The 144,179-nt window shown below is 32.7% G+C and overlaps 3 protein-coding genes across 3 annotated transcripts in view; all 3 read left to right on the top strand.

Annotated features, from left to right (window-relative positions):
* Positions 1-8,591, top strand: part of LOC145291387 (uncharacterized) — a 14,647-nt gene extending 6,056 nt beyond the window's left edge. The window contains exon 4 of the mRNA XM_080137181.1: positions 7,833-8,591. Coding sequence (XP_079993307.1) covers positions 7,833-8,227 — 395 coding nt within the window. The 3' untranslated portion in view covers positions 8,228-8,591. The remainder of the gene's footprint in view (positions 1-7,832) is intronic.
* Positions 8,592-31,043: 22,452 nt separating this feature from the next.
* Positions 31,044-116,054, top strand: LOC145291079 (uncharacterized). The gene is made up of 15 exons (XM_080136594.1): positions 31,044-31,047; positions 36,324-36,592; positions 40,595-40,727; positions 41,901-41,909; positions 66,873-66,929; positions 67,487-67,755; positions 69,667-69,799; positions 80,789-81,157; positions 91,810-92,078; positions 95,684-95,816; positions 96,998-97,006; positions 109,284-109,552; positions 113,555-113,687; positions 114,860-114,868; positions 116,047-116,054. Exons 1-15 carry the CDS (start codon positions 31,044-31,046, stop codon positions 116,052-116,054), a joined length of 2,073 nt encoding a protein of 690 aa, XP_079992720.1.
* Positions 116,055-139,805: 23,751 nt separating this feature from the next.
* LOC145291613 (uncharacterized) overlaps positions 139,806-144,179 on the top strand; it is a 14,569-nt gene continuing 10,195 nt past the window's right edge. The window contains exons 1-3 of the mRNA XM_080137689.1: positions 139,806-139,860; positions 140,418-140,686; positions 142,596-142,728. Coding sequence (XP_079993815.1) covers positions 139,845-139,860; positions 140,418-140,686; positions 142,596-142,728 — 418 coding nt within the window. The 5' untranslated portion in view covers positions 139,806-139,844. The remainder of the gene's footprint in view (positions 139,861-140,417; positions 140,687-142,595; positions 142,729-144,179) is intronic.

Here is a 144,179-nt window from a genome sequence, read left to right as displayed (position 1 = left end):
AGGCACAAGAGTTGAATTTGAGAAGGATGTGGACCGATGGATCTCGGAGGGAATTTTAAGACCATGGACGGAGAAGGTGGAAGGTGTGATGCCGTTAATGGCGGTTGTTCAGCCCACAAAACAAAAAGTTCGGCCAGTACAGGACTTCAGGGAGCTGAACGTACACGTTGCGTGTCACACGGGAGGCGATGTGATGGACGTGTGCGGAGAGACCATGCGAGAGTGCAGGCAGATTCAGAAGGCTGTGACGATTGTGGATTTAAAATCTGCATACCTACAGATCCACATTTCACAGGAATTCTGAAAATACCAGCTGGTCAGATACAAGGGCCGAACGTACTACCTGATTAGGTTGGGTTTTGGCCTGAATTCTGCACCAAAAATCATGGCAGCGATCCTCAAAATGGTGCTAAGCAAGGTGGACGCAGTCAGAAGGGCCACCAGTTCCTACATTGATGATATTTTGGTGGACGAGACGGTAACAACTGCAGAGGACGTAGTAAAAGACCTCAACAGCTTTGGGCTAATTGCAAAACGCCCGGAATCGTTGTAGGGAAGAGCTGTGTTAGGGCTCCAACTAAGAAAGGACCAGATAGGATGGTTAGTGTTCTGGAGGGGAAATGAGATCCCGGAGGTGTCGGAAAAATTGAGCAGGGGAGAACTCTTCTCAATATGCGGAAGACTGGTTGGCCATTACCCTATTGCAGGATGGCTATGGACTGCATGTAGTTATATCAAAAGGCTAGCTAGTGGAGCGAAGTGGGAGGATGGAGTTGATAAAGAGACTGTGGACATTATTAGAAAGATTATTGAAGAGGTGAAGAGGGAGTATCCAGTGAGAGGCGTTTGGCATGTACCCAACAGTGCAGAAGGTGTTGTGTTGTGTGTGTCAAGCTGTATAGCAGTGGGGGTCACCTTGGAGATAGGTGGTGTTACTGCAGAAGATGCTGCTTGGTTGCGAAAGAAGGACGACGTGGCTCACATAAATGTGGCGGAACTGGATGCGGTTATGAAGGGCATCAACTTAGCCTTGAAATGGGGGCTACAGAATAGTGAGGTGAGGACCTACTCAGCCACTGTGTTCTCTTGGATCCAGTCCGAAGCTACAGGAGGGCAGTCTTCAAGTACGAGTGGCAGCATCCCCGAACTGCACATGTACCTGCGGAGGAAGGCGAGAAGCGAGCGACTGTGCGAGTGGGAGAGGAAGTGAGGATCAAACCGCCTGATGCTCGCTGTACCACACGCTGGGGGAGGGGCATTGTGGCAAGTGTCCAGTCTCCGAACAATGTATCTATCGACGGCATCCCTCGACACATCCTTGATGTGCGGCCGGTGGTGGTGTTATCAGAGGAAGACAGCGACATTGAGCCAAGTAGCGACGTTCACGAAGAGGCTCCACGGAAATTGCAGTGAGAGAGACGGCCGCCATGTTGGTCGAGCGCCTACGTGATGGGTTGACATGTGATGATCGTGTAGATCAAGGGAGTGTGGGGTTTGAGTTGTCCCCCTTTGCAAATTGGCTGTTTGGAGAAATGGAAAACTAGATGGCTCTGTGTGGTTTGAGTTGTCCCCCTTTGCTAATTGGCTGTTTGGAGAAATGGAAAACTAGATGGCTCTGGTTGATAGTCAATTTGCATAAGTGGAGAAATGAGCAGCATATAAACGGTACTTTTTTTTTTTAAGCAGGGGTGAAGAGCGCAGAGAGTGAAATGATGGTTGGAAGAAGTGCCGGCGAATTATTTTTGTGACAGTGAATTATTTTTGGACATTTAAGAGCTCGACCTTTTGGAAGGAACAGCTGTGTCTTATATATTTTTTTTTAATTTCTTTTTTTTCTACTTAACTACATGTTTTATCCAGAAAACTTGGTTGAAATGTAAAGGGACCAGGTAATGTTGGTATTTTTATTGCAGAAAGGTGGATAGATACTATTATTGAAGTTAATTATGTAAGTGAGCGAATCATATTGCTGAAGATGATTAGTAATAAAATATTGACAGCCTTGGTGTTTATTTACACTACATGTGGTTTGAGCAACTTGTAAAATGTAGGTTTAGAGATCACATAGTGGATCATTTGAATACTATATTTACAACAGGAATTATCTAACAAGCTGAAGGATATACTGTTGGAAGTAACAAACTGGGCATGTGGGTGGACAAAAAGCCACCAAAACATAGTGATATAGTGATTGTAGTGATACTGACAATTCTGTTTGACTAATTAGCATAAGCATAGGAGAGAGCCTATATGATTCTCTCTCTAAGAAATATAGGAAAAAGCTTGACTATCTATGAACAAGGCCAACTTTCACTTCATAACAATGGCATCGCTGATAGAATTGCAATAGTCTCTCGAGGATTCCAATATTATCGATACATTGCTACAATGTTTTGTTGCCAGTGAAGGAACTAAAATGTTAAAAGACTACAAGGAAACTAAACGAGAAAATGAAATAACAGATTTATTTTTGACTACAGCTGGATGTGAAGCAATAATAAAAATATCCATTATGGCATATCCCATAAATCTGGAAGACCTGACTTTGTTAAAAAATAAGTCAAATCGTAAGAAAAAATATGAGACTTAAGAAAATGTTGGTCGTAATAGAAAAAACAAAGTTCATGTTGATGAAAGAAGAAAGTGATGAACCAATCATAAAATATCTATCCTGTTTAAAAAATGTGAATAAATATTGTGAGTTTGAAAAACTTAGACAAGAAGAACAAACGATCGGAGAGGAATTAAGTCAATTAGGATTAATTTAAGTTATGTGCAATATAGGCTTCTTGGAAATGATATAATTGACATAAATTCTACCAAATTAATTAAATGAGATAAAAATAGGAACAAATTAAAAAGTTAAAAAACTATGAAGTGAGTTTAAAATTCAAAGAAAATTATCAGTGCATTTGTAGGAGCAAAATTGCAAAAGCTAATAGGACTTTCTTGAATATGTTCCCCCTGTGTGTAGCAAGTAGTCATCACCTATTGTATTTTTGAGAAAATCAGATGGAAATAGATGTATATGTTAAGATTTAAAAATAGCAATAAATCATAAAGTTTTCTCAATTCACATCCAATACCTAATGTTGAAGTTGCATTACATGAACTGACAGTTATGAACGTTCTTACAAAAATAGATTTAAAAATAGCATATCAGCAAATACCACTACTATTTTAAACTGTTTGGAGTTAGTATAAGAAAATTCCTAGTGCCCCTACAATTATTGGTATTATATATTTTTTCTTCGGATTTCATATTCAGCTTCTAGGTCTTTACTTAGTCATCTGCTAAAACAATTATATCTACAATTTAGCAAGTTTTTTTCCTTCCAGCTCACTATTATGATGTCCGGTGTCCTTGGCCAAATAAATTTGTCTGTTTGTACTGCATGTTCAAAATAATGACGTTTGCATAGTTTCCAGTGAGCTGCTTTTCCCAAGCAGTCGTGTCTCTTTTTGTAATTTTTGGAAGCTAGTTTGCTGCATTTACTTAATATATGATTTACCATTTCGACTTTTTATCAAAGTCTACATTTACTAGTTTTTATAACTTTTATTCATCCCCGAACAAAAAACATGTGTCTACTTTGTAGGTTTTAACTTTAAAATAGTTTGCTCTAATCACATTGTTTTTTAGTTATAGTGAAGGCATGATATCAGAAACTCTCCCCCCCCCCCCAAAAAAAATTGTTTTATGAAAAAAAGGCATCAAATTGTAAGAGAAGCATTGTAATCAGTGAATCTCAGAAGGAGATTATGCTGAGTAATAAAGTAGAATTTTGCCTAAAAGGTGTGGTTTTTATTAATTAGGCTCAGAATTTATTAAGAGATGTATTAGTATATATTTTCAGTATTTATTTCAACTGTGCTCTATACATTAGTAGATATTAGTAGAGCAATTAGTCTGATGATTTCCTGGAATGAAACATAAACGTTTCTCTATAGCTTACCAGCCATAAGTATATTTTCATACTATATATATATATATATATATATATATATATATATTTGTTTTCCTTTATACATAATATTTTTGCAAAATCAAGACAAGAAAATATGAAATGAAAACATCATATGGTGTATTTCTGTGTGTTACGATTGTTTCATAACTATTTGGACAAATTTAAACATTATATCATTTAAAAATATTCCAAAAATAGCTTCAGACACTAAAATATATTTGTTATATATGTATAAATATATTCATAATCCCTATTTTAAAGGATCAAGCGGTTAGACTCACCTCTTTCTCATCATATTATTCTATTATTTGTTTATTTATTTTTTGGTTGCCTTCGAATTGATTAATCTCCCATTTTCGAATTTCTTCTTTTAATATGATACTTCATCAATTTCCTGTTTTACATTCATTTAATCTTTTAATGTTTTTTCTAATTCTTATAATTATTTCTCCCTCTCCAATTTATTTATTTTATCAATTTATTCCCCAAGTTCTATAATCTACCCCTTCAAATTGTAGTCTCTATTTATATGTCCAACTATTCATATCTGTATTTTCCCGACTTTCGTATAAATATTTATTTACATATTGCCATATATTTGTTGATTTTTTTTTCCTTTACATGTTATTTTTTTTTTTTAAATTATAATTAAAAGGTTTATTTAAATAATATCAATTAAAATTTATCTTCATCACATACTGGTTATGTACATAATTTAAATGTTAAATCTATCTTTTCAAGTTTTATCTCAATATAAACATTTTATTTTTTTTTTTTTTTTAATATTTACTATTCTGTATTATTCAGTATATCATTATGGTGTAAGAGATATAACTCAAGTTTGCCTATATTTATCGATTCATAATTTTATCGAAATTCGTGTGTATTCTTACTTTAATATTTTGACTTTAGTATTCATTAATCTCTTTTGCTTAATTTTAAAATTTGTAGTTTTAATATTATTATCTTTATATCAGTCTAGGTTCAATTTTTCACCTAGTTTGCTTCAAACTTCTTATTTAGTCCATTTTAATCCATCATAATCTGTTCGTCTCAATATTTTGCAATTACTTAATGTTTGATTCTTTTTTTGTGCTAATGAAATTTCTCAGGTGTTAGTTTATTCCCAATAACGATTATCAACTTTAAATTTAATTCTATTTCCCTTATTTAGGTTATAATTAGTTTATTTTTATGTGTTAAGTTAATGACCCATTAATTTGTTTATTGCACTATCCTAAAATCTTTGTATTAAATTTAACATTCTCTTATAACACTTACATTTCACTCTCAACATATATCTTAATTTTTTTTTAAAATTTAAACACGTTTAATCAGGTCTTGAGCATGGTAATAGGAATTTATTTCTCTGAAGACAGCTTTAATAACATGAAATTTTTTGTTCCAAATTTTCTCTTTAGAATTCACTATGTTTACTCAAGTAAACATAAATTACATCTTTTTGATTTACTAGGATTCTATTTTCTACCTTTATCTACTATTGACCATTTTAATTCAAATTCTATTTTTTCTTACATGGTTCTGTAAGCCAATCACCTCACGCAGTTGTGTTTCTCTTCTTATTTTTAATATTTATTTTTGTCATATCATTATTTCTATCCTTATCCTCATTCCAAGTTGTTTCCTTTCCTGGTTCAATGTTAAATGATACAATATGGTTTCGGTATATCTTTTTACTATTATTTGCCCTAACTGCACATTTGTATACAATTTCATATATTAAGCAATTGCCCTCCAATGGACATTCATTAGGTATTCTACAGTTACATTTTTTCTCAATATTTAATTCACCTGATTCCATCCTACTATAATTCATATAGTTCTTATCAATTATTTTGTAAAATTCTTTAGGGATATTATTTTGTATCTGTTCACTAAAAGGATGATTAAACCAGACTTGTTTTTGCACCCATTTCTCTTATTCTTAACTGTATTATTACTATTATATGCTTCTTTAATTTCATTCTTTTTATTCTTATGTTTATTTTTTATCTATTTTATTCTTTACATTTCTTCTTCCCTTCATCACCATGTTATATGATGTTGTATAATTTATCCTGCTATTTTAATTATCAAACGCCTTTATGTATTTGATCTTTCCTTGATATCCTGATTGAGGTAATACTTCATTATATTAATCCTTATTCTTATCGAATATATTTTCATTTTGTGATATCTTAGATATTCTTTTTGATATACTGGGGATGATTGCTTTTTTCATACTCTTAAGATAATTAGATTTATATCTATCTATATATATATATATATATATATATATATATATATATATATATATATATATATATATATATATATAATATTGCTATAATTATTTTTAATACCTATAGACACTAGTGTTTAATCCTTTTGGGAATCATCAGTGCAGATTACAGCTGGTCGGAAGAGTTGAACGCAGGCACAAAGCCATCTCTGACCCCATTAGCAAGGAACAAACCACCTGTCTAACATTAACTGCGAGAAATATAGTTGAAATTAACATTTATATAAATTTCAAGATGGCGATAATGATCTTATGATTATAACATCATAATCTGCACATGTGTCTTTAAGTGACTGACTTCAATTTCAATTTAGAGTGCTCAACAATAAGAACCGAGTTCTTAAAGAGGCTGATATAATAATTACTATAATTATTTTTAATACCTACAGACACTAGTGTTTCATCCTTTCAGGAACATGTATGTGTGTGTGTGTGTGTGTGAGAGACTTGAAATATGGCTTGACATTAAAACAAGCAATGCTTAAAAAGTAAAAAACCATATAAGATAATAAATATAAAAATGATATAAGAAGGCATAAATCGGTGTAGAAAATAAAAGAAGATTTATCATAGGGGTGAGTGCTCTGACATTCCTTTCCTTATTTGTAGCTTGTTTATAAGTTGTGATTATATTAAAAAAAATTTAATTATTTTCTATATATATACTAGCGGGAGTTTGGAGGTGTAAAAGAAAAAAAAAGTGTTAGTAGGCAGGCAGGCAGGCTTGAACTCGTGACAAACCCATGACACGAAGGTGAAAAAGAAAGTGAAAGAAAACATGACATCTTACCGCTATGCTATGAAGCCATAGGAAGTGAAAAACATTGAAATTTAGAATGTCAATCAAAAAGTTTATTTGCTAAGTGAATGAGTTCATGCAGGTGCAGAAATGAACGTTGAGCTTTCCACCATTCCATTTATTTATTATGTTAGGGAAACCAAGCTCCCCTGAAAAAGGGGGAACTCTCAAATGAAAAGCAATTGTTTGATATAAAGGGCTTTCCCAAAATTGATCAAAGCTAATTGCTTTCAAGACTTCCTGGCACGAAAGGCTGCTGACAGCTTTGCTTTGTTGAGTCTCAGTTTATTTATATGAAAAAGACAAACAAACATGTGAAAAGACGGAAGTAGCATGAATTTTATAAAAGTCGATCAAAATAAATGTAGAGATGACATGCGTTCACAAATCGTAGATATTATGATCTAGGGAGTATATAAAAAGTTCTCGAAAATAGTAACCATCTCGAGAATCCTGGTGAAAAAAGCCTTCCATGGACATACAAAAACGTATGCCGCCATTTTGCTTTTTATATATATAGATTTACACGGACTTGTAATATGTAAAAAGTATTTCTCCTTTGTGCTTTTTTTTCATAAAAAATATAAATTGGATGAAATATATTCTAATGACAATTATTTTTTTTACATTTTCCAACTAATGTACTGCCAACAATTTGAACCACTGTACATCTGTTTATACATCGTTCAAATGACAATTTCAACCATTGTGCAATAAAATGTTATGATCTTTGTGATAAAATATTTGCAAACAATAATATCAGTCACAACTATTCCAACAACTGTACCAACAACTATTCCAACAACCATTCCAACCACAGTTCCTACAACTATTCCAACTACTATACCAACAACCGTACCTACAACTATTCCAACAACTGTACCAACTACTATACCAACAACTGTACCAACTACTATACCAACAACTGTACCAACTACTATACCAACAACTGTACCAACTACTATTCCAACAACTATACCAACAACAATACCAACAACTATTCCAACAACGATTCCAACAACCATTCCAACCACTATACCTACAACTATTCCAACAACTATACCTACCACTATTCCAACCACTATACCAACAACGATTCCAACCACTGTACCTACAACTATACCTACAACAAGTATGTTTTTTTTTAAATTTATTTGAAACGAAGTTTTATGCAGTTTTATTTAATAAATAATTCCATGCAAAATTAAAATCAATCAAACATTTCAATGTAATGAATAATTTTTATTTACTTTAGTTGTTTTTAAACTAGTGCATAATTGTTAATTAATAAAGTGCACCGCAACAAATAGCAATGGTCGCATCAAGAGGCGCGTTAGTAAATAAACTGGAAATATCAAACGAGCAAAAGAAAGAATTATTTTGATTGGTGTTAGTATCTCGAATGATTTTAGAAAAAGTAAAAGAATCAGAGACACAGTAAGTGGAATAGAATGTACGGACAGGCTAAAGTAAGTCAGTGAGATATTAGGTGAGGGCATGTTGAGCGAAACCAATCATGGATAAAATGGATCTACAAGGCACATTATCTTCGCGCATTTTAGGGAGACCATAAATTCGAAGCCTCAGGGAAGTGGGTCATATTTTCTGATAAATATCTTTGGAGAGATAATTCTTTTTAAATAAGAAGTACAAGCGTTTTTGAAATTTGCTTTCAATATTCAAAGTATTATCATAAGAGTCGATCGAATTAAGTTTGAGAAATTTATTCGTGTCATCTAAAATATAACATTTTATTAATATAGTCAATACGGTTCAGAACGACTACGGCGGCACCTTTATCAAATCTGGAAAGATAAGTATCTTTATTTTTCTTAAGATTAAGTGCAGAAAAATGGGATATTTTTCCAGACAAAATTCCCTTTAGTTATCTTCCTACAAGTTACCTAAAAGGTGCAATGTGTTAATGAACCTCTTCTTTCGACAGAGAGAATGTCTGAGTCATGCAATGGAGACAGATTCGAGAGTTTTCAGATGATTACTTGATCGGCCTCTAAATAGAATTGAAAAAAAGTCATCATTATATGCCAGGAAACATTCTGGATTATCCAATAAATGTTGACCAATCGCAGAATCTAAATTATCGTTGGTAGGGTTGAATGTGTGTGTGTGTGTGTGTGTGTGTGTGTGTGTATATATATATATATATATATATATATATATATATATATGTATATGAATTTTTCCGGATAGTTTTAAAAGAATTGTAACTAACGATGAAATACACTATTTGTTGCTATCAATCTATTCCTTGATGTCTTGATTGTGTTAAAACAATATATCTATCTATCTATCTATATATCTATAAAAACAGAGATGTGTGTGCCACAGACGATTTCTGATTGGTTAATCCAATAATCACATCTCCTAAAAAACTATGGTTCGTAGGCTCTTAACTTTACCATAAAATATTATGGCTTTATTTATTGTCCATCTTGGAAGGGTTTAATTCTTTTATAAATTGTTATTTACAAATTAAAAAAATACGAAACTTACACAATCTTACAATCCAACCTACGACATCAAGGCCGCCATTCTGGTGTAGCCGCAGACACGTACACAACACGAAAACAATGTTTTGAAAATCTAGCAAAAATTAATTTTCCTGAAATTTTTCAATATTTAAAAATAAATTATGCCGGCTGATAAAATTTTTAAACTTTTTTTAAAAGCTAGAAAGATAAAATTTAAAAATATTTATTTTTATGTAAAACGCGCGTTCGCTCGTGGTCTTTTCATTTCGGGTTTGTATTACTGTACACATAGATTCGAAAAAGTTGTCAAAAAACAAATATATAACAAATAAATGTTATCAAAGGCAAGATAAGTTACTTTTCTACCAAACTGGATATATTTTTCGTGTTTTTATTCAATGTAACACATTTATTCAGCTCGAAAAACGGGTTTGTATTACTGTACACATAGATTCGAAGAAGTTGATAAGATACGAAACAATACAGCATTAAAACACGCGCACACACGCACACACACTCACGTCCACTATCGTTCCTGGCTACGTCACGTTGTTATGGCAACACGATAAATACACAGTAAATTTGATTTTCTTCATTTCTATGCAAATATTACGCAAATATAAATCATATAGAATATCTGTATGAATATAATTACACGTATTAGGTAAATAAAGATGATCATCGTTAGAACCGAAAAAAAAAACTAATAGGGAATTTGTATAAAGTTGTATTTTCTTTTTAAATAAATAGAAAAAAGGGGTGTTGATAAGACTATCCATACTGATACAGTTTAGTGACGACATTAAAAAATGGAAATATTGAAAAAAAATTTTAGGCCAAATTTCGCAATCTAGCCTTTTTTTTTCTCGCCATATTGAGATGCGCAGTGCGCACAACATATCTGCAATTTTTTTACGTTTTTTTTTCTTTTTTTTTTTTAAATCTGCAATTTTTTTGCGTTTTTTTTTTTTTTAAATAAGAATACTATTGAATATGCAAAGAAATTGAAGAATGCAAAGAATTGAAGAATTTTTATACGAGATTATTTTCAAAAGATGCTCAGTTGGACACGCATGGATAACTTCGAAACTTCGTTTATTTACTTCTGTTACAAATTAAAAAAAAAAAAAAAAAAAACCCAAAAATGGCATCTGTCTTCGCAAAAAAAATTAAAAATCTCATTCTGGTGAGGAATAAAGGGCTAGATTGGCCTAAAATGGAGGTATTCTGCTATGTACGGCAGTTACCTGCCCTTGGGGAATTCCTGGGCCTGCAATAACATTTCCAAAATGGCCACGTTGACGTTGCCGTGATAAATCATTTTTTTCGATGTAAAAAAAAAAAACTACTTGATCAAATGAAGTGAAATTTTTTTTCGGAGAACTTCAGTCTATAATAGTTACGTACAATAAATTTTTTTTTTCAATATTTCCATTTTTTTAATGTCGTCACTAAACTGTATAAGTACCAGACTATCAATACACACAAAAAAATATAGATTTATTTTTGGGTAAAGTTCCCCCGGGTTTTCCTTACACTACAGTAAATAATGGTCTTCTGTTATATATATGGCGTACTATTATCCTTATATATATGATGTTTATGTTTATATATATATGTATAAGTGATAGTGTCTGTGTGTGTCTGTGCTCATTTCCCTGCGCTAAAACTCTGTCAATTTTAAGCCTACAGATTCGAAATTTGATATACAGGGTACTGAGATTTGGGAACATCGATGTGATAGGTTTTCGACAGAAATTTGGCGATTAAGTGGTCAATATTCAACAATTAGACCTTTGACAACTCTACCAAACTCCTCCTAAAATTTAATGTCTGAACACGTGATATTTTATATATAGATTCCTTGGACATGGATCTAACTTATTAACTTTACTTGATCCCTAAACAATAAATATTAATAGGTCATAAAAGGGGTCAAAGTTTAAAAAAATTGACCGTTTTTTTTCCTTCAAAACACCTGGGCAACGCCGGGCACCGATTGCTAGTATATATATAAATATGTGTGGGTGTGTGTAACTACTTCATTTAATCCCATAAATTAATATACGAAAGTATAAATTTGTGTAAACTTTAAGTATTTACTTCAACAGTGCTCAATATGTAGGTAGATCTAAGTAGTAAGTTATAAAATATATATGGCAATTAAGCTACACAGAATATTTCGCATTTGCATGTGAAAAATTTCCCTCACTCTATATCTGTGCCTAAATCAAAACGCGGATTCCATGAACAAAGCTTCTTTCTTAGAACTGCACGCCTGTGGAACTCTGTTCCGTCTGCCTGCTTCCCTCCGGACTACAACTTGGATGTCTTCAAGTCCAATGTTAACAAATTCCTAATGAACCGCCCCCCTAATTAAACACTTCATCAAATCTCCACACTAACATAATGTACTTGCAATAACCCTTATCCCTGAGTGGCTTCCGGGCCTTGATAAGTGGTGATCACTGTGTGAGAAAAAAAAAAAAATTTGATCCCCGCTAGGATTCATCCGGCTTATGCGAGGATTTTATGGTTGTCTCGTGTTTTTATATATGCACCTTTTAAGTTTCTAGTTAGCCAATCAGCTTTCTAGTTTCCACCACACCCTTCCTGACTAGCCAATGAGCAGGCACTTACAGGACAATGGTCCAGTTAAACTCCCGTTCATCTGTTTCTTGTGTGTGCTACTTTAGCGGGGAGCTTAGATATCTAGTGACCGGACTTATTTGTAACCTATGTTAAATGTGTTTTTTTTAATGTTAGTGGGCAAAGTGTGCGGCATCTGTAGTTTCATTTATCTTGTTCGTTATTAGTATTTTTATTTTTATTTCTAGTGAATGGGAGGTCAACTGGGCCTTTGTCCTGTAAGTGCCTGCTCATAAAATATTTTACGTGTGCAATTTTTTGCTAATTTTAAAGAACAATTAGTCCATAAAGTTTCTTTTGTGGTTTATATTTAATGAACGTATTGGTTTGGCTGTTGTATAAATTTACATTGTATCTAAACAGCAGCGGTAAGTTTCATATCATTGCTTCCATATGCAAATGATGCAAAATTGTGGTTGGTCCAGGCAAACACATACATGAGAAACACCTAGGTGAGAGGCCCCCTACAAAGTTTCTAAGATGGTTAAAAGAACTTTAGAACTCCTCGGCAGAAAAAAATGTTCTTTTACGTTTGCCTACTGAAGTCCAGGCTATACTGGTCCCGAACATGTAAAAGAACACTGCTGAACAACTGGCTACCATGTTAGAAAAGATTCTAGAATTATTACCTAAACTCAGCCAGCAACCCGGGTCAATTTAGACTGTAGCAGCTGCTGGGGCTTTGTTTAATGACGAATTATTAACAAAGCTTGACTTGTTAATGCACAAATTGGCTGTGTTGTAGCGAGACAGACAAGTTCTTTGTGTAAGGAATCAAGGTCATAATAATTCTTGGCTGTATATTACAAATAATACTGGACAGTTCGTTCATGGTAGACACAGGATCCTCATGCTCTATTTTGTCATTACATCTGGTTTCTAATAAACCGAAGAAATCCGCCATTTCTGTATTTGCCATGAATTCATTGAAGATAGGCACATGTGGTCAAGTTTTATTGATCCTTGACCTCAAACTTCACCAAGTACTCCCTACCTACCCTATCCAGTCTAGGTGCTGATTTCTTAGATCATTTTGACTTGCTGGTTGATGTTAGAAAGCAGAGACTTGTGGATAATTGAACATCCCTGTGTGTTTTTGCACATCCCTTAACTAACACTGTATATGCTCACAAAATTTTTATCACATCCACTGTTGACTGGTTTTATAGTCTTCTGTCATCCTATGCAAAATTAATAGATCCTATGTTTAGTTTCACTAAAGTGGTGTATTCAACTGTTCACCATATCACCACATCTGGGCCTCCTGTTTACTTTCATTCCTGATCATTTCAAGAAGGCTAAGACCGAATTTGGTCACATGCTCCAACTCGAATTAACCCACCCTTTAAAAAGTCCATAGGCATCTCCTCTTCCTAACTAAATTCTCTCACTGTCTCCAACAGATATTGGATCCCAAATCTCCAAGATTTTTCAGCTTATATTTATGTTTGCACAATATTTAGTAAGATTGATTTCATCCAATTCCTATAAAATTAGAGGATATCCTTACTATCAAATTCCTATGAAATTAGAGGATATCCTTATCAAATGAAGCGGTTCATAGACCTCTCAACCCATCTTGCCTTGGATCATGCAATGTTTTGACATGAAAAAGAAAACACTTTAAGGTGAATATGAATGGTTGCATATTAAAGTGCGACTCTGCTGGATTGGACGCACTCGACCACCCAGTTTCACTCACTGACACACACCACACACACATCTGAACAGTCGACCCATCTATACAAAGCAAGAGCAGGGAGGACGGTCAACTGGCCCAAGAAACTTTCAAAAGATTACTATACTTAAATTTTCAATCTCCTTCACCTACGTAATCAATAATTTTTTTAAACATTTGTGATACTCACAATTGTTCTGGATGAAGAACCTGGTAGCAGAGTGATATTTTGGCTGCGGGATTTTAATCCCATCAGCAAGAATCAAAAGAAGTTCTTACCTACAAAGAGAGAAACGCAACTCACTACCAACTCCTTTATTGTGAAGACTCGCAAACATACTTTCAGTCGACATGACACACTCAACTTGATATCTCGCAAAGAGACACAATGAACAATATATATATATACAGAAAGATAACGGAAAAGACGAAAATATAAAGATATATACTAATGCATATACATTTTTCGTTCATTATAAAGATATATACTAATGCAAATCCTTCTGTATATAAGCCCCAACCTCGATTATCGAGCTTTGCATCATCCCAAGAAGTCTCCTTGTAAAGAATTTCTCTAATTCTTCTTGGTTCCCTCCATATATATACAGCTATGGTCAAAATTATATTATATACCAATGAAAAATCAAAATTATGATTCAAACTTATATATTTAAAGGTTAAAAATAGTGAAGTAAACATTGATAAATCTATTTTAATAACAATCAATATTTGGCATGTCCTGCTTTTGCCTTTATAACAGCTTTTATTCGTTTTTTCATATTATTGGCCAAATTGTTGCAAATAGTAGGATCTATTTTCTGCCACTCTTCATGAAATTTGGCCTTTAATTCTTTTTTTGATAAACATTTATGCATTCTCACTCTTATCCTTAGATGGGATCACAAAGTTTTAATGGGATTTAAGTCCAAGGATTGAGAGAGCCACTTCATCACTGTAATCCCTTTTATCTCAAACCAACCCATTGAAACTTTTAACGTATGGCTTGGGGCATTGTTTTGTATGAAGATTACATCACTTGAAATGTTATTATTAAATATTTTAGTCAAAGAGGTTTAGTAAACCTGGTCCAGCATGTTAGTATAAATTGTGGAGTTCATTCTGCTCTTACATATGTACAACAGTCCAGTGCCTAGAGGAAGCTATGAAGCCCCAAACCATTATGCTTCATCCTGCAAATTTGACAGTTGGGACCACACAATCAGAATGAAATGCCTTCCCTACCGCTCCAGATGTGCCAAAAGTCTGATGAAAAAAATGAGAATTTGCTAAAATTTTTGAATAGGTGTTATGGATGTGTATTCACATAAAAATTTCAATTGTTCTGTTCAAAGTTTAGAAAATAGAAGCTGTTAATTACCTCAAAGTTACTTTCGTCAGACAAAACAATTTTGGCCCAATCATCAAGTGTCCAATTTTTATGCTATTTTGCAAATTGGAGTCGTTTTTTTCTTGTTGGCCTGAGACTTCTTCCTTGCTTTGCATCCTTTTAATCCCGATTCTAATAACCTTCTACTCACTGTTTGAGCTGATATGTTTTTGCTTGCTTCCCCTCTAAGTTCAGCAGCAAGCTCCAGATAATTTTTCTTCCTCTCTGCAAGGGATGCTCTTTTCAAAGATCTGTCTTCCATGGCTTTTGTAGACTTTTTACGGCCTTATCCTTTTCTGTTTTTGAAAAAATTTTTTCCTTGTACCTTTTAATCGTTTGAACTCCCTTCCTTGAATATTCCATCTCCCTAGCAATTTCTACCTGAGAATATCCTTCACGAGATAAAGTAATAAGTTGTGCCTTTTTAATCTCTGAAAGCTTTGGAGGCATCTTCAATTAAATATACTATTAAAGCACTGGCCGGAATCAAATATTACCTGAAAACTAAGAAACAACTTTTAGTATATGACAGTGAATCATTTTGAATATTGGAATGAATTTAGTATAAAACTCAGCTAAAACTCTTGAAGATGCTTTAAAGCAAATAAATACCTACAATCTACTGTTTATAAATTTTATAAATACTGGTTTTTAAACTTCTAAATATTTTACATTTACTCTCAACTGTTCACTGTATAGTTCTTAACCTTTAAATGCGTAGGTTTAAACTATTATCTAAGTTTTTTTTTATAGGTGCTCCATAATTTTTACCATGGCTGTGTATATATATATATAGTATGTATAATAGAAAAGGTAGTTTGCATGTTTGAAGCATTGCTGGTAAATAGATATGGATGAGTATCAGAAGGACATAGCAATGCAATACAATATTTCAATGTTTTTCTTTTTTTAAGGACATTCTTTGATCCCTTTTCTTTTAAAAAGAGATCATATTCTTAAAATAATAAGACCTTCACCATTCCATTTATATCAAACAGTAAGTTCATATTTATTGATTTGTATTTTGGTTATTTTGAAAAATGAATAGTATTTGCGCAAGGACTGACATCAAATCGAGATGCTGAAATCAGAAAGCTTAAATCAAGTTTAACTCTACAAAAATTAACAGAAAACTACCAGAAGATAGAAATTATTAAAAAAGACTCAGAGGATATTGAATATGGCATTGAAAAAAAGAAGTAGCTAAACAATCGAAAATACATGTAACAAATAACACACAAACTAGGAAAATGGCTACACATATCTGCACACATCTAAAAAAGAATTTTCAGAAAGGAAAATTTCATCCCCTTGTAATCGATGTGGAAATCTGTATTGGGTTAGAGACTGCCCATATCTGTCAAAAAATGTTTGGCATGTAAAAAATGGGACACAAAAGATCTCATTGCAGAAATAAAAATAAAACCTGGGTGCGTTTCATGGAAACCAAAAACAACAAAGGGTAATGCAAATATGTGATGGTAAAAATTTGAGATCAAGAAATTAAAATGTAATTAAACTTAGATTCAGACTTTTCGATATTAAATTTAAATTTAATACATGGAAAAAATCGTCTAGACCCACAATGTTGAGATCACACAAAACAGCAAATGAACTTTCAAGGAGAACTTTTGATCAATGTTACACGATTGGGAAAACAACAAATTAAAAATCTATGTATTAAGGAATACCATGAACGTACTCGGTTCGGACTGGATGCATGAATTTAATTCATATCAATGTTCTGTAGAAAAGCAGAATCAATTCCATTAAAAACAACAACAACAACAACAACAAAAACAAAAATTTATAAATTTTACAAAGTAAGGTATAAAAATTTAATTTAAATTGAATAAACAAATTACCTTGGATTTATTTTATGTAATGTACATTTTGTTGCACTTTCTAAAAAAATCATTGAAAATTTTATATCTATATTATTAATTGCTAGATGAAAGATAATGTTTTTAAATTGCAACAAAATGTACCTTACATGAAATAAAATTTTCAATGATTTTTTTAGAGAGTACAACAGAATGTACATTATATAAAATAAATTCAAGGTAATTTTTTTTATTCAATTTAAAGTAAATTTTTATACCTTACTTTGTAAAATTTTGGGATATAACCTTTTATAAGATGGTCTTTTATATTGTGTAGACAAAAATAATTTGAATTAAGACATAAAAAACTGAAAGAAATATATAATGCATTTTTATTTGATTAGCTTTTAAGTTTTTTTTCTCAGAGCCATATCTTCAATTATTTTCAAAGTGAATTAATTATGTTACCATGGAAATGTATATCTATCTATCAATCCATAACGTGAACCGACATCTTGCTGCCCAACTCCCCACCTAGTACCCCTGTAGCCGGTGTCCTCAATAGTAGCCCCCTACATCAAAGTGGCAATGTGCCTTGTTTGGGGTCAAAATGTAATTAAATTATATATAAACTCAATTTAGTTGTTTATCACCGTCAAAAATAATAAATCTTTTATGTATATAATGACTTTTCATTTGATTAACTTTTATTAAACAAGGTTTGCTTCTCCCAAATATCATTGTTTATATAGTCATTATTTTCAAAGTGAGTTAATTATTTTACTTTAGAAATGTGTATAAAGGGTCATTAAATATTTCTGCTTTTTATTTTAATTTTTCTAAAATGAATTATTCTTTTTCATAAATAAATGTAAAAAAGCATTAAATAATCCTTAATGAAAATTTTCTCTATATCTTTTCCAACCAATGTACCACCAACAATTTCAATAACTACACATACAACTGTTTACACAATATTCAAATAACAATTTTAACTATTGTAGAATAAAATTTTACAATATTTACCAACCACAATACTAATCACATCTAACTGTTCGAACAACTTAATCCACCACAGTTTCTACAACTATTCCAACAACGATACCAACAACTATTCCAACCACTGCACCAACAACAATTCTAACAACGATACCAACAACTATTCTTACTGTACCAACAGCTATTATGTGTTTTACATTTATTTAAAACTAAAATTATTATATCTTTTGATAAGGACTACTACCACTGTGTCCACATTCCACTCTAAAGCTTATTGCCTTAAATATCAGAACAAAATATAGATAAGAGAATATTCTAAAATCACGGAACATTAATTCAATAAAACGTAAAAATAAAACAAACATTGCAGTTAAATTGCTAGGTTCTTATCTGATTCAGCTACCAAATCTGTTTTTGCTAGTTTTAAAAAAGATGTTTTACTGAATTAATCTATAGTCATGATATTTTTCTGCAGTAATTATATAGAGCATATGAATGTGAATATGTTAAAGCTTAGTCTTGCAGCAATGATTTATAAATTTCCCTAAAACCTATTCTATTTCATGATTATGAAATCCATTAGAAAATTTTAATTAATAATGGGAGAATGTTTATTCTAACAGTAAATTTCAATTGTTTTTAAACTTGTACATGATTGATGATTAATAAACAGAAATCATTGTAAAATGCTTCCATTGGTGTATGCATATAAAAGATGGTAATAATTATTTTATCTTTTTGCAGCAATATGTGCTCATGATGAAGAAATAACATATGAGAATATTGATAATGATGCTCTGGATATACGTACCTCAACCAATCAAGATCATTTCCGAGAGCTTGTTGTTGGTGATGGTGTGTTCAGTTTTGATGTACAAGATGATGGTCCAAGAATCACTGTAACTTTTCTGAAGCCAAAAGTTCCAGTTAGGATGAGTCTTGTGAATACAACAAATATACTTTCTTATAATCTGACTGTTACTTATATAAATGGTTTAGTTATTGAATATAAGGTGAGTAAAAAATTTTTTTAAATAAAATGCTATTGTTCTTTGAATATATTATGATTAAATATATGTGTTTGTTGTTTAGCTTAATGAATAAATTGGAAATATTTTCTCTTCTTATGTGTGTATATAAATGAAAATACTAATTTATATAAAAATACTATTTACTTCATTATGAACCATAATCTATTAAAACAGATGTTACATGCACACATGTAGAATGCTGAAATATTTTCTAGGGCTATAAAATATGTCAACTGCACACCCTCTCCATAAGGCTCTCTATTAATCATGATGTCTCAGCACAGGATCAGTGCCTTTCTTACCTAAATTGTTATGCGGTTTGCAGCCATTACAAGTGATTGGTCACAACATGCCCTTGCAAAAAAAAAAAATAAATAAATAAATAAATATTTGACTTTATCTTTCTGTAACTTCTAAATATTATAAAACAATGGCCTAGATTGAATTGAGGAAAAGAAACAAAAGTCTTAATCACTGCTTCATTTTTAGAAACTTTCGATTTTAAGACAATCTTTAATAGTATAGTATATAAAGGACGATCAATAGTTCCTCCACTATCCAACAACCATGATGAGGTTGAACTATTGTCTGGCTATTTACCTCGAACTCCACCTTAGAACCCAGAAATCACTCCCTCCAGATTTTCCTATGTGGACAAAAGCCACATTTGATGATCTGAAAATTACCCCTTCTCATATTTGTTATATCATAAAAACTTAGATACCTCCAAGGCATGTGGGTCTGATCTCATCCCTGAACTACTATTAAAATAATCTTCCATTGAGCTAGTCCATGTATTCTACTAACTCTTGTTTCTCAGATAGCTGGAAAATTACCTCTATGGTACCAGTATACAAGAATTCTGGTGAAAGAACTGATCTGCTCAATTACTGCCCCGTCAGTCTCCTCTCCCTCTTTGCTAAAATCTTTGGGTCATTAATCAGTCAAGCTCTAGTTCACCACCTTGTAAAAGCGAATCTTCTTTCTTCTCTCTCACCTACAATATCGATTTAAGCAAGTCCATTCTACTGTGAATATTTTAATCGCTATCTCTGAACACTGGCTAAGGCAGGGAAAAATAGGGCAGTATCCCTTAATATATCCAAAGACTTTAACATGATCTGGTATGAATGGTATTCTCATGAAAATTAAATCATGCAGTATTACTGAAAAAATGTTAAATATAATCAGGTCCTGTTTAGACAAGAGAAAAATTTAGATTGTTCTCAATAGGTGTACAGCCGAGCAACATGATATTAATATAAAAGTGCCTGAGGGGTTGATCCTTGGACATTTATTATTCCTGATTTTCATAAACGCCTTCCCAGATAAAATTATATCTGAAACGAGTATATTTGCTGATGACACCATGCTTTATAATAGACATGAAGGAAAAACTGAATGGAAATATATGTTGGTAATGGCAGAAACCCTAGAAAATGACCTCCAGTCTGTAGTGAAATGGATGATAACATTAAATGCTACGAAAACTAAGCTGCTTTTCTTCAACAATAACAAGAAACCTTCTCAACCACCAATAGCCATAACTAATAACACATCGCATGAGAGCTTCTTGTTCAAATTCTTTGGTTTAACATTCACAGACAACATGAATTGAAAAACATACATCGATGACATTGCCAATGTTGAGCAAAGAAGGTGAGGGGTTCCCTATATCGTGCTAGAAAATTACTCACACTTGAGAGTATTCTGTATTTCTACAAAGCCACCATTTGCATGGAGTACTGTTGCCACATGTGGGATGGTGCATCTACCACTAGTATCTTCCTCTTGGACAAGGTCCAAGAAAAAGTCTCCAATCTAATAGGCCTCGCACAATCAATTAAGCTCACACTCCTGTCCCATCAGTGCAATATTGTATCCCTGTGCTTGTTTTACTAGTACTTTAATAGAATGTGCTTTGATGGACTCATAGCACAGTTGTACAATATACATACAATGTACATACCCCCAACTAACCTATCAAACAGCAAAATTCCACTCCTTCAGTGTTAAGATCTCTAGATGCCGGAAAGTCTTCTACTCTAGTAGTAGAACTGTTTTTCTGCTTCCTGACTGTACTGCAGGAGTTTAAATGTAATGTGAACAGACATCTCACTGCTAATCTCTTCCTGTAGGCATTATCCCAAATAGTAGCCCTTTACATTCAAGATAAGGACAGATTGTTTAGTCTCTTGAGCAAATATGTATTGACTTATGTTGTTTCTAAGAAACTGAAAGAAAAGGTAAATTCTGTCAAAATGATTGTTGAAGAGGATGCAAGATATAAGCGGTTTTGGATTGAAAATGAAAAGTAAATAGGTGATGTTGGATTTTCATTGCAGGGAAATAAGTAAATAAAATGATTTATGCTAATTATGTTATTGATCGTATTATAATGTTTAAGTTGATGTTTACAGAGAAAAGTCTCGTAAAAATAATTGTTTATGCATCAAAATGTGGTTTGAATGAAGATGCAAAAGATGAGTTTCAGGAATAAGTGTTGTTGCATAAATGTTTAAGGTTGTATATGGAACAGGGACTGAGAGGATCACACACTTGACAAATCAGATCATAAAAGAGTGTGTTCTGAAAGACTGGGAATTTAGTAAAGTTGTCAACTGTTACAAGGTTAAGAGTGAAACCCTCTAAATAGGGGTAAAAATTATTGAAGTCCAGAAACCGGTACGAGAATAAGTAAATAATTAATAAGAAATAAGTTAATTGAATAAGTAATAAGAAATAAGTTGATTGGTTTCCTGCCCAAGTGAAGAGATGTTTTATGCTGATAATTTAATTATTACCTGTGAAATAATGTAAGGTTTACTTTTTTAAATTAATGCTATGGAAAGTAATGTTCTGAAAGTGAAAATTACACAGAACAAATTGATTATTAATGGTTATAGTACTGAAAAGCCCCAAGAAATAGACAAGTTTCATGCTCAGTTTGTAGAAAGTGAGTTGGGAGCAACACAATTTTTTTGTACTTGTAAGCATTGGATATTCAAGGAATTCAGGAGTATTACAGGCAATTTGAGTTGAGTCAATGAGAACCCTGATGTGAAGAAAATATATTTGGGTAACTGTTGAGAATATCTAGAATTTTGTAAGCTTAGTAACACCACAGAAACAAAGAGAGTAGCTTAGACTGGTGTGATAGCAAGAGTTAGGAATGGATTGGGAAAGTTTAAAGATGTTTTGTCATAATTAACCAGTAGATTTTTAATGTTGTTGACTAAGGGTAGAATTTATCAAACATGAGTCTACAAGGTGCTAATGTATGCAAATGAAATATGGCCATTGAGGATACAGCATTCTAGAGCTATCATTGATGTTTTCTAGTGAAGGATTAGGATTATGCATATATATATATGTGTGTGTGTCTGTGTGTGTCTGTGTGTATGTACAGATATGCAATCGTGTGTGTGTGTTTTTTTTTTATTTTTGTAAGCATCATTAAAATCAGATTGTGCAATATTGGGTGTATATGACATTATTTTTTTCATGGCATGATGCAATTTTTAATTGTTCAAAACTATATTTTAACTTGATTCTAATATACAATTTTTTGTTTGATTCAATTTCAGAATGTCAATCCAACTGACATAATTACATTAAATCAAACAAGTGAATTGCTTGAGATTGTTATTACAATTAAGAAGACATTTCCAAACAGACCAGTGGAAACAGAATTGAGTGTAGAACTTTGTAGCAAGTTAAGTGAGTATATTTGTCATTAATACTAACGTTGTTCTAACAATTGTTGTAAATTTTAATATTGCATATGTGTCAAATGCAATAGATTTATTTCTATAAATATGATTATAAATATGATTTTAAAATATTATTTATATTCACTATCTATTTAAACTTATAAAAAGAGTTATTTCAAAATTAAAAATAACATTTTCGTTTAATTTCCAAGAAAATAATGAAATAACTTGTCAAAATCAAGCGAATCGTTTATTTTTAATGTTTTTAATGAAGAGTATGACAAATGGTGCATCAAATGAAGGTCTAGGTGAATGCAGGTTTAGTTGCTATGAGAATGGTATTAGAAACAAATTAAAACATTGTGGAAATATTAAGTATGAAAAAAGACATTGTAGTTTGTACGGTTTGTTGACTCATCGATGTCTAAGAAAATGACCAAATTGGATGTCAGAGCCTGTGAAGTGTATCAGTCAACTGATTTAGCACCAAATCATTGGAATCAATGAGAGTCATACATGAATTAAAACTGTAACAGGTAGATATTACCCATTATAATAGTGGACATTTTTATCACTTATTGTTGTAATCCAAACCAATTCGTAATCTGGTGGACAGTTTTTTCAACAAGGATCAGCTAATGTTCCTATTTACTTGCCTCCTCACGAGGGAATAGTCTGACACAAGGTCATTTTTTATGTGGGAAAATATCCAGTTCCTTAAAAGAAAAGAAAACACCCTGGATTGGAGCAAGCATAAATATTGCCTCGGTCTAGAAGATTTCGCTTCACTGAAAAACTATGTGCAGCATCAGAGCAAGTACTACACTTGGCTCCGAACCAAAAGGATATAGTGTTATTATGACTCAACCAGTGTTCATATTTGCTTGTCTTTCCAAGAGGGACGAGTTAGGCATATGGTCAGCTTTTAATGTGGGTAAAATCCCATCCCCAAAAAAAAAAAAAAAAAGGGCACCCTGAATTGATACAAAAAAAATTCTCAGTCTGTAAGGATGTCTCCTTCCCTGATAATTCAAATATTTTTTGCCTTAAAATTATATAAAATTTTACTTGCTTAAAATTGATGAATAAAAATGTATTGTTTTATTGCTTGAATATTTAATTGTAAGTTTTATTAATAAAAAAATGTATATTTTCAATTAATATTTTTATTTATTCTATTTATCACAGCTCCAACAGGTAAGTCATTTTATGAATTATTTTTTTAAATTAAAATCCCTTTTATAATATTGATTTAATATTCAAGTATTATTGTACATAAGGATTAATTGCTAATAATCTAACTATATATCTATAAAAGTGGGAATGTGTGTGGGAGTGTAAGTGTGTGAGGACGCTACTCAACCTATATATTGATAGTCAACGAATGTCTTATCTACAGACTTGAAATTTGGTATATAATGTCTTCAGACATATGGAAAACGTTTTAATCGGTTTTCATCCGGAAAAATGGGTTGCTAAGGGGGTCAAAATGGAAAAATTAGTACTTGGGGGGGTGGTCATCGGATTTTTATTTGTCAACTATTTCTCGACTGCACATGCGCGAATCGTTCACATGACAGCTTCCTTACGTTAAAAATAAGTAGGTTTGAAAACACTTTTTAAAGATTGCAGCAAGCTGATCTAATTGTTATTATACTTGACTCAATGACTTTAGGTTTTGATTTCAATCTCAGCTCAAGTATTTTTCTTGTTTTTACTTACAAGAAGTTAACTGTTTAGAAAAAACATAATACTTGTATGCACATGTCTCACTTTCTTTCCGTTTTTTACTTCTTTTTTTTTTTTTTTAGAAATCTAACGTTACATTTAATGCCAGACAACGCCAAATACATCTGTTAGTTCTTCGATATTTTTCTTATTAAAAATGTTTTGTAGATTTAGTTTAATATTTCAAAATTAAACTCTGTTAAGTCATGGAACCAAAAGTCTCTACCTGCATAGTTTTAAACAGACAGTTCCATTATTATTTCCATCTTGTTCTTTTTAACTGAGTAAAAATAATATTTAAATAAAATGTGGTGTATAGCTGCAGTGTGCTATGATCCCTGGAAAGTTAAAGAACCACTATCATAGAAAGTTGCCACCAGGATTTTCATATTAAATGTACCAGTACCACATGGCCAAAAAGTTGAATTTCGGTTTATTTATCATTTCTTATTTAATTGAGATTCACTAAAAATTTGTAAAGTACTTATAGTATAGCCAGGAAATATGTCTGGCAAATGGCCAAGAGTTGGAAATATATATGGCAAATGGCCAATAGTTATGACTATGTATTATTCTGAAGTGAAAACTAACCAAATGTACTGAATTTTCTTTATTTCTTCTTTTGTTTTTTTTTTTTTTTTTTTTTTTTTTTTTTTTTTTTTTTTTGCTAGTGCAGTGAATATACTGAAAAAACTAGAAATATGTTAGAGTTTATGTAAATGTCACAGAAAAAGGGAAGAACGGAGAGACTGACTATGTGTAAAAAAACAAGGATAAATATATTATTAATAAAGATAAATCTGGATAGTTTCTGTTAAAGTAAAATTATTTGCTATTCAATTGATAAATAGCTGCAGACGCGTTTGGAATATTTTATTCTTTATGTGGACACGATTTTCATATGTTTTGCCATATTAATGATACAACATGTGTGCCAGGCAGAATCATAAAATAAACAGTTATTAAAGGTAGCATTTATGTTCATCTTACAGTTTGCTAGCAATGCCTTTTAGACATTAAAACCTGTAGAAGACGTCTGATTATATGGAATTGTGAATCACACAAGCAACATAGAAAAAACATTAATTATAAACGTTTCATCACAATATTGAAATACACGAATCTCTGAGGCAATGAAAAATAATTTTAGATAAAAAATTGCTTCTTATCTGTTATTAAGTTATTAGCTACCAAACAAATCAATATATGCTAACATCTACTGATGTGTACTAATTCCATAATATATATATATATACACACTTTTTTCTGTTTGACTCGCTGATACCCCTCTCTCCTCCATATCCATCACTTCTCCGTTACTGCTAATTTCTTGTAATAAAATATATCTTTTGGAATAATAATTTTCTGAATAAATATATATCATTGACCCTGACTCGTATACCATTTCTCTTAATTAATTTCTTTAAGAAAATATTAACATTTTTTAAGATAATTTAATCAAGGTACATATGTCTTTTAAATCACTTGGATATCTTATCAAAATATATATATCTTTAATGTTTAAATATTTTAAAAGATTTACATTTACATTATGTTGATAAAATATTACAATCTTTGCAATAACTTTTTTTCCAACTACAATATTAATCACACTGTTCCTACTATTGTTCCAACAACTATACCAACTACCATACCTACCACTGTATTTACCATAATACAAACTACCGCGCTTACCACAATTCCAACTACCATACCTACAATAATGGCAATTATCATACCTATAATAAAAAATACCATACCGAACACAACACTAACTACAATACCTATCACAATACCATATCTACTACTATACCAACTACCATATCTACTACCGCACCAACCACCGTGCCTACGATTATACTGACTACAATACCTTCCACAATACCAACTACAGTGCCTACTACAATACCAACTACAGTGCCTACTACAATACCAACTACAGTGCCTACCACAATACCAACTACCATACCTACCACTATACCAACTACCATACCTACCACTATACCAACTACCGTACCTACCACTATACCAACTACCATACCTACCACTATACCAACTACCATACCTACCACTATACCAACTACAATACCTACCACTATACCAACTACAATACCTACCACTATACCAACTACAGGTAGATCTTTTATCTTTCATTGAAAAATATTTGTTAACTTTTTTCTAGATTATTTAATCATTTAATAAAATAAGAAAAATTATTCAATACTTTAGATATAATTGATATATTGTTTCTTACTCTAATCTTCATATGCTTGATACTCTAGAACAAATAAATGTTGGTAGATTTTCAGAGAGGTCTGGAGGATTCACAGTTACGTAGGGAGTCCCATGGGCTTAATTGGCGTAATAAGATACATCAGACTGATTACAGGATTACTAGTTACAATGATAAATTGCTGGATGAAGAACAAATAGATTTCATTTAATGGAAAAACAAATTAACATATCGATGTTGAAAATTGCTAAATAAAAGAGATAAACACCCTTTGATAAGTTTTATACTGATCTGAAGGGAGGTAAGTGGAAATTTCATGATAGAGTAGGAATTTACAACATTTTAATTGTGATATTTAAGCTGATACAACTAGTCCTATTGTTAAGCTGCATATACACCATCTTGAAAGAAAAATAAGACCCTATGATTTTCTTTTCCATGGGTCAGACTGTTAACAACATGTACTACACATGATAATAGCCTGAGTGCATAGTATGCTTGAAATTGGAAGATAAATTATATGTAAACATAAAACGAGCATAAACACATGTGGATTTGTCAAATATCATTTACTAGATATCAGTTTAGCAATTAGCGCCAGTGATCAGACAGTCATGCATCAGGATGTTTACTTTTATATGATATAGCCTGGAGAAGAGGGAACCTGAACTAAAAACTAAGGATCACTTTTATTTTCTTTTTGTTGTTATCTTTTATTTATTAGCATATAAAAAAAAAGAAAGAGAAATATTTATAAGAACCTGCTGCTGAAGACATAATGAAGATGGGCCTCAGAAACTTTATCATTTCTTTTTCTTTTCATTCTATTTTATTTTATTACTAGCAGAGTTACCCAGCATTGCCCAGGTGTTTGTAGGTGTAAAAGAAAAACAAAATTCGAACCCATGACAAACCCTTAGGCGGAAAAGAAAGTGAAAGAAAATGTGAGATCTTACCACTGCAAGACCATAGGAAGTGAAAAACATTGAAATTTAGCGATGTCAATGAAAAAGTTGACTTGCAGAAACGAACATTGGCTGGAGGCTAGTTAAGCTTTCTGCCATTTCATTTCCCAACGATATTGGGAAACCAGCTCCCCACAAAAAAGGAGTGTCCAAATGAATAGCAATTGTCTGATATGATGGGTTTTCTCAATACTGATCCACGCTATTTGCTTTCTGGGCATCCCGGCACGAAAAGTCAAGAAACTGCCTTCGCTTTTGATTAGTTTCATTTTTATACGAAAAGCACAAACAAACACGCGAGAGGATGGAATAATGTGAATTTTATAAAAGTCGATCAAAATAAATCTAGATATGACGTCCCTTCACAAATTGTAGATTTATAATCTAGGGAGTATATAAAAAGTTTTAAAGAATAGTAACCCTCCCCTGCTCCCCGTAAAACCTTGTGAAAAAAGCTTTTGCTGGACATATAAAAACACACGCCGACATTTTGTCTTTTATATATATAGACTAGTGGGGCGGGTCCCAGCATTGCCCGAGTGTTTGTTGGTGGTTGTGGGAGGGGAGTTTTGGTAGACATGTAGGCTCGAACCTGAAGCCTTAAGGCGATGGTGGAACCGAAAGTGGTAGCCTGATAACTTACCACGATGCTACGAGGGTAGCCGAAGTGAGAATGGTTGAAATTTAATGAGTAAAAGGTTAAGTGGCAGGTGCATAAATTTAATAAGGTAAAACATCACGCCATAGAGAAATGTAATACCGCACTTAAGTTTGGCTGCAAGCCAGTTTTTTGCATATTTGTTTGTTTACCCAACATCTTGTTGTAAAGCCAGCTCCCTATAAAAGGGGGAGTCACCAAATGAATATCGATTGTCTGATATGACGGGTTTTGCCCGCATTAATCAAAGCTCATTGCTTTATGGACGTCCCTGGCACACATGCCAGAAAGCTTCCTTTGCTATGGATTCAGTTTCGCTTATATATACGGAAAAGCCAAACAAATACATGCAGAGTCAAAAATAGCACAAAAATAGCATGTCAAAGTCACTCAAATAAAAGATAGACATGACCTCCTTTCGTAAATCATAGATATTATAATCTAGGGAGTATATAAAAAGTTTTAAGAAACAGTAACCCTCCCGAGCACTCCTCACTCGAAAAAAACCTTTGCCGGACATACAATAAAAGCGCGCACACACAGAAACACACACACATTTTCACTTTTATATAATAGATTATTACAGAGCACACATTAGTTGATATTCTTTAATTATTTTATTGCAATCTGTTGGGGGTGGTAAAGAGAGATACAATGAAAATGTTCATGTATAAACATTTTGGAAAATAGAATAATGAGTAATGTTAAAAAAGGTTACCTAACAGAACTAGGAGCAATTGGTATAGACATGCATCAGGTCAGTAAAACAAGTTTGGTGTTTCTCAAACATAAAATACTTGCTGATTGGAAATGTTAAATATCAAAGTCAGATGTACTGGAAGGTCATTTAACAGAAATAGGTGCACTTGACATGAACACGCACTTGGCTGAAAAAAAACTTAACATGATTGATTGTCAACAATAAAATAATCGTTGGGTGAAGTTGAGTAACATTTGATTGGTTAAAAATGATCAGCAGTACCCGCTAACTGGTGTTGCTCGATAGAAGCGTGCTCCCCTTTCAAAGAAAGTTAAAGTACGGTTGCTGTTGTTGCTGCCCAACCCCTAACCTCCTCAATGTTACAAACGACATTCAGAATAGACATTCCCAACTCCTCATGGTAAGAATGTCAAAGACGGTTGGAGAGAATATAGATCAACTCCCAGCCGTAAAAAAAATAATAAAATAGCAGCAAGGGGAGGGAAGCAAAAAAAAAATTGACTCAGTAAACATGCCGGGTGAAGAGAGGGGAAAAAAACAAAAAACATCCATTTAGGTGTTGAAGATGTGGTAATGTTGACTGGTAAATTACCGCCCTCCATGCTTAAAAATAGATCGTCTCAAAGTTTTATTAAGAAGCAAAAATTTTATTTAAGAAGTAAAATATGTAATCCGATCCTAATGAAATGAAATAAAACTTCTTAAGTGTATTTATTCTTGAATATTGTTTTTATCAATTACTACAATAATTTCACTTATCAGAATGTAGAATGAGTACATAACTCTTTTTCAATGTTAAAACATTCTCCATCAAAAAAAAAAAAGAAGAAAAAAGACTATGTTATATTGGTGCAAACCTGAAACCCCTATATTTCGACTCTGCTCCTTTATCCACTGGTCCACAGTGACGAAATTGAAATAACGTCATGTTTTTTTTTACTATTAAAACAAAATCAAGAAAGAACGCAAGCCCTTGTTGAATTCGCTGTGTTTATAAAAATGGGGGGGGGGGGCGGGACACGTTAGCATAGGGAGATATCAACCATTCCACATACCAGTTATTATAGGTGCTACAGGGCTTATGAAGAAGAACCTGAAGTCCTACCTAACTAATATTCCTGGTGAACAAAGTGCAAAAGAAATCCAGACAATTACACTTAAGGGAACAACGAGGATACTAAAAAGAGCTCTCGGTTGACTTTAGTAAAAAGCAGGGTTATGTTGGCAGCTGGTTATGCTGCCCCATACCCTACATTACAATCTTTAAAGAAAGAAAATGATTTTTAAACAAATGACCCCTCCCTCCACAAAAAAATAGAAAGTAAAAAGACAAGAAATGTGGCTTCGTTCGTTAGAATGTAATCAAGATAAATATAGGATAGTGAAACCTGATATGATGTAAAGAAATCTGCAACGTAATTGTTTAAATCGAAGAATATCTTAAATAACTCCCCAAAAACACACCCAAAACAAATGAAGGTTTTTTGTTTCTATCTGCAAAAACAAAATAAATACAAAGCCCCCTAAAAAACAAAATAAATAAATGTAACTGAAATAATCAGATATCGAAAGTTTTATAAATGAAAAAAAAAGAAAAACATGTAATTTATAAATAATGAATATCACCCCCCTTCCCCACCAGAGGTATCAAAAAGTATATAAGGAAACGAAAAATACAAGAAAATGTGGAGTATATTGTATGTGTTGCTAATTATTTTTTAATGTTTTCTAGTTGGTTTAAATCTAATTGAGGTAAATATAGGACGCTAAAACCGGATGTGATGTATAGAAAGCTATGATGTAATTGTTTTAAATTTAACAATATGTAAATGATTGTAATGTAAGAAATGGGAAATGGCATGTGTAATTTTAAAGTGATTAAATAATTTATAGCAAAATGGGTAAGTTTAAATGGAATAGATGATGCATAACAATATGTGTCAATTGCACTGCCGTAGTGAATTAGGGCTGCCGTGTTCGTTTTTTGTATGTTTGGGAATAATTACAAATTCAACAACAACAATTATTCAAACATTAACAACATACAGACGAAAAGCGAGAACAACTACAAAAAAACAGTTATTTGAGTGGAAACAGCATCTGGAGGAGTTACTTGCTCAAGTCGTAACATATAATGTGTTCACTGAGAATAATACCTTATTTTCACAAGCCTCTATATGGAATGCGATTGACAACTGCTATATACCAGAAGAAGTTAAGTCATTTTCAGCTTACTACCGAAGAAATGAGGACTTTTTTTAGTCTATAGACCGGTCCGACCAGAAAAAAGTTTGTTTGCAATTATGCAAATTGGAGACCGTTGAACATAAATTTGTGGTTTTTATTTTGCCACGTTAAACTTCGGAGCTATCTTTTGCCGATATCGTGGAGCTTCTTACTGAACTTTTTAGCCCAAAAGTCTAAAATGTTCTATAAACTATGGAAATGTTTGAATTTGGTTAAAAACGACAAAGATGACTTTGCAACATATGCGGCCATGGTTGATAAACAATGTAACGAATTTAAACTATCAGACGTCAGTGTGAAAATTTTTAAATGTCTAGTATTTTCGCAAGGACTGACATCAAACTAAGATGCTGAAATCAGAAAGCTTAAATCGAGTTTAACTCTACAAAAATTAACAGAAAACTACCAGAAAATAGAAATTATTAAAAAAGACTCAGAGGATACTGAATATGGCATTGAAAAAAAAAGTAGCTAAACTATCGAAAATACATGTAACAAATAACACACAAACTAGGAAAATGGCCACACATATCCAAAAAAGAATTTTCAGAAAGGAAAATTTCATCCCCTTGTAATCGATGTGGAAATCTGTATTGGGTTAGAGACTGCCCATATCTGTGAAAAAATGTTTGGCATGTAAACAATGGGACACAAAAGATCTCATTGCAGAAATAAAAATAAAACCTGGGTGCATTTCATGGAAACCAAAAACAACAAAGGGTAATGCAAATATGTGATGGTAAAAATTTGAGATCAAGAAATTAAAATGTAATTAAACTTAGGTTCAGACTTTTCGATATTAAATTTAAATTTAATACATGGAAAAAATCGTCTAGACCCACAATGTTGAGATCACACAAAACAGCAAATGAACTTTCAAGGAGAACTTTTGATCTATGTTACACTATTGGGAAAAACAACAAATTAAAAATCTATGTATTAAGGAATACCACGAACGTACTCTGTTCGGACTGGATACATGAATTTTATTCATATCAATGTTCTGTAGAAAAGCAGAATATATTTCATTAACAATAACAACAACAACAAGAAAACAATACAAATTATGACTCAGTTTAAATCTGCTGACCTAAATTCTCTTAAGATTCGATCAAATCAGCTTCAGGATTCCGAAGTAAAAATCAGCAACCAAATGGTATTCCTTTTCAAAAAAGAAAAAACAAAACAGGCTAAAATCGCAGCAACTCAAAATTTCAAAGCTAGAAGAAAAATTCTCCAGACAAAGTAATAATTCCCAATGGTCTCATATAAAACTTTTTAAAAATACAAAACTTAAGGAAACCTTAAGTATGGTGAAGAAGTTATTCCTGCTCTTAAGAGTGTTTGTTCAAAAAAGAGCAATTCTCAAAATTACCAAAAAAGTCATATTCATTTAAGGGAAGTGAACTATCTGCAGTTAAATGTAAAAAAGGGAAATCTATCTATCTATCTATCTATCTATCTATCTATCTATCTATCTATCTATCTATCAAAGTGAACGTGTCTGTGTGTTTGTGTGTGTGTCTGTGTACATTTCCCTATGCAATAACTCTGTCAATTTTGAGTCTACAGACTCGAAATTTGATATACAGGGTACTGACATGTGGGAACATCCATTGGATCGGTTTTCGGCCAGAAATATTGCTGGTAAGGGGTCAAATTTCAACGATTTGACCTTTGAGAACTCTACCAAAACTCCTCCGACAATTTGGGGTCTAAACACTTGAAATTTTAGATATAGGTTCCTTGGACATTGGATCTAACTGAATAACTTTATTTGAGCTCCAAACAAATGTTAAGGGGACATAATAGGGATCAAAGTTAAAAACATTGACCGTTTTTTTTTGTTTTTTTTTTAGCATACACCTCACACCCGGGAAACGCCGGGCACCCATGCTAGTATATATATAAAAGTGAACGTGTCTGTGTACATTTCCCTATGCAATAAGTCTGTCAATTTTTAGTCTACAGACTCGAAATTTGATATACAGGGGTCATAATAGGACTCAAAGTTTAAAAAGAATTTGATATAAGGGGTCATAATAGGAGTCAAAATTTAAAAAGAATTTGACCTCTGCAGTCTCTACCTAATTACTCAGACAATTTCTGGTCTAAACATTTGAAATTTGACATAAAGGGTATTCAGAGATACGGCAAGCTTTGTAATTGGTTTCGGTCGAAAATGTTTAGTTACCAACAGATAAATGTGTGTATGTATGTTTGTTTGCATGTCTACCTAAAACTTTCGACAGGGGCGACGGATTTTCACAAGATCAGTATTATTTTGAAGTTCGACCTTTCAGACAACAGATATCGAAAAATTAGCTAAAAACATTAATATCTTCACCTTCAACTGGGCACTTTTCTACAGGGGGTACTTGCTTTTTCTGCCGATAAAATCATTCTCTCCTTTTGGTTGTCTAGCCGTAATTTTAAAACCTACGTCACCATCCGGTTTGGCAGCGGTTGTAACAGTAAAGATGTCAGGTTTTTTCCCTTCCTTTTCCTCCTTCGCGGTATCGAGCCTGCCTTCCTACTACCACTCTGGGCTGAAATGCTAGTCTATATATCTATAAAAGTGAACGTGTCTGTGTGTCTGTCTGTGTGTCCATCTGTGTGTCTGTGTACATTTCCCTACGCAATAACTCTGTCAATTTTCAGTCTACAAACTCGAAATTTGATATACAGAGTATTGAGATTTGGGAAAAATCTATATGATCGGTTTTCGGCTAGAAATTTAGCTGTTAAGGGGGTCGAAGTTCAACGATTTGACCTTTGAGACCTCTACCAAGCTCCTCCGACAATTTGGGGACATAATAGGGGTCAAAGTTAAAAAAAATTGACTCTGAGGTCTCTACCTAATTACTCAGACAATTTCTGGTCTAAACATTTGAAATTTTACATAAAGGCTACTCAGATATAGGGCAAGCTTTTTCATTGGTTTGGGTTGAAAATTTTTAGTTACCAATATATAAATGTCATTATGTATGTATGTTTGCATGTCTGCCTAAAACTTCCAACAGAGGCGATGGATTTTCACAAGATCAGTATCATTTTGAACTTCGACTTTTCATACGACAAATATCGAAAAATTAGCGAAAACATTAACATCTTCACCTTCAACTAGGCACTTTTCTACAGGAGGGTTCGCTTTTTTCGCCGATATTTTTTAAAGATATCCGCCGCTTTCGATTGTCTAGCCTTAATTTTTTTAGAGAGTGCAACAGAATGTACATTATATAAAATAAATTCAAGGTGATTGTTTTATGCAATTTAAATTAAATTTTTATACCTTACTTTGTAAAATTTTGGGATATAACATTTTATAAGATGGTCTTTTATATTGTGTAGACAAAAATAATTTGAATTAAGACATAAAAACTGAAAGAAATATATAATGCATTTTTATTTGATTAGCTTTTCTAATTTAATATAAATACTTAAGTTTGTTTTCTCAGAGCCATATCTCATTGTGTATATAGCAATTATTTTCAAAGTGAATTAATTATGTTACCATGGAAATGTATATCTACCTATCCATCATTAACGTGACCCGACATCTTGCTACCCAACTCCCCACCTAGTACCCCTGTAGCCTGTGTCCCCAATAGTAGCCCCAATGTGCCTTGTTTGGGGATTAAAATGTAATTAAATTATATATATATATATATATATATATATATATATATATATATATATATATATATATATATATATATATATATATAAATATATATATATATATGAACTCAACTTAGTTGTGTATCACCGTCAAACATAATAAATCTTTTATGTATATAATGACTTTTCATTTGATTAACTTTTATTAAACAAGGTTTGCTTCTCCCTTATATTCATATCTGATGAAGCCAAATATCATTGTTTATATAGACATTATTTTCAAAGTGAATTAATTATTTTACTTTGGAAATGTTTAGAAAGGTTCATTAAATATTTCTGCTTTTTATTTTACTTTTTCTAAAATGAATTATTCTTTTTCATAAATAAATGTAAAAAAGCATTAAATATTCCTTAATGCCAATTTTCTCTACAATTTTTGCAACCAATGTACCACCAACAATTTCAATAACTGCACATACAACTGTTTACACAATATTCAAATAACAATTTCAACTATTGTAGAATAAAATTTTACAATATTTGCCAACCACAATACTAATCACATCTAACTGTTCGAACAACCTAATCCGCCACAGTTCCTACAACTATTCCAACTACTATTCGAACAACGATACCAACAACTATTCCAACAACGATACCAACCACTGTACCAACAATAATTCCAACAACGATATCAACGACAGTACCAACAACTATTCTAACTGTACCAACAACTATTCCAACAACAATTATGTTTTTTTCATTTATTTAAAACTAAAATTATTATATCTTTTGATAAGGACTACTACCACTGTGTCCACATTCCACTCTAAAGCTTATTGCCTTAAATATCAGAACAAAATACAGATAAGAGAATATTCTAAAATCACGGAACATTAATTCAATAAAACGTAAAAATAAAACAAACATTGCAGTTAAATTGCTAGGTTCTTATCTGATTCAGCCACCAAATCTGTTTTTGCTAGTTTTTAAAATGATGTTTTACTGAATTAATCTATAGTCATGATATTTTTCTGCAGTGCTTTTATAGAGCATATGAATGTGAATATGTTAGAGCTTAGTCTTGCAGTTATGATTTATAAATTTCCCTAAAACCTATTCTATTTCATGATTATGAAATCCATTAGAAAATTTTAATTAATAATGGGAGAATGTTTATTCTGACAGTAAATTTCAATTGTTTTTAAACTTGTACATGATTGATGATTAATAAACAGAAATCATTGTAAAATGCTTCCATTGGTGTATGCATATAAAAGATGGTAATAATTATTTTATCTTTTTGCAGCAATATGTGCTCATGATGAAGAAATAACATATGAGAATATTGATAATGATGCTCTGGATATACGTACCTCAACCAATCAAGATCATTTCCGAGAGCTTGTTGTTGGTGATGGTGTGTTCAGTTTTGATGTACAAGATGATGGTCCAAGAATCACTGTAACTTTTCTGAAGCCAAAAGTTCCAGTTAGGATGAGTCTTGTGAATACAACAAATATACTTTCTTATAATCTGACTGTTACTTATATAAATGGTTTAGTTATTGAATATAAGGTGAGTAAAAAATTTTTTTAAATAAAATGCTATTGTTCTTTGAATATATTATGATTAAATATATGTGTTTGTTGTTTAGCTTAATGAATAAATTGGAAATATTTTCTCTTCTTATGTGTGTATATAAATGAAAATACTAATTTATATAAAAATACTATTTACTTCAGTATGAACCATAATCTATTAAAACAGATGTTACATGCACACATGTAGAATGCTGAAATATTTTCTAGGGCTATAAAATATGTCAACTGCACACCCTCTCCATAAGGCTCTCTATTAATCATGATGTCTCAGCACAGGATCAGTGCCTTTATTACTTAAATTGTTATGCGGTTTGCAGCCATTAAAAGTGATTGGTCACAACATGCCCTTGCAAAAAAAAATAAATAAAAATAAATATATATTTGACTTGATCATGAATTGAAAAACATACATCGAGGACATTGCCAATGCTGAGCAAAGAAGGTGAGGGGTTCCCTATATCGTGCTAGAAAATTACTCACACTTGAGAGTATTCTGTATTTCTACAAAGCCACCATTTGCATGGAGTACTGTTGCCACATGTGGGATGGTGCATCTACCACTAGTATCTTCCTCTTGGACAAGGTCCAAGAAAAAGTCTCCAATCTAATAGGCCTCGCACAATCAATTAAGCTCACACTCCTGTCCCATCAGTGCAATATTGTATCCCTGTGCTTGTTTTACTAGTACTTTAATAGAATGTGCTTTGATGGACTCATAGCACAGTTGTACAATATACATACAATGTACATACCCCCAACTAACCTATCAAACAGCAAAATTCCACTCCTTCAGTGTTGAGATCTCTAGATGCCGGAAAGTCTTCTACTCTAGTAGTAGAACTGTTTTTCTGCTTCCTGACTGTACTGCAGGAGTTTAAATGTAATGTGAACAGACATCTCACTGCTAATCTCTTCCTGTAGGCATTATCCCAAATAGTAGCCCTTTACATTCAAGATAAGGACAGATTGTTTAGTCTCTTGAGCAAATATGTATTGACTTATGTTGTTTCTAAGAAACTGAAAGAAAAGGTAAATTCTGTCAAAATGATTGTTGAAGAGGATGCAAGATATAAGCGGTTTTGGATTGAAAATGAAAAGTAAATAGGTGATGTTGGATTTTCATTGCAGGGAAATAAGTAAATAAAATGATTTATGCTAATTATGTTATTGATCGTATTATAATGTTTAAGTTGATGTTTACAGAGAAAAATCTCATAAAAATAACTGTTTATGCATCAAAATGTGGTTTGAATGAAGATACAAAAGATGAGTTTCAGGAATAAGTGTTGTTGCATAAATGTTTAAGGTTGTATATGGAACAGGGACTGAGAGGATCACACACTTGACAAATCAGATCATAAAAGAGTGTGTTCTGAAAGACTGGGAATTTAGTAAAGTTGTCAACTGTTACAAGGTTAAGAGTGAAACCCTCTAAATAGGGGTAAAAATTATTGAAGTCCAGAAACCGGTACGAGAATAAGTAAATAATTAATAAGAAATAAGTTAATTGAATAAGTAATAAGAAATAAGTTGATTGGTTTCCTGCCCAAGTGAAGAGATGTTTTATGCTGATAATTTAATTATTACCTGTGAAATAATGTAAGGTTTACTTTTTTAAATTAATGCTATGGAAAGTAATGTTCTGAAAGTGAAAATTACACAGAACAAATTGATTATTAATGGTTATAGTACTGAAAAGCCCCAAGAAATAGACAAGTTTCATGCTCAGTTTGTAGAAAGTGAGTTGGGAGCAACACAATTTTTTTGTACTTGTAAGCATTGGATATTTAAGGAATTCAGGAGTATTACAGGCAATTTGAGTTGAGTCAATGAGAACCCTGATGTGATCAAAATATATTTGGGTAACTGTTGAGAATATCTAGAATTTTGTAAGCTTAGTAACACCACAGAAACAAAGAGAGTAGCTTAGACTGGTGTGATAGCAAGAGTTAGGAATGGATTGGGAAAGTTTAAAGATGTTTTGTCATAATTAACCAGTAGATTTTTAATGTTGTTGACTAAGGGTAGAATTTATCAAACATGAGTGTACAAGGTGCTAATGTATGCAAATGAAATATGGCCATTGAGGATACAGCATTCTACACCTTTTACACCTCAAATTAAAAAAGCACAACTTCAAATTAAAAAACACAACTTCAAATTAAAAAAACTAAACTTCAAATTAAAAAACATAACTTCAAATTAAAAAAAGACAACATCAAATTAAATAAACCCAAGTTCAATTTAAAAGCACGTGACATTATGTTAGAATTATTCATACTCAAACTTTGTAAGGTAATTTGCATAACATCACTTATGCAAATTACCCACTATTACTTGTAGTTGCTCGCAACAATAAAAAAAGAAAAGTTTCTAACAATTAACATTACAATAATTTAAAATATGGAAAATAACAATGGATCTCCGGTAGTTGTGCGATCAAGTAGAGGAGTCAAGAGAGGCACAGTACGTGGTCAGTACAAACGCAATCGAAATTCTCCTAAGCGTCGGATTCTGGAAGCCGCTCGAAATAGCAGGGACTGGACAACTGTCGCAGAGAACTGTGGGATAAATAGGAACACCGCGTACGCCTGGGTGAATAAACAGGCCAAGGGGCAAGACCTGGAGGATAAGCCGCGGGGTGGAAGGCGACATGGGAAAGTGAATCCGGACATGGTCAACAACATGCTTGATATAATCGGAGAAGATCCTACCATCACTCTCAAGGAGTTGGCCTTGAAGATTTCGGAGATGCATGGAATCAACCCCCCAATCAGCGTTACTACCATAAATAACCATCTCGATGGTAGACTCTTCACTGTAAAACGGGTTCACAAGCAAGCCGAGAATGTCAACACTCCGGAGAATAAGGTAAAACGTTGTATCTATGTAGAAAGGGTTATGGCCGCATTGGGAGCTGGTAAACATGTGGTGTATTTGGATGAGTCAAACGTGAACTTATTTTGTACTCGGACCGTTGGACGATCCGCGAGGGGCCAGAGAGTGGTGCTACATGTTCCAGGCTCGAAAGGTCCAAATATTCACATGGTTGCTGGTATTAGTCAACAGGGACTCATCAACTTCACCCGCAGGCGTGGCGCCTACAAGCACCCGGATGTCAACCAATGGGTTGCAGAACTACTCAATTCTGTCTTCGCAATGGGATATGATGCCGGACAGGTAGCCTTGGTAATTGACAACGCCCCGTGCCATTCCCGAGTGGAACAACTACACGACCAGGCAGCTTTTGCAGAAGTGGAGTTTATTCGCTTGCCTCCATACAGCCCGGCTCTCAACCCCATCGAAATGGCCTGGTCAGCCATCAAAGCCGTCATCAAGAGGGATCTACCGAGCGTTATACATGTGCCACAACCGGAAGATATCACAAAAGTGGAGCACCGTCTTCGTCTTGTGGAGACCGCCATCGACCGAGCCTACCAAGTGGTAACTCCTGCCATGTCTCAGGCATTCTGTAATCGGGTTCAACGCCATCACGCTAGATGTCTCAGGGAAGAGGACCTCCCTGTTGGAGAATAAATGGTTTATCTATCATGTAATAAAATTTTAATTTAATTTGAACTTGGATTTTTTTAATTTGAAGTTGTGTATTTTAATTTGAAGTTTAGTTTTTTTAATTTGAAGTTGTGTTTTTTAATTTGAAGTTGTGTTTTTTAATTTGAACTTTAGTTTTTTTAATTTGAGGTGTAAAAGATGTAGAGCTATCATTGATGTTTTCTAGTGTAGGATTAGGATTATGCATATATATATATGTGTGTGTGTGTCTGTGTGTATGTACAGATATGCAATCGTGTGTGTGTGTTTTATTTTTATTTTTGTAAGCATCATTAAAATCAGATTGTGCAATATTGGGTGTATATGACATTATTTTTTTCATGGCATGATGCAATTTTTAATTGTTCAAAACTATATTTTAACTTGATTCTAATATACAATTTTTTGTTTGATTCAATTTCAGAATGTCAATCCAACTGACATAATTACATTAAATCAGACAAGTGAATTGCTTGAGATTGTTATTACAATTGAGAAGACATTTCCAAACAGACCAGTGGAAACAGAATTGAGTGTAGAACTTTGTAGCAAGTTAAGTGAGTATATTTGTCATTAATACTAACATTGTTCTAACAATTGTTGTAAATTTTAATATTGCATATGTGTCAAATGCAATAGATTTATTTCTATAAATATGATTTTAAAATATTATTTATATTCACTATCTGTTTAAACTTATAAAAAAAATTATTTCAAAATTAAAAATAACATTTTCGTTTAATTTCCAAGAAAATAATGAAATAACTTGTCAAAATCAAGCGAATCGTTTATTTTTAATGATTTTAATGAAGAGTATGACAAATGGTGCATCAAATGAAGGTCTAGGTGAATGCAGGTTTAGTTGCTATGAGAATGGTATTAGAAACAAATTAAAACATTGTGGAAATATTAAGTATGAAAAAAGACATTGTAGTTTGTACGGTTTGTTGACTCATCGATGTCTAAGAAAATGACCAAATTGGATGTCAGAGCCTGTGAAGTGTATCAGTCAACTGATTAAGCACCAAATCATTGGAATCAATGAGAGTCATACATGAATTAAAACTGTAACAGGTAGATATTACCCATTATAATAGTGGACATTTTTATCACTTATTGTTGTAATCCAAACCAATTCGTAATCTGGTGGACAGTTTTTTCAACAAGGATCAGCTAATGTTCCTATTTACTTGCCTCCTCACGAGGGAATAGTCTGACACAAGGTCATTTTTTATGTGGGAAAATATCCAGTTCCTTAAAAGAAAAGAAAACACCCTGGATTGGAGCAAGCATAAATATTGCCTCGGTCTAGAAGTATTTCACCTTAACTGAAAAACTATGTGCAGCATCAGAGCAAGTACTACACTTGGCTCCGAACCAAAAGGATATAGTGTTATTATGACTCAACCAGTGTTCATATTTGCTTGTCTTTCCAAGAGGGACGAGTTAGGCATATGGTCAGCTTTTAATGTGGGTAAAATCCCATCCCAAAAAAAAAAAAAAAAAAAAGGGCACCCTGAATTGATACAAAAAAAATTCTCAGTCTGTAAGGATGTCTCCTTCCCTGATAATTCAAATATTTTTTGCCTTAAAATTATATAAAATTTTACTTGCTTAAAATTGATGAATAAAAATGTATTGTTTTATTGCTTGAATATTTAATTGTAAGTTTTATTAATAAAAAAATGTATATTTTCAATTAATATTTTTATTTATTCTATTTATCACAGCTCCAACAGGTAAGTCATTTTATGAATTATATTTTTAAATTAAAATCCCTTTTATAATATTGATTTAATATTCAAGTATTATTGTACATAAGGATTAATTGCTAATAATCTAACTATATATCTATAAAAGTGGGAATGTGTGTGGGAGTGTAAGTGTGTGAGGACGCTACTCAACCTATATATTGATAGTCAACGAATGTCTTATCTACAGACTTGAAATTTGGTATATAATGTCTTCAGACATATGGAAAACGTTTTAATCGGTTTTCATCCGGAAAAATGGGTTGCTAAGGGGGTCAAAATGGAAAAATTAGTACTTGGGGGGGTGGTCATCGGATTTTTATTTGTCAACTATTTCACGACTGCACATGCGCGAATCGTTCACATGACAGCTTCCTTACGTTAAAAATAAGTAGGTTTGAAAACACTTTTTAAAGATTGCAGCAAGCTGATCTAATTGTTATTATACTTGACTCACTGACTTTAGGTTTTGATTTCAATCTCAGCTCAAGTATTTTTCTTGTTTTTACTTACAAGAAGTTAACTGTTTAGAAAAAACATAATACTTGTATGCACATGTCTCACTTTCTTTCCGTTTTTTACTTCTTTTTTTTTTTTAGAAATCTAACGTTACATTTAATGCCAGACAACGCCAAATACATCTGTTAGTTCTTCGATATTTTTCTTATTAAAAATGTTTTGTAGATTTAGTTTAATATTTCAAAATTAAACTCTGTTAAGTCATGGAACCAAAAGTCTCTACCTGCATAGTTTTAAACAGACAGTTCCATTATTATTTCCATCTTGTTCTTTTTAACTGAGTAAAAATAATATTTAAATAAAATGTGGTGTATAGCTGCAGTGTGCTATGATCCCTGGAAAGTTAAAGAACCACTATCATAGAAAGTTGCCACCAGGATTTTCATATTAAATGTACCAGTACCACATGGCCAAAAAGTTGAACTTAAAAGTGGAATTTCGGTTTACTTTATCATTTCTTATTTAATTGAGATTCACTAAAAATTTGTAAAGTACTTATAGTATAGCCAGGAAATATATCTGGCAAATGGCCAAGAGTTGGAAATATATATGGCAAATGGCCAATAGTTATGATTATGTATTATCCTGAAGTGAAAACTAACCAAATGTACTGAATTTTCTTTATTTCTTCTTTTTTTTTTTGCTAGTGCAGTGAATATAGTGAACAAACTAGAAATATGTTAGAGTTTATGTGAATGTCACAGAAAAAGGGAAGAACGGAGAGACTGACTATGTGTAAAAAACAAGGATGAATATATTTATTAATAAAGATAAATCTGGATAGTTTCTGTTAAAGTAAAATTATTTGCTATTCAATTTATAAATAGCTGCAGACGTGTTTGGAATATTTTATTTTTTATGTGGACACGATTTTCATATGTTTTATCATATTAATGATACAACATGTGTGTCAGGCAGAATCATAAAATAAATTATTAAAGGTAGCATTTATGTTCATCTTACAGTTTGCTAGCAATGCCCTTTAGACATTAAAACCTGTAGAAGACGTCTGATTATATGGAATTGTGAATCACACAAGCAACATAGAAAAAACATTAATTATAAACGTTTCATCACAATATTGAAATACACGAATCTCTGAGGCAATGAAAAATAATTTTAGATAAAAAATTGCTTCTTATCTGTTAAGTTATTAGCTACCAAACAAATCAATATATGCTAACATCGACTGATGTGTACTAATTCCATAATATATATATATATATATACACACTTTTTTCTGTTTGACTCACTGATACCCCTCTCCCCTCCATATCCATCACTTCTCTGTTACTGCTAATTTCTTGTAATAAAATATATCTTTTGGAATAATAATTTTCTCAATGAATATATGTCATTGACCCTGACTCGTATACCATTTCTCTTAATTAATTTCTTTAAGAAAATATTAACATTTTTTTAAGATAATTTAATCAAGGTACATATGTCCTTACAATAACTTGGATATCTTATCAAAATATCTAAATATATAATGTTTAAATATTTTACAAGTTTTACATTTACATAATGTTGATAAATTACAATCTTTGTGATAACTTGTTTACCAACTACAATATTAATCACACTGTTCCTACTATTGTTCCAACAACTGTACCAACTACCATACCTATCACTGTATCTACCATAATACAAACTACCGCGCTTACCACAATTCCAACAACCATATCTACAATAATGGCAATTATCATACCTACAATACCAACTACTATACCTACCAAAACACTAACTACAATACCTATCACTATACCATATCTACTACTATACAACTACCATACCTACCACCGCAACAACCACCGTGCCTACTAATATACTAACTAATATACCTATCACGATACCATCTACTGTGCCTACAATAATACCAACTACAGTGCCTACCACAATACCAACTACCATACCTACCACTATACCTACTACCATACCTACCACTATACCAACTACCATACCTACCACTATACCAACTACCATACCTACCACTATACCAACTACCATACCTACCACTATACCAACTACAATACCTACCACTATACCAACTACTATACCAACTACAATACCTACCACTATACCAACTACAGTGCCTACTACAATACCAACTACAGTGCCTACCACAATACCAACTACCATACCTACCACTATACCAACTACCATACCTACCACTATACCAACTACCATACCTACCACTATACCAACTACAATACCTACCACTATACCAACTACAGGTAGGTCTTTTATCTTTCATTGAAAAATAATCTTTTTTCTAGATTATTTAATCATTTAATAAAATAAGAAAAAATTATTCAATACTTTAGATATAATTGATATATTCTTTCTTACTTTAATCTTCATAAGCTCGATACTCTAGAACAAATAAATGTTGGTAGATTTTCAGAGAGGTCTGGAGGATTCACAGTTACGTAGGGAGTAGCATGGGCTTAATTGCCATAATAAGATGCATTAGACAGATTACAGGATTACTAGTTACAATTATAAATTGCTGGATTAAGAACAAATAGATTTGATTTCATGGAAAAACAAATCAACATATTGATGTTGAAAATTGCTAAATAAAAGAGAGAAATACCGTTTGATAAGTTTTATACTGATCTGAAGGGAGGTAAGTGGAAATTTCATGATAGAGTAGGAATTTACAACATTTTAATTGTGATATTTAAGCTGATACAACTAGTCCTATTGTCAAGCTGCATATCAACCATCTCGAAAAATAAATAGGACCCTATGATTTTCTTTTCCATGGGTCAGACTGTTAACGACATGTACTACACATGATAATAGCCTGAGTGCATAGTATGCTTGAAATTGGAAGATAAATTACATGTAAACATAAAACTTGAGCATAAACACATGTGGATTTGTCAAATATCATTTACTAGATATCAGTTTAGCAATTAGCGCCAGTGATCAGATAGTCATGCATCAGGATGTTTACTTTTATATGATATAGCCCAGAGAAGAAGGAACCTGAACTAAAAACTAAGGATCACTTTTATTTTCTTTTTGTTGTTATCTTTTATTTATTAGCATATAAAAAAAAAGAAAGAGAAATATTGATAAGAACCTGCTGCTGAAGACATAATGAAGATGGACCTCAGAAACTTTATCATTTCTTTTTCTTTTCATTCTATTTTATTTTATTACTAGCAGAGTTACCCAGTATTGCCCAGGTGTTTGTAGGGGTAAAAGAAAAACAAAATTCGAACCCATGACAAACCCTTAGGCGGAAAAGAAAGTGAAAGAAAATGTGAGATCTTACCACTGCAAGACCATAGGAAGTGAAAAACATTGAAATTTAGCGATGTCAATGAAAAAGTTCACTTGCAAAAACAAATGTTGGCTGGAGGCCAGTTAAGCTTTCTGCCATTTCATTTCCCCAGGATGTTGGGAAACAAGCTTCCCACAAAAAGGGAGTGTCCAAATGAATAGCAATCGTCTGATATGAGGGATTTCCCCAACATTGATCAACGCTAATTGCTTTCTGGCCGTCCCGCCACGAAAAGTCAGGAAACTGCCTCCGGTTTTGATTAGTTTAGCTTTTATACGAAAAACACAAACAAACACGCGAGAGGATAGAATAGTGTGAATTTTATAAAAGTCGATCAAAATTAATCTAGATACGACGTCCCTTCACAAATTGTAGATTTATAATCTAGGGAGTATATAAAAAGTTTTAAAGAATAGTAACCCTCCCCTGCCCCCCGTAAAACGTTGTGAAAAAAAGCTTTTGCTGGACATATAAAAACGCACTCCGACATTTTGTCTTTTATATATATAAACTAGCGGGGATGCCCAGCATTGCCCGAGTGTTTATTGGTTGTGATGGGGGTGGGGAGAGTTTTTGTAGGCTGGTACGCTCGAACCTGAAGCGATGGAGGAACCGAAAGTGATAGCCTGATAACTTACCACGATGCTACGAGGGTAGTGGAAGTGAGAATGGTTGAAATTTAATGATTAAAAAGTTAAGTGGCAGGTGCGTAAATTTAATAAGGTAAAACATCACGCCATAGAGAAATATAATGCCGCACTTAAGTTTGGCTGCAAGCCAGTTTCTGCATATTTGTTTGTTTGCCCAACATCTTGGGGTAAAGCCAGCTCCCTATAAAAGAGGGAGTCTCTAAATAAATATCGATTGTCTGATATGACGGGTTTTGCCAGCATTTATCAAAGGTCATTGAATAGACATAACAACTCCTCCTGGTAGGAATGTCAAAGACGGTGTGAGAGAGTATTGATCAACTCCCAGCCGTAAAAAAATAAAAATAAATAAATAAAAAAATAGCAGCAAGGGGAGGGAAGAAAAAAAATGTAAGCAGTAAGCATATCGGGTGAAGAGAGGGGAAAAAAAATATCCATTAGGTGTTGAAGCAGTGGTAATGTTAACTGGTTTATTACCGCCCTCCACACTTAAAAATAGTTGGTCCCAAAGTTTTATTAAGAAACAGAAATTTTATTTAAGAAGTAAAATATGTAATCCGAATGAAACTTCTTAAGTGTATTTATTCTTGAATATTGTTCTTATCAATTACTACAATAATTTCACTTATCGGAATGTAGAATGTAAAATAAGTACATAACTCTTTTTCAATGTTAAACATTCTCCATCAAAAAAAAAGAAGAAGAAAGACTATGTTACATTGGTGCAAACCTGAAACCCCTATATTTTGACTCTGCTCCTTTATCCACTGGTCCACAGTGACGAAATTGAAATAACGTCATATCATTTTTTACTATTAAAACAAAATCAAGAAAGAACGCAATCCCTTGTTGAATTCGCTGTGTTTATAAAAATGGGGGGGGGGGACACGTTAGCATAGAGAGATATCAACCATTCCACATACCAGTTATTATAAGTGCTACAGGGCTTATGAAGAAGAACCTGAAGTCCTACCTAACTAATATTCCTGGTGAACAAAGTGCAAAAGAAATCCAGACAATTACACTTAAGGGAACAACGAGGATACTAAAAAGAGCTCCAGGTTGATTTCAATAAAAAGCAAGGGAATGTTGGCAGCTGGTTTGGCTGCCCCATACCCTGCATTACAATCTTTACAGAAAGAAAATGATTTTAAAAAAATTGAGCCCTCCCTCCACAAAAAAATAGAAAGTAAAAAGACAAGAAATGTGGCTTAGTTGGTTAGAATGTAATCGAGATAAATATAGGATAGTGAAACCTGATATGATGTAAAGAAATCTGGGTACTCCTGCAGTATTTTACCCACCGATTTCACGATCTTTGCCGAGCGTTGACGAACGCTTTCGGCGTTAACGCCGACGAAAGCCGAGAATTCGGAGCTACGCCGACGGTGCAAGAACGCTAAAAGTATGTGAATAGCAACAACATTACAAGGAAAAGATATTACACACACACACAACAAAATGGATAAAATTATTCACAAAAAATTTGGATAAAATAAATCACAAACACTTACCGTAAGTTTTTTTTAAAGTAAAATAAATTTATTTTGTTGAATATTTTTTTTTTTTTGGTTCATTTTGTTTTCCGATAGCTTTTTTTTTGGGGGGGGGGGGGTAAGCAACAGTAATAAACACTTCAATGTTTTTTTTTTTTGTTTGTTTGTTTTTAACAAAACGTTATTAAACAGTAACAACAATGTTTTTTTTTTGTTTTTCTTTTTTTCAGTAATGTTTGTAGGGGGGGGCAACAATTACTGTTTATCTTTAGTTCCGACTGGAAGATTTTCTACTGACTGTAGAGAGGCAAAGTAGGGAGCAAAGGGTTTTCAGAGGATGTGGAAAGAAGCTCCTTCCCAAACCGGGTAGCCTTCCGCGATTTGATTTATTATGGAGACAAAAGGGTTGTGTCCAAATTTTTGTCTCCACATAAATTCGCATAAATATGTTTCCAACAGCTCCCGGTTTTTTGGGGTTTTTTATCGCTAAATTAAATAGCTGAAATGAAAGGCTGTGTATTTTTACTTTGAACAATAAAATAACTGAAATGAAACGCTATGTGTGTAATTCCAATGAAAATTATTCGTCTGCTGCGCGTTCGTTTGAAGCGCCCTGATTGGCTGATAGAGTATCGTACCGCTCGCCATGTTCCGGCGTTTTCCGACGGATGTCGATCAACCCTCGGCTAAGATCGTGAAACCGGTGGGTATAATACTGCAGGAGTACCGAAATCTGCAACGTAATTGTTTTAATCTAAGAATATCTTTAATAACCCCCCAAAAACACACCCAAAACAAATGAAGGTTTTTCATTTCTATCTGCAAAAACAAAACAAATACAAAGCCCCCTAAAAAACAAAATAAATAAATGTAACTGAAATAATCAGATATCGAAAGTTTGTAAATGAAAAAAAAAAAAGAAAAACATGTAATTTATAAATAATGAATATCACCCCCCTTCCCCACCAGATGTATCAAAAAGTATATAAGGAAACGAAAAATACAAGAAAATGTGGAGTATATTGTATGTGTTGCTAATTATTTTTTCATGTTTTCTAGTTGGTTTAAATCCAATTGAGGTAAATATAGGATGCTAAAACAGGATTTGATGTATAGAAAGCTATGATGTAATTGTTTTAAATTTAACAATATGTAAATAATTGTAATGTAAGAAATGGGAAATGGCATGTGTAATTTTAAAGTGATTAAATAATTTATAGCAAGATGTGTAAGTTTAAATGGAATAGATGATGCATAACAATATGTGTCTATTGAACTGCCATAGTGAATTAGGACTGCCGTGTTCGTTTTTTGTATGTTTGTGTATAATCTAGAATAATAGAATGGCATCGTTGCAGGCAATGAAAATAGCCGGATTGTTATGGGGAAGAAATCGGTACTTTTGAATAGCAAAGTGTACTGGTAGTTGTAAGTGTATGAGTGTGCAATCCAGCTAATGTGGGTTTAAGAGCAATATAGTTATAATGGTTATGGAAGTATCCAGTCCTGTTTAGGAGCGTGGGAGGACTTTTCAGTTAGAGGGGGAAATATGAGCTACTTTGTCTTTAGCTCTTGGCAATCGCCTTGTCTTAGGTCTTGGTGATGATGTCACTCCTAAGCAATTAGATAAGATTTTATTATATCTAATAAATGTGTCTGTAACGGCGTTTATAAGTTACATAAGATGGTGGGTAAAAGTTTAAATGAAATAAATTCGTATGTGGCATCTGTCATTGCAGACTTATTACTATAATTATTATATAAATAGTTAAATTCAACCACGTTTGGTCAACCCCACACCCAGCCCCGCATGTAAATCAAATATCCCCATTATAAAAACAGCTAATTAACCACAGTATATAAAACACTCACTCAGACATCGATTCAAACCCAACGAACAGCAAAACAAACTCATCTATAGATCGCCTCTAAACAGAAATATACATTTTAAATAAATTTTAAATAAACGTAATTAAACCAGACCACACTATGACAACAAGCATATTGAACTAACTGTATCTCAGTTCATCAAGTTACCTTTAAATATACACTCAAAATTAAAAGAACCCAACCTTAAACTCACTTAAATAAATAACCCTCCTAGCATTTCAAAATTTCAGACCATGCATACATAATTCAATGTTCAAATTCTATTACTCACGGGGATAATTACAATGGAATGATATATCTACCCAACATCGGATACACTGTCAACACTGAGAAAGCTTTTGGCCTACACTCAACACACCAACGAATAAGGCTGCCTCGTATACCTTTCGAAAATTCAATAAGGAGCAATATGCTTTTGTTATATGGGAAGATTACTTTCTCCTCTGGACCTATTTTCTGCCCACCTTGATTTATAATCCCGAAGGACATTGTACTCCTTCTGATTTCCCAGGTTGTATCAAATTCTCTTTTTGTATAATTTTTTCCATATAATTATCCATAACCACTAAAAAAACTATTTTCAATATTTGTGCTGAAAAGCAAAATAAGCGTCCACTCACAGCTGAACATTTTGCTTTCATTTCCTCTGATGTTATGAGCCATTATTGAAAATCCATGGATTAAGGAAATTAACATAACCCCTTCTATATATTCCTTTTGTCAAACAATAAATTCTTAATTCAAATATATGGGTCTATATGTTGTTGCTTTTTCAGAATTTAAAATTTAACCACCAAACTTACATACACACACATATATATATATATACATATATATATATATATATATTCATACACATGTACATACATCTATACATATATCTATCTATATATATATATATATATATATACATACATATATATATACATATATATATACACATATATACATATATATATATATAGACATTTATGTATATATATATATATATAGAGAGAGAGAGAGAGAGAGAGGGGGGGGGGTAGTATGAATGAAATAAAAAAAACAATATAAAAATATATACTAATGTATATAGATTTATTCGTTTATTCAATAAAGATTATACATCTATTAGAAGTGTAGGATAAGTAAAACTCCTTATACCATGGTATTTCGAAGTCTAATGTTTCTCATCAAAATGGAGAAATGCTAGGTAACATATTAGGGATGCAACGTCTAGCAATAGCTACATTAGAAGTAAAATGTGTGCGATAAAATATTGAGACTGTTTTGGTAGGGAATGAGAGAACTAAAGTGATCTCTATGATATAGGAGGAATATAGTTTTTATTATATAATGTAGGTAGGTTTATACCACATATGCCATGGTGGGTTTAATATATGTGTGCATATGTGCATCTAAACTCTCGGGAAGAATATAGAATAAGTGATTGAAAGAGAATGTTTAATTATATGTATTAATGGGTTATAACTATCGAAGGAGGTTTACTTGAAATAGGGGATTTAGGCTAGGTTAGTATATATTAGTAAGGTATCGGAATTACAGCTTAGTATTTAAATGAAGTATAAATTATTAGAAATAATGTATATAATAAAGGAATAAAGGTAAGAGGGTAAATTTTAAAGGATAAAATAAAAATTGTAAGTGAATAAGATAGAGGATAAATAAATGATAGAATAGGGGGGTTAAAAATACAAAGGAATGTGGGATAAAAAGTATAAAATTACAAAATAATAATAAAGGTATAAGAAGTACAAAGTTATTAAATACAAAAGAATAAAAAAATAAATATAAAACATAAGTAAAAAAGCCAAGTAAAATATAAAATAAAAAAATGAAATAAAATAACATGAATATACAACAATAAGGAAAAAAAATTACAATGAGTGAAAGTTCTTAAGCAAAGGAGTTGAGATGTTATCCAAAGTTTTGAGGTCGTTGTTGAGGGCAAAGTAGTGTTGAAATATATATACTTCATTTATATACTAATTTGTAATTCCGATACCTCTACTAAAAAACACTTCTTAGTTCTAGTCTATTGCTGATACACTACAATCCATCATTAGACATTACTTTTGTGACGGATGCTTCAGTAATCTAATATATAAATCTCACTATGTGTGTGTGTGTCCGTTTTTTAATTTGTATCTTCTCCTAGACGGATGACCGTTAGACGATGTGCAATAGCTCAAAAGATTGCATTTTTGGTGCATAATTTTATTAGGGGATTTAATCGAGTAAGATAATTGCTAAGGGCTTCAAAAAGGGTTCAAACTTGAAAGCAATAACACCTTGACGAGCGTAGAACAATGGCGTCATTATGCTCATACGTTACATCGAGTAAAAGAGAAATGTATTTATTAAGATATTTCACAACGGTTTGAAAGCGATTGTCTCTTTGGTGCAGCGGCTAACGACCGATTACTAGCACAAGTGTTGCGGTTTCAATCCCCATCATTTCTTTTCTTTCTTTTTTTTTTACATTTCGATATTCTTGATTTTTAAATGTTATATAATGAATACACAATAACACTTTTATTAAAAAAAAAATGAAGGAATGTTTTTGCTTTACGTAACGAAAATGTCATATTCAAATATATATATATGATATATCGGCTTATTTGTTACATTCCAAAAAATCACGTAACTAGATCAAGTAATGGCATTTGTATTGGATTTACTCCTAAACTAATTACCCGATCATTATGAATTTTAATTATGTGTATATGTTTATATATTTGTATGCATTGGATTCAGTTCTACACTAATTAACCGATCATTATGTATTTTAATTATGTGTATATGTTTGTATATTTGTATGTATTGGATCCACTCCTTAAGCAATTAACCGATCATTATGAATTTTAATTATGTGTATATGTTTATATATTTGTATGTATTGGATTCCCTCCTAAACTAATTAACCGATCATTATTAATTTTAATTATGTGTATATGTTATATATTTGTATGTATTCGATTCACTCCTAAACTAATTAACTGATCATTGTGCATTATAATTATGTTTATATGCTTGTATATTTATGTATTGGATCCACTCCTTAAGCAATTAACCGATCATTATGAATTTTAATTCTGTGGTCAAGCCATTCGTTTTTCCCTATGTTGTTTGCTCAATGGAGGCCTTGGAATAGTTTTGATGTTCCTTGCCATCTCATTCAGCATATTACATCAGGCCTGCCTGGACCTTGGAGCGATTCTAGCTCTTGCAAAAATGGAAGCACTGGTGCTGTTTGAGTTTCTGTTGACTTCCCTACAAATACTGTAGAAGTACCATTTTTTCTAACTTAAAAATGTAAAAACTCGATACTTATAAGTAATTTTCTGTTGTGCTAAATTTTCTGTGCGTCTAGAGTAAGAATTTGTTTGTTTTTTCATCTATTGTTATAGTGAAGAAGCACCTTATTTCTCATTTAAAAGTCATGCTATTTGAATATATAATGCGATTTTCGGTTTTAATCACTTTTATGCACGTCACAGGTAGGATTTTATTTGTTTTTCATATGAGTACTATACTACACAAGCACCTTATTTCTTGGGTAAGATAATGTGCAAGTACCTTATTTATAATATATAGATGAAACTACTCGATGACTTTACATAATTTTCTGTTGGGCGAACATTTCCGTATGTCATAGGTGAGAGTTTGTTTTTATAATAGAGTGCTATAATAAAGCACCTTATTTCTTATATAAATGTCATACTACTCGAATATATTATTTTTCGGTTTAGATTACCTTTATGTACGCCACAGGTAAGATTTTCTTTGTTTTTTATATGGGTACTATACTGTACAAGTACCTTATTTCTTAGTTAGGATACTGTACAAGTACCTTTTTTCTAATGTAAAAATGAAAGAACTCTATACGTTTATATAATTTTCTGTTGTGATATATTTTCTGTACGCCATGGGTAAGAATTTGTTTATTTTGTTATCTGGGTGCTATAGTGAAGAAGCACCTTATTTCTCATATGTAAGTCATACTACTCGAATATTAAACGGGATATTTGGTTTTAATAACTTTCATGTATGTCACATGTAAGATTTTCTTTGCTTTTTCATGAGTACTATACTACATAAGTACCTTATTACTTTGATAGAATTTCTTCTACACATAAATACATTAAAAAGTGATCATTGTATGTGGTTTTTGGCATATGACTATACAAATATACAAACATATATAATACATTAAATTTATTATGATCAGATAATTAGTATAGGAGTGAATCCAATACATACAAATATATAAGTATATACGTATACTAATCATTGATAATATTCGCTTAATTATTTTAGGAGTGAATCCATAGAAATATACAAACATATAAACATAATTATAATGCACAATGATCGGTTAATTAGTTTAGGAGTGAATCGAATACATACAAATGGACAAATGGGTTGCTAAGGGGGTCAAAATGGAAAAATTAGTACTTGGGGGGGTGGTCATCGGATTTTTATTTGTCAACTATTTCACGACTGCACATGCGTGAATCGTTCACATGACAGCTTCCTTACGTTAAAAATAAGTAGGTTTGAAAACACTTTTAAAGATTGCAGCAAGCTGATCTAATTGTTATTATACTTGACTCACTGACTTTAGGTTTTGATTTCAATCTCAGCTCAAGTATTTTTCTTGTTTTTACTTACAAGAAGTTAACTGTTTAGAAAAAACATAATACTTGTATGCACATGTCTCACTTTCTTTCCGTGTTTTACTTCTTTTTTTTTTTTTAGAAATCTAACGTTACATTTAATGCCAGACAACGCCAAATACATCTGTTAGTTCTTCGATATTTTTCTTATTAAAAATGTTTTGTAGATTTAGTTTAATATTTCAAAATTAAACTCTGTTAAGTCATGGAACCAAAAGTCTCTACCTGCATAGTTTTAAACAGACAGTTCCATTATTATTTCCATCTTGTTCTTTTTAACTGAGTAAAAATAATATTTAAATAAAATGTGGTGTATAGCTGCAGTGTGCTATGATCCCTGGAAAGTTAAAGAACCACTATCATAGAAAGTTGCCACCAGGATTTTCATATTAAATGTACCAGTACCACATGGCCAAAAAGTTGAACTTAAAAGTGGAATTTCGGTTTACTTTATCATTTCTTATTTAATTGAGATTCACTAAAAATTTGTAAAGTACTTATAGTATAGCCAGGAAATATATCTGGCAAATGGCCAAGAGTTGGAAATATATATGGCAAATGGCCAATAGTTATGACTATGTATTATTCTGAAGTGAAAACTAACCAAATGTACTGAATTTTCTTTATTTCTTCTTTTGTTTTTTTTTTGTTGTTTTTTTTGCTAGTGCAGTGAATATAGTGAACAAACTAGAAATATGTTAGAGTTTATGTGAATGTCACAGAAAAAGGGAAGAACGGAGAGACTGACTATGTGTAAAAAAACAAGGATAAATATATTATTAATAAAGATTAATCTGGATAGTTTCTGTTAAAGTAAAATTATTTACTATTTAATTTATAAATAGCTGCAGACGTGTTTGGAATATTTTATTCTTTATGTGGACACGATTTTCATATGTTTTGCCATATTAATGATACAACATGTGTGCCAGGCAGAATCATAAAATAAACAGTTATTAAAGCTAGCATTTATGTTCATCTTACAGTTTGCTAGCAATGCCTTTTAGACATTAAAACCTGTAGAAGACGTCTGATTATATGGAATTGTGAATCACACAAGCAACATAGAAAAAACATTAATTATAAACGTTTCATCACAATATTGAAATACACGACTGTATTCCAATTATATTACTCAAAAAACTTCAACCTGAACTAGCGCCTATACTTACAAAAGTATTTAAACGTTGTCTTAAGGATAATAGTTTGCCATCTCCCTGGAAAATTTCATCAGTATGCCCTGTATTTAAGAATTCAGGTGACCGCTCATCCCCCTCTCAGTACAGGCCAATAAGTCTCCTGTGCGTCATAAGTAAGTTGCTGGAATCTGTGTTAAATACAGAAGTAATCAACCATCTCAACAAAAATAACCTTCTTAGCGACACTCAATATGGTTTCCGTTCTGCTAGATCTGCAGCAGATGTGCTTACAGTTATATCTCATAGGATTAGCAAATCTCTCGACGGAGGCAACCTTTCTAGGGCAATTGCTCTTGACATATCTAAGGCCTTTGATAGGGTATGGCATAAAGGTTTACTTCATAAGATCTCTAGCTATGGTATAGCTGGAAATGTCTTTCAATTATTAAATCATTTCTTTCTGATAGGTTCATAAGAGTAGTAGTTGAGGGACAAAAATCAGAAGCCCACAGTAATAATGCCGGTGTCCCTCAGGGGTCCATCCTGGGCCCAACTCTTTTCCTGATCTACATTAACGATCTTCCAAATCACATCCTTACATCATTTGTAGACATTTATGCTGACGACACTACCATTTATGGTAGCACATCTAAGACAGTAAACGACCAAGTTCTCTCCAATTCTCTCTCCTCTGATCTTGAGCATGTAGTACAATGGGGAAAGGAGTGACTGGTTACTTTTAATGCATCTAAAACCAAGCTTCTCTCTTTACATCATCAACATTCTGATCCCCATCTGGCATCAATTGAAATGAATGGCTCTCGTCTTCAGGAGGCCTCAAGTTTTGACAAGCTTCTGGGCTTGACCATTACTCCTGATCTTAAATGGAACACGTACATCAAATCTGTTGCCAAGGCCGCTGGAAAAATGGTGAGATCTTTCTATCGATCCAGTAGATATCTCACTGCTGATGCAATTCTCTATCTATATAAGAGCCAGGTACGTCCAAGGGTGGAATACTGTTGCCACATCTGGGCAGGAGCTGCTAGAAAGGACTTGTCCTGCCTTGATAGAGTTCAAAATAGACTTTGTAGCCTCGTAGGAGATGTCCTTTTCTCTTCCTTGCAACCTCTATCTCACAGTAGAGATGTTGCGAGTTTGTCTCTGATGTATCGTTATTTTCATGGAAAGTGTTCAACTGAGCTTCAATCTATGGTCCCCCCTCGCAAAACTTTCACAAGAAACACTCGTCTAGCTGTAAACACTATCAATAATTCCCCCCACTCTTTATCTGTGCCTAAACCTAAACGTAGATTCCATGAACAAAGCTTTTTTCTTAGAACTGCACGCCTGTGGAATTGTCTTCCGTTTTCCTGCTTTCCGGCTGACTACAATATGGTTGTCTTCAAGTCTAACGTAAATAAGTTCTTGATGAGCCGTTCCATATAAGTTATCAAATTTAACAAATTTTCATTACTAATGATTATTATATTGTCCAATTTCTACTGTACACTCTTTAACCCTTATCCTTGAGTGGCCTCTTGGCCTTGATAATGTGTTGATACCTATGAAAAAAAAAAAAAAGAAAAAGTCCAATGTGAACAAGTTCTAATTGAATCGCCCCCCTAAGTAATCCAAGTTACAAAATTCTCACTGTTTACTATGCTAAAATCACAATGATTAATGTATACCTATTAACCCTTATCCTCGAGTGGCCTCTGGGCCTTGATAAGTGGTGACACCCATGTAAAAAAAAAAAACAAAAAAAAAACACGCATCTCTGAGGCAATGAAAAATAATTTTAGATAAAAAATTGCTTCTTATCTGTTATTAAGTTATTAACTACCAAACAAATCAATATATGCTAACATCTACTGATGTGCGCTTATTCCATAATATATATATATATATATATATATACACTTTTTTCTGTTTCACTCAGTGATACCCCTCTCTCCTCCATATCCATCACTTCTCCTTTACTGCTAATTTCTTGTAATAAAATATATCTTTTGGAATAATAATTTTCTCAATGAATATATGTCATTGACCCTGACTCTTATACCATTTCTCTTAATTAATTTCTTTAAGAAAATATTAACATTTTTTAAGATAATTTAATCAAGGTACATATGTCATTAAAATCACTTGTATATCTTATCAAAATATATATATATCTATAATGTTTAAATATTTTAAAAGATTTACATTTACATTATGTTGATAAAATATAACAATCTTTGCGATAACGTTTTTTCCAACTACAATATTAATCACACTGTTCCTACTATTGTTCCAACAACTATACCGACTACCATACCTACCACTGTGTCTACCATAATACAAACTACTGCGCTTACCACAATTCCAACTACCATACCTACAATAATGGCAATTATCATACCTACAATACAAAATACCATACCTAACACAACACTAACTACAATACCTATCACAATACCATATCTACTACTATACCAACTACCATACCTACTACCTAACCAACCACCGTGCCTACTATTATACTAACTACAATACCTACCACAATACCAACTACAGTGCCTACTACAATACCAACTACAGTGCCTACCACAATACCAACTACCATACCTACCACTATACCAACTACCATACCTACCACTATACCAACTACAATACCTACCACTATACCAACTACAATACCTACCACTATACCAACTACAGGTAGATCTTTTATCTTTCATTGAAAAATATTTGTTAACTTTTTTCTAGATTATTTAATCATTTAATAAAATAAGAAAAATTATTCAATACTTTAGATATAATTGATATATTGTTTCTTACTCTAATCTTCATATGCTTGATACTCTAGAACAAATAAATGTTGGTAGATTTTCAGAGAGGTCTGGAGGATTCATAGTTATGTAAGGAGTCCCATGGGCTTAATTGGCATAATAAGATGCATCAGACTGATTACAGGATTACTAGTTACAATGATAAATTGCTGGATAAAGAACAAATAGATTTCATTTAATGGAAAAACAAATTAACATATCGATGTTGAAAATTGCTAAATAAAAGAGAGAAATACCGTTTGATAAGTTTTATACTGATCTGAAGGGAGGTAAGTGGAAATTTCATGATAGAGTAGGAATTTACAACATTTTAATTGTGATATTTAAGCTGATACAACTAGTCCTATTGTTAAGCTGCATATCCACCATCTTGAAAAAAAATTAAGACCCTATGATTTTCTTTTCCATGGGTCAGACTGTTAACAACATGTACTACACATGATAATAGCCTGAGTGCATAGTATGCTTGAAATTGGAAGATAAATTACATGTAAACATAAAACTTGAGCATAAACACATGTGGATTTGTCAAATATCATTTACTAGATATCAGTTTAGCAATTAGCGCCAGTGATCAGACAGTCATGCATCAGGATGTTTACTTTTATATGATATAGCCTGGAGAAGAAGGAACCTGAACTAAATACTAAGGATCACTTCTATTTTCTTTTTTGTTGTTATCTTTTATTTATTAGCATATAAAAATGGACCTCAGAAACTTTATCATTTCTTTTTCTTTTCATTCTATTTTATTTTATTACTAGCAGAGTTACCCAGCATTGCCCAGGTGTTTGTAGGTGTAAAAGAAAAACAAAATTCGAACCCATGACAAACCCTTAGGCGGAAAAGAAAGTGAAAGAAAATGTGAGATCTTACCACTGCAAGACCATAGGAAGTGAAAAAACATTGAAATTTAGCGATGTCAATGAAAAAGTTGGCTTGCAGAAACGAACGTTGGCTGGAGGCTAGTTAAGCTTTCTGCCGTTTCATTTCCCCACGATGTTGGGAAACCAGCTCCCCACAAAAAAGTAGTGTCCAAATGAATAGCAATTGTCTGATATGATGGGTTTTCTCAATACTGATCAACGCTAATTGCTTTCTGGGCATCCCGGCATGAAAAGTCAGTATTCGCTTTTGATTAGTTTCACTTTTATACGAAAAGCCCAAACAAACACGCGAGAGGATGGAATAATGTGAATTTTATAAAAGTCGATCAAAATAAATCTAGATACGACGTCCCTTCACAAATTGTAGATTTATAATCTAGGGAGTATATAAAAAGTTTTAAAGAATAGTAACCCTCCCCTGCCCCCCATAAAACCTTGTAAAAGAAGCTTTTACTGGACATATAAAAACACACGCCGACATTTTGTCTTTTATATATATAGACTAGCGGGGCAGGTCCCAGCATTGCCCGAGTGTTTGCTAGTGGTTGTGGGGGGGGGGGAGTTTTGGCAAACATGTAGGCTCGAACCTGAAGTCTTAAAGCGATGGTGGAACCGAAAGTGGTAGCCTGATAACTTACCACGATGCTACGAGGGTAGCCGAAGTGAGAATGGTTGAAATTTAATGAGTAAAAGGTTAAGTGGCAGGTGCATAAATTTAATAAGGTAAAACATCACGCCATAGAGAAATGTAATGCCGCACTTAAGTTTGGCTGCAAGCCAGTTTTTTGCATATTTGTTTGTTTCCCCAACATCTTGTTGTAAAGCCAGCTCCCTATAAAAGGGGGAGTCACCAAATGAATATCGATTGTCTGATATGACGGGTTTTGCCCGCATTAATCAAAGCTCATTACTTTATGGACGTCCCTGGCACACATGCCAGAAAGCTTCCTTTGCTATGGATTCAGTTTCGCTTATGTATACGGAAAAGCCAAACAAATACATGGAGAGTCAAAAATAGCACAAAAATAGCATGTCAAAGTCGCTCAAATAAGAGATAGACATGACCTCCTTTCGTAAATCATAGATATTATAATCTAGGGAGTATATAAAAAGTTCTAAGAAACAGTAACCCTCCCGAGCACTCCTCACTCGAAAAAAACCTTTGCCGGACATACAATAAAAGTGCGCACACACAGAAACACACACACATTTTCACTTTTATATAATAGATTATTACAGAGCACACATTAGTTGATATTCTTTAATTATTTTATTGCAATCTGTTGGGGGTGGTAAAGAGAGAGAGATACAATGAAAATGTTCATGTATAAACATTTTGGAAAATAGAATAATGAGTAATGTTAAAAAAGGTTACCTAACAGAACTAGGAGCAATTGGTATAGACATGCATCAGGTCAGTAAAACAAGTTTGGTGTTTCTCAAACATAAAATACTTGCTGATTGGAAATGTTAAATATCAAAGTCAGATGTACTGGAAGATCATTTAACAGAAATAGGTGCACTTGACATGAACACGCACTTGGCTGAAAAAAAAACTTAACATGATTGATTGTCAAAAATAAAATAATTGTTGGGTGAAGTTGAGTAACATTTGATTGGTTAAAAATGATCAGCAGTACCCGCTAACTGGTGTTGCTCGATAGAAGCGTGCTCCCCTTTCAAAGAAAGTTAAAGTATGGTTGCTGTTGTTGCTGCCCAACCCCTAACCTCCTCAATGTTACAAACGACATTCAGAATAGACATTCCCAACTCCTCATGGTAAGAATGTCAAAGACAGTTGGAGAGAATATCGATCAACTCCCAGCCGTAAAAAAAATAAATAAATAAATAGCAGCAAGGGGAGGGAAGCAAAAAAAAATTGACGCAGTAAGCATGCCGGGTGAAGAGAGGGGAAAAAAACAAAAAACATCCATTTAGTTGTTAAAGATGTGGTAATGTTGACTGGTTAATTACCGCCCTCCATGCTTAAAAATAGTTGGTCTCAAAGTTTTATTAAGAAGCAAAAATTTTATTTAAGAAGTAAAATATGTAATCCGATCCTAATGAAATGAAATAAAACTTCTTAAGTGTATTTATTCTTGAATATTGTTTTTATCAATTACTACAATAATTTCACTTATCAGAATGTAGAATGAGTACATAACTCTTTTTCAATGTTAAAACATTCTCCATCAAAAAAAAAGAAGAAAAAAGACTATGTTATATTGGCGCAAACCTGAAACCCCTATACTTTGACTCTGCTCCTTTATCCACTGGTCCACAGTGACGAAATTGAAATAACGTCATATTTTTTTTTTTACTATTAAAACAAAATCAAGAAAGAACGCAAGCCCTTGTTGAATTCGCTGTGTTTATAAAAATGGGGGGCGAGACACGTTAGCATAGGGAGATATCAACCATTCCACATACCAGTTATTATAGGTGCTACAGGGCTTATGAAGAAGAACCTGAAGTCCTACCTAACTAATATTCCTGGTGAACAAAGTGCAAAAGAAATCCAGACAATTACACTTAAGGGAACAACGAGGATACTAAAAAGAGCTCTCGGTTGACTTTAGTAAAAAGCAGGGGAATGTTGGCAGCTGGTTATGCTGCCCCATACCCTGCATTACAATCTTTAAAGAAAGAAAATGATTTTTAAACAAATGACCCCTCCCTCCACAAAAAAATAGAAAGTAAAAAGACAAGAAATGTGGCTTCGTTGGTTAGAATGTAATCGAGATAAATATAGGATAGTGAAACCTGATATGATGTAAAGAAATCTGCAACGTAATTGTTTAAATCGAAGAATATTTTAAATAACCCCCCAAAAACACACCCAAAACAAATGACGGTTTTTCGTTTCTATCTGCAAAAACAAAATAAATACAAAGCCCCCTAAAAAACAAAATAAATAAATATAACTGAAATAATCAGATATCGAAAGTTTTATAAATGAAAAAAAAAGAAAAACATGTAATTTATAAATAATGAATATCACCCCCCCTTCCCCACCAGAGGTATCAAAAATTATATAAGGAAACGAAAAATACAAGAAAATGTGGAGTATATTGTATGTGTTGCTAATTATTTTTTAATGTTTTCTAGTTGGTTTAAATCTAATTGAGGTATATATAGGATTCTAAAACCGGGTGTGATGTATAAAAAGCTATGATGTAATTGTTTTAAATCTAACAATATGTAAATAATTTTAATGTAAGAAATGGGAAATGGCATGTGTAATTTTAAAGTGATTAAATAATTTATAGCAAGATGGGTAAGTTTAAATGGAATAGATGATGCATAACAATATGTGTCGATCGCACTGCCGTAGTGAATTAGGGCTGCCGTGTTCGTTTTTTGTATGTTTGGGAATAATTACAAATTCAACAACAACAATTATTCAAACATTAACAACATACAGACGAAAAGCGAGAACAACTACAAAAAAAACAGTTATTTGAGTGGAAACAGCATCTGGAGGAGTTACTTGCTCAAGTCGTAACATATAATGTGTTCACTGAGAATAATACCTTATTTTCACAAGCCTCTATATGGAATGCGATTGACAACTGCTATATACCAGAAGAAGTTAAGTCATTTTCAGCTTACTACCGAAGAAATGAGGACTTTTTTTAGTCTATAGACCGGTCCGACCAGAAAAAAGTTTGTTTGCAATTATGCAAATTGGAGACCGTTGAACATAAATTTGTGGTTTTTATTTTGCCACGTTAAACTTCGGAGCTATCTTTTGCCGATATCGTGGAGCTTCTTACTGAACTTTTTAGCCCAAAAGTCTAAAATGTTCTATAAACTATGGAAATGTTTGAATTTGGTTAAAAACGACAAAGATGACTTTGCAACATATGCGGCCATGGTTGATAAACACTGTAACGAATTTAAACTATCAGACGTCAGTGTGAAAATTTTTAAATGTCTAGTATTGACTTCTTTGGTGGACAAAAGGTTATTTAAAGTTATTTCAAAAAATTGTTGGATATGGTGAAAAATAATTAATTTATTTGAGGCTTAGCACCTAGAATGTGCTTTAGTTTATTATTCTTTAACAGAAAAATATAATAAAAAGTAACGTTTTCATGATTAGACATTGTATTTTTGCCCTAATACAACATTTATAGAGATTTGCAATAAAGCGATGGACAGTGGAAATTCCTTGATAAAGACAAAAATGTCATAACTTTGTGAATATCACATGAATTTGAATAAAATTTTGGGAAATAACTAACCTTAAAGCAGTCATTTTATTATACAATTTTATTTTTTGTGACATATATTTAGTGAAATATTGATATTTTACTAATCTGCAATAAAGCGATTGACACACTTTATAAACATGAAGACTAATTTCCTCAATAAACAATTAAAAAAATACTACTCATACAGTTAACTACAGAAATAAAACCAGAAACAGATACACTTCTAACAAAAATACAGCCAACATCATCCCAATTGCTTTAATCTATCTCATATAAATAATGAACAGAACCCATGTACTAGCATTGCCTGGTTGAAGTATGGCACAAAGCCAGAAGAGATTCAATAAAGAACCTCCCTCACAAAACAAATAAAACTATTGTTGTTAGTGAGGGCCACTGTTGGCCCTAGAAAGTGGGCACTGGCATCTGTAACCAAAAAAAAATCATCTACCTTCCACTGTTGGGCATTGCCTGGCAGTAGCAACTAGTGAAATTTACTGGCTGTCATTGTCAACACTGGTGGTTACTGGCGATCAGTGCTAATTTGGGGCGGTTACTTTTGGGTATTGGCATTTACTAGCTGTTTTTTCAACTGTCAGTCACTGGTGACAATGTTTAGCTTCGACTTCCATTGGATTGCTCTGAATTGAAATCGTCTATCTTCAACTGTTGGGCATTGTTGGTCACTGGCATCCATTAGCTGTCACTGGATACCTATGGTAGGCACTGATGATCACTAGTGCTAATGTATTTTGAGGCGATTGTGTTTATTGGTGGACACTGGCTACCTTTACAACTATCACTGTTGATTCCTGGTATTTACTGGCAGCCATCACTAGTATTGGACTCCATTGGACTGCTCTAAAATGAAATTCTCTGTCTTCAATTGTGAGTACTGGTCGTCACTGGTGTTTAGGAGCGTTTTGAGACTGTTTCTTGCATTTACTAGCAGGCACTAGTTTTCTCTGCAACTATCGGTCACTACCAGTCATAATTGGTGTCAGTCCCCATTAGACTGCTCTGAAATGAAATTGCCTGTCTTCAATTATTGGGCATTTTCATCCAGTAGTGGCCACTGTCCTCCACTTGCGGTTACGACAGTAACTGTTGATCAGTTCTCTTTTAAGATGGTTACTCTGACTCATGACAGGGGTGGGCATTGACAAGCACTACTATTTTTAGTTGATTACCGCTGTTTTGAGGCGATTTTTGTACTTATGCAGAATACGAACCATGCTATTGTTTTAGATATGATGTTCAAGTTAAATTTAACTTCATACAATATTGTTTGTTTATTAAAATGTTAGTTGAAAGTACATACTATTTACAAAGAGCTCTGATCTCCTATATTAACAATGGGTTTATAAATAATAACATTATTATTTTAGCAATGTCCGTATTCTGTATAAGTACTTATTTGTTGACTGATAAACACATGGATATAGCACAGATATTAAGAAAATATGTAATGTCTACCATATATGAAATAGTTTTGAAAAATGTATCAAAGTTCCCGGTCTCATCAAGGAGAGTAAGAGTAGAAAATAATGACTGAAAAAGTATCCTGCTACTACCTGTGAATATGATTTGTTGGGGAGAGTGAATGTACTCAGAAATATTATAGGAATCTACAATATTGAATAAAATCGATGGGTAATATCCAGAAAACATGCAGCAGATATTTGCAGTTAGTGTGACTATTGAATTTGTATCTGTCGGCTGTGTTTCTATTGCTAGATTTTTTTTTTTTTCTAGGGAGGAAAAAATCGTCTCCATTTTATAAATATAGAGAAGAGATCAAACAAAAATAACTAGATAGAAACACAATTTCTAAAACAAAAAAAATAAACATAGCAAGAAAAACACACATCCCAAGATGAAAATAACCACAGAAAAAACCTCTAAGACCACCATACAAAAAAATTACTGTCCAGTAATTGTTTGTCTTCAAGAAACTCAACTGAAAAATGTGGGTAATAAAATTATAAAATTAATATCCCATTAAATCAATTAATTAAATTAAATACAAATATGCAAAAAGTCACCATATTGGCATTTTTCATAAAACTATCACATTGTGCTTATTATAGATACTAGCAAATGACAATTGAAAGAATTAAAACAAGGCAGTCAATTGAACAACTGCCAAGATACTTCATCATAATAAGTGATTTGAACAACCATAATAAAAATAGGGAAGCAAGAAAACCGAGAAAGGCGAATATAAGTTTCACAGACAATACAATTAAAATGAAAACCCATAAATAATTGGAATATCAGAAAAATATGGGCCAACTATTGTGAACATTATAAACCACTATCCAGCAATTGTTTGCCTTCAAGAAATTAAACTCAAAGATGTAGATAATAAGTAATCATTAAAAATATCTCACACAATGAAATACAAATATGCAAGAAGTCGCTATATCAGCATCTTTTCATAAAAGTATAAAAGTGTGCCCAATACATATATATCAGCAATAAAGAACTCGAAGAATCAGAACTAAGTGAATTAATTAAACAACTGTCCAAATATTTCATTATAATGGGGAACTTTAACAACCATAATGAAATATGAGGAAGCAAGAAAACCGGAGAAAAAAGTAAAAATAATAGAGTCTATACACATATTCTGCAAAAATAACAACGTAAACATATTCAGCAACAGTCACATATTGTACAATATGTCGTTTTAAGCTATTCCTAAATTATAACTGGAAAGTCCAAAACAACCATTTCCCGATTTTCTTAGAATAACGTCTTTACATCTCAAACTGACGTAAAAATATCATATTGGGATTTCAAAAAAGCCAATTAGGAAAAATTTAAGAAGTTATGAACATTACAAATTGATTCCATAATCAAACAACCAAAATAAAGATCGTACCACACACGTTAGTAATACATTATTATCAGCAGCAAAGGAAAACATGCTCAAAACATAACCTTCTGTAAAACGCAGTAAACCATCGTTTGATGATTGATGTAGAAAAGCTGTAAAAAATGCTACCCAATTCTAAGAAAATTGCAAAATATCCAACAAAAGAAAACCTCATTAGCTTTGAGAAGTATAGAAGCAAAACGTTGCAAATATTTAAGGAAGTTAAAAGAAAAATAGTGCACCTGGTTCTGTGCATGAATATATGAACAAGACAGCAAAAGCAATTCTAAATAATAATGAACGTTTGTTTGGTATATTATTTGAACCAGCATAACTTGTTATTTTAACTCAATTCTAATTCTGTTTGTGTAACATTTGATTAGTTAGAATTAATGAGATTTTGTTTGTAAAAAAAAATCTTAATTTTAATGATTGTTGACATTTTGTGGTTATATTCACAGTTACCTCAACAACAACTTTTCCTACTAAAGGGCCTATAAGAATGACTACAACACATGGTAGAGTATTTCTGATTATATTATTGTATTATCATGACTTTTTATTTTCTTTAAATCATCTTTGTAGTATATTTATTTGTAAGGATAAACTTATAAAATCTTTTAAACTGTAGTTTATATGCGATATACAAAATATTTTGTATCTGCAAATCTTTATTATATAATTTATTTATATAATTAAAAGTATATTGAAATATGTGATGATACACGTGCATAACTTACTTTATAATTATCATTAAATCATCATTGTAGTATATTACTTAACAAGAACAAGGATATAAAATCTTTAAAACTGTAGCCAATAAAGGAGAAAATATTTTGTAGTTGCAATTTTTATTATATAACTTATTTATATAATTATAAATGTATTGAACTATGTGATGATACATGCGCATTACTTACTGTATAATTGTCATTGAATGTTGCCTCATATATTGTGATTAGAAAAGTTATTGGTTCATTAAGCTAACCTGACAGTTATCAATGTATTTTCATAAAAATTCAACATAAATTTATATTTATCTTTCTATAAGTTATTTTTTAATGCTTTATTTTAGAAATCTGTATTCATGCTGAAGAAATCACACAGGAAAATCTCAGTGATGATGATGTGGAAATTATTTCATCAAGCACAAATGATCCCATTCAAAAATTAGTTCCTGGTGCTGGACCCTATAAGTTTGACGTAAATGATAATATTCTAAGACTTGTGATCACTTTCAATGAACCAAGACTTCCAGTTAAGATTAGCCTTCTAAATACAAAGAATATCCAAAGTTTTAGTGTTATTGCAACATATGCAGCTGGTGAAGTAGAGCCTTTTACGGTAAGTCAAATTTCCTTTTTGACAATTCAATTTTATAGAAGAAATTTTTTGTATTGAATTGAGTTTTAGTAATTGCTTTCATCAAAAATATTATTTACTACATATTACATTTACATTGTGATTTCTGTTAGAAATTGCTTTCGTATTATTTGGATTCATCAGACTACTGTTTTCGTCTGGAGTATCATTTTTACAACGTTTCGATCGGTATAATCTCGAACTTGGGAATGTTTCTGTCGAACTCGAGAATTTGGATGGAATTTCGAATGGAACCCTTTATTTACTTCACGCTATAATGCACGCTGATGGAAACACATGCACACAGGAACACGTGTAAAACAAAGTAACAGGTGAGAAATAAAAAAAAAATTAAAAAAATGTAAATATATTGTAAGTTTACCGAACATCTATATATATATTTAATTTTCTAAGGAGAAGTTGCATTTTGTATATCATTTAAATTTTTGTAATGTTTATTTGCATGTATAATACTGATTAGATAGATATTAAATTATCTAAAAAAAACTTGCAGTTCATAATGTTTATTAACATCTAATAAATATGTTTGCAAAGCAAAAGCGTTTTTCTTTGGTAACGCATGCTGGCGGGAACACACGGACACACGCACACATGTAGATGTAAACAAAGAAGCGGGTCAGAAATATATTTAAAAAATAATAAGGAATGTAAATATATTGTAAGTTTACCGAATATCTATATATATATATATATATATTTAATTTTCTGTTAAGAAGTTGCAGTTTGTATAGAATATAAACATTTCTGATAGCAATATATGCAAAAACAGAAGTTTTGGGTTTGATATTTTCTCTGTAGAAGCTGTTTTTTGTAATGTTTATTTCCATATAGAATACTTAGAAATTGATCGTCTCCAAGCATATGTGCAGCTTCTTTTAGTTGCGTTACTCTTCATCGTTCCTCTCCGTCAATAATTTTTACTTCGTCCCATAGTAGTAAATTATAATGGTTTCCTTTTTCCCTCCAAATATGGTCAGCTATACTCGATTTTTAAATCTCTCCATATGTTACGGCTTTTCGACGTTCTTCTAACCATACTTTTAGTGGTCGACACGTCTCACCTTTGTATAGTTTTCCACATCTACATGGGATTTCATATACACAGTTGTTAGTCATAATTTTTTCTGTAGGGGGCTTGACTCTCACAAGCTATTTCCGGAGAGTTAAATCGTTCTCAAATACTGTCCTGATTTGATATGGATTCATTGAATTTTTTTTTTTCAGACAAGCCCTTCATGTGTGGTATACAAACTGTGGTGAGTTTTTGAGTGATGTCCTTTTGTGTCTGGTCCAGATTTCTTGGAGCTGCTTTCATGCTCTCTGGATAGTTGATTCAGCAGAGTGTTTCTCTTAAACTGTCCATCTCCTCTTGATATGCATTGCTGTTATTACATATTGCTTTTTCTCTGTGTTTTAAACAATGGATTATTCCTTTCTTTACATTATATGGATAGTGAGATTGAAGTTTAGGTACTGTCCAGTGAATGTTGACTTTCGGTATATAGATAACATAAACCCTGACCAATGTGGATAATCAGTACATCTGGAAAGAATAGTTTGTTGTTATGTTGTTTTTCCATCATGAACTGTATAGTTATGTGGAGAGAGTTCACGTGGTCTAGTAATGTTTGAACATCTTCCTGATGGGGCCAGAGTATGAATGAAAACGTTGTAAAATGACACTGAAGATGAAAACAGTAGTCTGATGAATCCAAATAATATGAATAACCAATTGTTTATTTCAAAAATTCAAAAACAGAAATTTTGTTGTCGGAAAGGAAAATCATAAAGCAAATGCAACACTAATTAATTGTAACTGAACTATTGAAGTATTTTTTGATAAAATGTTCAATTTTCTATTTTTCATTACAGAATGTTGATCCTACTACTACAGTATATCTTCCACAAATTGATACATTATTTGAGCTTGAAATTACAATTGAAAAAGAAAATCCAGAAAGGCGTGTTGAAACCGAAGTTAGTGTTCATCTGTGTGGTCCACGTGGTGAGTAATACTTTTACAAATAGTTTATAGATTTGTGATTTTTGTTCAAAGTTTAACATTTTTTAAATACTTTAAAAATACTTTCAAAGTCTGCTGACTGTAGATAGCAAATCATGATGTAGCTGGGCAATCTTTACTCCAGTTGCCTAAATAATTGCATGAATTGCAACACCACACTTAGGCCCTTACTTGGGCTAGATAGAAGGTCAGAGAGACTTGATCCTACTAAGTCATGACAAGTAATGACAAGCCTTAGTACTAAAGAAAAACAACCTTTATCTTTATTCAATCAGACACCCATCGCTTTGTAACTTTTTATTGCTAGAAGGTAGTTGATGAGGGTGACTCATACCAAGGAAACAAAAGACTTGATCACTGGTTCATGTTACTGAATATTAGTTTTTGGATACTAATTCTGAAAGTATACTTAAAATTGGAGTCGGTGTAAGTAGAGTGCTTTTGTATCACTGTCTCAACTAAGATAAGTGAAATTCCCCCTTGTACATTGTACATAATGTTGGATGTGTAGCTGTGCAGAGAACCAGTGTATAATTCCTTTTTTATTTATTTATTTATTTATTGAGAAAACTAATTTTTAAGAAATCCCAAATGCAGTTGTAGCACTTTAAGTCTTGCTATGATATTTTGTTATAAAAATTGGTTCTTATGACATAACTGGGTTGATGTCAACAAGAATATCTGGACTAAAAAAATCTTACCTCAAATAAGGAAATGTCATAAAAAAAGAATACATTTCAGACTATGTAAATATTGGAAGGTAGCAATGAATAGCTGGTTTAATTGTTGATTTGCTTGAAAGAAGATGTATTGATTTGTGTTTTGTAGTCCGAGTTGTCCCCCTTTGCAAATTGGCTGTTTGGAGAAATGGAAAACTAGATGGCTCTGTGTGGTTTGAGTTGTCCCCCTTTGCTAATTGGCTGTTTGGAGAAATGGAAAACTAGATGGCTCTGGTTAATAGTCAATTTGCATAAGTGGAGAAATGGGCAGCATATAAACGGTACTTTTTTTTTAAGCAGGGGTGAAGAGCGCAGAGAGTGAAACGACAGTTGGAAGAAGTGACGGCGAATTCTTTTTGTGACAGTGAATTATTTGTGGACGTTGAAGGGCTCGACCTTTTGGAAGGAACAGCTGTGTCTTATATATTTTTTTTAAATTTCTTTTTTTTCTACTTCACTACAAGCTATTTCGGCAGCGCCTTTCGTCTTCACCCTCCTTTCTCCTGTAGCTCCAGACTGGATCCAAGAGAACACAGTGGCTGCGTCGATCCTCACCTAACTATTCTGTAGCCCCCATTTCAAGGCTAAGTTGATGCCCTTCATAACCGCATCCAGTTCCGCCACATTTATGTGAGCCACATCGTCCTTCTTCCGCAACCAAGCAGCATCTTCTGCAGTAACACCACCTATCTCCAAGGTGACCGCCACTGCTATACGGCTTGCATCACACCACATAACACTTTCTGCACTGTTGGGTACATGCCAAACACCTCTCACTGGATCCCCCCTCTTCACCTCTTCAATAATCTCTCTCATAATGTCCACAGTCTCTTTATCAACTCCATCCTCCCACTTCGCTCAACTAGCTAGCCTTTTGATATAACTACATGCAGTCCATAGCCATCCTGCAATAGGGTAATGGCCCACCAGTCTTCCGCATATTGAGAAGAGTTCTCCCCTGCTCAATTTTTCCGACACCTCCAGGATCTCATTTCCCCTCCGGAACACTAACCGTCCTATCTGGTCCTTTCTTAGTTGGAGCCCTAACACAGCTCCTTCCTACAACGATTCCGGGCGTTTTGCAATTAGCCCAAAGCTGTTGAGGTCTTTTACTATGTCCACCGCAGTTGTTACCGTCTCATCCACCAAAATATCATCAATGTAGGAACTGGTGGCTCTTCTGACTGCGTCCTCCTTGCTTAGCACCATTTTGAGGATCGCTGCCATGATTTTTGGTGCAGAATTCAGGCCAAAACCCAACCTAGTCAGGTAGTACGTTCGGCCCTTGTATCTGACCAACTGGTATTTCCAGAATTCCTGTGAAATGTGGATCTTTAGGTATGCAGATTTTAAATCCACAATCGTCGCAGCCTTCTAAATCTCCTCCACTCTCGCATGGTCTCTCCACACACGTCAATCACATCGCCTCCTGTGTGACACGCAACGTGTACGTTCAGCTCCCTGAAGTCCAGTACTGGCCTTTATCCATGGCTTCCCGGACTATATTTCTATAGCTCTGCAGCAACTGCTCGGTGTAAATACTATGGAGGTGGCGGAGTTGATTACACAGGCTAGGGTGCTGGCCAGGAAAAAAGAGAGTGAGCAGGGAATCGTAGCTGTCGCTCAACGAAGCAAACTGCAGCAGGAAATTGTGAAGGACGAAATGCAGAGAGGACTGTGGCAGACACCCAGGTTCTCTGGCAGATGCTACCGATGCCAAGGCCTCCATATGGCGAGGCAGTGCAGGTAGTCAAAGCCAGAAGTCACGTGTTACTGCTGTGGGGAATTCGGCCACATCAGCAGATTCTGTTCCCAGGGAAACGAACAGGGGAAAGCCACTGCGCTGGTGGCTACCCCACTTATTCGATGAAGGCGCTTCAGGGTATATCACCACAAGTAGAGGTGACCCTAAATGGACGAAGTGCAAAAGCCCTTGTCGACACGGGCTGTACTTCAACAATTGTCACCAAAGACATGGTTGACACATGCAATGGAACCAGCAGCATTACGGCAGTTGACGGCAGAGAGGTGAAGTGCAATGGCACAAGTATCGTTCGGTTGATGGTACGTGGGATGTCACTAAAAATCCAGGCGATTGTTATTAACAAAATTATCACGGGTTTCGATGTGGTGCTAGGGATGTACGCAATTGCTCAACTAGGGAGCATTACAGTATATAGGAACTCTGTGAGATTTGGAGGACACCAAGGGGCTTCAGGTGTGCAATTCGAAAAATGTGTCACAGGAACGGCCGGGTTAGACAAAAGTTGCACGATAGAGGACTAAGATTTCTCTGCACACTTTGATGGTGAGAAATGGACAGTCCAGTGGGCATGGAAGGGAGAACCTCCGATACTGAACAACAGAGTGGAATGCTACGAGCATACGTTACGAGGAGGCACAAGAGTTGAATTTGAGAAGGATGTGGACCGATGGATCTCGGAGGGAATTTTAAGACCATGGACGGAGAAGGTGGAAGGTGTGATGCCGTTAATGGCGGTTGTTCAGCCCACAAAACAAAAAGTTCGGCCAGTACAGGACTTCAGGGAGCTGAACGTACACGTTGCGTGTCACACGGGAGGCGATGTGATGGACGTGTGCGGAGAGACCATGCGAGAGTGCAGGCAGATTCAGAAGGCTGTGACGATTGTGGATTTAAAATCTGCATACCTACAGATCCACATTTCACAGGAATTCTGAAAATACCAGCTGGTCAGATACAAGGGCCGAACGTACTACCTGATTAGGTTGGGTTTTGGCCTGAATTCTGCACCAAAAATCATGGCAGCGATCCTCAAAATGGTGCTAAGCAAGGTGGACGCAGTCAGAAGGGCCACCAGTTCCTACATTGATGATATTTTGGTGGACGAGACGGTAACAACTGCAGAGGACGTAGTAAAAGACCTCAACAGCTTTGGGCTAATTGCAAAACGCCCGGAATCGTTGTAGGGAGGAGCTGTGTTAGGGCTCCAACTAAGAAAGGACCAGATAGGACGGTTAGTGTTCTGGAGGGGAAATGAGATCCCGGAGGTGTCGGAAAAATTGAGCAGGGGAGAACTCTTCTCAATATGCGGAAGACTGGTTGGCCATTACCCTATTGCAGGATGGCTATGGACTGCATGTAGTTATATCAAAAGGCTAGCTAGTGGAGCGAAGTGGGAGGATGGAGTTGATAAAGAGACTGTGGACATTATTAGAAAGATTATTGAAGAGGTGAAGAGGGAGTATCCAGTGAGAGGCGTTTGGCATGTACCCAACAGTGCAGAAGGTGTTGTGTTGTGTGTGTCAAGCTGTATAGCAGTGGGGGTCACCTTGGAGATAGGTGGTGTTACTGCAGAAGATGCTGCTTGGTTGCGAAAGAAGGACGACGTGGCTCACATAAATGTGGCGGAACTGGATGCGGTTATGAAGGGCATCAACTTAGCCTTGAAATGGGGGCTACAGAATAGTGAGGTGAGGACCGACTCAGCCACTGTGTTCTCTTGGATCCAGTCCGAAGCTACAGGAGGGCAGTCTTCAAGTACGAGTGGCAGCATCCCCGAACTGCACATGTACCTGCGGAGGAAGGCGAGAAGCGAGCGACTGTGCGAGTGGGAGAGGAAGTGAGGATCAAACCGCCTGATGCTCGCTGTACCACACGCTGGGGGAGGGGCATTGTGGCAAGTGTCCAGTCTCCGAACAATGTATCTATCGACGGCATCCCTCGACACATCCTTGATGTGCGGCCGGTGGTGGTGTTATCAGAGGAAGACAGCGACATTGAGCCAAGTAGCGACGTTCACGAAGAGGCTCCACGGAAATTGCAGTGAGAGAGACGGCCGCCATGTTGGTCGAGCGCCTACGTGATGGGTTGACATGTGATGATCGTGTAGATCAAGGGAGTGTGGGGTTTGAGTTGTCCCCCTTTGCAAATTGGCTGTTTGGAGAAATGGAAAACTAGATGGCTCTGTGTGGTTTGAGTTGTCCCCCTTTGCTAATTGGCTGTTTGGAGAAATGGAAAACTAGATGGCTCTGGTTGATAGTCAATTTGCATAAGTGGAGAAATGAGCAGCATATAAACGGTACTTTTTTTTTTTAAGCAGGGGTGAAGAGCGCAGAGAGTGAAATGATGGTTGGAAGAAGTGCCGGCGAATTATTTTTGTGACAGTGAATTATTTTTGGACATTTAAGAGCTCGACCTTTTGGAAGGAACAGCTGTGTCTTATATATTTTTTTTTAATTTCTTTTTTTTCTACTTAACTACATGTTTTATCCAGAAAACTTGGTTGAAATGTAAAGGGACCAGGTAATGTTGGTATTTTTATTGCAGAAAGGTGGATAGATACTATTATTGAAGTTAATTATGTAAGTGAGCGAATCATATTGCTGAAGATGATTAGTAATAAAATATTGACAGCCTTGGTGTTTATTTACACTACATGTGGTTTGAGCAACTTGTAAAATGTAGGTTTAGAGATCACATAGTGGATCATTTGAATACTATATTTACAACAGGAATTATCTAACAAGCTGAAGGATATACTGTTGGAAGTAACAAACTGGGCATGTGGGTGGACAAAAAGCCACCAAAACATAGTGATATAGTGATTGTAGTGATACTGACAATTCTGTTTGACTAATTAGCATAAGCATAGGAGAGAGCCTATATGATTCTCTCTCTAAGAAATATAGGAAAAAGCTTGACTATCTATGAACAAGGCCAACTTTCACTTCATAACAATGGCATCGCTGATAGAATTGCAATAGTCTCTCGAGGATTCCAATATTATCGATACATTGCTACAATGTTTTGTTGCCAGTGAAGGAACTAAAATGTTAAAAGACTACAAGGAAACTAAACGAGAAAATGAAATAACAGATTTATTTTTGACTACAGCTGGATGTGAAGCAATAATAAAAATATCCATTATGGCATATCCCATAAATCTGGAAGACCTGACTTTGTTAAAAAATAAGTCAAATCGTAAGAAAAAATATGAGACTTAAGAAAATGTTGGTCGTAATAGAAAAAACAAAGTTCATGTTGATGAAAGAAGAAAGTGATGAACCAATCATAAAATATCTATCCTGTTTAAAAAATGTGAATAAATATTGTGAGTTTGAAAAACTTAGACAAGAAGAACAAACGATCGGAGAGGAATTAAGTCAATTAGGATTAATTTAAGTTATGTGCAATATAGGCTTCTTGGAAATGATATAATTGACATAAATTCTACCAAATTAATTAAATGAGATAAAAATAGGAACAAATTAAAAAGTTAAAAAACTATGAAGTGAGTTTAAAATTCAAAGAAAATTATCAGTGCATTTGTAGGAGCAAAATTGCAAAAGCTAATAGGACTTTCTTGAATATGTTCCCCCTGTGTGTAGCAAGTAGTCATCACCTATTGTATTTTTGAGAAAATCAGATGGAAATAGATGTATATGTTAAGATTTAAAAATAGCAATAAATCATAAACTTTTCTCAATTCACATCCAATACCTAATGTTGAAGTTGCATTACATGAACTGACAGTTATGAACGTTCTTACAAAAATAGATTTAAAAATAGCATATCAGCAAATACCACTACTATTTTAAACTGTTTGGAGTTAGTATAAGAAAATTCCTAGTGCCCCTACAATTATTGGTATTATATATTTTTTCTTCGGATTTCATATTCAGCTTCTAGGTCTTTACTTAGTCATCTGCTAAAACAATTATATCTACAATTTAGCAAGTTTTTTTCCTTCCAGCTCACTATTATGATGTCCGGTGTCCTTGGCCAAATAAATTTGTCTGTTTGTACTGCATGTTCAAAATAATGACGTTTGCATAGTTTCCAGTGAGCTGCTTTTCCCAAGCAGTCGTGTCTCTTTTTGTAATTTTTGGAAGCTAGTTTGCTGCATTTACTTAATATATGATTTACCATTTCGACTTTTTATCAAAGTCTACATTTACTAGTTTTTATAACTTTTATTCATCCCCGAACAAAAAACATGTGTCTACTTTGTAGGTTTTAACTTTAAAATAGTTTGCTCTAATCACATTGTTTTTTAGTTATAGTGAAGGCATGATATCAGAAACTCTCCCCCCCCCCCCAAAAAAAAATTGTTTTATGAAAAAAAGGCATCAAATTGTAAGAGAAGCATTGTAATCAGTGAATCTCAGAAGGAGATTATGCTGAGTAATAAAGTAGAATTTTGCCTAAAAGGTGTGGTTTTTATTAATTAGGCTCAGAATTTATTAAGAGATGTATTAGTATATATTTTCAGTATTTATTTCAACTGTGCTCTATACATTAGTAGATATTAGTAGAGCAATTAGTCTGATGATTTCCTGGAATGAAACATAAACGTTTCTCTATAGCTTACCAGCCATAAGTATATTTTCATACTATATATATATATATATATATATATATATATATATATATATATATATATATTTGTTTTCCTTTATACATAATATTTTTGCAAAATCAAGACAAGAAAATATGAAATGAAAACATCATATGGTGTATTTCTGTGTGTTACGATTGTTTCATAACTATTTGGACAAATTTAAACATTATATCATTTAAAAATATTCCAAAAATAGCTTCAGACACTAAAATATATTTGTTATATATGTATAAATATATTCATAATCCCTATTTTAAAGGATCAAGCGGTTAGACTCACCTCTTTCTCATCATATTATTCTATTATTTGTTTATTTATTTTTTGGTTGCCTTCGAATTGATTAATCTCCCATTTTCGAATTTCTTCTTTTAATATGATACTTCATCAATTTCCTGTTTTACATTCATTTAATCTTTTAATGTTTTTTCTAATTCTTATAATTATTTCTCCCTCTCCAATTTATTTATTTTATCAATTTATTCCCCAAGTTCTATAATCTACCCCTTCAAATTGTAGTCTCTATTTATATGTCCAACTATTCATATCTGTATTTTCCCGACTTTCGTATAAATATTTATTTACATATTGCCATATATTTGTTGATTTTTTTTCCTTTACATGTTATTTTTTTTTTTTAAATTATAATTAAAAGGTTTATTTAAATAATATCAATTAAAATTTATCTTCATCACATACTGGTTATGTACATAATTTAAATGTTAAATCTATCTTTTCAAGTTTTATCTCAATATAAACATTTTATTTTTTTTTTTTTTTAAATATTTACTATTCTGTATTATTCAGTATATCATTATGGTGTAAGAGATATAACTCAAGTTTGCCTATATTTATCGATTCATAATTTTATCGAAATTCGTGTGTATTCTTACTTTAATATTTTGACTTTAGTATTCATTAATCTCTTTTGCTTAATTTTAAAATTTGTAGTTTTAATATTATTCTCTTTATATCAGTCTAGGTTCAATTTTTCACCTAGTTTGCTTCAAACTTCTTATTTAGTCCATTTTAATCCATCATAATCTGTTCGTCTCAATATTTTGCAATTACTTAATGTTTGATTCTTTTTTTGTGCTAATGAAATTTCTCAGGTGTTAGTTTATTCCCAATAACGATTATCAACTTTAAATTTAATTCTATTTCCCTTATTTAGGTTATAATTAGTTTATTTTTATGTGTTAAGTTAATGACCCATTAATTTGTTTATTGCACTATCCTAAAATCTTTGTATTAAATTTAACATTCTCTTATAACACTTACATTTCACTCTCAACATATATCTTAATTTTTTTTTAAAATTTAAACACGTTTAATCAGGTCTTGAGCATGGTAATAGGAATTTATTTCTCTGAAGACAGCTTTAATAACATGAAATTTTTTGTTCCAAATTTTCTCTTTAGAATTCACTACGTTTACTCAAGTAAACATAAATTACATCTTTTTGATTTACTAGGATTCTATTTTCTACCTTTATCTACTATTGACCATTTTAATTCAAATTCTATTTTTTCTTACATGGTTCTGTAAGCCAATCACCTCACGCAGTTGTGTTTCTCTTCTTATTTTTAATATTTATTTTTGTCATATCATTATTTCTATCCTTATCCTCATTCCAAGTTGTTTCCTTTCCTGGTTCAATGTTAAATGATACAATATGGTTTCGGTATATCTTTTTACTATTATTTGCCCTAACTGCACATTTGTATACAATTTCATATATTAAGCAATTGCCCTCCAATGGACATTCATTAGGTATTCTACAGTTACATTTTTTCTCAATATTTAATTCACCTGATTCCATCCTACTATAATTCATATAGTTCTTATCAATTATTTTGTAAAATTCTTTAGGGATATTATTTTGTATCTGTTCACTAAAAGGATGATTAAACCAGACTTGTTTTTGCACCCATTTCTCTTATTCTTAACTGTATTATTACTATTATATGCTTCTTTAATTTCATTCTTTTTATTCTTATGTTTATTTTTTATCTATTTTATTCTTTACATTTCTTCTTCCCTTCATCACCATGTTATATGATGTTGTATAATTTATCCTGCTATTTTAATTATCAAACGCCTTTATGTATTTGATCTTTCCTTGATATCCTGATTGAGGTAATACTTCATTATATTAATCCTTATTCTTATCGAATATATTTTCATTTTGTGATATCTTAGATATTCTTTTTGATATACTGGGGATGATTGCTTTTTTCATACTCTTAAGATAATTAGATTTATATCTATCTATATATATATATATATATATATATATATATATATATATATATATATATATATATATATATATATATATAATATTGCTATAATTATTTTTAATACCTATAGACACTAGTGTTTAATCCTTTTGGGAATCATCAGTGCAGATTACAGCTGGTCGGAAGAGTTGAATGCAGGCACAAAGCCATCTCTGACCCCATTAGCAAGGAACAAACCACCTGTCTAACATTAACTGCGAGAAATATAGTTGAAATTAACATTTATATAAATTTCAAGATGGCGATAATGATCTTATGATTATAACATCATAATCTGCACATGTGTCTTTAAGTGACTGACTTCAATTTCAATTTAGAGTGCTCAACAATAAGAACCGAGTTCTTAAAGAGGCTGATATAATAATTACTATAATTATTTTTAATACCTACAGACACTAGTGTTTCATCCTTTCAGGAACATGTATGTGTGTGTGTGTGTGTGTGAGGGACTTGAAATATGGCTTGACATTAAAACAAGCAATGCTTAAAAAGTAAAAAACCATATAAGATAATAAATATAAAAATGATATAAGAAGGCATAAATCGGTGTAGAAAATAAAAGAAGATTTATCATAGGGGTGAGTGCTCTGACATTCCTTTCCTTATTTGTAGCTTGTTTATAAGTTGTGATTATATTAAAAAAAATTTAATTATTTTCTATATATATACTAGCGGGAGTTTGGAGGTGTAAAAGAAAAAAAAAGTGTTAGTAGGCAGGCAGGCAGGCAGGCTTGAACTCGTGACAAACCCATGACACGAAGGTGAAAAAGAAAGTGAAAGAAAACATGACATCTTACCGCTATGCTATGAAGCCATAGGAAGTGAAAAACATTGAAATTTAGAATGTCAATCAAAAAGTTTATTTGCTAAGTGAATGAGTTCATGCAGGTGCAGAAATGAACGTTGAGCTTTCCACCATTCCATTTATTTATTATGTTAGGGAAACCAAGCTCCCCTGAAAAAGGGGGAACTCTCAAATGAAAAGCAATTGTTTGATATAAAGGGCTTTCCCAAAATTGATCAAAGCTAATTGCTTTCAAGACTTCCTGGCACGAAAGGCTGCTGACAGCTTTGCTTTGTTGAGTCTCAGTTTATTTATATGAAAAAGACAAACAAACATGTGAAAAGACGGAAGTAGCATGAATTTTATAAAAGTCGATCAAAATAAATGTAGAGATGACATGCGTTCACAAATCGTAGATATTATGATCTAGGGAGTATATAAAAAGTTCTCGAAAATAGTAACCATCTCGAGAATCCTGGTGAAAAAAGCCTTCCATGGACATACAAAAACGTATGCCGCCATTTTGCTTTTTATATATATAGATTTACACGGACTTGTAATATGTAAAAAGTATTTCTCCTTTGTGCTTTTTTTTCATAAAAAATATAAATTGGATGAAATATATTCTAATGACAATTATTTTTTTTACATTTTCCAACTAATGTACTGCCAACAATTTGAACCACTGTACATCTGTTTATACATCGTTCAAATGACAATTTCAACCATTGTGCAATAAAATGTTATGATCTTTGTGATAAAATATTTGCAAACAATAATATCAGTCACAACTATTCCAACAACTGTACCAACAACTATTCCAACAACCATTCCAACCACAGTTCCTACAACTATTCCAACTACTATACCAACAACCGTACCTACAACTATTCCAACAACTGTACCAACTACTATACCAACAACTGTACCAACTACTATACCAACAACTGTACCAACTACTATACCAACAACTGTACCAACTACTATTCCAACAACTATACCAACAACAATACCAACAACTATTCCAACAACGATTCCAACAACCATTCCAACCACTATACCTACAACTATTCCAACAACTATACCTACCACTATTCCAACCACTATACCAACAACGATTCCAACCACTGTACCTACAACTATACCTACAACAAGTATGTTTTTTTAAAAATTTATTTGAAACGAAGTTTTATGCAGTTTTATTTAATAAATAATTCCATGCAAAATTAAAATCAATCAAACATTTCAATGTAATGAATAATTTTTATTTACTTTAGTTGTTTTTAAACTAGTGCATAATTGTTAATTAATAAAGTGCACCGCAACAAATAGCAATGGTCGCATCAAGAGGCGCGTTAGTAAATAAACTGGAAATATCAAACGAGCAAAAGAAAGAATTATTTTGATTGGTGTTAGTATCTCGAATGATTTTAGAAAAAGTAAAAGAATCAGAGACACAGTAAGTGGAATAGAATGTACGGACAGGCTAAAGTAAGTCAGTGAGATATTAGGTGAGGGCATGTTGAGCGAAACCAATCATGGATAAAATGGATCTACAAGGCACATTATCTTCGCGCATTTTAGGGAGACCATAAATTCGAAGCCTCAGGGAAGTGGGTCATATTTTCTGATAAATATCTTTGGAGAGATAATTCTTTTTAAATAAGAAGTACAAGCGTTTTTGAAATTTGCTTTCAATATTCAAAGTATTATCATAAGAGTCGATCGAATTAAGTTTGAGAAATTTATTCGTGTCATCTAAAATATAACATTTTATTAATATAGTCAATACGGTTCAGAACGACTACGGCGGCACCTTTATCAAATCTGGAAAGATAAGTATCTTTATTTTTCTTAAGATTAAGTGCAGAAAAATGGGATATTTTTCCAGACAAAATTCCCTTTAGTTATCTTCCTACAAGTTACCTAAAAGGTGCAATGTGTTAATGAACCTCTTCTTTCGACAGAGAGAATGTCTGAGTCATGCAATGGAGACAGATTCGAGAGTTTTCAGATGATTACTTGATCGGCCTCTAAATAGAATTGAAAAAAAGTCATCATTATATGCCAGGAAACATTCTGGATTATCCAATAAATGTTGACCAATCGCAGAATCTAAATTATCGTTGGTAGGGTTGAATGTGTGTGTGTGTGTGTGTGTGTGTGTGTGTGTGTATATATATATATATATATATATATATATATATATGTATATGAATTTTTCCGGATAGTTTTAAAAGAATTGTAACTAACGATGAAATACACTATTTGTTGCTATCAATCTATTCCTTGATGTCTTGATTGTGTTAAAACAATATATCTATCTATCTATCTATATATCTATAAAAACAGAGATGTGTGTGCCACAGACGATTTCTGATTGGTTAATCCAATAATCACATCTCCTAAAAAACTATGGTTCGTAGGCTCTTAACTTTACCATAAAATATTATGGCTTTATTTATTGTCCATCTTGGAAGGGTTTAATTCTTTTATAAATTGTTATTTACAAATTAAAAAAATACGAAACTTACACAATCTTACAATCCAACCTACGACATCAAGGCCGCCATTCTGGTGTAGCCGCAGACACGTACACAACACGAAAACAATGTTTTGAAAATCTAGCAAAAATTAATTTTCCTGAAATTTTTCAATATTTAAAAATAAATTATGCCGGCTGATAAAATTTTTAAACTTTTTTTAAAAGCTAGAAAGATAAAATTTAAAAATATTTATTTTTATGTAAAACGCGCGTTCGCTCGTGGTCTTTTCATTTCGGGTTTGTATTACTGTACACATAGATTCGAAAAAGTTGTCAAAAAACAAATATATAACAAATAAATGTTATCAAAGGCAAGATAAGTTACTTTTCTACCAAACTGGATATATTTTTCGTGTTTTTATTCAATGTAACACATTTATTCAGCTCGAAAAACGGGTTTGTATTACTGTACACATAGATTCGAAGAAGTTGATAAGATACGAAACAATACAGCATTAAAACACGCGCACACACGCACACACACTCACGTCCACTATCGTTCCTGGCTACGTCACGTTGTTATGGCAACACGATAAATACACAGTAAATTTGATTTTCTTCATTTCTATGCCAATATTACGCAAATATAAATCATATAGAATATCTGTATGAATATAATTACACGTATTAGGTAAATAAAGATGATCATCGTTAGAACCGAAAAAAAAAACTAATAGGGAATTTGTATAAAGTTGTATTTTCTTTTTAAATAAATAGAAAAAAGGGGTGTTGATAAGACTATCCATACTGATACAGTTTAGTGACGACATTAAAAAATGGAAATATTGAAAAAAAATTTTAGGCCAAATTTCGCAATCTAGCCTTTTTTTTTCTCGCCATATTGAGATGCGCAGTGCGCACAACATATCTGCAATTTTTTTACGTTTTTTTTTCTTTTTTTTTTTTAAATCTGCAATTTTTTTGCGTTTTTTTTTTTTTTAAATAAGAATACTATTGAATATGCAAAGAAATTGAAGAATGCAAAGAATTGAAGAATTTTTATACGAGATTATTTTCAAAAGATGCTCAGTTGGACACGCATGGATAACTTCGAAACTTCGTTTATTTACTTCTGTTACAAATTAAAAAAAAAAAAAAAAAAAAAAAAACCCAAAAATGGCATCTGTCTTCGCAAAAAAAATTAAAAATCTCATTCTGGTGAGGAATAAAGGGCTAGATTGGCCTAAAATGGAGGTATTCTGCTATGTACGGCAGTTACCTGCCCTTGGGGAATTCCTGGGCCTGCAATAACATTTCCAAAATGGCCACGTTGACGTTGCCGTGATAAATCATTTTTTTCGATGTAAAAAAAAAAAAACTACTTGATCAAATGAAGTGAAATTTTTTTTCGGAGAACTTCAGTCTATAATAGTTACGTACAATAAATTTTTTTTTTCAATATTTCCATTTTTTTAATGTCGTCACTAAACTGTATAAGTACCAGACTATCAATACACACAAAAAAATATAGATTTATTTTTGGGTAAAGTTCCCCCGGGTTTTCCTTACACTACAGTAAATAATGGTCTTCTGTTATATATATGGCGTACTATTATCCTTATATATATGATGTTTATGTTTATATATATATGTATAAGTGATAGTGTCTGTGTGTGTCTGTGCGTCTGTGTTCATTTCCCTGCGCTAAAACTCTGTCAATTTTAAGCCTACAGATTCGAAATTTGATATACAGGGTACTGAGATTTGGGAACATCGATGTGATAGGTTTTCGACAGAAATTTGGCGATTAAGTGGTCAATATTCAACAATTAGACCTTTGACAACTCTACCAAACTCCTCCTAAAATTTAATGTCTGAACACGTGATATTTTATATATAGATTCCTTGGACATGGATCTAACTTATTAACTTTACTTGATCCCTAAACAATAAATATTAATAGGTCATAAAAGGGGTCAAAGTTTAAAAAAATTGACCGTTTTTTTTCCTTCAAAACACCTGGGCAACGCCGGGCACCGATTGCTAGTATATATATAAATATGTGTGGGTGTGTGTAACTACTTCATTTAATCCCATAAATTAATATACGAAAGTATAAATTTGTGTAAACTTTAAGTATTTACTTCAACAGTGCTCAATATGTAGGTAGATCTAAGTAGTAAGTTATAAAATATATATGGCAATTAAGCTACACAGAATATTTCGCATTTGCATGTGAAAAATTTCCCTCACTCTATATCTGTGCCTAAATCAAAACGCGGATTCCATGAACAAAGCTTCTTTCTTAGAACTGCACGCCTGTGGAACTCTGTTCCGTCTGCCTGCTTCCCTCCGGACTACAACTTGGATGTCTTCAAGTCCAATGTTAACAAATTCCTAATGAACCGCCCCCCTAATTAAACACTTCATCAAATCTCCACACTAACATAATGTACTTGCAATAACCCTTATCCCTGAGTGGCTTCCGGGCCTTGATAAGTGGTGATCACTGTGTGAGAAAAAAAAAAAAATTTGATCCCCGCTAGGATTCATCCGGCTTATGCGAGGATTTTATGGTTGTCTCGTGTTTTTATATATGCACCTTTTAAGTTTCTAGTTAGCCAATCAGCTTTCTAGTTTCCACCACACCCTTCCTGACTAGCCAATGAGCAGGCACTTACAGGACAATGGTCCAGTTAAACTCCCGTTCATCTGTTTCTTGTGTGTGCTACTTTAGCGGGGAGCTTAGATATCTAGTGACCGGACTTATTTGTAACCTATGTTAAATGTGTTTTTTTTAATGTTAGTGGGCAAAGTGTGCGGCATCTGTAGTTTCATTTATCTTGTTCGTTATTAGTATTTTTATTTTTATTTCTAGTGAATGGGAGGTCAACTGGGCCTTTGTCCTGTAAGTGCCTGCTCATAAAATATTTTACGTGTGCAATTTTTTGCTAATTTTAAAGAACAATTAGTCCATAAAGTTTCTTTTGTGGTTTATATTTAATGAACGTATTGGTTTGGCTGTTGTATAAATTTACATTGTATCTAAACAGCAGCGGTAAGTTTCATATCATTGCTTCCATATGCAAATGATGCAAAATTGTGGTTGGTCCAGGCAAACACATACATGAGAAACACCTAGGTGAGAGGCCCCCTACAAAGTTTCTAAGATGGTTAAAAGAACTTTAGAACTCCTCGGCAGAAAAAAATGTTCTTTTACGTTTGCCTACTGAAGTCCAGGCTATACTGGTCCCGAACATGTAAAAGAACACTGCTGAACAACTGGCTACCATGTTAGAAAAGATTCTAGAATTATTACCTAAACTCAGCCAGCAACCCGGGTCAATTTAGACTGTAGCAGCTGCTGGGGCTTTGTTTAATGACGAATTATTAACAAAGCTTGACTTGTTAATGCACAAATTGGCTGTGTTGTAGCGAGACAGACAAGTTCTTTGTGTAAGGAATCAAGGTCATAATAATTCTTGGCTGTATATTACAAATAATACTGGACAGTTCGTTCATGGTAGACACAGGATCCTCATGCTCTATTTTGTCATTACATCTGGTTTCTAATAAACCGAAGAAATCCGCCATTTCTGTATTTGCCATGAATTCATTGAAGATAGGCACATGTGGTCAAGTTTTATTGATCCTTGACCTCAAACTTCACCAAGTACTCCCTACCTACCCTATCCAGTCTAGGTGCTGATTTCTTAGATCATTTTGACTTGCTGGTTGATGTTAGAAAGCAGAGACTTGTGGATAATTGAACATCCCTGTGTGTTTTTGCACATCCCTTAACTAACACTGTATATGCTCACAAAATTTTTATCACATCCACTGTTGACTGGTTTTATAGTCTTCTGTCATCCTATGCAAAATTAATAGATCCTATGTTTAGTTTCACTAAAGTGGTGTATTCAACTGTTCACCATATCACCACATCTGGGCCTCCTGTTTACTTTCATTCCTGATCATTTCAAGAAGGCTAAGACCGAATTTGGTCACATGCTCCAACTCGAATTAACCCACCCTTTAAAAAGTCCATAGGCATCTCCTCTTCCTAACTAAATTCTCTCACTGTCTCCAACAGATATTGGATCCCAAATCTCCAAGATTTTTCAGCTTATATTTATGTTTGCACAATATTTAGTAAGATTGATTTCATCCAATTCCTATAAAATTAGAGGATATCCTTACTATCAAATTCCTATGAAATTAGAGGATATCCTTATCAAATGAAGCGGTTCATAGACCTCTCAACCCATCTTGCCTTGGATCATGCAATGTTTTGACATGAAAAAGAAAACACTTTAAGGTGAATATGAATGGTTGCATATTAAAGTGCGACTCTGCTGGATTGGACGCACTCGACCACCCAGTTTCACTCACTGACACACACCACACACACATCTGAACAGTCGACCCATCTATACAAAGCAAGAGCAGGGAGGACGGTCAACTGGCCCAAGAAACTTTCAAAAGATTACTATACTTAAATTTTCAATCTCCTTCACCTACGTAATCAATAATTTTTTTAAACATTTGTGATACTCACAATTGTTCTGGATGAAGAACCTGGTAGCAGAGTGATATTTTGGCTGCGGGATTTTAATCCCATCAGCAAGAATCAAAAGAAGTTCTTACCTACAAAGAGAGAAACGCAACTCACTACCAACTCCTTTATTGTGAAGACTCGCAAACATACTTTCAGTCGACATGACACACTCAACTTGATATCTCGCAAAGAGACACAATGAACAATATATATATATACAGAAAGATAACGGAAAAGACGAAAATATAAAGATATATACTAATGCATATACATTTTTCGTTCATTATAAAGATATATACTAATGCAAATCCTTCTGTATATAAGCCCCAACCTCGATTATCGAGCTTTGCATCATCCCAAGAAGTCTCCTTGTAAAGAATTTCTCTAATTCTTCTTGGTTCCCTCCATATATATACAGCTATGGTCAAAATTATATTATATACCAATGAAAAATCAAAATTATGATTCAAACTTATATATTTAAAGGTTAAAAATAGTGAAGTAAACATTGATAAATCTATTTTAATAACAATCAATATTTGGCATGTCCTGCTTTTGCCTTTATAACAGCTTTTATTCGTTTTTTCATATTATTGGCCAAATTGTTGCAAATAGTAGGATCTATTTTCTGCCACTCTTCATGAAATTTGGCCTTTAATTCTTTTTTTGATAAACATTTATGCATTCTCACTCTTATCCTTAGATGGGATCACAAAGTTTTAATGGGATTTAAGTCCAAGGATTGAGAGAGCCACTTCATCACTGTAATCCCTTTTATCTCAAACCAACCCATTGAAACTTTTAACGTATGGCTTGGGGCATTGTTTTGTATGAAGATTACATCACTTGAAATGTTATTATTAAATATTTTAGTCAAAGAGGTTTAGTAAACCTGGTCCAGCATGTTAGTATAAATTGTGGAGTTCATTCTGCTCTTACATATGTACAACAGTCCAGTGCCTAGAGGAAGCTATGAAGCCCCAAACCATTATGCTTCATCCTGCAAATTTGACAGTTGGGACCACACAATCAGAATGAAATGCCTTCCCTACCGCTCCAGATGTGCCAAAAGTCTGATGAAAAAAATGAGAATTTGCTAAAATTTTTGAATAGGTGTTATGGATGTGTATTCACATAAAAATTTCAATTGTTCTGTTCAAAGTTTAGAAAATAGAAGCTGTTAATTACCTCAAAGTTACTTTCGTCAGACAAAACAATTTTGGCCCAATCATCAAGTGTCCAATTTTTATGCTATTTTGCAAATTGGAGTCGTTTTTTTCTTGTTGGCCTGAGACTTCTTCCTTGCTTTGCATCCTTTTAATCCCGATTCTAATAACCTTCTACTCACTGTTTGAGCTGATATGTTTTTGCTTGCTTCCCCTCTAAGTTCAGCAGCAAGCTCCAGATAATTTTTCTTCCTCTCTGCAAGGGATGCTCTTTTCAAAGATCTGTCTTCCATGGCTTTTGTAGACTTTTTACGGCCTTATCCTTTTCTGTTTTTGAAAAAATTTTTTCCTTGTACCTTTTAATCGTTTGAACTCCCTTCCTTGAATATTCCATCTCCCTAGCAATTTCTACCTGAGAATATCCTTCACGAGATAAAGTAATAAGTTGTGCCTTTTTAATCTCTGAAAGCTTTGGAGGCATCTTCAATTAAATATACTATTAAAGCACTGGCCGGAATCAAATATTACCTGAAAACTAAGAAACAACTTTTAGTATATGACAGTGAATCATTTTGAATATTGGAATGAATTTAGTATAAAACTCAGCTAAAACTCTTGAAGATGCTTTAAAGCAAATAAATACCTACAATCTACTGTTTATAAATTTTATAAATACTGGTTTTTAAACTTCTAAATATTTTACATTTACTCTCAACTGTTCACTGTATAGTTCTTAACCTTTAAATGCGTAGGTTTAAACTATTATCTAAGTTTTTTTTTATAGGTGCTCCATAATTTTTACCATGGCTGTGTATATATATATATAGTATGTATAATAGAAAAGGTAGTTTGCATGTTTGAAGCATTGCTGGTAAATAGATATGGATGAGTATCAGAAGGACATAGCAATGCAATACAATATTTCAATGTTTTTCTTTTTTTAAGGACATTCTTTGATCCCTTTTCTTTTAAAAAGAGATCATATTCTTAAAATAATAAGACCTTCACCATTCCATTTATATCAAACAGTAAGTTCATATTTATTGATTTGTATTTTGGTTATTTTGAAAAATGAATAGTATTTGCGCAAGGACTGACATCAAATCGAGATGCTGAAATCAGAAAGCTTAAATCAAGTTTAACTCTACAAAAATTAACAGAAAACTACCAGAAGATAGAAATTATTAAAAAAGACTCAGAGGATATTGAATATGGCATTGAAAAAAAGAAGTAGCTAAACAATCGAAAATACATGTAACAAATAACACACAAACTAGGAAAATGGCTACACATATCTGCACACATCTAAAAAAGAATTTTCAGAAAGGAAAATTTCATCCCCTTGTAATCGATGTGGAAATCTGTATTGGGTTAGAGACTGCCCATATCTGTCAAAAAATGTTTGGCATGTAAAAAATGGGACACAAAAGATCTCATTGCAGAAATAAAAATAAAACCTGGGTGCGTTTCATGGAAACCAAAAACAACAAAGGGTAATGCAAATATGTGATGGTAAAAATTTGAGATCAAGAAATTAAAATGTAATTAAACTTAGATTCAGACTTTTCGATATTAAATTTAAATTTAATACATGGAAAAAATCGTCTAGACCCACAATGTTGAGATCACACAAAACAGCAAATGAACTTTCAAGGAGAACTTTTGATCAATGTTACACGATTGGGAAAACAACAAATTAAAAATCTATGTATTAAGGAATACCACGAACGTACTCGGTTCGGACTGGATGCATGAATTTAATTCATATCAATGTTCTGTAGAAAAGCAGAATCAATTCCATTAAAAACAACAACAACAACAACAACAAAAACAAAAATTTATAAATTTTACAAAGTAAGGTATAAAAATTTAATTTAAATTGAATAAACAAATTACCTTGGATTTATTTTATGTAATGTACATTTTGTTGCACTTTCTAAAAAAATCATTGAAAATTTTATATCTATATTATTAATTGCTAGATGAAAGATAATGTTTTTAAATTGCAACAAAATGTACCTTACATGAAATAAAATTTTCAATGATTTTTTTAGAGAGTGCAACAGAATGTACATTATATAAAATAAATTCAAGGTAATTTTTTTTATTCAATTTAAAGTAAATTTTTATACCTTACTTTGTAAAATTTTGGGATATAACCTTTTATAAGATGGTCTTTTATATTGTGTAGACAAAAATAATTTGAATTAAGACATAAAAAACTGAAAGAAATATATAATGCATTTTTATTTGATTAGCTTTTAAGTTTTTTTTCTCAGAGCCATATCTTCAATTATTTTCAAAGTGAATTAATTATGTTACCATGGAAATGTATATCTATCTATCAATCCATAACGTGAACCGACATCTTGCTGCCCAACTCCCCACCTAGTACCCCTGTAGCCGGTGTCCTCAATAGTAGCCCCCTACATCAAAGTGGCAATGTGCCTTGTTTGGGGTCAAAATGTAATTAAATTATATATAAACTCAATTTAGTTGTTTATCACCGTCAAAAATAATAAATCTTTTATGTATATAATGACTTTTCATTTGATTAACTTTTATTAAACAAGGTTTGCTTCTCCCAAATATCATTGTTTATATAGTCATTATTTTCAAAGTGAGTTAATTATTTTACTTTAGAAATGTGTATAAAGGGTCATTAAATATTTCTGCTTTTTATTTTAATTTTTCTAAAATGAATTATTCTTTTTCATAAATAAATGTAAAAAAGCATTAAATATTCCTTAATGAAAATTTTCTCTATATCTTTTCCAACCAATGTACCACCAACAATTTCAATAACTACACATACAACTGTTTACACAATATTCAAATAACAATTTTAACTATTGTAGAATAAAATTTTACAATATTTACCAACCACAATACTAATCACATCTAACTGTTCGAACAACTTAATCCACCACAGTTTCTACAACTATTCCAACAACGATACCAACAACTATTCCAACCACTGCACCAACAACAATTCTAACAACGATACCAACAACTATTCTTACTGTACCAACAGCTATTATGTGTTTTACATTTATTTAAAACTAAAATTATTATATCTTTTGATAAGGACTACTACCACTGTGTCCACATTCCACTCTAAAGCTTATTGCCTTAAATATCAGAACAAAATATAGATAAGAGAATATTCTAAAATCACGGAACATTAATTCAATAAAACGTAAAAATAAAACAAACATTGCAGTTAAATTGCTAGGTTCTTATCTGATTCAGCTACCAAATCTGTTTTTGCTAGTTTTAAAAAAGATGTTTTACTGAATTAATCTATAGTCATGATATTTTTCTGCAGTAATTATATAGAGCATATGAATGTGAATATGTTAGAGTTTAGTCTTGCAGCAATGATTTATAAATTTCCCTAAAACCTATTCTATTTCATGATTATGAAATCCATTAGAAAATTTTAATTAATAATGGGAGAATGTTTATTCTAACAGTAAATTTCAATTGTTTTTAAACTTGTACATGATTGATGATTAATAAACAGAAATCATTGTAAAATGCTTCCATTGGTGTATGCATATAAAAGATGGTAATAATTATTTTATCTTTTTGCAGCAATATGTGCTCATGATGAAGAAATAACATATGAGAATATTGATAATGATGCTCTGGATATACGTACCTCAACCAATCAAGATCATTTCCGAGAGCTTGTTGTTGGTGATGGTGTGTTCAGTTTTGATGTACAAGATGATGGTCCAAGAATCACTGTAACTTTTCTGAAGCCAAAAGTTCCAGTTAGGATGAGTCTTGTGAATACAACAAATATACTTTCTTATAATCTGACTGTTACTTATATAAATGGTTTAGTTATTGAATATAAGGTGAGTAAAGAAATTTTTAAAATAAAATGCTATTGTTCTTTGAATATATTATGATTAAATATATGTGTTTGTTGTTTAGCTTAATGAATAAATTGGAAATATTTTCTCTTCTTATGTGTGTATATAAATGAAAATACTAATTTATATAAAATACTATTTACTTCATTATGAACCATAATCTATTAAAACAGATGTTACATGCACACATGTAGAATGCTGAAATATTTTCTAGGGCTATAAAATATGTCAACTGCACACCCTCTCCATAAGGCTCTCTATTAATCATGATGTCTCAGCACAGGATCAGTGCCTTTCTTACCTAAATTGTTATGCGGTTTGCAGCCATTACAAGTGATTGGTCACAACATGCCCTTGCAAAAAAAAAAAAATAAATAAATAAATAAATATTTGACTTTATCTTTCTGTAACTTCTAAATATTATAAAACAATGGCCTAGATTGAATTGAGGAAAAGAAACAAAAGTCTTAATCACTGCTTCATTTTTAGAAACTTTCGATTTTAAGACAATCTTTAATAGTATAGTATATAAAGGACGATCAATAGTTCCTCCACTATCCAACAACCATGATGAGGTTGAACTATTGTCTGGCTATTTACCTCGAACTCCACCTTAGAACCCAGAAATCACTCCCTCCAGATTTTCCTATGTGGACAAAAGCCACATTTGATGATCTGAAAATTACCCCTTCTCATATTTGTTATATCATAAAAACTTAGATACCTCCAAGGCATGTGGGTCTGATCTCATCCCTGAACTACTATTAAAATAATCTTCCATTGAGCTAGTCCATGTATTCTACTAACTCTTGTTTCTCAGATAGCTGGAAAATTACCTCTATGGTACCAGTATACAAGAATTCTGGTGAAAGAACTGATCTGCTCAATTACTGCCCCGTCAGTCTCCTCTCCCTCTTTGCTAAAATCTTTGGGTCATTAATCAGTCAAGCTCTAGTTCACCACCTTGTAAAAGCGAATCTTCTTTCTTCTCTCTCACCTACAATATCGATTTAAGCAAGTCCATTCTACTGTGAATATTTTAATCGCTATCTCTGAACACTGGCTAAGGCAGGGAAAAATAGGGCAGTATCCCTTAATATATCCAAAGACTTTAACATGATCTGGTATGAATGGTATTCTCATGAAAATTAAATCATGCAGTATTACTGAAAAAATGTTAAATATAATCAGGTCCTGTTTAGACAAGAGAAAAATTTAGATTGTTCTCAATAGGTGTACAGCCGAGCAACATGATATTAATATAAAAGTGCCTGAGGGGTTGATCCTTGGACATTTATTATTCCTGATTTTCATAAACGCCTTCCCAGATAAAATTATATCTGAAACGAGTATATTTGCTGATGACACCATGCTTTATAATAGACATGAAGGAAAAACTGAATGGAAATATATGTTGGTAATGGCAGAAACCCTAGAAAATGACCTCCAGTCTGTAGTGAAATGGATGATAACATTAAATGCTACGAAAACTAAGCTGCTTTTCTTCAACAATAACAAGAAACCTTCTCAACCACCAATAGCCATAACTAATAACACATCGCATGAGAGCTTCTTGTTCAAATTCTTTGGTTTAACATTCACAGACAACATGAATTGAAAAACATACATCGATGACATTGCCAATGTTGAGCAAAGAAGGTGAGGGGTTCCCTATATCGTGCTAGAAAATTACTCACACTTGAGAGTATTCTGTATTTCTACAAAGCCACCATTTGCATGGAGTACTGTTGCCACATGTGGGATGGTGCATCTACCACTAGTATCTTCCTCTTGGACAAGGTCCAAGAAAAAGTCTCCAATCTAATAGGCCTCGCACAATCAATTAAGCTCACACTCCTGTCCCATCAGTGCAATATTGTATCCCTGTGCTTGTTTTACTAGTACTTTAATAGAATGTGCTTTGATGGACTCATAGCACAGTTGTACAATATACATACAATGTACATACCCCCAACTAACCTATCAAACAGCAAAATTCCACTCCTTCAGTGTTAAGATCTCTAGATGCCGGAAAGTCTTCTACTCTAGTAGTAGAACTGTTTTTCTGCTTCCTGACTGTACTGCAGGAGTTTAAATGTAATGTGAACAGACATCTCACTGCTAATCTCTTCCTGTAGGCATTATCCCAAATAGTAGCCCTTTACATTCAAGATAAGGACAGATTGTTTAGTCTCTTGAGCAAATATGTATTGACTTATGTTGTTTCTAAGAAACTGAAAGAAAAGGTAAATTCTGTCAAAATGATTGTTGAAGAGGATGCAAGATATAAGCGGTTTTGGATTGAAAATGAAAAGTAAATAGGTGATGTTGGATTTTCATTGCAGGGAAATAAGTAAATAAAATGATTTATGCTAATTATGTTATTGATCGTATTATAATGTTTAAGTTGATGTTTACAGAGAAAAGTCTCGTAAAAATAATTGTTTATGCATCAAAATGTGGTTTGAATGAAGATGCAAAAGATGAGTTTCAGGAATAAGTGTTGTTGCATAAATGTTTAAGGTTGTATATGGAACAGGGACTGAGAGGATCACACACTTGACAAATCAGATCATAAAAGAGTGTGTTCTGAAAGACTGGGAATTTAGTAAAGTTGTCAACTGTTACAAGGTTAAGAGTGAAACCCTCTAAATAGGGGTAAAAATTATTGAAGTCCAGAAACCGGTACGAGAATAAGTAAATAATTAATAAGAAATAAGTTAATTGAATAAGTAATAAGAAATAAGTTGATTGGTTTCCTGCCCAAGTGAAGAGATGTTTTATGCTGATAATTTAATTATTACCTGTGAAATAATGTAAGGTTTACTTTTTTAAATTAATGCTATGGAAAGTAATGTTCTGAAAGTGAAAATTACACAGAACAAATTGATTATTAATGGTTATAGTACTGAAAAGCCCCAAGAAATAGACAAGTTTCATGCTCAGTTTGTAGAAAGTGAGTTGGGAGCAACACAATTTTTTTGTACTTGTAAGCATTGGATATTCAAGGAATTCAGGAGTATTACAGGCAATTTGAGTTGAGTCAATGAGAACCCTGATGTGAAGAAAATATATTTGGGTAACTGTTGAGAATATCTAGAATTTTGTAAGCTTAGTAACACCACAGAAACAAAGAGAGTAGCTTAGACTGGTGTGATAGCAAGAGTTAGGAATGGATTGGGAAAGTTTAAAGATGTTTTGTCATAATTAACCAGTAGATTTTTAATGTTGTTGACTAAGGGTAGAATTTATCAAACATGAGTCTACAAGGTGCTAATGTATGCAAATGAAATATGGCCATTGAGGATACAGCATTCTAGAGCTATCATTGATGTTTTCTAGTGAAGGATTAGGATTATGCATATATATATATGTGTGTGTGTCTGTGTGTGTCTGTGTGTATGTACAGATATGCAATCGTGTGTGTGTGTTTTTTTTTTATTTTTGTAAGCATCATTAAAATCAGATTGTGCAATATTGGGTGTATATGACATTATTTTTTTCATGGCATGATGCAATTTTTAATTGTTCAAAACTATATTTTAACTTGATTCTAATATACAATTTTTTGTTTGATTCAATTTCAGAATGTCAATCCAACTGACATAATTACATTAAATCAAACAAGTGAATTGCTTGAGATTGTTATTACAATTAAGAAGACATTTCCAAACAGACCAGTGGAAACAGAATTGAGTGTAGAACTTTGTAGCAAGTTAAGTGAGTATATTTGTCATTAATACTAACGTTGTTCTAACAATTGTTGTAAATTTTAATATTGCATATGTGTCAAATGCAATAGATTTATTTCTATAAATATGATTATAAATATGATTTTAAAATATTATTTATATTCACTATCTATTTAAACTTATAAAAAGAGTTATTTCAAAATTAAAAATAACATTTTCGTTTAATTTCCAAGAAAATAATGAAATAACTTGTCAAAATCAAGCGAATCGTTTATTTTTAATGATTTTAATGAAGAGTATGACAAATGGTGCATCAAATGAAGGTCTAGGTGAATGCAGGTTTAGTTGCTATGAGAATGGTATTAGAAACAAATTAAAACATTGTGGAAATATTAAGTATGAAAAAAGACATTGTAGTTTGTACGGTTTGTTGACTCATCGATGTCTAAGAAAATGACCAAATTGGATGTCAGAGCCTGTGAAGTGTATCAGTCAACTGATTTAGCACCAAATCATTGGAATCAATGAGAGTCATACATGAATTAAAACTGTAACAGGTAGATATTACCCATTATAATAGTGGACATTTTTATCACTTATTGTTGTAATCCAAACCAATTCGTAATCTGGTGGACAGTTTTTTCAACAAGGATCAGCTAATGTTCCTATTTACTTGCCTCCTCACGAGGGAATAGTCTGACACAAGGTCATTTTTTATGTGGGAAAATATCCAGTTCCTTAAAAGAAAAGAAAACACCCTGGATTGGAGCAAGCATAAATATTGCCTCGGTCTAGAAGATTTCGCTTCACTGAAAAACTATGTGCAGCATCAGAGCAAGTACTACACTTGGCTCCGAACCAAAAGGATATAGTGTTATTATGACTCAACCAGTGTTCATATTTGCTTGTCTTTCCAAGAGGGACGAGTTAGGCATATGGTCAGCTTTTAATGTGGGTAAAATCCCATCCCCAAAAAAAAAAAAAAAAAGGGCACCCTGAATTGATACAAAAAAAATTCTCAGTCTGTAAGGATGTCTCCTTCCCTGATAATTCAAATATTTTTTGCCTTAAAATTATATAAAATTTTACTTGCTTAAAATTGATGAATAAAAATGTATTGTTTTATTGCTTGAATATTTAATTGTAAGTTTTATTAATAAAAAAATGTATATTTTCAATTAATATTTTTATTTATTCTATTTATCACAGCTCCAACAGGTAAGTCATTTTATGAATTATTTTTTTAAATTAAAATCCCTTTTATAATATTGATTTAATATTCAAGTATTATTGTACATAAGGATTAATTGCTAATAATCTAACTATATATCTATAAAAGTGGGAATGTGTGTGGGAGTGTAAGTGTGTGAGGACGCTACTCAACCTATATATTGATAGTCAACGAATGTCTTATCTACAGACTTGAAATTTGGTATATAATGTCTTCAGACATATGGAAAACGTTTTAATCGGTTTTCATCCGGAAAAATGGGTTGCTAAGGGGGTCAAAATGGAAAAATTAGTACTTGGGGGGGTGGTCATCGGATTTTTATTTGTCAACTATTTCTCGACTGCACATGCGCGAATCGTTCACATGACAGCTTCCTTACGTTAAAAATAAGTAGGTTTGAAAACACTTTTTAAAGATTGCAGCAAGCTGATCTAATTGTTATTATACTTGACTCAATGACTTTAGGTTTGGATTTCAATCTCAGCTCAAGTATTTTTCTTGTTTTTACTTACAAGAAGTTAACTGTTTAGAAAAAACATAATACTTGTATGCACATGTCTCACTTTCTTTCCGTTTTTTACTTCTTTTTTTTTTTTTTTAGAAATCTAACGTTACATTTAATGCCAGACAACGCCAAATACATCTGTTAGTTCTTCGATATTTTTCTTATTAAAAATGTTTTGTAGATTTAGTTTAATATTTCAAAATTAAACTCTGTTAAGTCATGGAACCAAAAGTCTCTACCTGCATAGTTTTAAACAGACAGTTCCATTATTATTTCCATCTTGTTCTTTTTAACTGAGTAAAAATAATATTTAAATAAAATGTGGTGTATAGCTGCAGTGTGCTATGATCCCTGGAAAGTTAAAGAACCACTATCATAGAAAGTTGCCACCAGGATTTTCATATTAAATGTACCAGTACCACATGGCCAAAAAGTTGAATTTCGGTTTATTTATCATTTCTTATTTAATTGAGATTCACTAAAAATTTGTAAAGTACTTATAGTATAGCTAGGAAATATGTCTGGCAAATGGCCAAGAGTTGGAAATATATATGGCAAATGGCCAATAGTTATGACTATGTATTATTCTGAAGTGAAAACTAACCAAATGTACTGAATTTTCTTTATTTCTTCTTTTGTTTTTTTTTTGTTTTTGTTTTTGTTTTTTTGTTTTTTTTGCTAGTGCAGTGAATATACTGAAAAAACTAGAAATATGTTAGAGTTTATGTAAATGTCACAGAAAAAGGGAAGAACGGAGAGACTGACTATGTGTAAAAAAACAAGGATAAATATATTATTAATAAAGATAAATCTGGATAGTTTCTGTTAAAGTAAAATTATTTGCTATTCAATTGATAAATAGCTGCAGACGCGTTTGGAATATTTTATTCTTTATGTGGACACGATTTTCATATGTTTTGCCATATTAATGATACAACATGTGTGCCAGGCAGAATCATAAAATAAACAGTTATTAAAGGTAGCATTTATGTTCATCTTACAGTTTGCTAGCAATGCCTTTTAGACATTAAAACCTGTAGAAGACGTCTGATTATATGGAATTGTGAATCACACAAGCAACATAGAAAAAACATTAATTATAAACGTTTCATCACAATATTGAAATACACGAATCTCTGAGGCAATGAAAAATAATTTTAGATAAAAAATTGCTTCTTATCTGTTATTAAGTTATTAGCTACCAAACAAATCAATATATGCTAACATCTACTGATGTGTACTAATTCCATAATATATATATATATACACACTTTTTTCTGTTTGACTCGCTGATACCCCTCTCTCCTCCATATCCATCACTTCTCCGTTACTGCTAATTTCTTGTAATAAAATATATCTTTTGGAATAATAATTTTCTGAATAAATATATATCATTGACCCTGACTCGTATACCATTTCTCTTAATTAATTTCTTTAAGAAAATATTAACATTTTTTAAGATAATTTAATCAAGGTACATATGTCTTTTAAATCACTTGGATATCTTATCAAAATATATATATCTTTAATGTTTAAATATTTTAAAAGATTTACATTTACATTATGTTGATAAAATATTACAATCTTTGTGATAACTTTTTTTCCAACTACAATATTAATCACACTGTTCCTACTATTGTTCCAACAACTATACCAACTACCATACCTACCACTGTATTTACCATAATACAAACTACCGCGCTTACCACAATTCCAACTACCATACCTACAATAATGGCAATTATCATACCTATAATAAAAAATACCATACCGAACACAACACTAACTACAATACCTATCACAATACCATATCTACTACTATACCAACTACCATATCTACTACCGCACCAACCACCGTGCCTACGATTATACTGACTACAATACCTTCCACAATACCAACTACAGTGCCTACTACAATACCAACTACAGTGCCTACTACAATACCAACTACAGTGCCTACCACAATACCAACTACCATACCTACCACTATACCAACTACCATACCTACCACTATACCAACTACCGTACCTACCACTATACCAACTACCATACCTACCACTATACCAACTACCATACCTACCACTATACCAACTACAATACCTACCACTATACCAACTACAATACCTACCACTATACCAACTACAGGTAGATCTTTTATCTTTCATTGAAAAATATTTGTTAACTTTTTTCTAGATTATTTAATCATTTAATAAAATAAGAAAAATTATTCAATACTTTAGATATAATTGATATATTGTTTCTTACTCTAATCTTCATATGCTTGATACTCTAGAACAAATAAATGTTGGTAGATTTTCAGAGAGGTCTGGAGGATTCACAGTTACGTAGGGAGTCCCATGGGCTTAATTGGCGTAATAAGATACATCAGACTGATTACAGGATTACTAGTTACAATGATAAATTGCTGGATGAAGAACAAATAGATTTCATTTAATGGAAAAACAAATTAACATATCGATGTTGAAAATTGCTAAATAAAAGAGATAAACACCCTTTGATAAGTTTTATACTGATCTGAAGGGAGGTAAGTGGAAATTTCATGATAGAGTAGGAATTTACAACATTTTAATTGTGATATTTAAGCTGATACAACTAGTCCTATTGTTAAGCTGCATATACACCATCTTGAAAAAAAAATAAGACCCTATGATTTTCTTTTCCATGGGTCAGACTGTTAACAACATGTACTACACATGATAATAGCCTGAGTGCATAGTATGCTTGAAATTGGAAGATAAATTATATGTAAACATAAAACGAGCATAAACACATGTGGATTTGTCAAATATCATTTACTAGATATCAGTTTAGCAATTAGCGCCAGTGATCAGACAGTCATGCATCAGGATGTTTACTTTTATATGATATAGCCTGGAGAAGAGGGAACCTGAACTAAAAACTAAGGATCACTTTTATTTTCTTTTTGTTGTTATCTTTTATTTATTAGCATATAAAAAAAAAGAAAGAGAAATATTTATAAGAACCTGCTGCTGAAGACATAATGAAGATGGGCCTCAGAAACTTTATCATTTCTTTTTCTTTTCATTCTATTTTATTTTATTACTAGCAGAGTTACCCAGCATTGCCCAGGTGTTTGTAGGTGTAAAAGAAAAACAAAATTCGAACCCATGACAAACCCTTAGGCGGAAAAGAAAGTGAAAGAAAATGTGAGATCTTACCACTGCAAGACCATAGGAAGTGAAAAACATTGAAATTTAGCGATGTCAATGAAAAAGTTGACTTGCAGAAACGAACATTGGCTGGAGGCTAGTTAAGCTTTCTGCCATTTCATTTCCCAACGATATTGGGAAACCAGCTCCCCACAAAAAAGGAGTGTCCAAATGAATAGCAATTGTCTGATATGATGGGTTTTCTCAATACTGATCCACGCTATTTGCTTTCTGGGCATCCCGGCACGAAAAGTCAAGAAACTGCCTTCGCTTTTGATTAGTTTCATTTTTATACGAAAAGCACAAACAAACACGCGAGAGGATGGAATAATGTGAATTTTATAAAAGTCGATCAAAATAAATCTAGATATGACGTCCCTTCACAAATTGTAGATTTATAATCTAGGGAGTATATAAAAAGTTTTAAAGAATAGTAACCCTCCCCTGCTCCCCGTAAAACCTTGTGAAAAAAGCTTTTGCTGGACATATAAAAACACACGCCGACATTTTGTCTTTTATATATATAGACTAGTGGGGCGGGTCCCAGCATTGCCCGAGTGTTTGTTGGTGGTTGTGGGAGGGGAGTTTTGGTAGACATGTAGGCTCGAACCTGAAGCCTTAAGGCGATGGTGGAACCGAAAGTGGTAGCCTGATAACTTACCACGATGCTACGAGGGTAGCCGAAGTGAGAATGGTTGAAATTTAATGAGTAAAAGGTTAAGTGGCAGGTGCATAAATTTAATAAGGTAAAACATCACGCCATAGAGAAATGTAATACCGCACTTAAGTTTGGCTGCAAGCCAGTTTTTTGCATATTTGTTTGTTTACCCAACATCTTGTTGTAAAGCCAGCTCCCTATAAAAGGGGGAGTCACCAAATGAATATCGATTGTCTGATATGACGGGTTTTGCCCGCATTAATCAAAGCTCATTGCTTTATGGACGTCCCTGGCACACATGCCAGAAAGCTTCCTTTGCTATGGATTCAGTTTCGCTTATATATACGGAAAAGCCAAACAAATACATGCAGAGTCAAAAATAGCACAAAAATAGCATGTCAAAGTCACTCAAATAAAAGATAGACATGACCTCCTTTCGTAAATCATAGATATTATAATCTAGGGAGTATATAAAAAGTTTTAAGAAACAGTAACCCTCCCGAGCACTCCTCACTCGAAAAAAACCTTTGCCGGACATACAATAAAAGCGCGCACACACAGAAACACACACACATTTTCACTTTTATATAATAGATTATTACAGAGCACACATTAGTTGATATTCTTTAATTATTTTATTGCAATCTGTTGGGGGTGGTAAAGAGAGATACAATGAAAATGTTCATGTATAAACATTTTGGAAAATAGAATAATGAGTAATGTTAAAAAAGGTCACCTAACAGAACTAGGAGCAATTGGTATAGACATGCATCAGGTCAGTAAAACAAGTTTGGTGTTTCTCAAACATAAAATACTTGCTGATTGGAAATGTTAAATATCAAAGTCAGATGTACTGGAAGGTCATTTAACAGAAATAGGTGCACTTGACATGAACACGCACTTGGCTGAAAAAAAACTTAACATGATTGATTGTCAACAATAAAATAATCGTTGGGTGAAGTTGAGTAACATTTGATTGGTTAAAAATGATCAGCAGTACCCGCTAACTGGTGTTGCTCGATAGAAGCGTGCTCCCCTTTCAAAGAAAGTTAAAGTATGGTTGCTGTTGTTGCTGCCCAACCCCTAACCTCCTCAATGTTACAAACGACATTCAGAATAGACATTCCCAACTCCTCATGGTAAGAATGTCAAAGACGGTTGGAGAGAATATAGATCAACTCCCAGCCGTAAAAAAAATAAATAAATAAATAGCAGCAAGGGGAGGGAAGCAAAAAAAAAATTGACTCAGTAAACATGCCGGGTGAAGAGAGGGGAAAAAAACAAAAAACATCCATTTAGGTGTTGAAGATGTGGTAATGTTGACTGGTAAATTACCGCCCTCCATGCTTAAAAATAGATCGTCTCAAAGTTTTATTAAGAAGCAAAAATTTTATTTAAGAAGTAAAATATGTAATCCGATCCTAATGAAATGAAATAAAACTTCTTAAGTGTATTTATTCTTGAATATTGTTTTTATCAATTACTACAATAATTTCACTTATCAGAATGTAGAATGAGTACATAACTCTTTTTCAATGTTAAAACATTCTCCATCAAAAAAAAAAAAGAAGAAAAAAGACTATGTTATATTGGTGCAAACCTGAAACCCCTATATTTCGACTCTGCTCCTTTATCCACTGGTCCACAGTGACGAAATTGAAATAACGTCATGTTTTTTTTTACTATTAAAACAAAATCAAGAAAGAACGCAAGCCCTTGTTGAATTCGCTGTGTTTATAAAAATGGGGGGGGGGGCGGGACACGTTAGCATAGGGAGATATCAACCATTCCACATACCAGTTATTATAGGTGCTACAGGGCTTATGAAGAAGAACCTGAAGTCCTACCTAACTAATATTCCTGGTGAACAAAGTGCAAAAGAAATCCAGACAATTACACTTAAGGGAACAACGAGGATACTAAAAAGAGCTCTCGGTTGACTTTAGTAAAAAGCAGGGTTATGTTGGCAGCTGGTTATGCTGCCCCATACCCTACATTACAATCTTTAAAGAAAGAAAATGATTTTTAAACAAATGACCCCTCCCTCCACAAAAAAATAGAAAGTAAAAAGACAAGAAATGTGGCTTCGTTCGTTAGAATGTAATCAAGATAAATATAGGATAGTGAAACCTGATATGATGTAAAGAAATCTGCAACGTAATTGTTTAAATCGAAGAATATCTTAAATAACTCCCCAAAAACACACCCAAAACAAATGAAGGTTTTTTGTTTCTATCTGCAAAAACAAAATAAATACAAAGCCCCCTAAAAAACAAAATAAATAAATGTAACTGAAATAATCAGATATCGAAAGTTTTATAAATGAAAAAAAAAGAAAAACATGTAATTTATAAATAATGAATATCACCCCCCTTCCCCACCAGAGGTATCAAAAAGTATATAAGGAAACGAAAAATACAAGAAAATGTGGAGTATATTGTATGTGTTGCTAATTATTTTTTAATGTTTTCTAGTTGGTTTAAATCTAATTGAGGTAAATATAGGACGCTAAAACCGGATGTGATGTATAGAAAGCTATGATGTAATTGTTTTAAATTTAACAATATGTAAATGATTGTAATGTAAGAAATGGGAAATGGCATGTGTAATTTTAAAGTGATTAAATAATTTATAGCAAAATGGGTAAGTTTAAATGGAATAGATGATGCATAACAATATGTGTCAATTGCACTGCCGTAGTGAATTAGGGCTGCCGTGTTCGTTTTTTGTATGTTTGGGAATAATTACAAATTCAACAACAACAATTATTCAAACATTAACAACATACAGACGAAAAGCGAGAACAACTACAAAAAAACAGTTATTTGAGTGGAAACAGCATCTGGAGGAGTTACTTGCTCAAGTCGTAACATATAATGTGTTCACTGAGAATAATACCTTATTTTCACAAGCCTCTATATGGAATGCGATTGACAACTGCTATATACCAGAAGAAGTTAAGTCATTTTCAGCTTACTACCGAAGAAATGAGGACTTTTTTTAGTCTATAGACCGGTCCGACCAGAAAAAAGTTTGTTTGCAATTATGCAAATTGGAGACTGTTGAACATAAATTTGGGGTTTTTATTTTGCCACGTTAAACTTCGGAGCTATCTTTTGCCGATATCGTGGAGCTTCTTACTGAACTTTTTAGCCCAAAAGTCTAAAATGTTCTATAAACTATGGAAATGTTTGAATTTGGTTAAAAACGACAAAGATGACTTTGCAACATATGCGGCCATGGTTGATAAACAATGTAACGAATTTAAACTATCAGACGTCAGTGTGAAAATTTTTAAATGTCTAGTATTTTCGCAAGGACTGACATCAAACTAAGATGCTGAAATCAGAAAGCTTAAATCGAGTTTAACTCTACAAAAATTAACAGAAAACTACCAGAAAATAGAAATTATTAAAAAAGACTCAGAGGATACTGAATATGGCATTGAAAAAAAAAGTAGCTAAACGATCGAAAATACATGTAACAAATAACACACAAACTAGGAAAATGGCCACACATATCCAAAAAAGAATTTTCAGAAAGGAAAATTTCATCCCCTTGTAATCGATGTGGAAATCTGTATTGGGTTAGAGACTGCCCATATCTGTGAAAAAATGTTTGGCATGTAAACAATGGGACACAAAAGATCTCATTGCAGAAATAAAAATAAAACCTGGGTGCATTTCATGGAAACCAAAAACAACAAAGGGTAATGCAAATATGTGATGGTAAAAATTTGAGATCAAGAAATTAAAATGTAATTAAACTTAGGTTCAGACTTTTCGATATTAAATTAAAATTTAATACATGGAAAAAATCGTCTAGACCCACAATGTTGAGATCACACAAAACAGCAAATGAACTTTCAAGGAGAACTTTTGATCTATGTTACACTATTGGGAAAAACAACAAATTAAAAATCTATGTATTAAGGAATACCACGAACGTACTCTGTTCGGACTGGATACATGAATTTTATTCATATCAATGTTCTGTAGAAAAGCAGAATATATTTCATTAACAATAACAACAACAACAAGAAAACAATACAAATTATGACTCAGTTTAAATCTGCTGACCTAAATTCTCTTAAGATTCGATCAAATCAGCTTCAGGATTCCGAAGTAAAAATCAGCAACCAAATGGTATTCCTTTTCAAAAAAGAAAAAACAAAACAGGCTAAAATCGCAGCAACTCAAAATTTCAAAGCTAGAAGAAAAAATCTCCAGACAAAGTAATAATTCCCAATGGTCTCATATAAAACTTTTTAAAAATACAAAACTTAAGGAAACCTTAAGTATGGTGAAGAAGTTATTCCTGCTCTTAAGAGTGTTTGTTCAAAAAAGAGCAATTCTCAAAATTACCAAAAAAGTCATATTCATTTAAGGGAAGTGAACTATCTGCAGTTAAATGTAAAAAAGGGAAATCTATCTATCTATCTATCTATCTATCTATCTATCTATCTATCTATCTATCTATCAAAGTGAACGTGTCTGTGTGTTTGTGTGTGTGTCTGTGTACATTTCCCTATGCAATAACTCTGTCAATTTTGAGTCTACAGACTCGAAATTTGATATACAGGGTACTGACATGTGGGAACATCCATTGGATCGGTTTTCGGCCAGAAATATTGCTGGTAAGGGGTCAAATTTCAACGATTTGACCTTTGAGAACTCTACCAAAACTCCTCCGACAATTTGGGGTCTAAACACTTGAAATTTTAGATATAGGTTCCTTGGACATTGGATCTAACTGAATAACTTTATTTGAGCTCCAAACAAATGTTAAGGGGACATAATAGGGATCAAAGTTAAAAACATTGACCGTTTTTTTTTTGTTTTTTTTTTAGCATACACCTCACACCCGGGAAACGCCGGGCACCCATGCTAGTATATATATAAAAGTGAACGTGTCTGTGTACATTTCCCTATGCAATAAGTCTGTCAATTTTTAGTCTACAGACTCGAAATTTGATATACAGGGGTCATAATAGGACTCAAAGTTTAAAAAGAATTTGATATAAGGGGTCATAATAGGAGTCAAAATTTAAAAAGAATTTGACCTCTGCAGTCTCTACCTAATTACTCAGACAATTTCTGGTCTAAACATTTGAAATTTGACATAAAGGGTATTCAGAGATACGGCAAGCTTTGTAATTGGTTTCGGTCGAAAATGTTTAGTTACCAACAGATAAATGTGTGTATGTATGTTTGTTTGCATGTCTACCTAAAACTTTCGACAGGGGCGACGGATTTTCACAAGATCAGTATTATTTTGAAGTTCGACCTTTCAGACAACAGATATCGAAAAATTAGCTAAAAACATTAATATCTTCACCTTCAACTGGGCACTTTTCTACAGGGGGTACTTGCTTTTTCTGCCGATAAAATCATTCTCTCCTTTTGGTTGTCTAGCCGTAATTTAAAACCTACGTCACCATCCGGTTTGGCAGCGGTTGTAACAGTAAAGATGTCAGGTTTTTTCCCTTCCTTTTCCTCCTTCGCGGTATCGAGCCTGCCTTCCTACTACCACTCTGGGCTGAAACGCTAGTCTATATATCTATAAAAGTGAACGTGTCTGTGTGTCTGTCTGTGTGTCCATCTGTGTGTCTGTGTACATTTCCCTACGCAATAACTCTGTCAATTTTCAGTCTACAAACTCGAAATTTGATATACAGAGTATTGAGATTTGGGAAAAATCTATATGATCGGTTTTCGGCTAGAAATTTAGCTGTTAAGGGGGTCGAAGTTCAACGATTTGACCTTTGAGACCTCTACCAAGCTCCTCCGACAATTTGGGGACATAATAGGGGTCAAAGTTAAAAAAAATTGACTCTGAGGTCTCTACCTAATTACTCAGACAATTTCTGGTCTAAACATTTGAAATTTTACATAAAGGCTACTCAGATATAGGGCAAGCTTTTTCATTGGTTTGGGGTTGAAAATTTTTAGTTACCAATATATAAATGTCATTATGTATGTATGTTTGCATGTCTGCCTAAAACTTCCAACAGAGGCGATGGATTTTCACAAGATCAGTATCATTTTGAACTTCGACTTTTCATACGACAAATATCGAAAAATTAGCGAAAACATTAACATCTTCACCTTCAACTAGGCACTTTTCTACAGGAGGGTTCGCTTTTTTCGCCGATATTTTTTAAAGATATCCGCCGCTTTCGATTGTCTAGCCTTAATTTTTTTAGAGAGTGCAACAGAATGTACATTATATAAAATAAATTCAAGGTGATTGTTTTATGCAATTTAAATTAAATTTTTATACCTTACTTTGTAAAATTTTGGGATATAACATTTTATAAGATGGTCTTTTATATTGTGTAGACAAAAATAATTTGAATTAAGACATAAAAACTGAAAGAAATATATAATGCATTTTTATTTGATTAGCTTTTCTAATTTAATATAAATACTTAAGTTTGTTTTCTCAGAGCCATATCTCATTGTGTATATAGCAATTATTTTCAAAGTGAATTAATTATGTTACCATGGAAATGTATATCTACCTATCCATCATTAACGTGACCCGACATCTTGCTACCCAACTCCCCACCTAGTACCCCTGTAGCCTGTGTCCCCAATAGTAGCCCCAATGTGCCTTGTTTGGGGATTAAAATGTAATTAAATTATATATATATATATATATATATATATATATATATATATATATATATATATATATATATATATAAATATATATATATATATGAACTCAACTTAGTTGTGTATCACCGTCAAACATAATAAATCTTTTATGTATATAATGACTTTTCATTTGATTAACTTTTATTAAACAAGGTTTGCTTCTCCCTTATATTCATATCTGATGAAGCCAAATATCATTGTTTATATAGACATTATTTTCAAAGTGAATTAATTATTTTACTTTGGAAATGTTTAGAAAGGTTCATTAAATATTTCTGCTTTTTATTTTACTTTTTCTAAAATGAATTATTCTTTTTCATAAATAAATGTAAAAAAGCATTAAATATTCCTTAATGCCAATTTTCTCTACAATTTTTGCAACCAATGTACCACCAACAATTTCAATAACTGCACATACAACTGTTTACACAATATTCAAATAACAATTTCAACTATTGTAGAATAAAATTTTACAATATTTGCCAACCACAATACTAATCACATCTAACTGTTCGAACAACCTAATCCGCCACAGTTCCTACAACTATTCCAACTACTATTCGAACAACGATACCAACAACTATTCCAACAACGATACCAACCACTGTACCAACAATAATTCCAACAACGATATCAACGACAGTACCAACAACTATTCTAACTGTACCAACAACTATTCCAACAACAATTATGTTTTTTTCATTTATTTAAAACTAAAATTATTATATCTTTTGATAAGGACTACTACCACTGTGTCCACATTCCACTCTAAAGCTTATTGCCTTAAATATCAGAACAAAATACAGATAAGAGAATATTCTAAAATCACGGAACATTAATTCAATAAAACGTAAAAATAAAACAAACATTGCAGTTAAATTGCTAGGTTCTTATCTGATTCAGCCACCAAATCTGTTTTTGCTAGTTTTTAAAAAGATGTTTTACTGAATTAATCTATAGTCATGATATTTTTCTGCAGTGCTTTTATAGAGCATATGAATGTGAATATGTTAGAGCTTAGTCTTGCAGTTATGATTTATAAATTTCCCTAAAACCTATTCTATTTCATGATTATGAAATCCATTAGAAAATTTTAATTAATAATGGGAGAATGTTTATTCTGACAGTAAATTTCAATTGTTTTTAAACTTGTACATGATTGATGATTAATAAACAGAAATCATTGTAAAATGCTTCCATTGGTGTATGCATATAAAAGATGGTAATAATTATTTTATCTTTTTGCAGCAATATGTGCTCATGATGAAGAAATAACATATGAGAATATTGATAATGATGCTCTGGATATACGTACCTCAACCAATCAAGATCATTTCCGAGAGCTTGTTGTTGGTGATGGTGTGTTCAGTTTTGATGTACAAGATGATGGTCCAAGAATCACTGTAACTTTTCTGAAGCCAAAAGTTCCAGTTAGGATGAGTCTTGTGAATACAACAAATATACTTTCTTATAATCTGACTGTTACTTATATAAATGGTTTAGTTATTGAATATAAGGTGAGTAAAAAATTTTTTTAAATAAAATGCTATTGTTCTTTGAATATATTATGATTAAATATATGTGTTTGTTGTTTAGCTTAATGAATAAATTGGAAATATTTTCTCTTCTTATGTGTGTATATAAATGAAAATACTAATTTATATAAAAATACTATTTACTTCAGTATGAACCATAATCTATTAAAACAGATGTTACATGCACACATGTAGAATGCTGAAATATTTTCTAGGGCTATAAAATATGTCAACTGCACACCCTCTCCATAAGGCTCTCTATTAATCATGATGTCTCAGCACAGGATCAGTGCCTTTATTACTTAAATTGTTATGCGGTTTGCAGCCATTAAAAGTGATTGGTCACAACATGCCCTTGCAAAAAAAAATAAATAAAAATAAATATATATTTGACTTGATCATGAATTGAAAAACATACATCGAGGACATTGCCAATGCTGAGCAAAGAAGGTGAGGGGTTCCCTATATCGTGCTAGAAAATTACTCACACTTGAGAGTATTCTGTATTTCTACAAAGCCACCATTTGCATGGAGTACTGTTGCCACATGTGGGATGGTGCATCTACCACTAGTATCTTCCTCTTGGACAAGGTCCAAGAAAAAGTCTCCAATCTAATAGGCCTCGCACAATCAATTAAGCTCACACTCCTGTCCCATCAGTGCAATATTGTATCCCTGTGCTTGTTTTACTAGTACTTTAATAGAATGTGCTTTGATGGACTCATAGCACAGTTGTACAATATACATACAATGTACATACCCCCAACTAACCTATCAAACAGCAAAATTCCACTCCTTCAGTGTTGAGATCTCTAGATGCCGGAAAGTCTTCTACTCTAGTAGTAGAACTGTTTTTCTGCTTCCTGACTGTACTGCAGGAGTTTAAATGTAATGTGAACAGACATCTCACTGCTAATCTCTTCCTGTAGGCATTATCCCAAATAGTAGCCCTTTACATTCAAGATAAGGACAGATTGTTTAGTCTCTTGAGCAAATATGTATTGACTTATGTTGTTTCTAAGAAACTGAAAGAAAAGGTAAATTCTGTCAAAATGATTGTTGAAGAGGATGCAAGATATAAGCGGTTTTGGATTGAAAATGAAAAGTAAATAGGTGATGTTGGATTTTCATTGCAGGGAAATAAGTAAATAAAATGATTTATGCTAATTATGTTATTGATCGTATTATAATGTTTAAGTTGATGTTTACAGAGAAAAATCTCATAAAAATAACTGTTTATGCATCAAAATGTGGTTTGAATGAAGATACAAAAGATGAGTTTCAGGAATAAGTGTTGTTGCATAAATGTTTAAGGTTGTATATGGAACAGGGACTGAGAGGATCACACACTTGACAAATCAGATCATAAAAGAGTGTGTTCTGAAAGACTGGGAATTTAGTAAAGTTGTCAACTGTTACAAGGTTAAGAGTGAAACCCTCTAAATAGGGGTAAAAATTATTGAAGTCCAGAAACCGGTACGAGAATAAGTAAATAATTAATAAGAAATAAGTTAATTGAATAAGTAATAAGAAATAAGTTGATTGGTTTCCTGCCCAAGTGAAGAGATGTTTTATGCTGATAATTTAATTATTACCTGTGAAATAATGTAAGGTTTACTTTTTTAAATTAATGCTATGGAAAGTAATGTTCTGAAAGTGAAAATTACACAGAACAAATTGATTATTAATGGTTATAGTACTGAAAAGCCCCAAGAAATAGACAAGTTTCATGCTCAGTTTGTAGAAAGTGAGTTGGGAGCAACACAATTTTTTTGTACTTGTAAGCATTGGATATTTAAGGAATTCAGGAGTATTACAGGCAATTTGAGTTGAGTCAATGAGAACCCTGATGTGATCAAAATATATTTGGGTAACTGTTGAGAATATCTAGAATTTTGTAAGCTTAGTAACACCACAGAAACAAAGAGAGTAGCTTAGACTGGTGTGATAGCAAGAGTTAGGAATGGATTGGGAAAGTTTAAAGATGTTTTGTCATAATTAACCAGTAGATTTTTAATGTTGTTGACTAAGGGTAGAATTTATCAAACATGAGTGTACAAGGTGCTAATGTATGCAAATGAAATATGGCCATTGAGGATACAGCATTCTACACCTTTTACACCTCAAATTAAAAAAGCACAACTTCAAATTAAAAAACACAACTTCAAATTAAAAAAACTAAACTTCAAATTAAAAAACATAACTTCAAATTAAAAAAAGACAACATCAAATTAAATAAACCCAAGTTCAATTTAAAAGCACGTGACATTATGTTAGAATTATTCATACTCAAACTTTGTAAGGTAATTTGCATAACATCACTTATGCAAATTACCCACTATTACTTGTAGTTGCTCGCAACAATAAAAAAAGAAAAGTTTCTAACAATTAACATTACAATAATTTAAAATATGGAAAATAACAATGGATCTCCGGTAGTTGTGCGATCAAGTAGAGGAGTCAAGAGAGGCACAGTACGTGGTCAGTACAAACGCAATCGAAATTCTCCTAAGCGTCAGATTCTGGAAGCCGCTCGAAATAGCAGGGACTGGACAACTGTCGCAGAGAACTGTGGGATAAATAGGAACACCGCGTACGCCTGGGTGAATAAACAGGCCAAGGGGCAAGACCTGGAGGATAAGCCGCGGGGTGGAAGGCGACATGGGAAAGTGAATCCGGACATGGTCAACAACATGCTTGATATAATCGGAGAAGATCCTACCATCACTCTCAAGGAGTTGGCCTTGAAGATTTCGGAGATGCATGGAATCAACCCCCCAATCAGCGTTACTACCATAAATAACCATCTCGATGGTAGACTCTTCACTGTAAAACGGGTTCACAAGCAAGCCGAGAATGTCAACACTCCGGAGAATAAGGTAAAACGTCGTATCTATGTAGAAAGGGTTATGGCCGCATTGGGAGCTGGTAAACATGTGGTGTATTTGGATGAGTCAAACGTGAACTTATTTTGTACTCGGACCGTTGGACGATCCGCGAGGGGCCAGAGAGTGGTGCTACATGTTCCAGGCTCGAAAGGTCCAAATATTCACATGGTTGCTGGTATTAGTCAACAGGGACTCATCAACTTCACCCGCAGGCGTGGCGCCTACAAGCACCCGGATGTCAACCAATGGGTTGCAGAACTACTCAATTCTGTCTTCGCAATGGGATATGATGCCGGACAGGTAGCCTTCGTAATTGACAACGCCCCGTGCCATTCCCGAGTGGAACAACTACACGACCAGGCAGCTTTTGCAGAAGTGGAGTTTATTCGCTTGCCTCCATACAGCCCGGCTCTCAACCCCATCGAAATGGCCTGGTCAGCCATCAAAGCCGTCATCAAGAGGGATCTACCGAGCGTTATACATGTGCCACAACCGGAAGATATCACAAAAGTGGAGCACCGTCTTCGTCTTGTGGAGACCGCCATCGACCGAGCCTACCAAGTGGTAACTCCTGCCATGTCTCAGGCATTCTGTAATCGGGTTCAACGCCATCACGCTAGATGTCTCAGGGAAGAGGACCTCCCTGTTGGAGAATAAATGGTTTATCTATCATGTAATAAAATTTTAATTTAATTTGAACTTGGATTTTTTTAATTTGAAGTTGTGTATTTTAATTTGAAGTTTAGTTTTTTTAATTTGAAGTTGTGTTTTTTAATTTGAAGTTGTGTTTTTTAATTTGAACTTTAGTTTTTTTAATTTGAGGTGTAAAAGATGTAGAGCTATCATTGATGTTTTCTAGTGTAGGATTAGGATTATGCATATATATATATGTGTGTGTGTGTCTGTGTGTATGTACAGATATGCAATCGTGTGTGTGTGTTTTATTTTTATTTTTGTAAGCATCATTAAAATCAGATTGTGCAATATTGGGTGTATATGACATTATTTTTTTCATGGCATGATGCAATTTTTAATTGTTCAAAACTATATTTTAACTTGATTCTAATATACAATTTTTTGTTTGATTCAATTTCAGAATGTCAATCCAACTGACATAATTACATTAAATCAGACAAGTGAATTGCTTGAGATTGTTATTACAATTGAGAAGACATTTCCAAACAGACCAGTGGAAACAGAATTGAGTGTAGAACTTTGTAGCAAGTTAAGTGAGTATATTTGTCATTAATACTAACATTGTTCTAACAATTGTTGTAAATTTTAATATTGCATATGTGTCAAATGCAATAGATTTATTTCTATAAATATGATTTTAAAATATTATTTATATTCACTATCTGTTTAAACTTATAAAAAAAATTATTTCAAAATTAAAAATAACATTTTCGTTTAATTTCCAAGAAAATAATGAAATAACTTGTCAAAATCAAGCGAATCGTTTATTTTTAATGATTTTAATGAAGAGTATGACAAATGGTGCATCAAATGAAGGTCTAGGTGAATGCAGGTTTAGTTGCTATGAGAATGGTATTAGAAACAAATTAAAACATTGTGGAAATATTAAGTATGAAAAAAGACATTGTAGTTTGTACGGTTTGTTGACTCATCGATGTCTAAGAAAATGACCAAATTGGATGTCAGAGCCTGTGAAGTGTATCAGTCAACTGATTAAGCACCAAATCATTGGAATCAATGAGAGTCATACATGAATTAAAACTGTAACAGGTAGATATTACCCATTATAATAGTGGACATTTTTATCACTTATTGTTGTAATCCAAACCAATTCGTAATCTGGTGGACAGTTTTTTCAACAAGGATCAGCTAATGTTCCTATTTACTTGCCTCCTCACGAGGGAATAGTCTGACACAAGGTCATTTTTTATGTGGGAAAATATCCAGTTCCTTAAAAGAAAAGAAAACACCCTGGATTGGAGCAAGCATAAATATTGCCTCGGTCTAGAAGTATTTCACCTTAACTGAAAAACTATGTGCAGCATCAGAGCAAGTACTACACTTGGCTCCGAACCAAAAGGATATAGTGTTATTATGACTCAACCAGTGTTCATATTTGCTTGTCTTTCCAAGAGGGACGAGTTAGGCATATGGTCAGCTTTTAATGTGGGTAAAATCCCATCCCAAAAAAAAAAAAAAAAAAAGGGCACCCTGAATTGATACAAAAAAAATTCTCAGTCTGTAAGGATGTCTCCTTCCCTGATAATTCAAATATTTTTTGCCTTAAAATTATATAAAATTTTACTTGCTTAAAATTGATGAATAAAAATGTATTGTTTTATTGCTTGAATATTTAATTGTAAGTTTTATTAATAAAAAAATGTATATTTTCAATTAATATTTTTATTTATTCTATTTATCACAGCTCCAACAGGTAAGTCATTTTATGAATTATTTTTTTAAATTAAAATCCCTTTTATAATATTGATTTAATATTCAAGTATTATTGTACATAAGGATTAATTGCTAATAATCTAACTATATATCTATAAAAGTGGGAATGTGTGTGGGAGTGTAAGTGTGTGAGGACGCTACTCAACCTATATATTGATAGTCAACGAATGTCTTATCTACAGACTTGAAATTTGGTATATAATGTCTTCAGACATATGGAAAACGTTTTAATCGGTTTTCATCCGGAAAAATGGGTTGCTAAGGGGGTCAAAATGGAAAAATTAGTACTTGGGGGGGTGGTCATCGGATTTTTATTTGTCAACTATTTCACGACTGCACATGCGCGAATCGTTCACATGACAGCTTCCTTACGTTAAAAATAAGTAGGTTTGAAAACACTTTTTAAAGATTGCAGCAAGCTGATCTAATTGTTATTATACTTGACTCACTGACTTTAGGTTTTGATTTCAATCTCAGCTCAAGTATTTTTCTTGTTTTTACTTACAAGAAGTTAACTGTTTAGAAAAAACATAATACTTGTATGCACATGTCTCACTTTATTTCCGTTTTTTACTTCTTTTTTTTTTTTAGAAATCTAACGTTACATTTAATGCCAGACAACGCCAAATACATCTGTTAGTTCTTCGATATTTTTCTTATTAAAAATGTTTTGTAGATTTAGTTTAATATTTCAAAATTAAACTCTGTTAAGTCATGGAACCAAAAGTCTCTACCTGCATAGTTTTAAACAGACAGTTCCATTATTATTTCCATCTTGTTCTTTTTAACTGAGTAAAAATAATATTTAAATAAAATGTGGTGTATAGCTGCAGTGTGCTATGATCCCTGGAAAGTTAAAGAACCACTATCATAGAAAGTTGCCACCAGGATGTTCATATTAAATGTACCAGTACCACATGGCCAAAAAGTTGAACTTAAAAGTGGAATTTCGGTTTACTTTATCATTTCTTATTTAATTGAGATTCACTAAAAATTTGTAAAGTACTTATAGTATAGCCAGGAAATATATCTGGCAAATGGCCAAGAGTTGGAAATATATATGGCAAATGGCCAATAGTTATGATTATGTATTATTCTGAAGTGAAAACTAACCAAATGTACTGAATTTTCTTTATTTCTTCTTTTTTTTTTTGCTAGTGCAGTGAATATAGTGAACAAACTAGAAATATGTTAGAGTTTATGTGAATGTCACAGAAAAAGGGAAGAACGGAGAGACTGACTATGTGTAAAAAACAAGGATGAATATATTTATTAATAAAGATAAATCTGGATAGTTTCTGTTAAAGTAAAATTATTTGCTATTCAATTTATAAATAGCTGCAGACGTGTTTGGAATATTTTATTTTTTATGTGGACACGATTTTCATATGTTTTATCATATTAATGATACAACATGTGTGTCAGGCAGAATCATAAAATAAATTATTAAAGGTAGCATTTATGTTCATCTTACAGTTTGCTAGCAATGCCCTTTAGACATTAAAACCTGTAGAAGACGTCTGATTATATGGAATTGTGAATCACACAAGCAACATAGAAAAAACATTAATTATAAACGTTTCATCACAATATTGAAATACACGAATCTCTGAGGCAATGAAAAATAATTTTAGATAAAAAATTGCTTCTTATCTGTTAAGTTATTAGCTACCAAACAAATCAATATATGCTAACATCGACTGATGTGTACTAATTCCATAATATATATATATATATATACACACTTTTTTCTGTTTGACTCACTGATACCCCTCTCCCCTCCATATCCATCACTTCTCTGTTACTGCTAATTTCTTGTAATAAAATATATCTTTTGGAATAATAATTTTCTCAATGAATATATGTCATTGACCCTGACTCGTATACCATTTCTCTTAATTAATTTCTTTAAGAAAATATTAACATTTTTTTAAGATAATTTAATCAAGGTACATATGTCCTTACAATAACTTGGATATCTTATCAAAATATCTAAATATATAATGTTTAAATATTTTACAAGTTTTACATTTACATAATGTTGATAAATTACAATCTTTGTGATAACTTGTTTACCAACTACAATATTAATCACACTGTTCCTACTATTGTTCCAACAACTGTACCAACTACCATACCTATCACTGTATCTACCATAATACAAACTACCGCGCTTACCACAATTCCAACTACCATATCTACAATAATGGCAATTATCATACCTACAATACCAACTACTATACCTACCAAAACACTAACTACAATACCTATCACTATACCATATCTACTACTATACAACTACCATACCTACCACCGCAACAACCACCGTGCCTACTAATATACTAACTAATATACCTATCACGATACCATCTACTGTGCCTACCACAATACCAACTACAGTGCCTACCACAATACCAACTACCATACCTACCACTATACCTACTAGCATACCTACCACTATACCAACTACCATACCTACCACTATACCAACTACCATACCTACCACTATACCAACTACCATACCTACCACTATACCAACTACAATACCTACCACTATACCAACTACTATACCAACTACAATACCTACCACTATACCAACTACAGTGCCTACTACAATACCAACTACAGTGCCTACCACAATACCAACTACCATACCTACCACTATACCAACTACCATACCTACCACTATACCAACTACAATACCTACCACTATACCAACTACAGGTAGGTCTTTTATCTTTCATTGAAAAATAATCTTTTTTCTAGATTATTTAATCATTTAATAAAATAAGAAAAAATTATTCAATACTTTAGATATAATTGATATATTCTTTCTTACTTTAATCTTCATAAGCTCGATACTCTAGAACAAATAAATGTTGGTAGATTTTCAGAGAGGTCTGGAGGATTCACAGTTACGTAGGGAGTAGCATGGGCTTAATTGCCATAATAAGATGCATTAGACAGATTACAGGATTACTAGTTACAATTATAAATTGCTGGATTAAGAACAAATAGATTTGATTTCATGGAAAAACAAATCAACATATTGATGTTGAAAATTGCTAAATAAAAGAGAGAAATACCGTTTGATAAGTTTTATACTGATCTGAAGGGAGGTAAGTGGAAATTTCATGATAGAGTAGGAATTTACAACATTTTAATTGTGATATTTAAGCTGATACAACTAGTCCTATTGTCAAGCTGCATATCAACCATCTCGAAAAATAAATAGGACCCTATGATTTTCTTTTCCATGGGTCAGACTGTTAACGACATGTACTACACATGATAATAGCCTGAGTGCATAGTATGCTTGAAATTGGAAGATAAATTACATGTAAACATAAAACTTGAGCATAAACACATGTGGATTTGTCAAATATCATTTACTAGATATCAGTTTAGCAATTAGCGCCAGTGATCAGATAGTCATGCATCAGGATGTTTACTTTTATATGATATAGCCCAGAGAAGAAGGAACCTGAACTAAAAACTAAGGATCACTTTTATTTTCTTTTTGTTGTTATCTTTTATTTATTAGCATATAAAAAAAAAGAAAGAGAAATATTGATAAGAACCTGCTGCTGAAGACATAATGAAGATGGACCTCAGAAACTTTATCGTTTCTTTTTCTTTTCATTCTATTTTATTTTATTACTAGCAGAGTTACCCAGTATTGCCCAGGTGTTTGTAGGGGTAAAAGAAAAACAAAATTCGAACCCATGACAAACCCTTAGGCGGAAAAGAAAGTGAAAGAAAATGTGAGATCTTACCACTGCAAGACCATAGGAAGTGAAAAACATTGAAATTTAGCGATGTCAATGAAAAAGTTCACTTGCAAAAACAAATGTTGGCTGGAGGCCAGTTAAGCTTTCTGCCATTTCATTTCCCCAGGATGTTGGGAAACAAGCTTCCCACAAAAAGGGAGTGTCCAAATGAATAGCAATCGTCTGATATGAGGGATTTCCCCAACATTGATCAACGCTAATTGCTTTCTGGCCGTCCCGCCACGAAAAGTCAGGAAACTGCCTCCGGTTTTGATTAGTTTAGCTTTTATACGAAAAACACAAACAAACACGCGAGAGGATAGAATAGTGTGAATTTTATAAAAGTCGATCAAAATTAATCTAGATACGACGTCCCTTCACAAATTGTAGATTTATAATCTAGGGAGTATATAAAAAGTTTTAAAGAATAGTAACCCTCCCCTGCCCCCCGTAAAACCTTGTGAAAAAAAGCTTTTGCTGGACATATAAAAACGCACTCCGACATTTTGTCTTTTATATATATAAACTAGCGGGGATGCCCAGCATTGCCCGAGTGTTTATTGGTTGTGATGGGGGTGGGGAGAGTTTTTGTAGGCTGGTACGCTCGAACCTGAAGCGATGGAGGAACCGAAAGTGATAGCCTGATAACTTACCACGATGCTACGAGGGTAGTGGAAGTGAGAATGGTTGAAATTTAATGATTAAAAAGTTAAGTGGCAGGTGCGTAAATTTAATAAGGTAAAACATCACGCCATAGAGAAATATAATGCCGCACTTAAGTTTGGCTGCAAGCCAGTTTCTGCATATTTGTTTGTTTGCCCAACATCTTGGGGTAAAGCCAGCTCCCTATAAAAGAGGGAGTCTCTAAATAAATATCGATTGTCTGATATGACGGGTTTTGCCAGCATTTATCAAAGGTCATTGAATAGACATACCAACTCCTCCTGGTAGGAATGTCAAAGACGGTGTGAGAGAGTATTGATCAACTCCCAGCCGTAAAAAAATAAAAATAAATAAATAAAAAAATAGCAGCAAGGGGAGGGAAGAAAAAAAATGTAAGCAGTAAGCATATCGGGTGAAGAGAGGGGAAAAAAAAATATCCATTAGGTGTTGAAGCAGTGGTAATGTTAACTGGTTTATTACCGCCCTCCACACTTAAAAATAGTTGGTCCCAAAGTTTTATTAAGAAACAGAAATTTTATTTAAGAAGTAAAATATGTAATCCGAATGAAACTTCTTAAGTGTATTTATTCTTGAATATTGTTCTTATCAATTACTACAATAATTTCACTTATCGGAATGTAGAATGTAAAATAAGTACATAACTCTTTTTCAATGTTAAACATTCTCCATCAAAAAAAAAGAAGAAGAAAGACTATGTTACATTGGTGCAAACCTGAAACCCCTATATTTTGACTCTGCTCCTTTATCCACTGGTCCACAGTGACGAAATTGAAATAACGTCATATCATTTTTTACTATTAAAACAAAATCAAGAAAGAACGCAATCCCTTGTTGAATTCGCTGTGTTTATAAAAATGGGGGGGGACACGTTAGCATAGAGAGATATCAACCATTCCACATACCAGTTATTATAAGTGCTACAGGGCTTATGAAGAAGAACCTGAAGTCCTACCTAACTAATATTCCTGGTGAACAAAGTGCAAAAGAAATCCAGACAATTACACTTAAGGGAACAACGAGGATACTAAAAAGAGCTCCAGGTTGATTTCAATAAAAAGCAAGGGAATGTTGGCAGCTGGTTTGGCTGCCCCATACCCTGCATTACAATCTTTACAGAAAGAAAATGATTTTAAAAAAATTGAGCCCTCCCTCCACAAAAAAATAGAAAGTAAAAAGACAAGAAATGTGGCTTAGTTGGTTAGAATGTAATCGAGATAAATATAGGATAGTGAAACCTGATATGATGTAAAGAAATCTGGGTACTCCTGCAGTATTTTACCCACCGATTTCACGATCTTTGCCGAGCGTTGACGAACGCTTTCGGCGTTAACGCCGACGAAAGCCGAGAATTCGGAGCTACGCCGACGGTGCAAGAACGCTAAAAGTATGTGAATAGCAACAACATTACAAGGAAAAGATATTACACACACACACAACAAAATGGATAAAATTATTCACAAAAAATTTGGATAAAATAAATCACAAACACTTACCGTAAGTTTTTTTTAAAGTAAAATAAATTTATTTTGTTGAATATTTTTTTTTTTTTGGTTCATTTTGTTTTCCGATAGCTTTTTTTTTTTGGGGGGGGGGGTAAGCAACAGTAATAAACACTTCAATGTTTTTTTTTTTGTTTGTTTGTTTTTAACAAAACGTTATTAAACAGTAACAACAATGTTTTTTTTTTGTTTTTCTTTTTTTCAGTAATGTTTGTAGGGGGGGGCAACAATTACTGTTTATCTTTAGTTCCGACTGGAAGATTTTCTACTGACTGTAGAGAGGCAAAGTAGGGAGCAAAGGGTTTTCAGAGGATGTGGAAAGAAGCTCCTTCCCAAACCGGGTAGCCTTCCGCGATTTGATTTATTATGGAGACAAAAGGGTTGTGTCCAAATTTTTGTCTCCACATAAATTCGCATAAATATGTTTCCAACAGCTCCCGGTTTTTTGGAGTTTTTTATCGCTAAATTAAATAGCTGAAATGAAAGGCTGTGTATTTTTACTTTGAACAATAAAATAACTGAAATGAAACGCTATGTGTGTAATTCCAATGAAAATTATTCGTCTGCTGCGCGTTCGTTTGAAGCGCCCTGATTGGCTGATAGAGTATCGTACCGCTCGCCATGTTCCGGCGTTTTCCGACGGATGTCGATCAACCCTCGGCTAAGATCGTGAAACCGGTGGGTATAATACTGCAGGAGTACCGAAATCTGCAACGTAATTGTTTTAATCTAAGAATATCTTTAATAACCCCCCAAAAACACACCCAAAACAAATGAAGGTTTTTCATTTCTATCTGCAAAAACAAAACAAATACAAAGCCCCCTAAAAAACAAAATAAATAAATGTAACTGAAATAATCAGATATCGAAAGTTTGTAAATGAAAAAAAAAAAAAGAAAAACATGTAATTTATAAATAATGAATATCACCCCCCTTCCCCACCAGATGTATCAAAAAGTATATAAGGAAACGAAAAATACAAGAAAATGTGGAGTATATTGTATGTGTTGCTAATTATTTTTTCATGTTTTCTAGTTGGTTTAAATCCAATTGAGGTAAATATAGGATGCTAAAACAGGATTTGATGTATAGAAAGCTATGATGTAATTGTTTTAAATTTAACAATATGTAAATAATTGTAATGTAAGAAATGGGAAATGGCATGTGTAATTTTAAAGTGATTAAATAATTTATAGCAAGATGTGTAAGTTTAAATGGAATAGATGATGCATAACAATATGTGTCTATTGAACTGCCATAGTGAATTAGGACTGCCGTGTTCGTTTTTTGTATGTTTGTGTATAATCTAGAATAATAGAATGGCATCGTTGCAGGCAATGAAAATAGCCGGATTGTTATGGGGAAGAAATCGGTACTTTTGAATAGCAAAGTGTACTGGTAGTTGTAAGTGTATGAGTGTGCAATCCAGCTAATGTGGGTTTAAGAGCAATATAGTTATAATGGTTATGGAAGTATCCAGTCCTGTTTAGGAGCGTGGGAGGACTTTTCAGTTAGAGGGGGAAATATGAGCTACTTTGTCTTTAGCTCTTGGCAATCCCCTTGTCTTAGGTCTTGGTGATGATGTCACTCCTAAGCAATTAGATAAGATTTTATTATATCTAATAAATGTGTCTGTAACGGCGTTTATAAGTTACATAAGATGGTGGGTAAAAGTTTAAATGAAATAAATTCGTATGTGGCATCTGTCATTGCAGACTTATTACTATAATTATTATATAAATAGTTAAATTCAACCACGTTTGGTCAACCCCACACCCAGCCCCGCATGTAAATCAAATATCCCCATTATAAAAACAGCTAATTAACCACAGTATATAAAGCACTCACTCAAACATCGATTCAAACCCAACGAACAGCAAAACAAACTCATCTATAGATCGCCTCTAAACAGAAATATACATTTTAAATAAATTTTAAATAAACGTAATTAAACCAGACCACACTATGACAACAAGCATATTGAACTAACTGTATCTCAGTTCATCAAGTTACCTTTAAATATACACTCAAAATTAAAAGAACCCAACCTTAAACTCACTTAAATAAATAACCCTCCTAGCATTTCAAAATTTCAGACCATGCATACATAATTCAATGTTCAAATTCTATTACTCACGGGGATAATTACAATGGAATGATATATCTACCCAACATCGGATACACTGTCAACACTGAGAAAGCTTTTGGCCTACACTCAACACACCAACGAATAAGGCTGCCTCGTATACCTTTCGAAAATTCAATAAGGAGCAATATGCTTTTGTTATATGGGAAGATTACTTTCTCCTCTGGACCTATTTTCTGCCCACCTTGATTTATAATCCCGAAGGACATTGTACTCCTTCTGATTTCCCAGGTTGTATCAAATTCTCTTTTTGTATAATTTTTTCCATATAATTATCCATAACCACTAAAAAAACTATTTTCAATATTTGTGCTGAAAAGCAAAATAAGCGTCCACTCACAGCTGAACATTTTGCTTTCATTTCCTCTGATGTTATGAGCCATTATTGAAAATCCATGGATTAAGGAAATTAACATAACCCCTTCTATATATTCCTTTTGTCAAACAATAAATTCTTAATTCAAATATATGGGTCTATATGTTGTTGCTTTTTCAGAATTTAAAATTTAACCACCAAACTTACATACACACACATATATATATATATACATATATATATATATATATATTCATACACATGTACATACATCTATACATATATCTATCTATATATATATATATATATATATACATACATATATATATACATATATATATACACATATATACATATATATATATATAGACATTTATGTATATATATATATATATATAGAGAGAGAGAGAGAGAGAGGGGGGGGGTAGTATGAATGAAATAAAAAAAACAATATAAAAATATATACTAATGTATATAGATTTATTCGTTTATTCAATAAAGATTATACATCTATTAGAAGTGTAGGATAAGTAAAACTCCTTATACCATGGTATTTCGAAGTCTAATGTTTCTCATCAAAATGGAGAAATGCTAGGTAACATATTAGGGATGCAACGTCTAGCAATAGCTACATTAGAAGTAAAATGTGTGCGATAAAATATTGAGACTGTTTTGGTAGGGAATGAGAGAACTAAAGTGATCTCTATGATATAGGAGGAATATAGTTTTTATTATATAATGTAGGTAGGTTTATACCACATATGCCATGGTGGGTTTAATATATGTGTGCATATGTGCATCTAAACTCTCGGGAAGAATATAGAATAAGTGATTGAAAGAGAATGTTTAATTATATGTATTAATGGGTTATAACTATCGAAGGAGGTTTACTTGAAATAGGGGATTTAGGCTAGGTTAGTATATATTAGTAAGGTATCGGAATTACAGCTTAGTATTTAAATGAAGTATAAATTATTAGAAATAATGTATATAATAAAGGAATAAAGGTAAGAGGGTAAATTTTAAAGGATAAAATAAAAATTGTAAGTGAATAAGATAGAGGATAAATAAATGATAGAATAGGGGGGTTAAAAATACAAAGGAATGTGGGATAAAAAGTATAAAATTACAAAATAATAATAAAGGTATAAGAAGTACAAAGTTATTAAATACAAAAGAATAAAAAAATAAATATAAAACATAAGTAAAAAAGCCAAGTAAAATATAAAATAAAAAAATGAAATAAAATAACATGAATATACAACAATAAGGAAAAAAAATTACAATGAGTGAAAGTTCTTAAGCAAAGGAGTTGAGATGTTATCCAAAGTTTTGAGGTCGTTGTTGAGGGCAAAGTAGTGTTGAAATATATATACTTCATTTATATACTAATTTGTAATTCCGATACCTCTACTAAAAAACACTTCTTAGTTCTAGTCTATTGCTGATACACTACAATCCATCATTAGACATTACTTTTGTGACGGATGCTTCAGTAATCTAATATATAAATCTCACTATGTGTGTGTGTGTCCGTTTTTTAATTTGTATCTTCTCCTAGACGGATGACCGTTAGACGATGTGCAATAGCTCAAAAGATTGCATTTTTGGTGCATAATTTTATTAGGGGATTTAATCGAGTAAGATAATTGCTAAGGGCTTCAAAAAGGGTTCAAACTTGAAAGCAATAACACCTTGACGAGCGTAGAACAATGGCGTCATTATGCTCATACGTTACATCGAGTAAAAGAGAAATGTATTTATTAAGATATTTCACAACGGTTTGAAAGCGATTGTCTCTTTGGTGCAGCGGCTAACGACCGATTACTAGCACAAGTGTTGCGGTTTCAATCCCCATCATTTCTTTTCTTTCTTTTTTTTTTACATTTCGATATTCTTGATTTTTAAATGTTATATAATGAATACACAATAACACTTTTATTAAAAAAAAAATGAAGGAATGTTTTTGCTTTACGTAACGAAAATGTCATATTCAAATATATATATATGATATATCGGCTTATTTGTTACATTCCAAAAAATCACGTAACTAGATCAAGTAATGGCATTTGTATTGGATTTACTCCTAAACTAATTACCCGATCATTATGAATTTTAATTATGTGTATATGTTTATATATTTGTATGCATTGGATTCAGTTCTACACTAATTAACCGATCATTATGTATTTTAATTATGTGTATATGTTTGTATATTTGTATGTATTGGATCCACTCCTTAAGCAATTAACCGATCATTATGAATTTTAATTATGTGTATATGTTTATATATTTGTATGTATTGGATTCCCTCCTAAACTAATTAACCGATCATTATTAATTTTAATTATGTGTATATGTTATATATTTGTATGTATTCGATTCACTCCTAAACTAATTAACTGATCATTGTGCATTATAATTATGTTTATATGCTTGTATATTTATGTATTGGATCCACTCCTTAAGCAATTAACCGATCATTATGAATTTTAATTCTGTGGTCAAGCCATTCGTTTTTCCCTATGTTGTTTGCTCAATGGAGGCCTTGGAATAGTTTTGATGTTCCTTGCCATCTCATTCAGCATATTACATCAGGCCTGCCTGGACCTTGGAGCGATTCTAGCTCTTGCAAAAATGGAAGCACTGGTGCTGTTTGAGTTTCTGTTGACTTCCCTACAAATACTGTAGAAGTACCATTTTTTCTAACTTAAAAATGTAAAAACTCGATACTTATAAGTAATTTTCTGTTGTGCTAAATTTTCTGTGCGTCTAGAGTAAGAATTTGTTTGTTTTTTCATCTATTGTTATAGTGAAGAAGCACCTTATTTCTCATTTAAAAGTCATGCTATTTGAATATATAATGCGATTTTCGGTTTTAATCACTTTTATGCACGTCACAGGTAGGATTTTATTTGTTTTTCATATGAGTACTATACTACACAAGCACCTTATTTCTTGGGTAAGATAATGTGCAAGTACCTTATTTATAATATATAGATGAAACTACTCGATGACTTTACATAATTTTCTGTTGGGCGAACATTTCCGTATGTCATAGGTGAGAGTTTGTTTTTATAATAGAGTGCTATAATAAAGCACCTTATTTCTTATATAAATGTCATACTACTCGAATATATTATTTTTCGGTTTAGATTACCTTTATGTACGCCACAGGTAAGATTTTCTTTGTTTTTTATATGGGTACTATACTGTACAAGTACCTTATTTCTTAGTTAGGATACTGTACAAGTACCTTTTTTCTAATGTAAAAATGAAAGAACTCTATACGTTTATATAATTTTCTGTTGTGATATATTTTCTGTACGCCATGGGTAAGAATTTGTTTATTTTGTTATCTGGGTGCTATAGTGAAGAAGCACCTTATTTCTCATATGTAAGTCATACTACTCGAATATTAAACGGGATATTTGGTTTTAATAACTTTCATGTATGTCACATGTAAGATTTTCTTTGCTTTTTCATGAGTACTATACTACATAAGTACCTTATTACTTTGATAGAATTTCTTCTACACATAAATACATTAAAAAGTGATCATTGTATGTGGTTTTTGGCATATGACTATACAAATATACAAACATATATAATACATTAAATTTATTATGATCAGATAATTAGTATAGGAGTGAATCCAATACATACAAATATATAAGTATATACGTATACTAATCATTGATAATATTCGCTTAATTATTTTAGGAGTGAATCCATAGAAATATACAAACATATAAACATAATTATAATGCACAATGATCGGTTAATTAGTTTAGGAGTGAATCGAATACATACAAATGGACAAATGGGTTGCTAAGGGGGTCAAAATGGAAAAATTAGTACTTGGGGGGGTGGTCATCGGATTTTTATTTGTCAACTATTTCACGACTGCACATGCGTGAATCGTTCACATGACAGCTTCCTTACGTTAAAAATAAGTAGGTTTGAAAACACTTTTAAAGATTGCAGCAAGCTGATCTAATTGTTATTATACTTGACTCACTGACTTTAGGTTTTGATTTCAATCTCAGCTCAAGTATTTTTCTTGTTTTTACTTACAAGAAGTTAACTGTTTAGAAAAAACATAATACTTGTATGCACATGTCTCACTTTCTTTCCGTGTTTTACTTCTTTTTTTTTTTTTAGAAATCTAACGTTACATTTAATGCCAGACAACGCCAAATACATCTGTTAGTTCTTCGATATTTTTCTTATTAAAAATGTTTTGTAGATTTAGTTTAATATTTCAAAATTAAACTCTGTTAAGTCATGGAACCAAAAGTCTCTACCTGCATAGTTTTAAACAGACAGTTCCATTATTATTTCCATCTTGTTCTTTTTAACTGAGTAAAAATAATATTTAAATAAAATGTGGTGTATAGCTGCAGTGTGCTATGATCCCTGGAAAGTTAAAGAACCACTATCATAGAAAGTTGCCACCAGGATTTTCATATTAAATGTACCAGTACCACATGGCCAAAAAGTTGAACTTAAAAGTGGAATTTCGGTTTACTTTATCATTTCTTATTTAATTGAGATTCACTAAAAATTTGTAAAGTACTTATAGTATAGCCAGGAAATATATCTGGCAAATGGCCAAGAGTTGGAAATATATATGGCAAATGGCCAATAGTTATGACTATGTATTATTCTGAAGTGAAAACTAACCAAATGTACTGAATTTTCTTTATTTCTTCTTTTGTTTTTTTTTTGTTGTTTTTTTTGCTAGTGCAGTGAATATAGTGAACAAACTAGAAATATGTTAGAGTTTATGTGAATGTCACAGAAAAAGGGAAGAACGGAGAGACTGACTATGTGTAAAAAAACAAGGATAAATATATTATTAATAAAGATTAATCTGGATAGTTTCTGTTAAAGTAAAATTATTTACTATTTAATTTATAAATAGCTGCAGACGTGTTTGGAATATTTTATTCTTTATGTGGACACGATTTTCATATGTTTTGCCATATTAATGATACAACATGTGTGCCAGGCAGAATCATAAAATAAACAGTTATTAAAGCTAGCATTTATGTTCATCTTACAGTTTGCTAGCAATGCCTTTTAGACATTAAAACCTGTAGAAGACGTCTGATTATATGGAATTGTGAATCACACAAGCAACATAGAAAAAACATTAATTATAAACGTTTCATCACAATATTGAAATACACGACTGTATTCCAATTATATTACTCAAAAAACTTCAACCTGAACTAGCGCCTATACTTACAAAAGTATTTAAACGTTGTCTTAAGGATAATAGTTTGCCATCTCCCTGGAAAATTTCATCAGTATGCCCTGTATTTAAGAATTCAGGTGACCGCTCATCCCCCTCTCAGTACAGGCCAATAAGTCTCCTGTGCGTCATAAGTAAGTTGCTGGAATCTGTGTTAAATACAGAAGTAATCAACCATCTCAACAAAAATAACCTTCTTAGCGACACTCAATATGGTTTCCGTTCTGCTAGATCTGCAGCAGATGTGCTTACAGTTATATCTCATAGGATTAGCAAATCTCTCGACGGAGGCAACCTTTCTAGGGCAATTGCTCTTGACATATCTAAGGCCTTTGATAGGGTATGGCATAAAGGTTTACTTCATAAGATCTCTAGCTATGGTATAGCTGGAAATGTCTTTCAATTATTAAATCATTTCTTTCTGATAGGTTCATAAGAGTAGTAGTTGAGGGACAAAAATCAGAAGCCCACAGTAATAATGCCGGTGTCCCTCAGGGGTCCATCCTGGGCCCAACTCTTTTCCTGATCTACATTAACGATCTTCCAAATCACATCCTTACATCATTTGTAGACATTTATGCTGACGACACTACCATTTATGGTAGCACATTTAAGACAGTAAACGACCAAGTTCTCTCCAATTCTCTCTCCTCTGATCTTGAGCATGTAGTACAATGGGGAAAGGAGTGACTGGTTACTTTTAATGCATCTAAAACCAAGCTTCTCTCTTTACATCATCAACATTCTGATCCCCATCTGGCATCAATTGAAATGAATGGCTCTCGTCTTCAGGAGGCCTCAAGTTTTGACAAGCTTCTGGGCTTGACCATTACTCCTGATCTTAAATGGAACACGTACATCAAATCTGTTGCCAAGGCCGCTGGAAAAATGGTGAGATCTTTCTATCGATCCAGTAGATATCTCACTGCTGATGCAATTCTCTATCTATATAAGAGCCAGGTACGTCCAAGGGTGGAATACTGTTGCCACATCTGGGCAGGAGCTGCTAGAAAGGACTTGTCCTGCCTTGATAGAGTTCAAAATAGACTTTGTAGCCTCGTAGGAGATGTCCTTTTCTCTTCCTTGCAACCTCTATCTCACAGTAGAGATGTTGCGAGTTTGTCTCTGATGTATCGTTATTTTCATGGAAAGTGTTCAACTGAGCTTCAATCTATGGTCCCCCCTCGCAAAACTTTCACAAGAAACACTCGTCTAGCTGTAAACACTATCAATAATTCCCCCCACTCTTTATCTGTGCCTAAACCTAAACGTAGATTCCATGAACAAAGCTTTTTTCTTAGAACTGCACGCCTGTGGAATTGTCTTCCGTTTTCCTGCTTTCCGGCTGACTACAATATGGTTGTCTTCAAGTCTAACGTAAATAAGTTCTTGATGAGCCGTTCCATATAAGTTATCAAATTTAACAAATTTTCATTACTAATGATTATTATATTGTCCAATTTCTACTGTACACTCTTTAACCCTTATCCTTGAGTGGCCTCTTGGCCTTGATAATGTGTTGATACCTATGAAAAAAAAAAAAAAGAAAAAGTCCAATGTGAACAAGTTCTAATTGAATCGCCCCCCTAAGTAATCCAAGTTACAAAATTCTCACTGTTTACTATGCTAAAATCACAATGATTAATGTATACCTAGTAACCCTTATCCTCGAGTGGCCTCTGGGCCTTGATAAGTGGTGACACCCATGTAAAAAAAAAAAACAAAAAAAAAACACGCATCTCTGAGGCAATGAAAAATAATTTTAGATAAAAAATTGCTTCTTATCTGTTATTAAGTTATTAACTACCAAACAAATCAATATATGCTAACATCTACTGATGTGCGCTTATTCCATAATATATATATATATATATATATACACTTTTTTCTGTTTCACTCAGTGATACCCCTCTCTCCTCCATATCCATCACTTCTCCTTTACTGCTAATTTCTTGTAATAAAATATATCTTTTGGAATAATAATTTTCTCAATGAATATATGTCATTGACCCTGACTCTTATACCATTTCTCTTAATTAATTTCTTTAAGAAAATATTAACATTTTTTAAGATAATTTAATCAAGGTACATATGTCATTAAAATCACTTGTATATCTTATCAAAATATATATATATCTATAATGTTTAAATATTTTAAAAGATTTACATTTACATTATGTTGATAAAATATAACAATCTTTGCGATAACGTTTTTTCCAACTACAATATTAATCACACTGTTCCTACTATTGTTCCAACAACTATACCGACTACCATACCTACCACTGTGTCTACCATAATACAAACTACTGCGCTTACCACAATTCCAACTACCATACCTACAATAATGGCAATTATCATACCTACAATACAAAATACCATACCTAACACAACACTAACTACAATACCTATCACAATACCATATCTACTACTATACCAACTACCATACCTACTACCTAACCAACCACCGTGCCTACTATTATACTAACTACAATACCTACCACAATACCAACTACAGTGCCTACTACAATACCAACTACAGTGCCTACCACAATACCAACTACCATACCTACCACTATACCAACTACCATACCTACCACTATACCAACTACAATACCTACCACTATACCAACTACAATACCTACCACTATACCAACTACAGGTAGATCTTTTATCTTTCATTGAAAAATATTTGTTAACTTTTTTCTAGATTATTTAATCATTTAATAAAATAAGAAAAATTATTCAATACTTTAGATATAATTGATATATTGTTTCTTACTCTAATCTTCATATGCTTGATACTCTAGAACAAATAAATGTTGGTAGATTTTCAGAGAGGTCTGGAGGATTCATAGTTATGTAAGGAGTCGCATGGGCTTAATTGGCATAATAAGATGCATCAGACTGATTACAGGATTACTAGTTACAATGATAAATTGCTGGATAAAGAACAAATAGATTTCATTTAATGGAAAAACAAATTAACATATCGATGTTGAAAATTGCTAAATAAAAGAGAGAAATACCGTTTGATAAGTTTTATACTGATCTGAAGGGAGGTAAGTGGAAATTTCATGATAGAGTAGGAATTTACAACATTTTAATTGTGATATTTAAGCTGATACAACTAGTCCTATTGTTAAGCTGCATATCCACCATCTTGAAAAAAAATTAAGACCCTATGATTTTCTTTTCCATGGGTCAGACTGTTAACAACATGTACTACACATGATAATAGCCTGAGTGCATAGTATGCTTGAAATTGGAAGATAAATTACATGTAAACATAAAACTTGAGCATAAACACATGTGGATTTGTCAAATATCATTTACTAGATATCAGTTTAGCAATTAGCGCCAGTGATCAGACAGTCATGCATCAGGATGTTTACTTTTATATGATATAGCCTGGAGAAGAAGGAACCTGAACTAAATACTAAGGATCACTTCTATTTTCTTTTTTGTTGTTATCTTTTATTTATTAGCATATAAAAATGGACCTCAGAAACTTTATCATTTCTTTTTCTTTTCATTCTATTTTATTTTATTACTAGCAGAGTTACCCAGCATTGCCCAGGTGTTTGTAGGTGTAAAAGAAAAACAAAATTCGAACCCATGACAAACCCTTAGGCGGAAAAGAAAGTGAAAGAAAATGTGAGATCTTACCACTGCAAGACCATAGGAAGTGAAAAAACATTGAAATTTAGCGATGTCAATGAAAAAGTTGGCTTGCAGAAACGAACGTTGGCTGGAGGCTAGTTAAGCTTTCTGCCGTTTCATTTCCCCACGATGTTGGGAAACCAGCTCCCCACAAAAAAGTAGTGTCCAAATGAATAGCAATTGTCTGATATGATGGGTTTTCTCAATACTGATCAACGCTAATTGCTTTCTGGGCATCCCGGCATGAAAAGTCAGTATTCGCTTTTGATTAGTTTCACTTTTATACGAAAAGCCCAAACAAACACGCGAGAGGATGGAATAATGTGAATTTTATAAAAGTCGATCAAAATAAATCTAGATACGACGTCCCTTCACAAATTGTAGATTTATAATCTAGGGAGTATATAAAAAGTTTTAAAGAATAGTAACCCTCCCCTGCCCCCCATAAAACCTTGTAAAAGAAGCTTTTACTGGACATATAAAAACACACGCCGACATTTTGTCTTTTATATATATAGACTAGCGGGGCAGGTCCCAGCATTGCCCGAGTGTTTGCTAGTGGTTGTGGGGGGGGGGGGGAGTTTTGGCAAACATGTAGGCTCGAACCTGAAGTCTTAAAGCGATGGTGGAACCGAAAGTGGTAGCCTGATAACTTACCACGATGCTACGAGGGTAGCCGAAGTGAGAATGGTTGAAATTTAATGAGTAAAAGGTTAAGTGGCAGGTGCATAAATTTAATAAGGTAAAACATCACGCCATAGAGAAATGTAATGCCGCACTTAAGTTTGGCTGCAAGCCAGTTTTTTGCATATTTGTTTGTTTCCCCAACATCTTGTTGTAAAGCCAGCTCCCTATAAAAGGGGGAGTCACCAAATGAATATCGATTGTCTGATATGACGGGTTTTGCCCGCATTAATCAAAGCTCATTACTTTATGGACGTCCCTGGCACACATGCCAGAAAGCTTCCTTTGCTATGGATTCAGTTTCGCTTATGTATACGGAAAAGCCAAACAAATACATGGAGAGTCAAAAATAGCACAAAAATAGCATGTCAAAGTCGCTCAAATAAGAGATAGACATGACCTCCTTTCGTAAATCATAGATATTATAATCTAGGGAGTATATAAAAAGTTCTAAGAAACAGTAACCCTCCCGAGCACTCCTCACTCGAAAAAAACCTTTGCCGGACATACAATAAAAGTGCGCACACACAGAAACACACACACATTTTCACTTTTATATAATAGATTATTACAGAGCACACATTAGTTGATATTCTTTAATTATTTTATTGCAATCTGTTGGGGGTGGTAAAGAGAGAGAGATACAATGAAAATGTTCATGTATAAACATTTTGGAAAATAGAATAATGAGTAATGTTAAAAAAGGTTACCTAACAGAACTAGGAGCAATTGGTATAGACATGCATCAGGTCAGTAAAACAAGTTTGGTGTTTCTCAAACATAAAATACTTGCTGATTGGAAATGTTAAATATCAAAGTCAGATGTACTGGAAGATCATTTAACAGAAATAGGTGCACTTGACATGAACACGCACTTGGCTGAAAAAAAAACTTAACATGATTGATTGTCAAAAATAAAATAATTGTTGGGTGAAGTTGAGTAACATTTGATTGGTTAAAAATGATCAGCAGTACCCGCTAACTGGTGTTGCTCGATAGAAGCGTGCTCCCCTTTCGAAGAAAGTTAAAGTACGGTTGCTGTTGTTGCTGCCCAACCCCTAACCTCCTCAATGTTACAAACGACATTCAGAATAGACATTCCCAACTCCTCATGGTAAGAATGTCAAAGACGGTTGGAGAGAATATCGATCAACTCCCAGCCGTAAAAAAAATAAATAAATAAATAGCAGCAAGGGGAGGGAAGCAAAAAAAAATTGACGCAGTAAGCATGCCGGGTGAAGAGAGGGGAAAAAAACAAAAAACATCCATTTAGTTGTTAAAGATCTGGTAATGTTGACTGGTTAATTACCGCCCTCCATGCTTAAAAATAGTTGGTCTCAAAGTTTTATTAAGAAGCAAAAATTTTATTTAAGAAGTAAAATATGTAATCCGATCCTAATGAAATGAAATAAAACTTCTTAAGTGTATTTATTCTTGAATATTGTTTTTATCAATTACTACAATAATTTCACTTATCAGAATGTAGAATGAGTACATAACTCTTTTTCAATGTTAAAACATTCTCCATCAAAAAAAAAGAAGAAAAAAGACTATGTTATATTGGCGCAAACCTGAAACCCCTATACTTTGACTCTGCTCCTTTATCCACTGGTCCACAGTGACGAAATTGAAATAACGTCATATTTTTTTTTTTACTATTAAAACAAAATCAAGAAAGAACGCAAGCCCTTGTTGAATTCGCTGTGTTTATAAAAATGGGGGGCGAGACACGTTAGCATAGGGAGATATCAACCATTCCACATACCAGTTATTATAGGTGCTACAGGGCTTATGAAGAAGAACCTGAAGTCCTACCTAACTAATATTCCTGGTGAACAAAGTGCAAAAGAAATCCAGACAATTACACTTAAGGGAACAACGAGGATACTAAAAAGAGCTCTCGGTTGACTTTAGTAAAAAGCAGGGGAATGTTGGCAGCTGGTTATGCTGCCCCATACCCTGCATTACAATCTTTAAAGAAAGAAAATGATTTTTAAACAAATGACCCCTCCCTCCACAAAAAAATAGAAAGTAAAAAGACAAGAAATGTGGCTTCGTTGGTTAGAATGTAATCGAGATAAATATAGGATAGTGAAACCTGATATGATGTAAAGAAATCTGCAACGTAATTGTTTAAATCGAAGAATATTTTAAATAACCCCCCAAAAACACACCCAAAACAAATGACGGTTTTTCGTTTCTATCTGCAAAAACAAAATAAATACAAAGCCCCCTAAAAAACAAAATAAATAAATATAACTGAAATAATCAGATATCGAAAGTTTTATAAATGAAAAAAAAAGAAAAACATGTAATTTATAAATAATGAATATCACCCCCCCTTCCCCACCAGAGGTATCAAAAATTATATAAGGAAACGAAAAATACAAGAAAATGTGGAGTATATTGTATGTGTTGCTAATTATTTTTTAATGTTTTCTAGTTGGTTTAAATCTAATTGAGGTATATATAGGATTCTAAAACCGGGTGTGATGTATAAAAAGCTATGATGTAATTGTTTTAAATCTAACAATATGTAAATAATTTTAATGTAAGAAATGGGAAATGGCATGTGTAATTTTAAAGTGATTAAATAATTTATAGCAAGATGGGTAAGTTTAAATGGAATAGATGATGCATAACAATATGTGTCGATCGCACTGCCGTAGTGAATTAGGGCTGCCGTGTTCGTTTTTTGTATGTTTGGGAATAATTACAAATTCAACAACAACAATTATTCAAACATTAACAACATACAGACGAAAAGCGAGAACAACTACAAAAAAAACAGTTATTTGAGTGGAAACAGCATCTGGAGGAGTTACTTGCTCAAGTCGTAACATATAATGTGTTCACTGAGAATAATACCTTATTTTCACAAGCCTCTATATGGAATGCGATTGACAACTGCTATATACCAGAAGAAGTTAAGTCATTTTCAGCTTACTACCGAAGAAATGAGGACTTTTTTTAGTCTATAGACCGGTCCGACCAGAAAAAAGTTTGTTTGCAATTATGCAAATTGGAGACCGTTGAACATAAATTTGTGGTTTTTATTTTGCCACGTTAAACTTCGGAGCTATCTTTTGCCGATATCGTGGAGCTTCTTACTGAACTTTTTAGCCCAAAAGTCTAAAATGTTCTATAAACTATGGAAATGTTTGAATTTGGTTAAAAACGACAAAGATGACTTTGCAACATATGCGGCCATGGTTGATAAACACTGTAACGAATTTAAACTATCAGACGTCAGTGTGAAAATTTTTAAATGTCTAGTATTGACTTCTTTGGTGGACAAAAGGTTATTTAAAGTTATTTCAAAAAATTGTTGGATATGGTGAAAAATAATTAATTTATTTGAGGCTTAGCACCTAGAATGTGCTTTAGTTTATTATTCTTTAACAGAAAAATATAATAAAAAGTAACGTTTTCATGATTAGACATTGTATTTTTGCCCTAATACAACATTTATAGAGATTTGCAATAAAGCGATGGACAGTGGAAATTCCTTGATAAAGACAAAAATGTCATAACTTTGTGAATATCACATGAATTTGAATAAAATTTTGGGAAATAACTAACCTTAAAGCAGTCATTTTATTATACAATTTTATTTTTTGTGACATATATTTAGTGAAATATTGATATTTTACTAATCTGCAATAAAGCGATTGACACACTTTATAAACATGAAGACTAATTTCCTCAATAAACAATTAAAAAAATACTACTCATACAGTTAACTACAGAAATAAAACCAGAAACAGATACACTTCTAACAAAAATACAGCCAACATCATCCCAATTGCTTTAATCTATCTCATATAAATAATGAACAGAACCCATGTACTAGCATTGCCTGGTTGAAGTATGGCACAAAGCCAGAAGAGATTCAATAAAGAACCTCCCTCACAAAACAAATAAAACTATTGTTGTTAGTGAGGGCCACTGTTGGCCCTAGAAAGTGGGCACTGGCATCTGTAACCAAAAAAAAATCATCTACCTTCCACTGTTGGGCATTGCCTGGCAGTAGCAACTAGTGAAATTTACTGGCTGTCATTGTCAACACTGGTGGTTACTGGCGAGCAGTGCTAATTTGGGGCGGTTACTTTTGGGTATTGGCATTTACTAGCTGTTTTTTCAACTGTCAGTCACTGGTGACAATGTTTAGCGTCGACTTCCATTGGATTGCTCTGAATTGAAATCGTCTATCTTCAACTGTTGGGCATTGTTGGTCACTGGCATCCATTAGCTGTCACTGGATACCTATGGTAGGCACTGATGATCACTAGTGCTAATGTATTTTGAGGCGATTGTGTTTATTGGTGGACACTGGCTACCTTTACAACTATCACTGTTGATTCCTGGTATTTACTGGCAGCCATCACTAGTATTGGACTCCATTGGACTGCTCTAAAATGAAATTCTCTGTCTTCAATTGTGAGTACTGGTCGTCACTGGTGTTTAGGAGCGTTTTGAGACTGTTTCTTGCATTTACTAGCAGGCACTAGTTTTCTCTGCAACTATCGGTCACTACCAGTCATAATTGGTGTCAGTCCCCATTAGACTGCTCTGAAATGAAATTGCCTGTCTTCAATTATTGGGCATTTTCATCCAGTAGTGGCCACTGTCCTCCACTTGCGGTTACGACAGTAACTGTTGATCAGTTCTCTTTTAAGATGGTTACTCTGACTCATGACAGGGGTGGGCATTGACAAGCACTACTATTTTTAGTTGATTACCGCTGTTTTGAGGCGATTTTTGTACTTATGCAGAATACGAACCATGCTATTGTTTTAGATATGATGTTCAAGTTAAATTTAACTTCATACAATATTGTTTGTTTATTAAAATGTTAGTTGAAAGTACATACTATTTACAAAGAGCTCTGATCTCCTATATTAACAATGGGTTTATAAATAATAACATTATTATTTTAGCAATGTCCGTATTCTGTATAAGTACTTATTTGTTGACTGATAAACACATGGATATAGCACAGATATTAAGAAAATATGTAATGTCTACCATATATGAAATAGTTTTGAAAAATGTATCAAAGTTCCCGGTCTCATCAAGGAGAGTAAGAGTAGAAAATAATGACTGAAAAAGTATCCTGCTACTACCTGTGAATATGATTTGTTGGGGAGAGTGAATGTACTCAGAAATATTATAGGAATCTACAATATTGAATAAAATCGATGGGTAATATCCAGAAAACATGCAGCAGATATTTGCAGTTAGTGTGACTATTGAATTTGTATCTGTCGGCTGTGTTTCTATTGCTAGATTTTTTTTTTTTCTAGGGAGGAAAAAATCGTCTCCATTTTATAAATATAGAGAAGAGATCAAACAAAAATAACTAGATAGAAACACAATTTCTAAAACAAAAAAAATAAACATAGCAAGAAAAACACACATCCCAAGATGAAAATAACCACAGAAAAAACCTCTAAGACCACCATACAAAAAAATTACTGTCCAGTAATTGTTTGTCTTCAAGAAACTCAACTGAAAAATGTGGGTAATAAAATTATAAAATTAATATCCCATTAAATCAATTAATTAAATTAAATACAAATATGCAAAAAGTCACCATATTGGCATTTTTCATAAAACTATCACATTGTGCTTATTATAGATACTAGCAAATGACAATTGAAAGAATTAAAACAAGGCAGTCAATTGAACAACTGCCAAGATACTTCATCATAATAAGTGATTTGAACAACCATAATAAAAATAGGGAAGCAAGAAAACCGAGAAAGGCGAATATAAGTTTCACAGACAATACAATTAAAATGAAAACCCATAAATAATTGGAATATCAGAAAAATATGGGCCAACTATTGTGAACATTATAAACCACTATCCAGCAATTGTTTGCCTTCAAGAAATTAAACTCAAAGATGTAGATAATAAGTAATCATTAAAAATATCTCACACAATGAAATACAAATATGCAAGAAGTCGCTATATCAGCATCTTTTCATAAAAGTATAAAAGTGTGCCCAATACATATATATCAGCAATAAAGAACTCGAAGAATCAGAACTAAGTGAATTAATTAAACAACTGTCCAAATATTTCATTATAATGGGGAACTTTAACAACCATAATGAAATATGAGGAAGCAAGAAAACCGGAGAAAAAAGTAAAAATAATAGAGTCTATACACATATTCTGCAAAAATAACAACGTAAACATATTCAGCAACAGTCACATATTGTACAATATGTCGTTTTAAGCTATTCCTAAATTATAACTGGAAAGTCCAAAACAACCATTTCCCGATTTTCTTAGAATAACGTCTTTACATCTCAAACTGACGTAAAAATATCATATTGGGATTTCAAAAAAGCCAATTAGGAAAAATTTAAGAAGTTATGAACATTACAAATTGATTCCATAATCAAACAACCAAAATAAAGATCGTACCACACACGTTAGTAATACATTATTATCAGCAGCAAAGGAAAACATGCTCAAAACATAACCTTCTGTAAAACGCAGTAAACCATCGTTTGATGATTGATGTAGAAAAGCTGTAAAAAATGCTACCCAATTCTAAGAAAATTGCAAAATATCCAACAAAAGAAAACCTCATTAGCTTTGAGAAGTATAGAAGCAAAACGTTGCAAATATTTAAGGAAGTTAAAAGAAAAATAGTGCACCTGGTTCTGTGCATGAATATATGAACAAGACAGCAAAAGCAATTCTAAATAATAATGAACGTTTGTTTGGTATATTATTTGAACCAGCATAACTTGTTATTTTAACTCAATTCTAATTCTGTTTGTGTAACATTTGATTAGTTAGAATTAATGAGATTTTGTTTGTAAAAAAAAATCTTAATTTTAATGATTGTTGACATTTTGTGGTTATATTCACAGTTACCTCAACAACAACTTTTCCTACTAAAGGGCCTATAAGAATGACTACAACACATGGTAGAGTATTTCTGATTATATTATTGTATTATCATGACTTTTTATTTTCTTTAAATCATCTTTGTAGTATATTTATTTGTAAGGATAAACTTATAAAATCTTTTAAACTGTAGTTTATATGCGATATACAAAATATTTTGTATCTGCAAATCTTTATTATATAATTTATTTATATAATTAAAAGTATATTGAAATATGTGATGATACACGTGCATAACTTACTTTATAATTATCATTAAATCATCATTGTAGTATATTACTTAACAAGAACAAGGATATAAAATCTTTAAAACTGTAGCCAATAAAGGAGAAAATATTTTGTAGTTGCAATTTTTATTATATAACTTATTTATATAATTATAAATGTATTGAACTATGTGATGATACATGCGCATTACTTACTGTATAATTGTCATTGAATGTTGCCTCATATATTGTGATTAGAAAAGTTATTGGTTCATTAAGCTAACCTGACAGTTATCAATGTATTTTCATAAAAATTCAACATAAATTTATATTTATCTTTCTATAAGTTATTTTTTAATGCTTTATTTTAGAAATCTGTATTCATGCTGAAGAAATCACACAGGAAAATCTCAGTGATGATGATGTGGAAATTATTTCATCAAGCACAAATGATCCCATTCAAAAATTAGTTCCTGGTGCTGGACCCTATAAGTTTGACGTAAATGATAATATTCTAAGACTTGTGATCACTTTCAATGAACCAAGACTTCCAGTTAAGATTAGCCTTCTAAATACAAAGAATATCCAAAGTTTTAGTGTTATTGCAACATATGCAGCTGGTGAAGTAGAGCCTTTTACGGTAAGTCAAATTTCCTTTTTGACAATTCAATTTTATAGAAGAAATTTTTTGTATTGAATTGAGTTTTAGTAATTGCTTTCATCAAAAATATTATTTACTACATATTACATTTACATTGTGATTTCTGTTAGAAATTGCTTTCGTATTATTTGGATTCATCAGACTACTGTTTTCGTCTGGAGTATCATTTTTACAACGTTTCGATCGGTATAATCTCGAACTTGGGAATGTTTCTGTCGAACTCGAGAATTTGGATGGAATTTCGAATGGAACCCTTTATTTACTTCACGCTATAATGCACGCTGATGGAAACACATGCACACAGGAACACGTGTAAAACAAAGTAACAGGTGAGAAATAAAAAAAAAATTAAAAAAATGTAAATATATTGTAAGTTTACCGAACATCTATATATATATTTAATTTTCTAAGGAGAAGTTGCATTTTGTATATCATTTAAATTTTTGTAATGTTTATTTGCATGTATAATACTGATTAGATAGATATTAAATTATCTAAAAAAAACTTGCAGTTCATAATGTTTATTAACATCTAATAAATATGTTTGCAAAGCAAAAGCGTTTTTCTTTGGTAACGCATGCTGGCGGGAACACACGGACACACGCACACATGTAGATGTAAACAAAGAAGCGGGTCAGAAATATATTTAAAAAATAATAAGGAATGTAAATATATTGTAAGTTTACCGAATATCTATATATATATATATATATTTAATTTTCTGTTAAGAAGTTGCAGTTTGTATAGAATATAAACATTTCTGATAGCAATATATGCAAAAACAGAAGTTTTGGGTTTGATATTTTCTCTGTAGAAGCTGTTTTTTGTAATGTTTATTTCCATATAGAATACTTAGAAATTGATCGTCTCCAAGCATATGTGCAGCTTCTTTTAGTTGCGTTACTCTTCATCGTTCCTCTCCGTCAATAATTTTTACTTCGTCCCATAGTAGTAAATTATAATGGTTTCCTTTTTCCCTCCAAATATGGTCAGCTATACTCGATTTTTAAATCTCTCCATATGTTACGGCTTTTCGACGTTCTTCTAACCATACTTTTAGTGGTCGACACGTCTCACCTTTGTATAGTTTTCCACATCTACATGGGATTTCATATACACAGTTGTTAGTCATAATTTTTTCTGTAGGGGGCTTGACTCTCACAAGCTATTTCCGGAGAGTTAAATCGTTCTCAAATACTGTCCTGATTTGATATGGATTCATTGAATTTTTTTTTTTCAGACAAGCCCTTCATGTGTGGTATACAAACTGTGGTGAGTTTTTGAGTGATGTCCTTTTGTGTCTGGTCCAGATTTCTTGGAGCTGCTTTCATGCTCTCTGGATAGTTGATTCAGCAGAGTGTTTCTCTTAAACTGTCCATCTCCTCTTGATATGCATTGCTGTTATTACATATTGCTTTTTCTCTGTGTTTTAAACAATGGATTATTCCTTTCTTTACATTATATGGATAGTGAGATTGAAGTTTAGGTACTGTCCAGTGAATGTTGACTTTCGGTATATAGATAACATAAACCCTGACCAATGTGGATAATCAGTACATCTGGAAAGAATAGTTTGTTGTTATGTTGTTTTTCCATCATGAACTGTATAGTTATGTGGAGAGAGTTCACGTGGTCTAGTAATGTTTGAACATCTTCCTGATGGGGCCAGAGTATGAATGAAAACGTTGTAAAATGACACTGAAGATGAAAACAGTAGTCTGATGAATCCAAATAATATGAATAACCAATTGTTTATTTCAAAAATTCAAAAACAGAAATTTTGTTGTCGGAAAGGAAAATCATAAAGCAAATGCAACACTAATTAATTGTAACTGAACTATTGAAGTATTTTTTGATAAAATGTTCAATTTTCTATTTTTCATTACAGAATGTTGATCCTACTACTACAGTATATCTTCCACAAATTGATACATTATTTGAGCTTGAAATTACAATTGAAAAAGAAAATCCAGAAAGGCGTGTTGAAACCGAAGTTAGTGTTCATCTGTGTGGTCCACGTGGTGAGTAATACTTTTACAAATAGTTTATAGATTTGTGATTTTTGTTCAAAGTTTAACATTTTTTAAATACTTTAAAAATACTTTCAAAGTCTGCTGACTGTAGATAGCAAATCATGATGTAGCTGGGCAATCTTTACTCCAGTTGCCTAAATAATTGCATGAATTGCAACACCACACTTAGGCCCTTACTTGGGCTAGATAGAAGGTCAGAGAGACTTGATCCTACTAAGTCATGACAAGTAATGACAAGCCTTAGTACTAAAGAAAAACAACCTTTATCTTTATTCAATCAGACACCCATCGCTTTGTAACTTTTTATTGCTAGAAGGTAGTTGATGAGGGTGACTCATACCAAGGAAACAAAAGACTTGATCACTGGTTCATGTTACTGAATATTAGTTTTTGGATACTAATTCTGAAAGTATACTTAAAATTGGAGTCGGTGTAAGTAGAGTGCTTTTGTATCACTGTCTCAACTAAGATAAGTGAAATTCCCCCTTGTACATTGTACATAATGTTGGATGTGTAGCTGTGCAGAGAACCAGTGTATAATTCCTTTTTTATTTATTTATTTATTTATTGAGAAAACTAATTTTTAAGAAATCCCAAATGCAGTTGTAGCACTTTAAGTCTTGCTATGATATTTTGTTATAAAAATTGGTTCTTATGACATAACTGGGTTGATGTCAACAAGAATATCTGGACTAAAAAAATCTTACCTCAAATAAGGAAATGTCATAAAAAAAGAATACATTTCAGACTATGTAAATATTGGAAGGTAGCAATGAATAGCTGGTTTAATTGTTGATTTGCTTGAAAGAAGATGTATTGATTTGTGTTTTGTAGTCCGAGTTGTCCCCCTTTGCAAATTGGCTGTTTGGAGAAATGGAAAACTAGATGGCTCTGTGTGGTTTGAGTTGTCCCCCTTTGCTAATTGGCTGTTTGGAGAAATGGAAAACTAGATGGCTCTGGTTAATAGTCAATTTGCATAAGTGGAGAAATGGGCAGCATATAAACGGTACTTTTTTTTTAAGCAGGGGTGAAGAGCGCAGAGAGTGAAACGACAGTTGGAAGAAGTGACGGCGAATTCTTTTTGTGACAGTGAATTATTTGTGGACGTTGAAGGGCTCGACCTTTTGGAAGGAACAGCTGTGTCTTATATATTTTTTTTAAATTTCTTTTTTTTCTACTTCACTACAAGCTATTTCGGCAGCGCCTTTCGTCTTCACCCTCCTTTCTCCTGTAGCTCCAGACTGGATCCAAGAGAACACAGTGGCTGCGTCGATCCTCACCTAACTATTCTGTAGCCCCCATTTCAAGGCTAAGTTGATGCCCTTCATACCCGCATCCAGTTCCGCCACATTTATGTGAGCCACATCGTCCTTCTTCCGCAACCAAGCAGCATCTTCTGCAGTAACACCACCTATCTCCAAGGTGACCGCCACTGCTAT

The sequence above is a fragment of the Euprymna scolopes genome, chromosome 12, assembly GCF_053919585.1.
Source record: "Euprymna scolopes isolate OS-2025 chromosome 12, ASM5391958v1, whole genome shotgun sequence".
Taxonomy (NCBI): Eukaryota; Metazoa; Mollusca; class Cephalopoda; order Sepiida; family Sepiolidae; genus Euprymna; species Euprymna scolopes.
The sequence above is the reverse complement of the archived record's forward strand: the minus strand, read 5'-3'. Positions and strand labels throughout refer to the sequence as shown.

Bases quoted from the DNA above. Each gene is read 5' to 3' on its own strand.
- LOC145291079 (XM_080136594.1), top strand. The intron at 69,800-80,788 runs GTGAGTAATACT...CAATAATATCAG, and splicing joins TCATCTGTGTGGTCCACGTG to TCACAACTATTCCAACAACT. The intron at 81,158-91,809 runs GTATGTTTTTTT...ATCTTTTTGCAG, and splicing joins TACAACTATACCTACAACAA to CAATATGTGCTCATGATGAA.